The following is a 132,254-nucleotide window of genomic DNA, read 5'->3' as shown; positions in this document are numbered from 1 at the left end:
GATCCCCGCGCCCACGGTGCCCGATTCCCCCTGATCCCATAGTGCCTGACTCCCCCTCTGCCCACAGTCCCTGATTCCCCCTGCGCCCACGGTGCCCGATTCCCCTGCGCCCACGGTGCCCGATTCCACCTGCGCCCACTGTGCCCGATTCCACCTGCGCCCACGGGGCCCGATTCCCCTGATCCCATAGTGCCTGACTCCCCTCTGCCCACAGTCCCTGATTCCCCCTGCGCCCACGGTGCCCGATTCCCCTGCGCCCACAGTGCCCGATTCCCCTGTGTCCACTGTGCCCAATTCCCCCTGCGCCCACGGTGCCCGATTCCCCCTGATCCCATGGTGCCTGACTCCTCTCTGCCCACAGTCCCCGATTCCCCCTGTGCCCACGGTGCCCAATTCCCCTGCGTCCACGGTGCCCGATTCCCCTGTGTCCACTGTGCCCAATTCCCCCTGCGCCCACGGTGCCCGATTCCCCCTGATCCCATGGTGCCTGACTCCTCTCTGCCCACAGTCCCCGATTCCCCCTGTGCCCACGGTGCCCAATTCCCCTGCGTCCACGGTGCCCAATTCCCCTGCGTCCACGGTGCCCGATTCCCCTTGCTCCCACAGTGCCCGATTCCCTTGTGCCCACAGTGCTCGATTCCCCTCTGTCCAAAGTGCCAAATTCCCCCTGCTCTCACGGTGCCCAACTGCCCCTGCTCCCATGGTGCCCGATTCCCCTCTGCTCACAGTGCCTGATTCCCCCTGCTCCCACGGTGCCCGAATCCGCTGCATCCACAAAGCCCGAATCCCCCCTTCATCCCTGGTGCTGAAGCCGGGACCGCAGGACCGCTGCAGTCATGCAGCCCGAGTCCCTGGCATTGCAGCCCTCTGCCTGCCCCCCTGCTCCCGCTGCACCAGTGGTGCCCAACCCCTGGCATCCTACCCCCCTCTCCCTGAAGAGCCACCCCACCCCACCATGTCAGACTCACCCCCTAATGTCCAGAGTGCTGGGCTGCTGCCCAAGGTCCCTTCCCCCCCCATCCTCGCCATGCCAGCTCCCTGCCTGGGCACACAGCTCTGCCCGAAGGGGCTGATGGACAGAGGGAAGGTGTGTGCCGGGGGGAGGAGGAGGGATGGAGGGATGGATTCAGGGCTGGATGGAGGGAAGGATAGAGGGATGGATACAGGGCTGGGTGGAGGGAAGGATTCAGGGCTGGATGGAGGGAAGGATAGAGGGATGGATACAGGGCTGGATGGAGGGATAGATACAGGGCTGGTCGGAGGGAGGGATGGAGGGATGGATACAGGGCTGGATGGAGGGATGGATACAGGGATGGAGGGAGGAATGGATGGAGGGATGGATACAAGGCTGGTTGGATGGAGGGATGGATACAGGGCTGGACAGAGGGAGGCATGAATTCAGGGCTGGATGGAGGGAGAGATGGAGGGATGGATACAGGGCTGGACGGAGGGAGGGAGGGATGGAGGGATGGATACAGGGCTGGATGGAGGGATGGATACAGGGCTGGATGGAGGGATGGATGGATACAGGGCTGGATGGAGGGAGGCATGGATTCAGGGCTGGATGGAGGGAGGGATGGAGGAATGGATTCAGGGATGGAGGGAGGAATGGATGGAGAGATGGATACAAGGCTGTCTGGATGGAGGGATGGATTCAGGGCTGGACGGATGGAGAGATGGATTCAGGGAGGAATGGATGGAGGGATGGATACAAGGCTGGCTGGATGGAGGGATGGATTCAGGGCTGGACGGATGGAGGGATGGATTTAGGGAGGAATGGATGGAGGGATGGATACAAGGCTGGCTGGATGGAGGGATGGATTCAGGGCTGGACGGATGGAGGGATGGATTTAGGGATGGAGGGAGGAATGGAGGGAGGGATGGATACAAGGCTGGATAGAGGAATGGATACAGGGCTGAACGGATGGAGGGATGGATTCAGGGATGGAGGGAGGAATGGATGGAGGGATGGATTCAGGGCTGGATGGAGGGAGGGTTACAGGGCTGGACGGATGGAGGGATGGATTCAGGGATGGAGGGAGGAATGGATGGAGGGATGGATTCAGGGCTGGATGGAGGGAGGGTTACAGGGCTGGACGGAGGGAGGGAGGGATGGAGGGATGGATACAAGGCTGGCTGGAGGGATGGATGGAGGGATGGATTCAGGGCTGGACGGAGGGATGGAGGGATGGATTCAGGGCTGGATGGAGGGATGGATTCAGGGCTGGCTGGAGGGATGGATGGAGGGAGGGATGGATACAGGGCTGGATGGAGGGAGGGTTACAGGGCTGGACGGAGGGAGGGAGGGATGGAGGGATGGATACAAGGCTGGCTGGAGGGATGGATACAGGCTGGATGGAAGGAGGGATGGATTCAGGGCTGGCTGGAGGGCTGGATGGAGGGATGGATTCAGGGCTGGATGGAGGGAGGGATGGAGGGATGGATTCAGGGCTGGATGGAGGGATGGATTCAGGGCTGGCTGGAGGGATGGATGGAGGGAGGGATGGATACAGGGCTGGACGGAGGGATGGAGGGATGGATTCAGGGCTGGATGGAGGGAGGGATGGAGGGATGGATTCAGGGCTGGCTGGAGGGATGGATGGAGGGAGGGATGGATACAGGGCTGGACGGAGGGATGGAGGGATGGATTCAGGGCTGGATGGAGGGAGGGATGGAGGGATGGATTCAGGGCTGGATGGAGGGATGGATTCAGGGCTGGCTGGAGGGATGGATGGAGGGAGGGATGGATACAGGGCTGGACGGAGGGAGGGATTCAGGGCTGGCTGGAGGGAGGGATGGAGGGAGGGATGGAGGGATGGATAGAGGGCTGGACGGAGGGATGGAGGGATGGATTCAGGGCTGACTGGCTCCGGGACGCTCACAGCTCCAGACATAGCTGGGAAGCAGCTGCCACACGCAGGAAGTGAGAGGGTTCACAGATCAGCTTCGGGGAGGCAGCGGCAGGGGGGTGGTGTCTGGGGGGAGCAGGGAGCTATGGGGAGGGGGGAGTCAGGGGGGCCTGCGGGAGCAGGGAGCTGTGGGGTAGGAGGGGTCGGAGGGGTCTGGGGGAGCAGGAAGCTGTGGGGCCGGGGGATTGGGGCGGGATCTGGGGAAGCAGGGAGCTGTGGGGCTATGACTCCCGGCTCCCCCTTTGCCAGAGGCTGCGAGAGTGACCGGGACAGGAACTGGGAGCCCTCCTGCAGTGTGTGTGTCTGGTACAGTGTGTGTGTGTGTGTGTCCCATGTGTATGCAGTGCAGTGTGTTTTGAGGCATAAGGTGTATGCTGTGTTAGTGTATGTGGTGCGAATGTGTGTGAGGCTAAGTGTGTGTGTGTGTCGTGTCAGTGTATATGGTGTAAGGTTGTGTAGGGAAGTGCACTCTGTCTGTCCCTTTCCCCTGCAGTCCCCATGGAGTTACTGCAGATAGGGTGGGCTGTGTGTGTGAGTGCAGGGTGTGTGTGTGTGTGTGCGTGCGCGCGCACGTGCATGTTCAGGGTGTAACTGAGTGTGGGGTGGGTTCCCATCATACAGCACATTACTCTCACTGCAGCCTTACTCAGGCTGCAATGGGGTGTGATTGTCGGGCTGTTAAAGAATCTCTCGCTACCCCATGTCCTTCAGCAGGGTGTGGGTGTGGGACTGTGTGTGCATGCGTGTGCATGCACACACTGTGGGATGTTTGTGTGGCTCGGTGTCAGGTTGCGAGGGCCTGACAATTTGTATGTGTGTGTGAATTTTTGCAAGGGCATGGCAGTGTGTATGCTGGGTCACAATGAGTGTGGCCAAGTGAAGTTGTGATTGTGTGTATGTTTGGAGTGCATTGGGTTGTGAGGGGGTGACAGTGTAAGTGCTACAGTGTGTGTGTGTGAGGCTGCCTAGGGGCAGCAGTATGCCTGACTCCAAGGGACTGGCTTTTGGGAGTTGTCTGGTGGTACAGTGTGCCTGTCCACTCCCCGGCCCCTCTGCAGGTGTTGGGGTTGTGTGTGTGTTGTTCTGTTGGGCCTCTGTGTGTTTGTGTGCGTGCAGTGGGGTGTTGTGCAAGGGGGGTACGCATGCTGAAGAGGTTTTGTGGGCTGTGTAGCATGGGGTGTTGTGCAGTGCACTGTGTGGTGTGTGTGTGTGCACTGTGGTGTGTAGCCACTCTCCCCTGTGGGTGTGGGATCGAGGGCTTCCCCCGGGGGAGGGAGTGAATGGAGGGCAGTGGGGTGTGTACTGCAAGTGTGCACTGGGTGTCTGTGGGGGCAGCGGGAGCCTACGGGGTTTGTGTGTCTCGGGGCCGGGCTCTGGCGTGGTGAGCTCGTGCTGGCTGGGCTGTGGCTCTGCGGCTGGCTGCACTGCCAAGAATCTCCCCCCACGCCCCCCCAGTCAGGACAGAGATTCGGGAACTGTCTGCGTCCAGCTCTGTGCAGTGTGTGTGTGTGTGTGTCTTAGGGATGTAAATAGCGTTTAAAAAGTGAACCATTTAAATGAGTAAAATGATTATTTAAAAGGTTAACTGATTAAAAGGAGAGGGGCTGGGGTCAGGTTCAGCCAGCCGGTGCGGCTGGGGCTGGGGGCAGCTGGCTAGCTGGTGTGGGGCTGCTGGGGTCAGTGGGCCAGTTGGCCGGTGTGGGGCTGCTGGAGTTGGTGGGCGGGTCAGTCGCTTTGGGCTGCTGGGGTCGGAGGGCCGGTTGGCCAGCGTGGGGCTGCGGGGGTCGGCGGGCCGGTTGGCCGGCGTGGGGCTGCGGGGGTCGGCGGGCCGGTTGGTTGGCGTGGGGCTGTGGGGGTCGGCGAGCCGGTTGTTTGGCGTGGGGCTGCTGGGGTCGGCGGGCCGGTTGGTTGGCCAGCCCAGGGGTTTATGACGGTTAAGGCGGGTTAACCTGTTAACATTTTACACCCCTAGTGTGTGTGTCCACTCTATGCAGTGTGTTTGTGTGCTCCACTCTGTGCAGTGTGTATGTCTGTGTGATCTGTGCGGTGTGTTCTCTGTGCAGGGTGTGTGTGTGTGTGTGTGCGCTGTGTTCTGTGCCGTGTGTGTTATGCCCAGCGTAGCCATGCTCTGTGAGCTCTGTGTGCTTTGAATCTGGTGGACAATTCAAATTAACAGTGCAGCTCTATTGCAGCTATAGTGTTGATTACACACACACACATTCAGACTGCCCCACAACAGCATCAACCCTGCAGTCACACACTGCACACCCTCACCGTGACCCCAGCAGCCTCTCCAGCCTCTCACACTCACCCCCTCCAGTTGTGCACTGATAAGCCAGCGCAGCACTCTGAGTGTTGTGTGTGTGCCTGTGCAAGCTGTGTGTGTAGCAGCTGAGCAGCACAGGGCTCTGTGGGCATCTACACTGTTGTCACTAGGCTTCAGGATTAACACCCTCTTGAGATGAACAGAAGAGTCCATCCCTCTCCCAGCAATGGGTGTAGGCTCTCGGCAGACTCAGGCAGCGTTGCTGGGTCAGCCGTACTGGGGGCAGCTCCCCCGTCTCCCAGCGACGGGCGAGAGCTCTGGGCTGAGGGAGCTCGCCTGGCGGGTGACCTTCCACTGGGCGAGAGCGTGGCTGGTTTGCTTGCAGAGCCCCCCAGCTGCTGCGCCTGCTGCCTAAACTGGGGCAGCAGTTAGACGGGAGCGAACAGGAAATCCCACTGAGTCACAATGCGGGGACAGGGAATTACCCCTGGCAGTCAGTGGTGACCCCAATGGCCCAGCGCGGTGCTAGGGAGCACCGTGCGGGGGGTGGGGGGATCAGCAGGGGGCACCGTGCTGTGGGGGTAGGGAGTCAGCAAGGGGCGCTGTGATGCCGGGAGCAGGGGGCTCAGCAGGGGGCGCCGTGAGGGCGGGAGCAGGGGGCTCAGCAGGGGGCGCTGTGAGGGCGGGAGCAGGGGGCTCAGCAGGGGGCGCGGTGATGGCGGGAGCAGGGGGCTCAGCAGGGGGCGCCGTGAGGGCGGGAGCAGGGGGCTCAGCAGGGGGCGCGGTGATGGCGGGAGCAGGGGGCTCAGCAGGGGGCGCGGTGATGGCGGGAGCAGGGGGCTCAGCAGGGGGCGCGGTGATGGTGGGAGCAGGGGGCTCAGCAGGGGGCGCTGTGAGGGCGGGAGCAGGGGGCTCAGCAGGGGGCGCTGTGAGGGCGGGAGCAGGGGGCTCAGCAGGGGGCACGGTGATGGCGGGAGCAGGGGGCTCAGCGGGGGGCGCGGTGATGGCGGGAGCAGGGGGCTCAGCGGGGGGCGCCGTGATGGCGGGAGCAGGGGGCTCAGCAGGGGGCGTTGTGAGGGCGGGGGCAGGGGGCTCAGCAGGGGGCGCCGTGAGGGCGGGGGCAGGGGGCTCAGCAGGGGGCGCCGTGATGGCGGGGGCAGGGGGCTCAGCAGGGGGCGCCGTGAGGGCGGGAGCAGGGGGCTCAGCAGGGGGCGCGGTGATGGCGGGAGCAGGGGGCTCAGCAGGGGGCGCCGTGAGGGCGGGAGCAGGGGGCTCAGCAGGGGGCGCGGTGATGGCGGGAGCAGGGGGCTCAGCAGGGGGCGCGGTGATGGCGGGAGCAGGGGGCTCAGCAGGGGGCGCGGTGATGGTGGGAGCAGGGGGCTCAGCGGGGGGCGCTGTGAGGGCGGGAGCAGGGGGCTCAGCAGGGGGCGCGGTGAGGGCGGGAGCAGGGGGCTCAGCAGGGGGCGCGGTGATGGCGGGGGCAGGGGGCTCAGCGGGGGGCGCCGTGAGGGCGGGAGCAGGGGGCTCAGCGGGGGGCGCCGTGAGGGCGGGGGCAGGGGGCTCAGCGGGGGGCGCCGTGAGGGCGGGAGCAGGGGGCTCAGCGGGGGGCGCCGTGAGGGCGGGAGCAGGGGGCTCAGCGGGGGGCGCCGTGATGGCGGGGGCAGGGGGCTCAGCGGGGGCGCCGTGAGGGCGGGGGCAGGGGGCTCAGCGGGGGGCGCCGTGATGGCGGGGGCAGGGGGCTCAGCAGGGGGCGCCGTGAGGACGGGGGCAGGGGGCTCAGCTGGGGGCGCGGTGATGGCGGGGGCAGGGGGCTCAGCAGGGGGCGCCGTGAGGACGGGGCAGGGGGCTCAGCTGGGGGCGCCGTGAGGGCGGGAGCAGGGGGCTCAGCAGGGGGCACGGTGATGGCGGGAGCAGGGGGCTCAGCGGGGGGCGCCGTGAGGGCGGGGGCAGGGGGCTCAGCAGGGGGCGCCGTGAGGACGGGGGCAGGGGGCTCAGCTGGGGGCGCGGTGATGGCGGGGGCAGGGGGCTCAGCAGGGGGCGCGGTGATGGCGGGAGCAGGGGGCTCAGCGGGGGGCGCCGTGATGGCGGGAGCAGGGGGCTCAGCAGGGGGCGCGGTGAGGGCGGGAGCAGGGGGCTCAGCGGGGGGCGCCGTGAGGGCGGGAGCAGGGGGCTCAGCGGGGGGCGCGGTGAGGGCGGGAGCAGGGGGCTCAGCGGGGGGCGCCGTGAGGGCGGGAGCAGGGGGCTCAGCGGGGGGTGCCGTGAGGGCGGGAGCAGGGGGCTCAGCAGGGGGCGCTGTGAGGGCGGGAGCAGGGGGCTCAGCGGGGGGCGCCGTGAGGGCGGGAGCAGGGGGCTCAGCGGGGGGCGCCGTGAGGGCGGGGGCAGGGGGCTCAGCAGGGGGCGCCGTGATGGCAGGGGCAGGGGGCTCAGCAGGGGGCGCGGTGAGGGCGGGAGCAGGGGGCTCAGCAGGGGGCGCCGTGAGGGCGGGAGCAGGGGGCTCAGCGGGGGGCGCCGTGAGGGCGGGAGCAGGGGGCTCAGCGGGGGGCGCCGTGAGGGCGGGAGCAGGGGGCTCAGCGGGGGGCGCGGTGAGGGCGGGAGCAGGGGGCTCAGCGGGGGGCGCGGTGATGGCGGGGGCAGGGGGCTCAGCGGGGGGCGCCGTGAGGGCGGGAGCAGGGGGCTCAGCGGGGGGCGCGGTGATGGCGGGAGCAGGGGGTTCAGCGGGGGGCGCTGTGATGGCGGGAGCAGGGGGCTCAGCAGGGGGCGCGGTGAGGGCGGGAGCAGGGGGCTCAGCAGGGGGCGCCGTGATGGCGGGGGCAGGGGGCTCAGCAGGGGGCGCCGTGAGGACGGGAGCAGGGGGCTCAGCAGGGGGCGCCGTGAGGGCGGGGGCAGGGGGCTCAGCGGGGGGCGCGGTGATGGCGGGGGCAGGGGGCTCAGCGGGGGGCGCGGTGATGGCGGGGGCAGGGGGCTCAGCGGGGGGCGCCGTGTGGGCGGGAGCAGGGGGCTCAGCGGGGGGCGCCGTGAGGGCGGGAGCAGGGGGCTCAGCGGGGGGCGCCGTGAGGGCGGGGGCAGGGGGCTCAGCGGGGGGCGCCGTGAGGGCGGGAGCAGGGGGCTCAGCGGGGGGCGCCGTGATGGCGGGGGCAGGGGGCTCAGCGGGGGGCGCCGTGAGGGCGGGGGCAGGGGGCTCAGCAGGGGGCGCCGTGATGGCGGGGGGCAGGGGGCTCAGCAGGGGGCGCCGTGAGGGCGGGAGCAGGGGGCTCAGCGGGGGGCGCCGTGAGGGCGGGGGCAGGGGGCTCAGCGGGGGGCGCGGTGATGGCGGGAGCAGGGGGCTCAGCGGGGGGCGCGGTGAGGGCGGGAGCAGGGGGCTCAGCGGGGGGCGCCGTGAGGGCGGGAGCAGGGGGCTCAGCAGGGGGCGCGGTGAGGGCGGGAGCAGGGGGCTCAGCAGGGGGCGCCGTGAGGGCGGGGGCAGGGGGCTCAGCAGGGGGCGCCGTGAGGGCGGGAGCAGGGGGCTCAGCAGGGGGCGCGGTGAGGGCGGGAGCAGGGGGCTCAGCAGGGGGCGCGGTGATGGCGGGGGCAGGGGGCTCAGCGGGGGGCGCGGTGATGGCGGGAGCAGGGGGCTCAGCGGGGGGCGCCGTGAGGGCGGGGGCAGGGGGCTCAGCAGGGGGCGCCGTGAGGGCGGGAGCAGGGGGCTCAGCAGGGGGCGCGGTGAGGGCGGGAGCAGGGGGCTCAGCAGGGGGCGCCGTGATGGCGGGAGCAGGGGGCTCAGCAGGGGGCGCGGTGATGGCGGGGGCAGGGGGCTCAGCAGGGGGCGCCGTGATGGCGGGGGCAGGGGGCTCAGCAGGGGGCGCCGTGAGGACGGGAGCAGGGGGCTCAGCAGGGGGCGCCGTGATGGCGGGGGCAGGGGGCTCAGCAGGGGGCGCCGTGAGGGCGGGAGCAGGGGGCTCAGCGGGGGGCGCCGTGAGGGCGGGGGCAGGGGGCTCAGCGGGGGGCGCGGTGATGGCGGGAGCAGGGGGCTCAGCAGGGGGCGCCGTGAGGGCGGGGGCAGGGGGGCTCAGCAGGGGGCGCCGTGAGGGCGGGAGCAGGGGGCTCAGCAGGGGGCGCGGTGAGGGCGGGAGCAGGGGGCTCAGCAGGGGGCGCCGTGATGGCGGGGGCAGGGGGCTCAGCAGGGGGCGCGGTGATGGCGGGGGCAGGGGGCTCAGCAGGGGGCACCGTGATGGCGGGGGCAGGGGGCTCAGCAGGGGGCGCCGTGAGGACGGGAGCAGGGGGCTGAGCAGGGGGCGCCGTGAGGGCGGGAGCAGGGGGCTCAGCGGGGGGCGCGGTGATGGCGGGAGCAGGGGGCTCAGCGGGGGGCGCCGTGAGGGCGGGAGCAGGGGGCTCAGCAGGGGGCGCCGTGAGGGCGGGAGCAGGGGGCTCAGCAGGGGGCGCGGTGAGGGCGGGAGCAGGGGGCTCAGCAGGGGGCGCCGTGAGGGCGGGAGCAGGGGGCTCAGCAGGGGGCGCGGTGATGGCGGGGGCAGGGGGCTCAGCAGGGGGCGCCGTGAGGGCGGGGGCAGGGGGCTCAGCAGGGGGCGCTGTGAGGGCGGGAGCAGGGGGCTCAGCAGGGGGCGCGGTGAGGGCGGGGGCAGGGGGCTCAGCAGGGGGCGCGGTGATGGCGGGGGCAGGGGGCTCAGCAGGGGGCGCGTGAGGGCGGGGGCAGGGGCTCAGCAGGGGCCGGTGAGGGCGGGGGCAGGGGGCTCAGCGGGGGGCGCGTGAGGGCGGGGCAGGGGGCTCAGCAGGGGGCGGTGATGGCGGGAGCAGGGGGCTCAGCAGGGGGCGCGGTGATGGCGGGGCAGGGGGCTCAGCAGGGGGCGCGTGATGGCGGGGGCAGGGGGCTCAGCAGGGGGCTCCGTGAGGGCGGGAGCAGGGGGCTCAGCAGGGGGCCGGTGAGGGCGGGAGCAGGGGGCTCAGCAGGGGGCGCGGTGAGGGCGGGAGCAGGGGGCTCAGCAGGGGGCGCGGTGCGGGGGGGAGCAGGGGGCTCAGCAGGGGGCGCGGTGATGGCGGGAGCAGGGGGCTCAGCAGGGGCGCGGTGATGGCGGGGGCAGGGGCTCAGCAGGGGGCGCGTGATGGCGGGAGCAGGGGGCTCAGCAGGGGGCGCCGTGAGGGCGGGGAGCAGGGGCTCAGCAGGGGGCGCGGTGATGGCGGGAGCAGGGGCTCAGCAGGGGGCCGGTGATGGGGGAGCAGGGGCTCAGCAGGGGGCGCTGTGAGGCGGGAGCAGGGGCTCAGCAGGGGCGCGGTGATGGCGGGGGCAGGGGGCTCAGCAGGGGGCGCGGTGATGGCGGGGGCAGGGGGCTCAGCAGGGGGCGCGGTGATGGCGGGGGCAGGGGGCTCAGCAGGGGGCGCGGTGAGGGCGGGAGCAGGGGGCTCAGCAGGGGGCGCGGTGATGGCGGGGGCAGGGGGCTCAGCAGCGGGCGCCGTGAGGGCGGGAGCAGGGGGCTCAGCAGGGGGCGCGGTGATGGCGGGGGCAGGGGGCTCAGCAGGGGGCGCCGTGAGGGCGGGAGCAGGGGGCTCAGCAGGGGGCGCGGTGAGGGCGGGAGCAGGGGGCTCAGCAGGGGGCGCGGTGATGGCGGGGGCAGGGGGCTCAGCGGGGGGCGCCGTGAGGGCGGGAGCAGGGGGCTCAGCAGGGGGCGCGGTGATGGCGGGGGCAGGGGGCTCAGCAGGGGGCGCGGTGATGGCGGGAGCAGGGGGCTCAGCAGGGGGCGCGGTGAGGGCGGGAGCAGGGGGCTCAGCAGGGGGCGCCGTGAGGGCGGGGGCAGGGGGCTCAGCAGGGGGCGCGGTGATGGCGGGAGCAGGGGGCTCAGCAGGGGGCGCGGTGAGGCGGAGCAGGGGGCTCAGCAGGGGCGCGGTGATGGCGGGAGCAGGGGGCTCAGCAGGGGGCGCGGTGATGGCGGGGGCAGGGGGCTCAGCAGGGGCGCCGTGAGGGCGGGAGCAGGGGGCTCAGCAGGGGGCGCGGTGATGGCGGGAGCAGGGGGCTCAGCAGGGGGCGCGTGAGGGCGGGAGCAGGGGGCTCAGCAGGGGGCGCGGTGAGGGGGGGACAGGGGGCTCAGCAGGGGGCGCGGTGATGGCGGGAGCAGGGGGCTCAGCAGGGGGCGCGGTGATGGCGGGGTAGGGGCTCAGCGGGGGCGCGTGAGGGGGGGGCAGGGGGCTCAGCAGGGGGCGCGGTGATGGCGGGAGCAGGGGGCTCAGCAGGGGGCGCCGTGAGGGCGGGGGCAGGGGGCTCAGCAGGGGGCGTGGTGATGGCGGGAGCAGGGGGCTCAGCAGGGGGCGCGGTGATGGCGGGAGCAGGGGGCTCAGCAGGGGGCGCGGTGATGGCGGGAGCAGGGGGCTCAGCAGGGGGCGGTGGTGATGGCGGGGCAGGGGGCTCAGCAGGGGGCGCGGTGATGGCGGGGCAGGGGGCTCAGCAGGGGGCGCGTGAGGGGGCGCAGGGGGCTCAGCAGGGGGCGCGGTGATGGGGGGCAGGGGGCTCAGCAGGGGGCGCCGTGAGGCGGGGGGGGGGGCTCAGCAGGGGGCGCGGTGATGGCGGGAGCAGGGGGCTCAGCAGGGGGTGCCGTGAGGGCGGGAGCAGGGGGCTCAGCAGGGGGCGCGGTGATGGCGGGAGCAGGGGGCTCAGCAGGGGGCGCCGTGATGGCGGGAGCAGGGGGCTCAGCAGGGGGCGCGGTGATGGCGGGGGCAGGGGCTCAGCAGGGGGCGCCGTGAGGCGGGCAGGGGGCTCAGCAGGGGCGCGGTGATGGCGGGGCAGGGGGCTCAGCGGGGGCGCCGTGATGGCGGGAGCAGGGGGCTCAGCGGGGGCGCGGTGATGGCGGGAGCAGGGGGCTCAGCAGGGGGCGCGGTGATGGCGGGGCAGGGGGCTCAGCAGGGGGCGCGGTGATGGCGGGGCAGGGGGCTCAGCAGGGGGGCGGTGAGGGCGGGGCAGGGGGCTCAGCAGGGGGCGCGCGTGAGGGCGGAGCAGGGGGCTCAGCAGGGGGCGCGGTGATGGCGGGAGCAGGGGGCTCAGCAGGGGGCGCCGTGAGGGCGGGGGCAGGGGGCTCAGCAGGGGGCGCGGTGATGGCGGGAGCAGGGGGCTCAGCAGGGGGCGCGGTGATGGCGGGGGCAGGGGGCTCAGCAGGGGGCGCGGTGATGGCGGGGGCAGGGGGCTCAGCAGGGGGCGCCGTGAGGGCGGGAGCAGGGGTCTCAGCAGGGGGCGCGGTGATGGCGGGGGCAGGGGGCTCAGCAGGGGGCGCCGTGAGGGCGGGAGCAGGGGGCTCAGCAGGGGGCGCGGTGATGGCGGGAGCAGGGGGCTCAGCAGGGGGCGCCGTGAGGGCGGGAGCAGGGGGCTCAGCAGGGGGCGCGGTGAGGGCGGGGACAGGGGGCTCAGCAGGGGGCGCGGTGATGGCGGGAGCAGGGGGCTCAGCAGGGGGCGCGGTGATGGCGGGAGCAGGGGGCTCAGCGGGGGGCGCCGTGAGGGCGGGAGCAGGGGGCTCAGCAGGGGGCGCGGTGATGGCGGGAGCAGGGGGCTCAGCAGGGGGCGCCGTGAGGGCGGGAGCAGGGGGCTCAGCAGGGGGCGCCGTGATGGCGGGAGCAGGGGGCTCAGCAGGGGGCGCGGTGATGGCGGGGGCAGGGGGCTCAGCAGGGGGCGCGGTGATGGCGGGAGCAGGGGGCTCAGCAGGGGGCGCGGTGATGCGGGGATGCTCCCTCCACACAGTCAGTGTTGACCTCATGGATCTAGGGTTGAGGTGGACATGGGGAGAATCAAGCCATGGCTAGAAGATGGGGGTGGGGAAAGAGACCAGACGTGGGGTGGGGAGTGGGGGACAGCAGGGGCGACCCAGGGTTGGGGGGCAGGGCTCAGACCCTTCCAGGGGTGGGTAGAGTCATGGCCTGTCTCTATCTTACCCCCATCCTGAGGTTGAGCCCTAATATTGGGGGGGTGGACATGCTCTCTGCCCCCCATCCCGGTTGCTAGGACACAGCCCATGCAGGGTGGGGGCAGAGTGGGTGTGGGGGGGCACTGGCTGCCTGTCTCTGTCCGTCTCCGATTCCCTGGCCAGGTGCCAGAGCCGGGAATCGCCCCAGGTACCCCCATGTGGATCCCTCTGCCGGGGTCCCCGGGGCTGGGAGAGCAGGGGGCTGCCGGTCTCCGGCAGAGCCGCGCCAGGGCTGGATTCCGCATGTGGTGGCTGGGTGCCAGGTCCCCGATTCCCGCCCTGCTGCCCCCCCCCCCCCCGCCCTGGCAGCCAGCTGAGGATGCAGACTCCTGATGTGCTTGTTTCCATGGCAACCCCCCATGGCCTGCATCGGGGTTTCCATTATTCATCCCTGCAGGGCCACCCCAACAGACAGCGCCGCAGGGACCAGGGCGGGGGCTCAGTGGGGGGCGCTGTGCTGTGGGGAGCAGGGCAGGGTGGGCGCTGGGCTGCAGGGAGTGGGGCGGGGGATCATTGGCGGGCGCTGTGCTGTGTGGAGCAGGGCAATGGGGGCACTGGGCTGAAGGGAGCAGGGTGGGGGATCAGTAGGGGGCGCTGTGCTGTGGGGAGCAGGGCAGGGGAGTGTTGGGGGCGCTGAGCTGCAGGGAGTGGGGTGCGGGCTCAGTGGGGTGCGCTGTGCTAAGAGGAGCATGGCAGGGGGGTCGCTGGGATGCAGGGAGAGTGGCAGACGCTCAGTGGGGGGCTCTGTGCTGTGGGGAGCAGGGCAGGGGTCTCGCTGGGGGCGTTGGGATGTGAGGAGCAGGGCAGGGTGGGTGCTGGGGGCGCTGTGCTGCAGGGAGTGGGGTGGGGGCTCAGTGGGGGGCGCTGTTCTGTGTGGAGCAGGGCAGGGGGGGCGCTGGGCTGCAGGGAGTGGAGCTTGGGCTCATTGGGGCTGCTGTGCAGCAGGGTGGAGGGCTGGGGGCGCTGGGCTGCAGGGAGTTGGGCGGGGACTCAGTGGGGGGCACTATGCCGTGGGGAGCAGGGCAGGGGGGGCGCTGGGCAGCAGGGAGTGGGGCGGGGGCTCGTTGGGGGGCGCTGTTCTGTGTGGAGGAGGGCAATGGCGCTGGGCTGCAGGGAGTGGGGCAGGGGCTTAGTGGGGGTTACTGTGCTGTGGGGAGCAGGGCAGGTGGCTCGCTGGGGGAGCTATGCTGTGGGGAGCAGGGAAGGGGGGTGCTGGGGGCGCTGGGCTGCAGGGAGTGGGGTGGGGGCTCAATGGGGGGTGCTATGCTGTGGGGAGCTAGGCAGGGAGGGCACTGTGCTGTGGGGAGCAGGACAGGGAGAGCGCTGGGCTGCAGGGAGTGGGGCCTGGGCTCAGTGGGGTGGCTGTGCAGTGGGGTGGAGGGTTGGGGGTGCTGGGCTGCAGAAAGTGGGGTGGGGGTTCAGTGGGGGGCACTATGCTGTGGGGAGCAGGGCGGGGGGGTGCTGGGCTGCAGGGAGTGGGGTGGGGGCTCAATGGGGGGCGCTATGCTGTGGGGAGCAGGGCAGGGGGGGCACTGGGCTGCAGGGAGTGGGGTGGGGGCTCAGTGTGGGGCGCTATGCTGTGGGGAGCAGGGCACGGGTGGCGCTAGGCTGCAGGGAGTAGAGCGTGGGCTCATTGTGGCGGCTGTGCTTTGGGGAGGATGGCTGGGGGTGCTGGGCTGCAGGGAGTGGGGTGGGGGCTCAGTGGGGGGTGCTGTGCTGTGGGGAGCAGGGCAGGGGGGGCGCTGGGCTGCAGGGAGTGGGGCGGGGGCTCAGTGGGGGGCGCTGTGCTGTGGGGAGCAGGACAGGGCGGGCACTGGTCTGCAGGGAGTGGGGCGGGGGCTCAGTGGGGGGCGCTGTGCTGTGGGGAGCAGGGCAGGGGGGGCGCTGGGCTGCAGGGAGTGGGGTGCGGGCTCAGTTGGGGGTGCTGTGCTGTGGGGAGCAGTACAGGGCGGGCGCTGGGCTGCAGGGAGTGGGGCGGGGGCGCAGTGGGGGGCGCTGTGCTGTGGGGAGCAGGGCAGTGTGGGCGCTGGGCTGCAGGGAGTGGGGTGGGGTCTCGTTGGGGGGCGCTGTTCTGTGTGGAGGAGGGCAGTGGGGGCGCTGGGCAGCAGGGAGTGGGGTGGGGACTCAGTGAGGGGTGCAGTGCTTTGGGGAGCAGGGCAGGGGGCTCGCTGGGGGCTCTGTGCTGCAGGGAGTGGGGCGGGGGCTTGTTGGGGGGCGCTGTTCTGTGTGGAGCAGGGCAGGGGGGGCGCTGGGCTGCAGGGAGTGGGGCGAGGGCTCGTTGGGGGACGCTGTTCTGTGTGGAGCAGGGCAGGGGGGGCGCTGGGCTGCAGGGAGTGGGGCGGGGGCTCAGTTGGGGGCGCTGTGCTGTGGGGAGCAGGGCAGGGGGCTCGCTGGAGGCGCTGGGCTATGAGGAGTAGGGCAGGGTGGGTGCTGGGGGCGCTCGGCTGCAGAGAGTGGGGTGGGGGCTCAGTGGGGGGCGCTATGCTGTGGGCAGCAGGAAAGGGGGGGCGCTGGGCTGCAGGGAGTGGGGTGGAGGCTCAGTTGGGGGCGCTGTGCTGTGGGGAGCAGGACAGGGCGGGCGCTGGGCTGCAGGGAGTGGGGCGGGGGCTCAGTGGGGGACGCTGTGCTGTGGGGAGCAGGGCAGTGCGGGTGCTGGACTGCAGGGAGTGGGGCAGGGGCTCAGTGGGGGACGCTGTGCTGTGGGGAGCAGGGCAGGGGGGGCGCTGGGGGGCTGGGCTGCAGGGAGTGGGGCGGGGGCTCGTTGGGGGGCACTGTGCTGTGTGGAGCAGGGCAGTGGAGGCGCTGGGCTGCAGGGAGTGGGGCGGGGGCTCAGTGGGGGGCGCTGTGCTGTGGGGAGTAGGGCGGGGGCTCGCTGGGGGCGGGTTATTGGCTTCACCAGGGGTTTCCTGTGCCTTGCCGCAGTGATCGGGCTGCTGCGAATGACACGGGCGTCTCGGCCCCTCCCTGTCTCAGGCTCCTGTGCTGTGTTATGTGCCGCTGTTCCCCGGCTGCCCCACCCCAGAGGTGGCTGCATCTCAGGGCCGGGTGAGCCCTCTCCGGGGCTGGGGTAGCTCAGGGGTTCGTCTCTCTCTCTTCTCTCTCCAGATGGCCGCGGACACGGGGATCCCTTCTCTTATGGTGAGTGGGGCCACCCGTGTGGCTGCCCCATGGGCTGATGTTTCTGCGCTGCTGGGAGGGGGCCGGAGTTGTCCCCGTTTGCGGCTCCACGGTCGGGCACCCTCCGTGGTGCCCCCTGGCCCAGCTCCCATCTGGGGTGTCTGCTGGACCATGAGCCCTCACTAGAGCTGGTGGGAGCTGCGGGGGCAGGGGGTAGCGGGCTGGGGCGGGAGGGCTGTGGGGCTATGGGGTCGGGGCGAGCAGCTGGGGGGTTGTCTGTCTCTGACCCCCCTCTCCTCCCAGACTACGACACCCTGCGTGTGGTCGGCCTTGTCCTGGCCATTGTCATGTTCGTGGTGGGCATCTTGACAGCGCTGAGTGAGTGATCCTCCGTCTGGCCCCTCAACCCCCCCAAACTCCCCTGGATGGCCCCGTAACACCCCTAAACCCCTCAGCAGGCCCTAGAACCCTTCTGTACCCCCAGCTGGCCCCTCAACCCCCTCAGCAGGGTCCCCAACCTCACAACCCCCCCATAACCCCCCAACCACCCAGCAGGCCCCCCAAGCCCCCCAACCCCCCAGCAGAGTCTTCAGTCCCCCCCAAACTCCCCTGGCCAGCCCCATAATGTCCCTAACCCCCCTCCCAGCCGGCCCCATAACCCCTCCAACCACCCAACAGGCCCCCCAAACTCCCCCGGCTGGCCCCTGAACCCCCCAGAAGCTCCCCCACCCCCCAAACAGGCCAGCAGGCCCCAGAACCCACCTGAACCCCCCAGCAGGCCCCCCAACCCCGAAAACTCCCCCAGCCGGCTTCATATCCCCCCAAACTCCCCTGGCTGGCCCCTGAACCACCCCAAACCTCCCACAAGACCCCCAACACCCAAGTCCCCTGGCTGGCCACTAAACTCCAGCCAGCCACCATCCCCGAATCTTGCTGGCCAGCCCTGCAAACCCCTGAACCCCAACCCTGCAACTGGCCCCACAACCCCCCTGAATTTCCTCAGCTGACCCCCTTCCTCCTGGCCAGCCTCCAACCTCGAACCCCCTCCCCCAGCTGGACTCCCAAGTCCCCAAACTCCCCCGGCCAGGCCCCCAACCCTCCCAAGCACCCTGGCTTGCCCCTAAAACCCTCAGCCAAATCCAAATCCCACACCGCACCAGGCGGCCGGCCGGCCCCCAGCCAGCCCTCTGCCCCCAAACTCTTCCGGCTGGACCCCTAGCTCCTCTAACCTCTGGCCTCCCCCTCAAACCGTCCCTGAACACCAAACCCCCCCAGCCAGCCCCTTGAACTTCCCTGAACACTGAAACCCCCCAGCTGGCCACTCGAACCCCCAAAACATGGACCCCCACCCCGACCTGCCTGCCAACCCTGCCCCTGAGCTTCCCAGCCAGCCTCTAAACCCCGCAGCCAGCCCTCCACCCCGAATCCCAGTGTCGCTCCACAGCCCCCGTGACTCTTGAACCCCCCCAGCCAGCCCCCCAACCCCCTGGCCAGTTTCCCACCTCCAAACTCCCCTGGCTGGTCCCCCAAACCTCCCAAACCCCTGGCCAGCCCCTAACCCACCCCCAAACTTCACTGGCTGCCCCCTGAACCCTCCTGAACCCCCTCAGCCAGCGCCCCAATCCCCCTTGAACCCTGAACCCCCTCAGCTGGCCCTAAACCCCCTGGCCAGTTCCCCACCCTCTGAACCCCTCTGATTGGCCTCCCAAACCTCCCAGAACCCACCCACCCCAAGCTGGGCCTTTGTACCCCAAACTCCCTGGCTAGCTCCCCAAACTCCCAAAGTTGGCCCCTCGGCCAGCCACCTGTACCCCAAACCCTGGTCAGGCCCTCTGTGCCCCAGAGCCACCCCCCAGCCAGCCCCTTACCTGCCCCCCTGAACTTCACCCTTCCCACACAACTGCTCCCTCCACCCCTTCCCCTTTGGTCTCCTGCCCCATCATCTGCCCCCAAATCCCTCCTGCCCCCAGCTGCCCCATCTCATTCTCTCTCTCTCTTCCCTGCAGGTAAGAAATTCAAATGTAAAAAGTCCGACTCCAGGTAGGTGCTGCACCCCCCCCGCTATAACTACCCCCCTTGCTCCCCGGCCCCCTTGGCAGGCTCCCCACTGCCTCCTTCTCTAACTACTCCCAGGGGCAGCTCCCCCCATTGTAACTGCCCCCCTTTGACCCACGGAGCAGCTCCCCACATTGTAATTGCCCCTGGCCCCCTGGAGAAGACCCCCACTGTCCCCCAGGGGCAGGTCCCCCACTCTAACAGCCTCCCAACCCCCTGGTGCAGACCCCCACTTCCCCCCACTCTAGCTGCCCCCCACAGTCCCACCAGCCCTCCTTGACCTCCTCCCCACAATTTACCTGTCTCCCCTTTTGTGTCCCTCCTCAGCCTATCGGAGGCCAGGCAACCAGGAAAGACCCCAAGTAAGTGAAGGTCGGGGGGCTGTATGAGGGAGGGGGGTATCCCTGCTGCCCCCCCCCCGGCTGGCATCAGACTGTCCTATAGAGGGAGGGGTTGTCCCTCTGTTGGGGGAGGCTGGGGGGGGGATCAGGTGAGGCTCCCCCATCCAGCTGCTGCTTTGTCTCCACTGAAGAAGGATGTTGCCAGGGATGTGAGGGCACCATGGTAACGCCATGGCAACGCCCTCCTGCAGTTGCTGAAGCATCTTCCCAGCTGGGGCTGGAGGGGGGGGAGGAAACTCCTGGACACTGGGGGTCCCCTCAGGCCCTGATCTCCCCTGTCCCTCTCTCACTCCTCCCCCTCCCCCCGTTTCTCTTGCAGCTCCAGCAGGCAGCGTGTAGGCCTGGTGCCTGGAAAGTAGCGCCCCCCTCTGGCTGGGGGGTGCAGACCCTGCTGCCCCCCCCCGCCCAGGACAGCTCCAAGACCTCGGCTCCAGAGCCCGGCGACATCCGTGGGGGCAGGAAAGGGGGAAGCCTGTTATCTGAGCCTCCATCTTTTAGAACCTCTGCCTCCAATTGGTTGGCGAGCCCATTGCATGCTGGGAGCAGGCACCATATGCAGGGAGGGGGGGTCTCTTAGCCTCACTTGCCCCCCCATCTTGACCCATTGGGTCCCCTTCACTTCCTGTCCCCCCCAGCGCATGTGACTCCCATGCCATTACTGCTTTGCTTACGGCACCCCCCTCCCCGCTGCATCGGGCGGGTGCTCCATGTGGGGGGATGGCCACACACCACCAGAACACCCCACCAGGCCCAGACACAGGCCTCACCTGGGCCCGGGGCCCTGGGCCCTAGGCCAGCAGCTGGATGCTGACAGGGTGCTGCTTTCATGATGTGTTTTCAGCTGCCCCCAGGGGGCGCCACCCTGTGGTTGCCCCCCACATCCCCAAGCACGGGGCAGAGCAGACCCAGCGCTCAATAAACATGGGATTGTTTCTTACTTTGTTTTTCTGACTTTGTTACTTTGTTATTCCGACTTTGTTATTCACCCCAATCGCCAATGCCCCTCATGCCCAACTTGCAGCCCCTGCTAGCCCAGCCCTGGGCTCTCCCACACCCAGGTCTGCTGGTGCCCCTCACTCATGACCCACACCCATTGTAGTACTACAGGCCCAGTGCTGAGGTGAGGGGGAATCTCCAGCAGCCATCAGCGGTACAGGGTTTATGACACACAGAGCAGTACTGATCCCCTCCAGCAAAGGGCAGCAGGGAAACACACACACACAAGATGGTGCAATTCTCTTTCTCATCTTTTCCACTGTGTGGGGTGCTCTTATCCTGGGGCAGCCTGTCTTCCACATGATGCCCACTCCCTGCGCTAGGTGCTGTATTTTCATCCTCCACATCTTGGTTCCATGTGTTCAGGACCATGCAAAGAAAGAACTGAGAAAGAACAGTGCAGCCACCTCTAGGGTGGGGCAGACTGGGAACACGTAACATTGCACGGGGATGGCTTGCCTGGTGCTGAAGTGCAGCCACCCATGGGCGGCAGGTGAATCCTCCATCGGGGAGGCTAGCCCCCTGCCCCTTCCAGCCCCCCTCAACCACCAGAGCCAGAGGAACCCCAAGCCCCCCACCGCAGCACGAGGAGCCCCATTCTGCCCCTGCCAGCTTCGGTGGAGAGGTGGAGTGAGGGCAGGAAGAGGAGCAGCATGGGCAGGGTGGGATGTGGGACGGGATGTGGGAGTGGGGCTTCGGGCCAAGTGTGGGCTGGGCCACGGCCTGGGTGCCCTTTCGCGGCAGCGCTCCAAACGTAGCAGGCTGGCGGCATGCCTCCAGAGGGAGGTGCGCCGCATCCTGCTGGGGGAGGTTTAGCCTCCCTGGCCTATTATACCCACCACCCATGCAGCCACCTCTGGGGTGGGGCAGCAGAGGAACAGCCGCACATAACGCCGCATGGGGACGGCTCACCCGGAGCACACTGTGGAGAACAGTGGCATTGTTCTCCAAGGCCATTCTTCAGGAGCTGAGCCCTTAGGTCCCAAGAGGGATCCACGGCTACACGCAGGTTTCTGGGATGTGTTTGTGTGTGTGTGTGTGGGGGGGGCAGCTGGAGTCCCCAGCACTGACCGGGACTGTAAGGGGCGAATGTTATGGGGGACCAAGCTGAGGACCTGCCCAGGAATAATGGAGAGGAATCTGGGACACGGCCCTACCCAGGGCAGGGCGAGGGGGAATGGGGTACAGGGCCTTTCCCCTCTGGGATCACCCGCTTCCCCCTGGCCCCATGTCTCTTGGCCACTTAGTGCCCTGGGGACAGGGCGGGTTTGGGCCCCAGAGGCCACTCAACTGGCCCCTCCCACCTGAGAGGGGGAGGAAAATCCAAACCTGGGGGCAGAGCTCTGAAAAAGGAAGACAGAGGCCCTATCCCAGCATGCCCCAGCCTTCCCAGCATGCCCCATGATGAGAAGATCTCCCAGCATGCATCACGGCAGAGTGGGACTCCCAAAATCCACCGGGCCTGAAGCAGGACTCCCAGCATGCACCACAAGCAGAGCAGAGCAGAGCTCCCAGCATGCACCAGGCCTGGAGTGGGACTCCCAGCATGCACCATGATCAGAGCAGAGCTCCCAGCATGCACTGGTCCTGGAGTGGTATTCCCAACATGCACTGGGGCTCACCACCAGCCTTGCCCTACCTCCTGTCCTGCTCCTGTTCCTGAATCTCTCCCGCCTACCCAGGGCACATCCCAGTGGGTAGGCTCCTGCTGGGCAGCCCTCAGCTGTGTGGGGCTGGGTAGAGTCCGGATCCCCACCTGCCCAGCTCCCTGGGGATAAGGAAATGACAGGGGGGCAGGAGGGGGGAATTGAGCACACTGAGATGCAGCCATCTCTGGGGCGAGGCAGCTGGGGAACATCTGCACATTACGCTGTATGGGGAAGGCTCGCCTCGTGCTGAGATGCAGCCACCTCTGGGGCAGGGCAGTTCTCTTCCTCTTCGTTTCCACTTCTCAGGGTTCCCTTCCATTTTGCAGCCACACCACTTGCAGACAAACAGTCCTCTGAGTGCATGCATGCACACACACACACACACACACACACACACACATGGTCTCTCTCACACACGCGCCTTGCAGGAAGTACAGGCGGGAGGAAATGACTTGTGAGGCCTCGTTCTGCCGCCCGACAGCTTCCCTCCCACTCCTGCTCACACACCGTCCCAGCGCCTGCTGCCATGAGGGTGAGTCCCCACCCCCCATTCCGGACGCCTGGGTTCCCCGGCCAGCTGTGCCCCCAATCCAGCACCACGACCCCGACTTCCTGCCACGTGTGACCCCGGCTGCAGGAGGTGGGGTGTTGAGTGGGGAGGGGCATGGGGAGCCAGGCAGGCTGGTGATGGGAACCAGGTGTCCTGGCCGCGGGGGGGCGGAGGAGGGGGAGAGGGGCCGGCAAGGGGCAGGGGAGAGGGGGGGCCCCTGGGAGGGAACCAGGCCACCAGGTTGATGTGCATATGGGGCTGCAGCTAACAGTTGTAGACCTACATCCCCCGACATGGCATCTGGTCCCTATCTCTCTGTCTGTCTCTGTGCACCCTCCACCCCAGCTGAATCATCTGCCCTGTGAGCCAGCCGTGTCCAGTCCCCAGGTGATGTCCAGTCACCAGGCCCCTGGGAGCCAGCGTGAGTTCCAGGGCATTCACCTGCCCCGAGATCAGAGCAGCCCCCGCAGCCTGGCCTGACCCCCCTGGCCTCCTGGGCTGTTCACCATGCAGGGTGGGGGGTTCTCCTCTGTACCCTGGGATTGCATCAGAGTTCGATTTGTGTGTGTGTGTGTGGGGGGGGAGGGACAGCATTCTAGCTCGCAGGTTTGGGGATCAAACATGAGTCAGCTGGGAGCCTGAGCCCGCCGCTGGGAGAGGAGAGATCTGCCCAGAGTGTGGCCGGTGTGGTGATGCTGCCTGAGTCTGCTGCGAGCCTGAGCCCGTCGCTGGGGACAGCGGCTCCCCCAGTAGCTCATAAATCAAGAAGGCAAATCCCCCCCATCCCCACCCCAGCATGGCTGGGTCTCTCCTCCCAGGCATCTCAGGCTCTGAAAACGTTTCACGCACGTCGGTCACCTTAGTAGCCCCTCGTGGCTAGTCTGATTCAGAATATAAATATATATAGTGGTGCAGCTCAGCCCAGGGCAGGGCTAGCAGGTGCTTCAGGACAGGAGTGAGGGGCACCGGCAGAGCTGGAGGCGGGCTCAGGCCTAGGCTGGCAGGGGGCTGCGGGTGGGAGTGAGGGACACCGGCAGAGCCCAGGACAATTGAATCACTCTGGTTTTGCTGCAGGTCCAGATCTCCATATTGTTCTTGTTCCTGGGCCTGGTCCCGGGCCTGGTTCTGGCTCAGCAAGGTAAGTGTCACCTGCCTCTCCCGAGGGCACCACATGCTGGGTAGCACCAGCACCCACAGCCCTGGGGCACCAGACCCCTTGACTGACCAGGAAATCCAGTCTTGGGAAACATCTGTAGGAGGGACCAGTGGGGCTGGGAACCAGGAGTACTGGGTTCTATCCCAGCTCTGGGAGGGGATGGGGTCTAGTGGTTAGATCAGGGGGGCTGGGCGCCTGTTCTGCCCCCCTCTGTTTCTGTCCTTTTGCGTAACCTTGGGCATGTGTTTTTGCTTCTTTGTGTCTCGGGTTCCTTCTCTTGTAACCTTGATGACCTTGTAAACTGGAGTAATAGTATTAGGATGAAATTTAATAGTGAGAAGTGTAAGGTTATGCATTTAGGGATTAATAACAAGAATTTTAGTTATAAGTTGGGGACGCATCAATTAGAAGTAACGGAAGAGGAGAAGGACCTTGGAGTATTGGTTGATCATAGGATGACTATGAGATGCCAATTTTATATGGCTGTGAAAAAAGCTAATGCGGTTTTGAGATGCATCAGGAGAGGCATTTCCAGTAGGGATAAGGAGGTTTTAGTACCGTTATACAAGGCACTGGTGAGACCTCACCTAGAATACTGTGTGCAGTTCTGGTCTCCCATGTTTAAAAAGGATGAATTCAAACTGGAGCAGGTACAGAGAAGGGCTACTAGGATGATCCGAGGAATGGAAAACTTGTCTTATGAAAGGAGACTTAAGGAGCTTGGCTTGTTTAGCCTAACTAAAAGAAGGTTGAGGGGAGATATGATTGCTCTCTATAAATATATCAGAGGGATAAATATAGGAGAGGGAGAGGAATTATTTCAGCTCAGCACCTATGTGGACACAAGAACAAATGGGTATAAACTGGCCACCAGGAAGTTTAGACTTGAAATCAGACGAAGGTTTTTAACCATCAGAGGAGTGAAGTTTTGGAATAACCTTCCAAGGGAAGCAGTGGGGGCAAAAGTTCTATCTGGTTTTAAGATTCTACTCGATAAGTTTATGGAGGAGATGGTATGATGGGATAATGGGATTTTGGTAAGTAATTGATCTTTAAATATTCAGGGTAAATAGGCCAAATCCCCTGAGATGGGATATTAGATGGATGGGATCTGAGTTACTATAGAAAATTCTTTCCTGGGTATCTGGCTGGTGAATCTTGCCCATATGCTCAGGGTTTAGCTGATTGCCATATTTGGGGTCGGGAAGGAATTTTCCTCCAGGGCAGATTGGAGAGGCCCTGGAGGTTTTTCGCCTTCCTCTGTAGCATGGGGCATGGTTGACTTGAGGGAGGCTTCTCTGCTCCTTGAGGTCTTTAAACCATGATTTAAGGACTTCAATAGCTCAGACATGGGTGAGGTTTTTCATAGGAGTGGGTGGGTGAGATTCTGTGGCCTGAGCTGTGCAGGAGGTCGGACTAGATGATCAGAATGGTCCCTTCTGACCTTAGTATCTATGAATCTATGAATCTTTAGGGGTAGAAAGGGGAATCCCCCTCACTCAGGAGCTGTACAGGGAATATGATGTTTAGCAGAGTAGGTCTGTTTCCGGGCAGCGTGCACTGCTCGCACGCGTGCATATACACACACACGGAGCAGGGCTTGTCCTCTCCAGCAGGGGGCAGCAGGGACACACACACTCTTACCCAATGGAAGCTGGGTGGCTGAGGACAAGCTGAGGGTTGGGATCCCCCCACCCAGCCCCCAAAATATCCCTCCCAGCCCTTTGCTCCAACATATAACTCCATGAAGGATGTCGTAGCGATGACTTTGCTGGCTGAGACAACCCTTGCAGGTGAGCAGGAGGGTAAGTGCCAGCCCGGAGTCCAAGGCATGGACAGGCGTGCTGTGGGGAACAGGGCAGGGAGTGAGTAGGGGGCTGTGCAGCTGAGAGCAGAGTGGGGGGTCAGCAGGGGGCACCGGGTTGCAGGGAGCGGGCAGTCAGCAGAGGGCTCTGTGCTGCAGGGAGTGGGCTGGGACCCAGAAGGGGCGCTCTGTATGTGTGGGATCAGCCTGGTGCTGAGGGGTGTGCGTGTGTGTGTGTGTGTGTGTGTGTGTGTGAGATACAGACTAGCTGCTACACACACACATGGAGGCTTTTATTCTTCATCAGCAATCGTCACCCCGAGGCCCAAACTGGGGCAGGACTATGGCGTCATGACCCCGTCTGACCCCAACTTGGATTTGAGAGGTGAGTATCAGTGCCTGGCAGCCATCCCTGTGTGGCGTTATGTTCAGCTGTTCCCCAGCTGCTCCGCCCCAGAAGTGGCTGATCTGTTGTTTCTAATCTCAGTTCCTTCTTTGCATGACACGGCCAGAAGGAGACCAAGATGCAGAGGGGGAAAATACATCTAGCGCAGGGAGTGGACATCATGTGGAAGACGGTGACCAACTGTGGGAGCACTCCACTCCAGGCCAAGCCAGATCCCCTCCACGTAGCCCCAGTCATAGAATCATAGAATTATAGAAGATTAGGGTTGGAAGAGACCTCAAGGTCATCTAGTCCAATCCCCTGCTCAAAGCAGGATCAACCTCAACTAAATCATCCCAGCCAGGGCTTTCTCCATCCCCCCAATCATACAGCACATAACTGCTCTGCCCCAAAATGTGCCCCCCAGTTCCCCTAGCGGCAACACCCCAGTTAGGTGTGACTTGGCTGGGAAAAGCTCCCCACATAAGAGCTCAGCCTGTAAAGAGTGATAGGGACGTTAAAAATGGAAGAAGGACCAGCTGGGAGAGGAGGGGGTTGTGGGTCAGGAATGAGGGGCACTGGCCAAGCTGTTGAGGGGAACCCCAGGGCTGGGACAGCCAGGACTATGGGTTGGGAGTGAGGGGCACCGGCAGAGCTGGGGGTGGGGTGGGCAGAAGAGTCCAAGATCTGAGTCCCACCCTCCTTTCTTCTCCCCGCAGCCACCACAGGGTCTGGAGGCTCCAGTTCCAGCAGCATGAGCACAACCACTTCAGGTAGGAGAAATAACCAGCCCCCCACACATCCCACCCCAGAGGTGGCCGCAACTCGTGGCCAGGCAAGGGCTCCCTGGATGACCAGCCCCCCACGTCCCACCCCTGTTACCAGATTTGCCCGTTACTTTGGGGTACACTCATTTATTAGGGTTACTCTTTGGGGGGGTGTCTGTAATTCTATCCATGTATTGCTTGTGTCACTTGTGTTCTCACATGGAGCGCTATTTCTCCCTGCTGCAAGTCCCCTCCCAATGGAGCTATCCTGCAGGACCTTGGTTCCCCATGGCTGGGTTCCTCCGGCCCCAGAATCAGATGAACGCGCACCCACACCCACACCCACACGTTAGCAGAGCACATCTGAGCATACCGGGTCAATCAGGACTCCCAAACTGACCCCTTATATGTCCCCGAGCAGCACCTCCAAGCTGTCAACCTCATATGCCATGGGCACCGCACTGGAACAGAGCACCCCTGAGCTGGCTGGGTCGAGCAGCACCTCCAAGCTGTCACCCTCCTATGCCCCAGGTTCAGCACATCTCTATCCTCACTTCCACGTTACAGTGGTTCTGGTTGTAACCCACTTGATGAGCAAACCCCACAGGATTTTTGGGTGCTGCAGGGGTCTTTAGCTTAGGTAAGAGGAGCGTTGCTGCAGAGTGAATGGGGAAGCCAAAAACAAGAGAGAGAGAGAGAGAGAGAGAGAGGGAGGGAAGAAACCAGCTTAACCTTAAAAGTTATTTATTGCCTGGTAATAACCATACAAGGGGAGCCAAACAAACAAAAGAGTTACATTATTGCATCTAGAAAAGGAATACTTGTGGCACCTTAGAGACTAACAAATTTATTAGAGCATAAGCTTTCGTGAGCTACAGCTCACTTCATCGGATGCATTTGGTGGAAAAAAATGCATCCGATGAAGTGAGCTGTAGCTCACGAAAGCTTATGCTCTAATAAATTTGTTAGTCTCTAAGGTGCCACAAGTACTCCTTTTCTTTTTGCGAATACAGACTAACACGGCTGCTACTATGAAACCTATTATTGCATCTAGCTTCAATTTGATTACAAAAGTCAGGTTTAAAAAACTAACTGATCACACAAGTCAGGGTCAGAAGGCTGTACCTAGAGAGAGTGAGAGCTGGGTTCTTGCCACTCCGTGACGCTTGAACTGGTCAGGGTTCCCAGGTGGTGGGGGTAGTTGGGGGTCCGGAGTGCTGGAGCCAGGCAGAGCCCCCAGCATGATCAGTCAGGAGAGGATGAAATCCCAATGGAACTGATGCAGATGTTGGATCCAGGCATCAGAGCACTTTCTTGAGCATGGGTTGGGGTTTTTGTAGGGAAAGAACAATGGTTCAAGGGAGAACACTAGATTTGTTTATGGGTAAACTGGTGGCTCAAGGGAGGATACCAAAATTGTTTTGTTCAGGCTAGACAATAGGAACTGCTCATTCCTGACTATGGGCGGTGTTCCTTCAAGGGAGTTCACAATGCAATTAGGCAGGTTCAGTATTGCAGATCCCAATCAAGGATTTATTCCTAGAATTGGTCTGATAACGGCTGAGCTGAGTGCATGCAGGTGTGGGTTCATTAACATCTGGAGCAGGGATCCCCCATCATGCAGTTCGTCCCTGCTTTTCTGGTTGCCTTGGAATCTCTGTTCTCCATTCTGTATGCTAATGGTGATGCCTCCCTGTCCCATCTTCCATGCAAACGAGGCTAGGGGAGTCACCCTTGTCCGCAGGGCTGTAGGTGTGTCGCCCATGGCCTTTTCATTGCTTTTTGTAAGTCTTTCTTCTGATCAGCTTTGGTTCAAGTGGAGGCTGGAGGTCGGGGGGTCCTTCGTGAATCAGACAGGTTGGATACTGTACCCTGGTTCCCCAAGAATATAGAGCTGACAGGTAACACCCCAGAGGCGGCCGCAACTCAGGGCCGGGCGAGGGTTCCCTGGATAACCATGTCCCGCCCCAGAAGCAGCCACATCTTGGGGCTGAGCGAGGGGGTCTCTGGATAATCAGCCCCCTTATGTCTCATCCTAGCGGTGACCGCATCTCGGCGCTGGGTGAGGGCTCCCTGAATGACCAGCCCCCCTGTGCCCCATCCCAGAGGTAGCTGGTGGGGAGGGCAGGTCTCAGCTGGGATCTCTGAATCCTTTTCACTCCAGAGCTTGTTCTTTCCAGGCCCCAAGAGGCCTAAGACCCAGGTGATGAGCCGCAGAGAGCATGGGAGCTCGGCCAGATCAGGTTAGTGCCCCGGGGCTGGATTGGAGCCGGAGCCCTGCAGAGGGGAAAGGTCCCTGTCCCATTTCCTCCCCTCCCCTGAGCCAGGCATTTTGGGTAATTCTCTCTCTGCCCCCGCAGGAGCCGGCCAGAGCCAAGAGGAAATCTTCTCTTACGGTGGGTAGCAGCTGTCCCTGCCCCGAGCAGCAGGGGGTGCTGCTCTTCACCTCACTCCACTCACAGTCACCCCCTTCCCCCCTCCCTTCCAGATTACCACTCCCTGCGCAAGTGGGGCCTGATAGCTGCTGCCATCCTCTTCGTCCTGGGCATCCTCATCCTCACCTGTGAGTGGGGGCTGGGAGCCAGGACGCCTGCGTTCTCTCCCCAGCTCTGGGAGGGGAGTGGGGTCTGGTGGGTAGAGTGGGGCTGGGGGCTGGGAGCCAGGACGCCTGGGTTCTCTCCCCAGCTCTGGGAGGGGAGCGGGGTCTGGCGGGTAGAGCAGGGCTGGGGGCTGGGAGCCAGGACGCCTGGGTTCTCTCCCCAGCTCTGGGAGGGGAGTGGGGTCTGGCGGGTAGAGCGGGGCTGGGGGCTGGGAGCCAGGATGCCTGGGTTCACACTCATTCTCTCTCCATTCCCAGGTGGTAAATACGGGAAGTTCCCCGGATGTGGGGGCCGGAAGCGGAGGAGCTGAGAGCCGCCCCTGTCCTCTCTTGGGCTCTGCAGGGTCCCCCCAGCCCTCCTAAGCCCCTCTTCCTTTTCCTTGCAGCACCTACAATATCTCACGGCTCTGAGGCACCCCCTGCTGGGGGATCCCTGTGGGGCCAGACACTGCTTGGAGGGGCTGGCTCGGAGCCCCACAGCGATGCTGCATGCCTGAGGGGGCTGGGGCAGAACCAGCAGCATAGAACAGGGATCTGCTTAGTGCCCCCGGCTCCCTCCTCTGTGATTTGCCTATCAGACCCCTGACTCAGATCACCCCCGCCCATCCCCTCTAGACCCCAGCCAACTCCCCAGCCTGGATCCTCCATCCCTCTCTTTTCCCCCTCCCAGCCTTGTCCCCCGATCCCTGTCCCCTCCCTCTCCCAGCCTTGTTCCCCCATCTCTGTCCCCTCCCCCTTCCTGGCCTGGATTCTCATTCTTGTCCCCCCTTCAGGCCTTATCCCCCCCAGTCTGAGTCTCCAGCCTGCACCTGGCCTGTCCCCCGCATCCCTGTTCCCCCAACCTGTCTCTGAGCGCCGGTCGCCCTGTGTTGTATTTTGATGACATTAAATGACTCCCTCTGGGGAAGCAAAGTGTCTGTGAGCCTCTCATGCAGCAGGGCACGGGGGCGGGAGTCAGGACTCCTGGGTTCTATCCCCAGCTCCTGGAGGGGAATGGGGTCTAGTGGGTGAGAGCAGGGGCTGGGAGCCAGGATTCCTGGGTTCCATCTGTGGCTGTGGGAGGGGAGCACTGGTAGCTCTTGCCCCTTCTGGTGGCAGCAGGGCTCCATTAGCACTTTGCTGAGCTCAGGCCGGTTCAAGGGGCTCAGAGAGTTGGCTGCCATGGGCTTTAGTGAATGAAAACAACCAAGGGCAGGAATTTCCCCCTGGGTGGGGCCAGCTCTGTGCTGGTTGCTCAGGTCCTGAACTGTGCTCAGATAATGAGCTACAGGTGGCTGCATCTCAGCACTGGGTGAGCTGTCCCCTTGTGGTGTTATGTGTGGCTGTTCCCCAGCTGCTCCACTCCAGAGGTAGGGGCTGTTGTTCAGGGTCAGGGACTGGAAAGTAGAGGGTTAATATCATAGGGCTTTCACTCACACCATCACTCCTGCAACGGAAATGGACTCCTCTGCACAAATCATCTCAGACCCATATCCCTGGGATTGTGTATGCAGAGCACTGAGATGCAGTCACATCTGGGGTAGGGCAGATGGGGAACAGCCGCATGAGGACAGCTTTCCCAGCGCTGGGATGCAGCCGCCTCGGGGCGGGACAGCCGGGGAACAGCTGCACATAACGGCACACGAGGACGGCTCACCTGGCACCGGGATGCAGCTCCCTCGGGGGCGTGGTCCCACAAACGCAACTGTTGTTTGTCAGCACCCGGAAGACACTTAGCGGCTGCCGAAAGAACAGCCGGGACACTCCGAACAGGTTATCCAGGGAACCGTGTCGCTGGAGGGTTTTAAAACCGGGCTGGACACACCCTGTCAGGGCCGCTCGGGGGTCCCTCGGCTCTGACTTGGCCCTGGGCGCTGGCCCTGAGGCCCTCTTGAGGTCCCCTCCAGCCCCGCATGTCTGGGAAACCTCCGCACCTGACGTGGCCCAAAGGGCAGAGCCGCACCGGGAGCTCGGTGGCCTGGCCCCCCAAGCCCGGCCCCTTTCGGCTGATCCCCGAGTCATGACCTGCCGTCAAACCACCTGGCTGCAGGCTTGAGGCAGCGTCCAGACAGTTCCTCTCGGTCGCTCACCCGTGGCACCAGCTTGTGCCCAGCCTGCTGCTGGGCTGGGTGTTTCTGCCAGGCTGGTCTGGAGGTACCAGGGCCAAATCCGCCCCTGCCCCATCCTAGTGCCAGAGGCCACTGGCTCCCCCCCCCCCCGCCCATGGGTCTCTCCCGCTTCCTCTCCCTCCCTGGCTGGGCGCCAGGCCCAGCCACTTCCTGCCCAGGAAGACAGCCCGAGCTGTGGGGGCCCGCAGGAGCGGCCGGGGGTGCTAGGAGCCCAGGGCAAGTATAGCCGAGTACAGCAGGGGCGCTGGGCAGCGGGGGGCGCTCTCTGGGGTGCATCAGCCACAGAGCAGCTGGGGGGCTGCGAGCCTTGGGGCTGGGGCAGATGGAGGCTGGGAGGGGCACCATGTCTGATGTCCTCCCACCACAGGCCTGGGAGAGATCCGCTAGCAAGCGGGGAGGCAGAGATGGGAGGGGAAAGGTTTCCTGTGAAAAACTGGCTCTGTGCAAACCCCACCCCTAGACCCTACTCCTCTCCCAGAGCCATAGAGAGAACCCAGGAGTCCTGGCTTCCAACCCTCCCTTCTCTAATCACTAGCCCCCACTCCCCTCCCAGAGCCATAGGGAGAACCCAGGAGTCCTGGCTCCCAACCCTCCCTTTTCTAATCACTAGACCCTACTCCCCTGCCAGAGTCATAGAGAGAACCCAGGAGTCCTGGCTTTCAACCCTCCCTTCTCTATCCACTAGCCCCAACTCCCCGCCCAGAGCCATAGAGAGAACCCAGGAGTCCTGGCTCCCAACCCTCCTTTCTCTAACCACTAGACTCCCCTCCCCTCCCAGAGCCAGGGAGAAAACCCAGGAATCCTGAATCCCAGTTGTTCTCATCCTAAATGTGAGACTCTTCGTTCTTTTCCCCTCCTTCTCTCTCTTTTCCTCTCCCTCTTTTAGTTGCTGTGACAGCTCCTGTCAGCACTGCACAGACCGGGAATAGGCACCTGCTGCCCTCATGGAGGAAGGGCCCTCCGGAGTCGTCCTGCTGACGCAGATCATACCCCAGCCCCACTTGTCAGCCTCCTCTGCCCCACCACGGCCCCTGCGGAAGTTCTACCAGGGGGAGCCACTGGCTCTGGGCGTGAGTCCAGCATAGCTGGAGACTGGCCTGCGAAGGGGACCCAGGGGGACACAATGAGCCTTTCCCACTCCTTCTGCTGACTGGGCCATTAACAGGAGGCGGCTGCTGCCCTTGCTGGGTGTAGTTGCCTGATTAGCTTGGACAGAAGACACTCAGGCTTTTAGGTGCAGGGGGTCCTATCCTTGACCACAGGCTGTCATGTGTGGCCTTGGTATAGTGCTGTGGCACTGAGGATCCCAAAGTGCCTTAGAAATGTGGTTGGGGATGATTATCTCTGTAATACAGAGAGGGAAACTGAGGCACAGAGCTAGATGGGTGCCTGACTGGAGACTTACAGCGAGTCAGGGTCAGGATGCGCAAGACCTGACCCTCTGAGCACCCTCCTTCCCTACGAGAGCTGGAAATAGAAGCCAGGAGTCCTAATTCCCAGCTGTTTTTATTAGGAATGTTCCACTTGGGAGCATGATGCAATTACATTATTTTAATCCATTACTTCCAAACTAAGGTGATGGGAAATATAGACGAAAACAAAAGTAGATACATATCTAAGTTGATTAGATAGGTAGAGAGGCGCAAGTGGGACTTACCAAGACTTACATAGGCTAGGTGCCTGCAGCTCATGGAAAGTCAATGGGAGTTAACTTCCTAGCTCTGGCACTTTTGTCAAGCCTAAGAGACACCCACCTGCATTCAGGTGCCTAAATACCTTTGGAAATCTTGGCCTAAGTAGATGTAAGAACTAAGTAGCCATATAATTATCATCCCTAGCTCTTAGCAGCCCTTGTCACCAGTTGATCTCAAAGTACTTTACAAATGAGGTATCATGCGGAAACTGAGCCACAGGGAGGGTAAGGCCAGTGGCAGAGTTGGGAATAGAACACAAGTCTCCTGAGGATCCGTCTAGAGGCTTTATCCTCTCATGAATGACTAACCAAAATACAGAGACTCTGTGTAATAGAGACTGTGTCACTGTGTGATAGGGATGGAGTAACCATGTAGTAGGGACTGAGTAACCATGTAGTAAGTTCCCCAGAATGCAGCTCCTGGCCAGTAACATGTTATGCCCCATGGTGTCTCTGCAGATCACACAGATACTCACGGGCATTGTGCAGGTCGCTTTTGGCATCATCCTGACCCTGGCGAATGACCACCACCTAGTGATGATAATGGTGGGGACCCCCTTTTGGACTGGGATCCTGGTAAGTCCTAATGGTGGGGGCTTCGGGGTGTGTGTGTGCAAACAAGGAGGACGTTGTCTCGGAATCCTCACCACAGGGCGGTTTAGCCAGCCAGCGCTGTGCCCTGAACCCGGCTTCCAGGAGCATGGCCAATGGTCTTTGGAAGCCCAGCTGGTACTGCCAGGGGTGGCAGAGTGGCGACTGGGGCACTGGCCATGGGGCTAGAAGAGTTGGGGGTTGCCCCCTGATCTGCCGCTGGCCTGCTGGGCGGGTTCGCATGTCCCCTCTGTGAGTCCTTGGGGTGGCCACTGGCTATGTGTCTGTGCAGAGCCCCAGCCTATCACAGGCGCTTCTTTGGCCCCAATCCCCGCAGCACCTGGACCCCTCCCACATCTTCAACTGAGTCTCTGTAGGGCATACAGAGCCTCTGGCATGGGGGAAAAGGGAAGAATGGGGGGATCCAGAACCCCCTGGCATGGAAGGGAGGGGAAGTGGGGGACACATAAGGCCCTTGGCATGGTGGGGAGGGAGCCTCTGAGATATGTAATGAGCTTGAGAAATGTGCGACTCCCCACCTCCCCCGGTGTATTGATCCTCACCCTGCCTGTGAGGGAGGGAATGCCAATATACCTAATGCATGGAGGGGAAACTGAGGCATCAAGCGAGTGGGGGGCACTGGGATGATCTCACCTGTTGGGTGAAGAATGGGCAGCAGCTTTCACCCATCTCTGCTTTCCCTCCAGTACATCCTTTCGGGGTTCATTTGTGTGGAGGCTGCCAAGAACCCCAAGATCTCACTGGTAAGAAACAAGGTTTCTGTCCCCTGTTTTTTGAGCCAGTTGGAATATATTGGGGTCCCTCCCGGGAAAGTTAAATGAAACATGAAAAATTGGGGGGGGGGGAATTCACCAAAAATTCCAGTGGAAACTTTTGACTTTTTTCCCAACACTGAAAATTCCCATCCCCAAACTACCCAAATGGCTAAGAATTGAAACATTTTACCCCAAAACAGTCATGAAAGGAAGAATTTCCAGGGGGAAATTGCCCAAAATTGAAAAATCTCAGCCTAAAACAGCCACCAAAAAATCCCCCCATTATTTTCAGACGAAAACGGCAGACCACCCCAAACAGCTGAAAATGGACAATTGGCTGCCACAAGTTGCCCCCAAAAGAGCAAATTTGTAGCTGGAAGCTGCTAAAAAGTGCAGGGAAAATGAAAAATGTCTACTCCAAATTGCCCCAAAGCCCAAAACGTTGCCACTGAAAACTACCATGAATGGCTGAAAGCCGCCTGTTTCGGGCTGAAGATTTTAACAAGGATCAGAAGAAGAGCTCTGGAGAGCAGGCTGGCTTGGTTATGAGGAGAGGCTGAGGGAACTGGGCTTGTTTAGTCTGCAGAAGAGAAGAGTGAGGGGGGATTTGATAGCAGCCTTCAGCTACCGGAAGGGGGTTCCACAGAGGATGGATTCTATTCTATTCGGCTATTCTCACTGGTACCAGATGACAGAACAAGCAGTAATGGTCTCAAGTTGCAGTGGGAGAGGTTTAGGTTGGATATTAGGAAACACTATTTCACTAGGACGGTGGTGAAACACTGGAATGGGTTCGCTAGGCAGGTGGTGGAATCTCCTTCCTTAGAGGTTTTTAAGGTCAGGCTTGACAAAGCCCTGGCTGGGATGATTTAGTTGGGGATTGGTCCTGCTTTGAGCAGGGGGTTGGACTAGATACCTCCTGAGGTCCCTCCAACCCTGAGATTCTCTGATTTCCCCAGCAGAAGCTGGGACCCCACCAGCCTTGTCTCGCTAGACATTAAAATCTCCACCGACATGCTGTACCGTGGAGGTTGGGCACAGGCTGAGGGCGTCTGGAGGGTGCAGGAGGATTCAAGGGCAGGAAGGTGGCTGGGGAGAGGCAGGGATGGGAGGTGTGGGGTGTGTGGACAACATAGTTGGGCCTCCTAGCCCCACGTCTCTGACGCCTCCTCCCCAGGTGAAGGGCATGCTGGCTATGAACACCCTCAGCGCCACAGTGGCCGGAGTGGGGATCATCATCTGTTCCTTCTCGTTTATCTTCTACTACCCGGGAGTAACCTGCTACAGGATCGAGGAGTCCAAGTCCTGCGCGCCGACCTCCCAAGTGCCCACGGTGAGTCCGGATGCCCCCTGGGCCTGCCCAGCTCTGCCCCCACGAAGCTAGGGGCACTGGTGCTATCTGTGACCCGGGAGGCTCAGCAGGGGGCGCTGTGGTTCGAGGAGAGGGAGGCTCAGCAGGGGGCGCCGTGGTGCGGGGAGCGGGGTCTCAGCAGGGGGCGCCGTGGTGCGGGGAGCGGGGGCTCAGCAGGGGGCGCCATGGTGCGGGGAGCGGGGGGCTCAGCAGGGGGCGCCGTGGTGCGGGGAGCGGGGTCTCAGCAGGGGGTGCCGAGGTGCGGGGTCTCAGCAGGGGGCGCCCTGGTGCGGGGAGCGGGAGGCTCAGCAGGGGGCGCCGTGGTGCGGGGTCTCAGCAGGGGGCGCCGAGGTGCGGGGAGCGGGAGGCTCAGCAGGGGGCGCCGTGGTGCGGGGAGCGGGGGGCTCAGCAGGGGGCGCCGTGGTGCGGGGTCTCAGCAGGGGGCGCCGAGGTGCGGGGAGCGGGAGGCTCAGCAGGGGGCGCCGTGGTGCGGGGAGCGGGGTCTCAGCAGGGGGCGCCGTGGTGCGGGGTCTCAGCAGGGGGCGCCGAGGTGCGGGGAGCGGGAGGCTCAGCAGGGGGCGCCGTGGTGCGGGGAGCGGGGGCTCAGCAGGGGGCGCTGTGGTTCGAGGAGCGGGAGGCTCAGCAGGGGGCGCCCTGGTGCGGGGAGCGGGGGGCTCAGCAGGGGGCGCTGTGGTTCGAGGAGCGGGAGGCTCAGCAGGGGGCGCCGTGGTGCGGGGAGCGGGGTCTCAGCAGGGGGTGCCGAGGTGCGGGGTCTCAGCAGGGGGCGCCCTGGTGCGGGGAGCGGGAGGCTCAGCAGGGGGCGCCGTGGTGCGGGGTCTCAGCAGGGGGCGCCGAGGTGCGGGGAGCGGGAGGCTCAGCAGGGGGCGCCGTGGTGCGGGGAGCGGGGGGCTCAGCAGGGGGCGCCGTGGTGCGGGGAGCGGGGGCTCAGCAGGGGGCGCCATGGTGCGGGGTCTCAGCAGGGGGCGCCGTGGTGCGGGGAGCGGGGTCTCAGCAGGGGGCGCCGTGGTGCGGGGAGCGGGGGCTCAGCAGGGGGCGCTGTGTGTATTCTCAGTCAGTCCCTCGTGGATCTCCCCTGGCCAGGATACCATATTCGGGGTGATCATAATTCTCCTGGTCTTCACCAGCCTGGAGTTCTGTGTCTCCATCTCCAGTGCCGCCTTCGGGTGCAAAACACTCTGCCGGGACAGCTACAGCGATACGGTGACAGCCGTTGTGCGAGGGGACCGGGGTCTAGGGTTAGAGCTGGGGGCGGGGGGTGGGAGGCAGGACGCCTGGGTTCTATCCCAAGCTCAGAGAAGGGAGTGGAGTCTAGAGGTTAAAGCCATGGGTGAGGACTCCTGGGTTCTAGCCCTGGGTGTGTGAAACATTTGTCCAACCCATCTTCTGTTTAAGTCAGTTGACAGTTGTAGGAACCTCCCCCCCGCCCAGCCCCCGTACTTCCCTAGGGGAGTTATTCCATGAACAGTTTGTGTCTGTGCACTGCCCGATAGGGCTGCATGGGAATGTGGGGGGCAGGAAGGAGGAGTAGGGAGTATAGGGGAATGTGGGGGGCAGGGGAGTGGCTGGCGCTGGGCTGCCCCTCATGCTTTCCTCCTGTCTCTCTCTCCAGTCTGTGGTGATTTATCAGAACATGGGGCCTCCAGCTGCCCCCACCAGTGACCCCCCCAAAGTCCCGCCGCCTTACCAGGACACCCAGACCCCTTGAGCCGTGCCCCACGCCACCTGCTGACCGACCCCAACCACTCCGAGCTGCTGCCGGCCCTGCAATGGCCCCCAGGGGGCAGCGCAGTATCTGGGCCAGCATTGTGGATGGTGACAACTGGGACTCACTCCTGATGGTGCCATCTACACTAATGGTGTGACAGCTTCCTGCTGCGGGATTTAAAGGGACGGTGCGAGGCTACAGCGTGGCAAATTACAGTTTCTTTCTTTCTTTCTTTCTTTCTTTCTTCTCCCCTGCCGAAAGGATCTAATTCCTCTCTGCTGCGCATTCACCCCGATCTTCCCACACCCAATAAATGTGTTTCATACGAACGACCAGCCCCAGTTTCTGCCTCTCTTATTCATCAGGATCCCCTGACTTGGCGAAGGCATGGCCCTGGTATTGTAGGCGTTGCCAAAATGCTGGACCTGGGGTGGGCACCTGAGAACAGGTGAACTCGCTGAGATAAAGGCAACAAGCTGAGAACAGGTGAACTCAGTGCATGGCACAGACCCTCAGCGCTAAGATAAAGGCAGCGTGCAGCGTGCATGTGGGAACTTGGATTGCCTTGAGAGCTGGTGTTCCTCTTGGGGCTACAGGGTAGGTTTAGAGCTCTAAATCGGGGGCAATTTGAGCGAGGAGTTCCCACGATGCACCCCTCCCCCAAGAAAACAGTTTTTCTTAAGGTTAACAGATTCTCTGCATTCTCTTTGCACACAGACAGGGGTCAAGCCAGGGGTCAGCTCCTGCCCCGAGTGGGCTCAGTCGCTCACCATTTACCCCAGCTAGCACATGGCACCAACTTGCCCCTCGAGGGAGTAACGCTGAGCATGGGGTTCACCTGAGAGCATGGCGCTGGGGATGGGGGCATGGCTACCGGGCACGTGCCAAAGGAATGATGTGGAGCCGGCGGAGCCAGCGCGACCAGGCGGGCAGCCAGCCGGGCTGAGCTCCCCAGTGTGGTGGAAGTTAAAGGAGCATGTTATTGACAAATTGGGAAGGGCTCAAAGGCTGGTGGAGAAGGGAGTGAACATTAGGGGGTGGAAGGGTGAGGAGGCAGCGGAGATTTGAGTGGAGGTGGTTATGGGGAGGGGGCTGGGTGGTAGGGGACAGGAGTTAGAGGGATCAGAGGACGGGGTGGGGATTATGGTGACACTCTTCTGCAAAAGGGGGGGGGCGGGTCTAGTGGTTAGAGCAAGGGAGCTAGGACTCCTGGGTTCTCTTCCAGCTCCAGGAGTGGAGTGAGGCGGAATGGTTAGAGCAGGAGGCAAGGAGCTAGAAGTTAATTGCAGGGAAAATCTTCCCCTCCCCCCAAATCCGGCTGCCCCTGGAGGTGACTGTTCAGAACAAGCTGTTCTCTTCCTGGGGCAGGAAGTGTCTGGGACTGGAGCCCGGCCCGGGGAGGAAGAGGAACTAACGAGAGTGGGGAATGGGGGGAGCCAAGGAACTAGCCCTGGGGTGGGGCAGGCCCTGAAGGGTTAATATTGAGCAATGATTTAGCAATGACTCCCTCTGCCAGTAACTGTGACCCTGGAGCCGTGCTGAGCCCCCCGCAGCACCCCACTCCCTGCAGCACGGTGTCCCCTGCTGAGCCCCCTGCCCCACTCCCTGCAGCATGGTGCCCCTCCTCCATCATCAGAGTAACTGGCAGAGGGAGTCATTGCTAAATCATTGCTCAATATTAACTCTTCAGGGGCCAGATCCTTGTCTGTCTCCACACCCTACGACCAGTTCCTTGGTTTTCCACATCCCCCACCCTTTTTAGTTCCTCTTCCTCCCCTGGCCAGGCTGCAGGCCCAGATGCTTCCTGCCGCAGGCTGAGAACAGCTTGTGCTGTGCAGGCCCCTCCAGAGCAGTGGGGGAGCCGGGCATTGGGCGACGCAGCCTCATTCACCTCTGAGGACAGGATAAGACACAATGGGCTTAAATTGCAGCAAGGGCAGTTTAGGTTGGGCATCAGGAAAAACGTCCTAACTGTCCGGGTGGTTAAGCCCTGGAACAAATTGCCTAGGGAGGCTGTGGAATCATTGGAGGTTTTAAAGAGCAAATTAGACAAACACCCGTCAGGCCTAGTCTGGCTGTTACAGTCCTGCCTTGAGTGCAGGGGACTGGACCAGAGGGCGCATGGAGGTCCCTTCCAGTCCTACACTTTTATGATCACTGAACAAATCAACAACCCTCAAGAGAGTCTAATCAGCTCCTCCCTCAACCAGTGCAGAGAGAGTGGATCAGATAGTATCTGAGAGCTGGGCTACATGACAGAGTTAGGTCGACGTACGGCAGCTTACGTCACCCTAACTCCATTCATGTCTACACTGCAACAGGGCTTCCGCTGATGTGAAGTTGCCTGTTGCACCGACCCAATAATGCCACCTCTGCGAGAGGTGTAGCGCTTAGGTGGGTGTAGTTAGGGTGATGCAGTGGCTATGTAGACACTATTACTTACATTGCCTGTTGGCTGTCAGCCCTGCATGGGGCTCACAGACGGAGCCCTGCCACCGGGACTGACAGCTGGAGCCTGGTCAGGCTGAGAGCTGGAGCCTCGCTGCTGGGCTGACAGCCGGGACCCCTGTTGCTGCCCCCAGTGAGGGATAGGGTCTAGGAGAGCTGGGGGTTGCCCCCAGACCTGCCTCTGGCCTCTGTGAGTCCTGGGGTGGCCACTGGCTGTGTGTCTGTGCAGGACCCCAACCTAACACAGGGGCTTCTCTGGCCCCCATCCCCACAGCACCTGGGTCCCTTCCCATCGTCAGTAGGCCTGGTGAAGTGAGGCCCGACACGCCGCTCAGTGGTATGTCTTGTCCGTCTGTGTGGGTGTTACAGGATAGTGTTTGAATGCTGCATCTGATCAGTGCCAAACTGTCAGGGAAGGGACCAGGCACTGATGGACAAAATACTGTTGATTTAGGGGGCACTAGAAAAATAGAAGGGAAAAATGGTGAGGGACTGTCACAGAGTCCCTGGGCAATGCTCTCGAACTGCTCCCCACGAAGCCAGTCAGGACTTTGGGGAAGTCTCCTTTCTGGGAGCAGACTGTCTCCAGGACACACAGCTTCCACCTTCCTGGGTCTGACCTCGGAGCATTCAGCATCTTCTGCCCCTCCGTGCGCTTCCCACAGCGAGTCCGCCCAGGCGGGGTCCTGGGGAAGCCAGAGGGTCCTGAACCCCAATTCTGCAGTCAGACGTGACTGTCAGCCAGCCAGTAAAACAGAGGTTTATTAGCTGACAGGAACATGGTCTAAAACAGAGCTTGTAGGTGCAGAGAACAGGACCCCTCAGCTGAGTCCATTCTGGGGGGCAGTGAGCCAGACAACCACGTGTGCACTTCACTCCATGTCCCCAGCCAGCCCCAAAGTAAAACTCTCTCCAGCCCTTTAGCTCTCACCTTGCAGGGGGGAAGGGCCCAGGCCATCAGGTGCCTGGAAACAGGGTGTTGGCCATGCTCTGTGTCCAGAGCCCTTACACCCACCTGCCCTCTAGGGCTCTGCAACGATCATACACCCTTATCCCACCCCCTAGATACTTAAGAACTGCAGAGGGGAAACTGAGCACACCCACAATATTCAGAGGAAACACTAAGAACAGTCCTGCTTCGTCACAGGGACATATAGAGCCATTGGCATGGGGAAAAAATGAGGGGATCTGGTACATGGGGGAGGGGCACACAGAGGCCCTGCCATGGGGCAGATTCCCTTGCTAACCTGTTCCAGTACTCAGCTCCCCTTAGAGTTAGCAAGTTGGTCCTAATATCCACCCTCAGTCTCACCTGCTGTGGATTAACCACGGCTTCTCGTCCTATCTTCGCTGGGCAAAGAGAACAGCTGACCCCCGGCCGTGTTAGAACAGTCCTGGGCCTATTTAAGGACTGTCATCTGGGCCCTGCTTTGTCACCTTTTTGCTTTGCAGCCGGCGCGTTCCCACGGGAAGTTTGGGGGCTGAGAAATCTGCATTTTCCAACAGCAAAACATCCCTCTGGAAAACCACCCGTCAGCTCTGTCTAGAAGCGCAACCGTAGCTTGGTGCCTCCAGCCCTCCGCTGCTTATCCTTACTTTGGGCAGGGGGAAGAAATGGTTAGTCTCCAGAGGTCCTGCTGGTAAGCAGCGTATTGCCTGCTGACAGGAGCCATTTGTGCACCAGGCAAAGGGGCGCAGGGGAACTGGGACACTGTCCAGCCCCAGGCTTGCCTTACATGTACTTTGGTGCCAATCAGGGCGGCGATTGGTTCTGGAGCGTCCCAAAAAGGGCCCCTTGTTTACAGCATGGGGTCCAAGCTCAGCTCTTTCCTGCCAGAGTAAGAGCCAGCTGCAGAGCCAGATGGAGGGTGAGCCGGAGGCAGGGTGGGGATTGGGGAAGGGGATTTGCCCTGGCTGGGTCTCTCCAGGGGGCGTGGCGGGTTGCTGGGGTGGGGGCTGTTGGTTAGTGGCAGGGTCAGATGGAGCTGAGAGTTCAGGGGCAGGAGGGACACAGCACACACACGGATACACATACACACATGCACGCAAATATCCCATAAACAGACACAGACGTTGCCCCTTCTGACCTCAGTGGCTAGTCAAAGTAGGGGGCTCGGGGGATGTCTGAGCTGGAGGCAGAAATCGGGGCTAGCCAGGGATCGGCTTTGACGCAGTTTTGTTTATTAGCAAGCAGAGTACAAAGCCCCGTGTCTCTGCACCCAAATCACCCCAGTGTGGATGCGGCCAGGCCCATGTTAGGATTTTCCTGTCGACCCAGCTACCACATTTTACAGAGATGGATTCAGTACAGTGCTGGAAACCCCCACCACCGACAAGGGTCTGCACGAGAGTGCTGTAGCTTAGACACAATGCTTGTGTGTGAGCTCAGTGTCTCGGTGTTCTCACACACAGCCCTGCCCAAAACAATACCCAGCCCCAAAACTCTGTGTGTGTGTGTCACACACACCTTTTGTCTTTATTGGGGATTATGTTTACAGCTATGTTAATGGGAGGGTGAGTTCACACCTGTCAACCTGACTAAGGTTTTAATCCAAATTATAGAGAGGTTTCACCCAGCTCATAACACACACATACACACACACTCAGAGACTCACAACAACAATGGTCACAAACACACAGTCACATTCCCACCACACTCAATATACACACGTTCACACACACACACACACACATACTCAGAGACAGACACACACAACAGAAACACACAATCTCTCTCACACCCACCCACTGAAGCACACTTACAGACGCATCAAGCTGGCAACCATAGAGATGCAACATGGACACATGGACAGTCCCACACAGTAAGACGCACAGAGGGTCACATGCACACACAGACAAACTGACAGTCCCATGCACACACAGTCAGACACACAGAGTCACATGCACACAAGGACAGTCCCATCAGACAGTCAGACACATAGAGAGTTACGTGCACATACAAACAGTCACACTCACACATACACACACATATCTTAGTCCATTGTGGAAGCTCAATGGCTCAGAATCTGGGCTCCTTACTGGGGCTGGGGCTCTGGGTATAACCACAGTGTTTTGGGGGATACCCCCCCACATCCTGTATCAGCCCTAGTCTGTGCATCTCTCCTGACTCCCAGGTCCTCTCCCCTTTCTAGACCAGCTCCCCTTCCTGTCATAGCCATCTCCACTGGGGCCCCCTACTGAGCCTCCTGCAGCACAGCCTACTGGGGGGGGGGGCTAATTCCTGCCCACTCCAGCTCCAGGTGAGGCTGCTAGTCATGGCATCTCTCTGGCTCTGTTTTAGCTCATCTTCGCTCAGTTCATGGGATCCCTCAGCCGGGGCTCTGCTCTTTACCAGGCGAGAAAAATGGCACAAAACTCCATGCCCAGCCAGAATCAACCTCAGCCCTGCCTCTTACACCCTCTCTATATCCAGGCCCGCGGGTTCTTCACTACCATGGAGGTTTCCAGTGGAACCCAACCTGGGCCACGGGGGAAGTTGGGAGACATCCCCGAGTCCACAGCATCCCCTGCTGCTCACTGAAGCGATGCCGATGTGGAGGGGTAGAGCTAGGGTGATGATAACATGACCTGGGCGGAGGTGGAGTGTTATAAATGGATCATCACCCCATTCCCTCACAAAAAGAAGACCTTGAATTTTTCCCACACTTTGATTAGATTGAGACTCTTCCCAGACTGTGCCTCACTGAATTTTTGTTCACTGAGAAGCTGGTTTGTACAGCTCGGAAAGTCTGCTGTGATGCTGGTGTGAGTGGTGGGAAACTGGTGTGAACCGTGGGATACTGGTAATCAAGGTGAGATATTGGTGTGAGAGGTGGGAAAGTGGTGTGAGTGATGGGAAACTGGCGTCAGGCATGGGATATTGGTATTAGCGGTGGGATATTGGTATTCGATGTGAGATACTGCTGTGAGAGGTAGGAAATTATTGTGAAAGATGGCATACTGGGGTCTGTCATCAGATATTGGTGTTAGTTGTGGGATACTGGGGTTAGCTGTGGGATACTGGTGTGAGAGCTGTGAAACAGATCTGACATGTGGGACACTGGCGTCAGTGGTGTGAAAGGTGGGATACTGGTGTTAATACAGGTTTCAGAGTAGCAGCCGTGTTAGTCTGTATTCACAAAAAGAAAAAGAGTACTTGTGGCACGTTAGAGACTAACAAATTTATCTGAGCTACAGCTCACTTCATTGGATGCTATAGCTCACGAAAGCTTATGCTCAAATAAATTTGTTAGTCTCTAAGGTGCCACAAGTACTCCTTTTCTTTTTGGTGTTAATACAGGTGTCAGTGGGATACTGGTGTTAATACTGGTGTCAGTGGTGGGATACTGGTATGAATGGTGAGAAACTGGTGTTAGCGGTGGGATCTTGTTGTCAGTAGTAGGATACTGGGTGAGAGGTGGGAAATTGGTTTTAGAAATGGAATATCGGTGTCAGCCAAAGGAACAACTATCCCATCGTTCCACTGCCACATGGAGGGAAGGGCCAGGTTCCAGGGGCACAGACTGTGGGAGCCACATTTGGTTCAGTAGCGCTCCCTGCTGTGGGTGAAAGTGATGGCGATATTAAAGGGGTGAATGAGGGTGATATTAACATGGGGGTGATTGGGCATCACAAGGAAAACCCTGATCTGTATCTCCCCCAGATAGGGCAAGGGGTGACCCAGATGAGCTGGGTGCGGAGGTTGTTTGTTATCCTGGGAGGGGGGTGTCTTTTACCTCCCCAATGTCCTGCCAGCACAAAGAAAGACTAGCTGTTATCTCAGCAGGGTTCTGTTATGGCCACCACCATGACAGCTAGCTCAGCCAGCCCCATCACCATCATCAACAGCTTCATCACCCAGCCCCACACGGCCAGCGCTGCCATCTCAGCCAAACCGCAGCCCCTTGAGAAGTTCTACAAGGGGGAGCTGCTGGCCCTGGGGGTGAGTATCCTGTGGACTAAAAAAGGTTAACTGCATTGGGGTGGCTTCCCCACCCACCTGGGACAATCAGCCAATGAGAGCTTGTTCTGATGATGTCGTGGTTTGAAGGTGGTGTCCCATTGGCCAAAGGATGCCAGGGGATGGAATTCCAGAAGACGATTCCCTCCAGCTCTTAGGGTAAACTGGGTGGGTGTTTACGTGACCCAGGCCTGTCCTCTTGCTGCCCCCATGTTTGCCCGGACGTGGGCGTCGTGCCAGGGAGGAGCCTGACCTGGTTACCCCAGACATGCAGCATCGTTCTTGCAGAGAATGCAGCCAGCTAGGGCTAGCATAATCCCCTGACAGTGGGCACCTATTCCTCCTGTACCTGCCAGACCATGGGGAGCTGGGACAGCAGGCAGTGCTGGTGTGTCCCCCTGACCATTGCTTTCCAAGCCCAGAACCCCCCAGGCCAACCTGCATCGAGCCTTTCTGTATTTCAGCATGTCTGACTTCCCTGGTGGGAGCCATGGGATGGTTCACAGGGACTGTGGCTTCTACTGGGATTATAATTCCCAAATTTTTGTGGTGATAAACCATAGAAACATTAGATTTGCCTCCCTGATGGCCTGGATCAGACCCTTGCGACCATCTAGCCTGGTAACCTGTCCCCTCCCTGATGACCCAGATCAGACCCATGGGCCCTTAGGCCTGTATCACATCGCCTCCCTGCCACCCTGGATCAGACCCATGGCCCCAGCCAGCCCAGTACCCTTCCCAACTCTCCCTCCTGTGTCAGATCAGATCAATGGGCCTACTTACTCCTTCCCTACCAGAAACTCCTAGTGTTCCCCTTGGGCAACTCCCTTAATCTTCCTATGTGCCTCAGTTGCTCTACCTGTACAATAGGGATAACAGCACATTTGTGCCTCTCAGGGTGTGGGGGAGGGGAGGATCTGTGCATTAGACTAAGACTATCAGAAGCTATGGTGATGGCAGGGCCGTCCCTAGAGGGGTGTGGGCCTGGGCTATATGTGCCAAGTTTCTTATCTGACTGCACCCCAACTCCACCCCTTCCTCTAAGGCCTCACCCCGCCTCTGCTCCTACCCTGCCCAGTTCCGCCCCTCCCACGAGCATGCTGTGCTCTCACTCCTCTCCCTTCCCTCCCAGCGCCTCCTGATGCTGCAAAAAACATCTGATCCATGGCAGGCAGTAGGCACTGATTGGCAGGGCCCACTGGCGGGCAGGAGATGGTAGGGGAAGGGAGAGGTTCTGGTGTGGGGGCCGGAGCAGTGGCCCTGATTCGCCATACCCAAGGGATGGCTCTGGATGATGGGCACCAGATAAATACCCAAGAGAGAGGGACCTGTTAGGAACACCAAGGGGAAAGCAACTCATAGTGAGCTCAGAGTGCAGTGATGAAATTCTTGGCTTCACTTCCTGGTAAATCACCCAGATCCTAGTTGGAGCTGTGCAGGTTGCTGTCGGGATGGTGATGGTTATGGTCAACTCCTATTTGTGAATATTGGCATGGAGTGTGCACGTCCCGCTATGGAGCGGGTTGCTGGTAAGTCTCCACCCCACCCCACCCTCTGCCATCGGGGTCACACGTAGGAGCAGGGAAGGATTGGAGCATGCTCAGTGCAGACAGATCCTTTGGAGAATCTAGCTGCCACATTCTAACACATCTCTACGAAGCATGTGCAAACAGAAATTTTTCAAATGCTTATAATTTGGCCAAATTTGAATGGACTTTTTATGGAACAGCAAAAGGCACATCCCCGTCCCCAGGGTGACCTCCTCCCCCGCCACATTTCCAGGCCCTCCTCCAAAGCAAGCAGGCCCTACAGCTTCTCAATGAAACGGTTGCAAGAATTATTCTTACCATGGGCAAAACAACATACTTTCCCCAGCATCATCCTCAGCAATGGCTGAACGATTTGGACTGAAATTTATCCCCAAAATCGAGCCTGCAGCAGACTGTGAATGGGAAATTTCAGCCCTAATAGTTAATGCTTGGCAAAGTTATCACCACCTGAAAGGAGGGTCTTATAAGGATGTCGGGCAACATTACCTCTAGGTGGCACTAGCAGCAGACCCTACAATAGGATACATGGGGCTCTAATCCCACCAGGCAGCTCGCCAGGGCTCAGGAGAGAAATATACAGACGTGCAGGGTCAGGCTGTGAGTGGATCAGCACAGACATTGGCTTGCCTGTGACCACCAGTCTTCATCCTGACTCCTGCTGGACTACCTCTCCCAAACACACCCTAGTCTAGAATTTCCCAGCATCCACAGCACCTATCCACCCCTGCTGTGCTCCGTTAACCCTAGACACAGGCACAGGCCTCCTTCTAACCCTTTCTCTCTCCCCCACACAGTACATCATCTCGGGGTCCCTCTCAGTGGCGGCTGCAAAGAATCTCAAGATACCACTGGTACGAATTGATGCCTCAGTTTCCTATCTATCTATCTATCTGTCTCCACATACCCCCTTCTATCTATCTACCTACCTATCTACCTATCTATTTATCTATCTATCTATCGTGACAAAGTTCCTCCTCTGCCTTGGTGGGTTCTGCGCTTTCTGGCAGGTTTGCTCACCTCAGGGGTTCACGGCTATCCTCACTTGGGCTCCTTTTGTTAGTGGCACAAACCTGTCATTCACTCAGCTAACCTCATCACTGGCCAGCATGGGTAAAAGGAGGAGACCCATCCCCGCTGTCTCTGCTGGCCCACCTAATGGGTCGGGGGATATGCCAGAGACCTTCCCCTCTGGTGGGACCCACAGTCCAGATCAACTCCTCTTATATCAAATAGGGAATTGGGGGGGATGGGAGGAACCTGGGCCCGCCCTCTACTCCAGGTTCCAGACCAGAGCCCTGTGGATTTCAGCGATCTATAGTGTCTCCTGTAACAGCTGCATGACAGCTACAACTCCCTGGGCTACTTCCCCATGGCCTCCTCCCAACACCTTCTTTGTCCACATCACAGGACCTTCCTCCTGATGTCTGATAACACTTGTACTCCTCAGTCCTCCAGCAGTATGCCATCTCACTCTCAGCTTTTTGCACGCCTCTTGCTCCCAGCTCCTTGCACACACGCCACAAACTGAAGTGAGTTCCTTTTTAAAACCAGGTGTCCTAATTAGCCTGCCTTAATTGGTTCCAGCAACTTCCTGATTGTTCTGGAACAGCCCATTTACTCAGGGAAAAAGGGATCTGCTTAATCCGGGGCTAATTATATCCACCTTCTATCACTCTCCTGTAGCCAAATGGCCTGACCCTGTCACACTATCTATCTACAAGAGCAGAAGCTTGAAGGGACTAAATCAGACAGATTAAGGAACAAAATGAGTTACACCTGGCAAGGAACATAAAAGGCAACAAGAAGAGGTTCTATAAATACATTAAGAGCAAGAGAAAGATGGCAGCAAGTGTAGGTCCACTACTTAGCAGGGAAGGAGAGCTAATAACTCATGACATCAAGAAAGCTGAGGTGTTTAATATAGGGCTGTCCATTGCAGTTAATGCATGCAATTAATGCAAAACAAATAAACATGATGAAAAAATAGTTGCAATTAATTACAGTTTCAATAGCACTGTTAAACAATAATAGAATATCAATTTAAATTTATTATAAATATTTGTGGATGTTTTTCTACATCTTCAAATATATTGATTTCAATTACAACACAGAATACAAAGTGTACAGTGCTCACCTTATGTTCTTATTTTTGATTACAGATCTTGCACTGTAAAAAAAGATAAACAAAAGAAAAAGTATTTTTCAATTCACCTACTACAAATACTGTACTGCAATCTCTTTATTGTGAAAGTGCAACTTACAAATGTTGAATTTTTTTTTTTACATAACTGCACTCCAAAACAAAACAGTGTAAAACTTTAGAGCCTATAAATCCACTCAGTCCTTCTTCTTGTTCAGCCAATCGCTCAGACAAACAAATTTGTTTACATTTATGGGAGATAATGCTGCCCACTTCTTATTTACAATGTCACCTGAAAGTGAGAACAGGCATTCGCATGGCACTGTTGTAGGCGGCGTTGCAAGGTATTTATGTGCCAGATGCGCTAAACATTCGTATGCCCCTTCATGTGTCGACTTTTAGGCTCTAAAGTTTTACATTGTTTTGGTTCTGAGTGCAGTTATGTAAAAGAAAAAATAATAATTCTACAATTGTAAATTGCACTTTCACAATAAAAAGAGTGCACAACAGTACTTGTAGGAGGTGAATTGAAAAATACCATTTTTATTTTTTTTTACAGTGCAATATCTGTAATCAAAAATAAGAATATAAAGTAAGCACTGTACACTTTGTATTCTGTGTTGTAATTGAAATCAATATATTTGAAGATGTAGAAAAAATCCCAAAATGTTTATAATACATTTAAATCAATATTCTATTATTGTTTAACAGTGCGATTAAAACTGCGATTAATCACGACTATTATTTTAATCTCGCAATTATTTTTGTAAATCGTTTGGCATTCCTAGTTTAATATCTACTTTTCTTCAATTTTCCCTAAAAAAGGTTAATGGTGACCAGATGCTCAACACAATTAATATTGACAACCAGGGAGAAGGAACACAAGCCAAAATAGGGAAAGAACAGGTTAAAAAATATTCAGATAAATTGGATGTATTCAAGTCATTAGAACCTGATTATATTCATCCCAGGATACTTAAGGAACCAGCTGAATCAATCTTGCAACTGTTAGGAATTATCTTGGAGGACGGGTCAGGTCTCAGAGGATTAGAAAAGGGCAAACAGAGCACCCATCTTTAACAAGGGGGGGGGGGACAAGGAGGACCTGGGGAAGTATAGACCAGTCAGCCTGACTTCAATACCTGGAAAGATACTGGAACAAATTAAATAATCAGTTTGTGAGCACCTGGAGGATAATAGGGTTACAAGGAACAGCCAGCATAGATTTATCAAAAACTAATCATGCCAAACCAACCTAATTTCTTTCTTGGACAGGGTTACTCGCCTAGTGGATGGGGGGGAAGCAGTAGATGTGATATTACTAAGGCTTTTGACACAGTCCGTCAGGACAAGCTCATGAGCAAATGAGGGAAATTAAGTTTTGATGAAATTTCTATAAGGTGGATGCACAGCTGGTCGAAAGAGTAGTTACAAATGGTTTGCTGGGAAGCTGGGAGAGTGTATCAAGTCGGATCCCACAGTTGTTCTTCCTGGGGCCAGTACTATTCAATATGTTCTTTAATGACGTGGACGATGGAGTGGAAAGTACACTTATGAAACATGCAGATGACACCAACCTGGGAGGGGTTGCAAGCTTTTGGGGTGACAGGATTAGAATTCAAAAAGGCCTTGACAAACTGGAGAATTGGTCTGAATTCAAAAAGTGCAAAGTACTTTTGCTTAGGAAGGAAAAATCAAATGCACAGCTACAAAACGGGGAATAACTGGCTAGGGGGTTGTACTGCTGAAAAAAAGCTGGGGTTATAGTGGATCATAAACTGAATATGCATCAAGGGTGTGATGCAGGTGAGAAAAAGGCTAATATCATCATGGGGTATTAACAGGATGGTTGTATGTAAGGGATGGGAGGTAACTGTCCATGCTACTTGGCACTGGGGAGGCCTCAGCTGGCATATTTTGTCCAATTCTGGGCACCACACTTTAGGAAAGATGTGGACAAATTGGAGAGAGGCCGGAGGAAAGCAACAAAAATGACAAAAGGTTTAGAAAATCCAACGTCTGAGGAAAGGTGAAAAAAGTGGGCATGTGTAGTGGTGAAAGGAAGTTGGAGGAGGGGCCTGATAACAGCAAAGAGGAGGTCAGGTCTGGAACAGGCTTCTCAGGGAGGTTGTGAAATCACCGTCATTGGAGGTGCTCAAGAACAGGGTGGACAAGCATTTGTTGTCAGGGATGATCTAGGGTTATTTGGTCCTGCCTGAGTGTAGAGAGCTGGACTTGATGACCTCTTGAGGTGCCTCCCACATCTAATCTCTGTCTCTCTCTCCCTACACCCCCTCTATCTCTCTCTCTCTTATACCCACAATCACTCATTCTTTCCACAGTGGTTGGAATTATTTGAACCGTACCTCAACCCAATGTTGCGATTTAGCCCCTAAATATTCCTGCTACAGCAGTGGGAGTGAACATTATGATCACAAGAATGGGATGCCATCATGTGGGCTCTCCCCGCAGCCAGGGTGTGGGGGGGGGCCTTCCGCGAGAGGGGCTTGGCTTTGTGCCCTGTTGTCCGTGTGTGTCCCCCTGGGCTCTCAGTGCACCCCTCTCCCCACCCCCATCTCCCGGCCAGGGGAAAGGCAGCCTGGGAACGAACATCGTCAGCTCGGTGCTGGCTGGATGTGCCATGACCCTGCAGCTGCTCAGCCTGACGGAATCCAGGCATCCGTCCAGGTGTGACTGGTACCCAGAGAATTGCATCCCTTACGTGAGTACTTGGGATTACCACACGAGGGGCAGGGCTGTCAGTGCATCCATCCCCCTGCTCCCACGGGGACCAACCTGCCTCCCATGGCCAACCCTAGGGACTGCCTTAACCAGCTGGCAGGGAATGGGGCACAGGGCCTTTCCCCTCCAAGCGGTGCTGGCTCTGATCCAGCCCAGGGTGGGGACTGGCTGGCATGGGGAGGGGGATGGGGCACGGGGCCTTTCCCCTCCAAGGGCGCTGGCTCTGATCCAGCCCAGGGCGGGGACTGGCTGGCTTGCGGGGTGAGGTTGAGGGAATGGGACATGGGGCCTTTGTCCTGTAGGGAATTCAACAGTTTCCCGTTGGCATAAAGTAACCAGGGCCTGCATCATGGTTCTGTTCCTGTTCACCTTCCTGGAATTGTGTGTCTCCATCTCCACTGCGGCCTTTGGGTGCAAAACCGTCTGCCGGAACAGCTACAGCGAAGTGGTAATGATGCGTCACCACGGGGCCTGTATTAATGACAGGGACGGTGGAGGGAAGGGGGGTCTAGTGGGTTAAAGTGTGGGGGGGGAGGGGAGACCTGGGACTCCAGGGTTCTATACTGGGAGCACATCACTGGGGTGTTGCTGGGCTGAGAGGTGCGCTTGAGTTTTGTCCTGATAGGTTGTTCTTACCTTTTCCTCCAGTCTGTGGTCATTTACCAGAACATGGTGCCTCCAGGTGATCCAACTACTGCCACCAACACCCACACTGATGCTGTTCCCTGCACTCCTCTCCCTTACAAGGACCTCGCCACCCCATGAGCTGTTAACTAGGGCAGCCACTGCCTGGATCACCAGCTCCCTACATACTGTGCCTACCTGTGCCTTGCTGGAGACCAAAGCAGCAGAGTGGGAACCAGTCATAGCGCCTCGCTCCTGACACTGAGCCTGCTGACCCGCATGCACTGATCACGCTGACCATGGAGAGAGACATGTCCCTACAGCATCACACAGTCGATCTGCCGGTCTCAATGCCCTTTCCATCCTACCCCTGTGCATGGGATCTCAGCCCCAGGTCCCACCACTCTATAACATGTCCAGGCTGCCTGCAATAAAACCTTTTTCTCTAATCATCCAGCCCTCATTTCCTTTGCTCCTATGTTCAGTGGGATCCCCTGATCCTAAGCCCCCGCCCCAGGTTGTTGGGGGGTTTAATCTGGACTGTCCCTGCTGCCCCCCACTAACAGGGATAGTGTGTGCTGGGGCCCAGGATGAGGTGCCTGGAGCCTGAGGAGGTGGGGACAGGGAGGATGGCAGGAGTGACTGTGAAAGCAGCTTTGGTGGGGGTCTGTCGGAGAGAGACAGAACATGCAACAGAAAGAGAGAGAAATTACCATAGCTGGCATAGAACCCTGGCTCCCAGTCCCTGCTGCTCTAACCTACCAGACCCCACTCCCCTCCGAGAGCTGGGATAAAATCCAGGAGTCCTGACTCCTAGCTTCCCACACTGAGCACTAGATCCCACTCCCCTCCCAGAGCTTAGGGTAGAATCAAGGAGTCCTGGTTCCCAGCCCTCCTGCTCTAATCCACTATGATTCTTCCCCACTCCCCTCCCAGATCCCCACACCCTTCAGTGTAGGCCCTGAATTGGTGTGCCAATTTTCAAGCCAATCTGCAGCTGCATGTGGATTTTAGAACAGCTTGGAAATTCCTATCTGCAAAATAGCATGATCAGAAGAGACCTGAAACTTTAAAAATGGGTCATTTTGGGGAGCCCTATCTCAGGAACCCCTTTATCAAACAATACTGAATTTACACCACAAACTGCCTCCCCAGGCCCTGAATTGGTGTGCCAATTTTCTAGGTCCTTGGACCATGCATGTGGATTTTAGAACAGTTTGGATGTCCCCATCCCTACTAAAATGCCTCAGAAAGTTGAAATAAAAAAAAGGGTCCTTTTGAGGGGCTGCATCCTGAGCACCCCTTTATCAGAGGACCCCCAGTTTGCTCCACAGACTGTGCCCCAGGCCCTTGAGCATGACCCCAGGCCCCTTCCTGCCCCTGCCCCTTGAGCATGGCCCTATCTGATTTTCCCGAGCAGTGCCGAAGCGGGCAGGGGCTCCTGCTGGACAGGGCCCCCACTGACTCCAGCCCCCGAGCGTGGCCTTTCCGCTTTCCCCACGCAGGCGCTGACTGGCAGGGCCAGTGGATGGGGCCGTGTGCCCTGGGGCTGCACTGAAGGGCCGGGGCGGGAGGGGAAGGAGAGATGCCCCCGTGAGTACTGGCCCCTGCTGTTGAAATATGGGATAAAAGGCAATTTTCTAGTTAAATAAGGGACGTCCCTTGTAATACGGGACTGTTGGCAGCCCTAGTTTGTCTGAATTGTGCCTGTGTTTATAGGGATTTTGTGTTTATACGAACTGTGTGCAAGTGTGACCTGTGTGTGTGTTAATATGAACCCTGTGTGGGAACTGTGTGTGTGTTATGTGACTTGTGTGTGTGTTAATATGAACCCTGTGTGGGAACTGTGTGTGTGTTCTGTGACTTGTGTTTGTTAATATGAACCCTGTGTGGGAACTGTGCATTTGTATGAATTGTGTGTGTTTATATGAATTGTGTATGTGAATTGTGAGTGTGTTTATGTTAACCCTGTGTGTGGATTTTATATATTTACAAGAACTCTGTGTCTGTCCCCTATGCGTGTGTTTATGTGAACGATGTGTATGTATAAGAACTGTGTGTGTGTGTGCTTATCTGAATTGTGTTTATATGAACTGTGTCTGTTTCTGCGTGTACTTGTGTGTTGGTGTGAACAGTGTGTTTGAGTATCAAGGTCCGGGTGTCTTTCCGGATGGAAATTCACTTTCATTCTATTTTCTATTTTCTTCTTCTCTTCCTTGTTTTCCTGAAATTCTGTCTTTCTTGCACAGTGTTAGGAATCAGGGTGTGGGTTGTGTGTGGGGGGAGGAGATGGTGCATCTTTCTTCCCCTTTCCTGCAGACCCACTGCGGAGTGTGCTGACAAATCCCAGTGCAAAGTGCGTGTGTGCGGGGGGTGGGGGGAAGAGGGGGGTGGTGGTGGATAGAATCCAGGCATCCCAGCATCCCTGTGCTAACCCACCAGACCCCACTCCACTCCCAGAGCAGGGGAGAGAACCCAAGAGTCCTGACTCCCAGCTCCCCCGGCCTGCTCTCACATTTGAGCCAGAGCCAAGTGGCTGAGGGGCACCCTTTAAATGCTGCAGTCCTGAAGCAGCTCTGGATCAGGAGGTTCCCTGGACCCAAATCTGGTGAGTCAGTCCCTCCCCCCTTCCCTTCTCCCACCAAGCACCGTGTGGAAGGGGGCAGGCCCATTAGCTATCGGGCCAGAGGAACAGTAAGTCCATGGGCTCCAGGAGCCTCCATTGCCCTGTAGGCTCCCATCCACCTCCATAACCTGCTCTCCTCTCATTTTCTCTTCTTCCTCCTATCCTGTGGTTCAGGGCCATTCCCTGTCCCCATGGACAGCCCCCGCCACCATCCCTCTTCCCAGCCACCCTGCAGGAGTATTACAGATGGGAGCAACTGGCCTTCGGGGTGAATATCCTGTGACAGAGATAGGGATAGAACCCAGGAGTCCTGGCTCCCAGCCCCCCGACCTAAGTACTAGACCCCCCTCTCCCTGAATCAGGGACAGAACCCAGAAGTCCTAGCTTCCAGTGCCCCCTGCTCTGACCCACTAGACCCCACTCCCCTCTTAGAGCCAGAGATAGAACCCAGGAGTCCTGGCTCTGTTTCTGAGCCCAGATATGTTTAACAGCTGATCATCTCTAAGGAAGGCAACTCAGCGCCCCATTGTGCCATGGCAGGTCGCCCAGATTGCGATAGGGATGGTGCAGACAGGTTTCTGAGAAGTGCTGGTGCCTTTCCTGACCTACTGGAGTCTGAATTTTGAGATTTCTCTGCAGTGGATCGGTATGCGGGTATGTGCCATGGGCAACCTCTGAGGTCTCTGGCACCCCTAGAGGGGAAAAGGTCCCGTGCCCCATTCCCCACCCCTCTGAGTCAGTGAGTCCTGGACCTGGGGCTGGATCAGAGCTGGCACCCCCTAGTGGGTGTAATCTGTCTCTTGTTCCTTACAGTACATTGCTTCTGGATCCCTCTCCATGGTGACTGTCAGGACCCCCGCCTATCGCTGGTGAGGCAGGCTGGAGTTTGTGGGGGCTGGTGTGGGGCCGCTGGCCAGCCGGGGAGGGAGCTGGGCAGTGTACAAGAGGAGCTGTGGCTGAGTTTTGCACAGCTGCCTGCGGATGTTTTTCTGCAAATTGATTTATGGTTGTTTGCACCTAACCATAAACTTTATCTTAAACAAATAGTTGCCTGGCTTCCATGCTGATGAAAGTCCTGGCAGGTGTGAAGGTGGCTGTAAGTGTTGGCAGGTGTAGGTGCTATAAGTACTCCCTTCCTTTTGGCAGATACAGACTAACACAGCTGCTACTCTAAAACTTTTATTTCTTATATAGGTACCTGGCTCTAACTACCAGCCCCCACTTCCTTCCCAGATCTGGAGCTAGAACCAGGTGTTCTGACTCCCAGCCCTCTTTCACTAACCCACTAGACCCCACTCCCCTCCCAGAGCCTCTGCTCAGCTTAGAAAAGAGACAACGAAGTGGGCATCTGATGGAGGTCTATACACTCATGTATGGTGTGGAGAAAGTGGAATAAGGAAGTGTTATTTATCCATTAATGTAAAACAAGAACTAGGGGTCACCCAATGACATTAATAGGCAGCAGATTTAAAGCAAACAAAAGGAAGTATTTCTTCACACAATGCGCATGTAACAGTGCAGGACTCACCCCTGCAGCGCCTCCTGCTGGTCTCTCAGGGAATTAGCTCTTCCAGCCTCCAGAGCGCCCTCCGCAGGCCAGTGTCCCTTGCCACTGGCCCCTGTATCCCTCCCAGACCCCGGGGTCCCTTTTACCCAGGGTGCTGCCCCTGGCAGTACCCCCACAGTCTCTGGGTCTCCCCTCCCCAGGAAACCCCCACCCACTATCCCCACCTTGCCTCAGTCTTTGGCTACTGCCTGACACCATCAAGCCCCCGCACACTGGGGCGGACTGCAGTGTATAAGCCAATCATCACAGGCAAGGGGGGTTTGGACCTGCTGCCTCTGTCTACCTGTGGGCTGCCCCCTGCAACCCCAGTACCTATCTTAGGCCTCCCAGCTCCTCTGGCCTTCCCCAACCCTGCTTCACCTCAGGTACACTCCCCAGCAGCCAGGCCCTTCTCCCTCTAAAGGCAGAGAAAGACTTTCTCTGCTCCTGGCCCACTGCCCTCTTGTAAGGGCCAGCTGAGCCCTGATTGTGGCGTGGCCACAGCTGAGCCTGCTTCCCCCAACTAGCCCGGGAACTGCTTGCTCCTAGCCAAATAGCTCCTGGGCTATTTTAGGCCCTTCAAGGCCAGAGTGGGTGATCCCCTCACTACAGCGCAGTCAACCTGTAGAACTCACTGTCAGGGGATGTTGTGAAGATCAAGTGTAACTGGATTAAAAAAAAGAGCTAGATAAGTTCATACAGGATTGGTCCATCAGTGCCTATTAGCCAAGAGGGCAGTGATGCAGCCCCATGCTCTGGGTGTCCCTAAGCCTCTGACTGCCAGGAGCTAGGACTGGGCAACAGGGGATGGATCACTCGGTAATTGCCCTGGTCTGTTCATTCCCTCTGAAGCATCTAGCACCGGTCACTGTCAGAGATGGGAACTGGGCTAGATGGACTATTGGTCTGACCCTGTGGCCATTCTTATGTTCTCCTGGCTCTGGGAGCAGAGTATAGGCTAATGCTTAGAGCAGTGGGTAGAGACAGCTTAGCCAAGATCTGGCACATTCACTGGAAAGGTTATGGGTCTGGGGTGGTTCTGTCATATTAGAGAGTGGGGCAGTGCTGGGCATAGGAGAAAGAGAGAGCCTGAAGCATGGGCCTGGTGCAAGGCCAGAGTCCTGAACGAAAGTCAGCAGAAGTTATGCTACGAGCAAGAGTCAGACCCTGTCAAAAGCAGACGCTCGCCTGCAAATCAGTGTCCGGTTCACGCACTCGGCACCAGTACCGTGAGCATTGCTAAACCACACTGAACATGTGAACACATTCCAGCAGGCCCGCACAAGAACACAAGCACACTATAAATGGCTTGACAAAAGTGGTGAATAGTGATATCTTGTCTGAAACCTCAGGAGTAAAGTACAAAGACAGGTGGTGAGTAGGGATGTTTTGTCTGAAACACCAGGAAAAGGTACAAGGGAAGGGAAGAAACATGGCATGAAACACCTAAGGTGGTAAGTAAGTTGTTTGTCCCAGATTGTTTCTCTTGGTCTATAAATGTTGGGCTACCTTGCTTTAACCCTTTGTCTGGCCTAGGCAGCAGTGGAAAGTCCCGCTACTGAATGAGCTGGTCCATTGTGTCATGGGCAATGTTCCCTCTAATTTTTGACCGGCCGTGTGCACAAAAAATTTCTTCTGTGCAAATTTTTGTGCGTGCGGTGTTTTGCCATGTACGCAGGTTTTAGGATCTGTGTGCGTGCGCACACACGCACAGCTTAGAGGGAACAGTGGTCATGGGCATACCCGTGCTAGTGTAATGCATCCGATGAAGTGAGCTGTAGCTCACGAAAGCTTATGCTCTAATAAATTTGTTAGTCTCTAAGGTGCCACAAGTACTCCTTTTCTTTTAGTGTAATTGTAGACATCAAGCCGGGGAGCTAGGACCCTGCTTTGTCGATGTGATGGAGTGAGCCGACTCCGCACTGGATAGGGAAGGGTTATGCTCGAGGTGTAGCACCAGCCTAAGAGGGAGCAGCCCCGCTCTGTCTGGACTGACCACCAGAGAGGAAGGACGCTCCTTGCCGGCTCCCTCGCGGGAGCAGCTGGAGCCCCCGACTGCAGAAGCCAGAGCTGTCGAGAGCCAAGCAGACACCCAGCTACCTGTGGATGCACCAGGGAGGTCTGAGCTACAGGGAGCTGCACTGGATGAGGAACCCGGAGACCCTGAAGATGCACCGACCGCCACCATGAGTAGCACAAAAGGAAGTTGCCATTGTCCCGATGATAATCGGCATGTTGCAGACGGATCCCTGCTGACTTAGTGGCAGACACACTTGCCACTGACAGGGCCTTGGGCTGGGAACTGGTGCAGGGAGGGCCCAGGTCTCCCTTCCCAGGCTGCCACCCACCCCCTGGATGGCAGCCTACACACCCCAACTGGCCAGTAGGCCAGACAGCCCCACCCTGGAGGGCAACTGTAACCGTTCTGCCAGGTGGAGCTGGCAGCAACCAGGGCCGGGTTCAATATCGCGGGGTTCTTTTTCAACAATACAACACAGAACCGGCTCGAGCCCCCACCCTGTAACCTGGGGAAAATTAGACACCATTCCTGGGCGCCTTTGAGAGGTAATACTTCCCCACTCGCAAGCACAGAGTCTGAGTGTAGAAAAGAACCTTTTAATGAAAGGAGGGAAGTCACCTGAGATTAATTAGGGAGAATGCCACAAGCGGGATTCATAACCATAAAACTGTGAGCTGGACACCCACCCCAGAGTGCGTGGGACAGACCCTTCTGCCTCATGTTGTTGAGTTCTACAACCAAAAGTTCCTTTAGTGTGCCCCCCTCTGCTCCCTCACCACACCCCACTCACAGTGGTTGTCCTTGGTCGGTGAGGACCCAGGGTTCAGAGGTCCACTTGTGTGAATTCACTTCCCAGCTGGGGAAAAAGGCACCTTGCTTTCTCTGCCATCTGAGTACTTGCTCTAGCTGGCCGCCCCCCAGCTGTGGTTTCTCTCCGCTGGCGGCCCCACCAGCTCACTTCTGCTACCACCTGCCTCGCTGCTGTGACCGCTGCAGGTCAGTCTCTTAGGGCTTGTCTACACTGACATTTTATAGTGCTCTAACTGGCTCAGGGGCATGAAAAATCACCCCCCAGAGCGCACCAAGTTTGAGTACTTTAAAGTGCTAGTGTAGACAGGCTCCAAGCACTGGGCCCCTCATGGAGGTGGATTACCAGGAGCGCTGGGAGAGCTCCTGCCCAGCGCTCGCACGTGACTACTTCAAAGCGCTGCGATGGGAGGGTTCCCATAACAGCGCTTTGAAGTTTCCAGTATAGCCATGCCCTTTGCGATTTTCAGCTTGTAGCAAGCTGGACAAAAATGCTGTCCCACCACACGTGATTTCAGCTCTAAATCTCTAATTTAACGAGAAGTACTTGTGGCACCTTAGAGACGAACAAATTTGAGTAATAAATTTGTTCGTCTCTAAGGTGCCACTTCTCGTTCTTTTTTTCTAATACGGACTAACAGGGCTACCACTCTGAAACAGCTCTAATTTAAGCACTTAAAATAATTTTTGAACAGCTGGGAGGAGGAAGCTAAACCAGACTGAGGACCCTCAGGCAGAGTCTGCACCTCCTGGCTGGGACAGGACAGGACAGGACAGGACACAACACCTTCCCTGTCCCAACTACAACTTTCACAGGGCTCTGGCATTCGAGCTCCTTGCATAGGGAGTTTCTTTCAGCTGAGGGTGACCCCCTCATTTGGGACAGTTCTGCTCTCCTTTATTCATACAATAAAGACAACAACATTGATAACAGCATTTCACTACCCCTGCATTCAGTTGGATTTGTAACCCAACACCAGCCAAAGTTGATCACTTTGAGCAAGGCTGCTCTGTCTGCTGGATACCTACGCAGAGTAGGTGTGTTCATTTAAATACAGTTTGCTCCTGAAGTCTTTCCCCCTCCCAGCTAGCTGTCAGGGGAGAGCTCATTCAGACCCTTCTTACATAAGTCTATGGACTCTGGCCGCTAGGCCATACAGCCCCGCCCCACAGGGAAACTCTATGGACTCTGGTGACTCAACTTCATACTCTGTGAAGTCAGGATAACTCTATGGACTCTGGCCACTAGGCTTCACTGCCCTGAGAGCCTGGAGTATTTCTATTGACTGAGGGTACTAGGCCACATTGCCCTGTGAACTAGGGTAACTCTATGGACTCTGGCCGCTAGGTCTCACTGCCTAGCGAGCCCAGAGTAACTCCATTGACATTGGCCACTAGGCCTCGCTGCCCTAGGGTAATTCTATGGATTCTGGATGTTAGGTCTTGCTGCCCTGTGGAGAAGGCCTACTCCACTGACTTGGGCCACGAGGCCCTATGGACAGGGTTGCCAGGTGTCCAGTTTTTGACCGGAACGCCCAGTGAAAAAGGACCCTGATGGCTTCAGTCAGCACCACTGACTGGGCCGTTAAAAGTCTGGTCGGCAGGCAGGAAACCTGCCTTAGCCCTGCTGCGCCACCAACGGGGAGTCGCCTGAGGTAAGCGCCACCTGGCTGGAGCCTGCCCCCGAGCCCCCTCCTGTACCCCAACCCTCTGCCCCAGGTCTGCACCCCCTCCTGCACTCCAACTCCTTCCCAGACACTGCTCCCCCACCTGCACCCCTACCCCAGCCCTGAGCCCCCTTCTGCACCCAAACTCCCTCTTGGAGCCTGCACCCCAAACCCTGAGCCCTCCCCTGCACTCCACACCCATGGCCTCAGCCCAGAGCACCCTCCTGCGCCCCAAACCCCTCATTCCTGGCCCCACCCTAGAGCCCACATCCCCAGCTGGAGCACTCACCCCCTCTTGCCCCCAACCTCCTGCCCCAGCCCAGAGCCCTTTCCTGTACCCTGAAACCCTCATTTCTGGCCCCACTCTGCAGCCCGCAACCCTATCCAGAGCCCTCACCCCCCCACACCCCAACCCCCTGCTCCAGCCCAGTGAAAGTGAGCGAGGTTGGGGGAGAGCGAGCAACTGAAGGAGTGGGACTGGAGTGAGTGGGGGTGGAGGCTAGAGAAGGGGCAGGGCAGGGACCGGACTTTGGGGAAGGGGCAGGGCAGGGGGCAGAGCAAGGGTGTTCAGTTTTGTGCAATTAGAAAGTTGGCAACCCTACATTGATTTAGTTCTTAGGTCTCACTGCCTAGAGACAGAGGGCAGCTCGAAGGACAAGGTGAACTCACGCCGCACTGGATGGGGTCCCCCCACCCTGTCACAGTTGGCAATAAACCTGACCAAGTACCTTCGCTACTAAACGGTTCTGTGGTCATTGAGCAGTTCAATCGAGGTCTGCTGTGTCTGCTATCTGCACAGAACTGGGACAGCACACATCGGGAACACACACATGACAACACTGGACTAGAGCATCCATCTCTAAAATGACAGATACACACTCCAGCCAATCAGCCAGATGTGCATATGCTCTCTGTAACCACTGCTCTTAGCCTCTTGTTTGTAAGCTGTTGGGGATGACAGTTGCCTCGATGACTGGGGAGATGTATTTGGGGTCTGTAATAAGACTTGTGAATGGAACTGTGTGAAATTTTTCAGCTAGAACCTTTTTTGGGTGAGAAATGCAGGTTTAGTGACACCCAAACCAATTCACGTCAGTTTTGCTAAATGGTTCATCTCGGGAAAGAAAAAAAAAATCTAAAAAAGTCAAAGTGTTTCATTTTGTCATTTTTTTCAACAAAGCCTTTGGATTTTTCAGTTGGAAAATGCCTTTCCTTTTAAAATTTCCTGTAATTTTATTATTTTTTATTTAAAAAACATTAAAAAACAGTCAACATTGGAATGTTTCATTTAGTCATTTCTCGAAACAAAACCTCTTTGGCTTTTCTTTCAGTTGGAAACGTTTCGTTTGAAAATTTCTGTTATTTTTTTTCCTCAGAAACATGAAACAATGGTCAAAATTGGAATGTTTTGTTTCCAACCAAAAAAAAAAAAAAAAAAGGTTTTATTACAGAAATGACTTTTCCTTTCAAAAATCCCTTTAATTTTATTTAAAAAAATATTCAAGAATGTTAACATGGTCAAAATCAGAAAGTTTCATTTTGACATTTTCAGAATGAAATGTTTGGATTTTTTGATTGGAACCAACTTTCCATTTCAGACTCTCTTTAATTTTATTTAAAAAAGAACAATTCCAAAGCATTAAGAAATAATCAAACTAAGGACTTTTAATTTGGATTTCATCAAAACGAAATGTTTCATTTGACCCAAACCAAAACTTTTTCTTGCTTTGTTTCACCAAAAATGATTGGTTTTGAGCCGACCTGAAATGAATATTATTGTCGTCTTTTGGAAATTGCAAGTGAACAAGAAACATCCATTATTTGCCCAGCTCTTGTTTTGAGCTGCACGGAAATGTTTTCCACATTAGTAGATCCCCTGGTTCCCACCCTAGTGCATCTTCCCCTAGGTCAGGGAAGGGAAAAAGGTAGACGGGGTTGACGGTCCCTTCCACATGCTTTCCTGTCTCTGCTCCTGTCCTTTTCCCATACAAAGCGTGTTGCAATGGCTTCCTAGCTGCTCATACCCCCACTACCCTCTCCATGCCCTTCCAGGGTGGCATGAGGGGTGAAGCCCAAACTCTCTGATTGCCCCCATGCAGTGCCCTGAGCATGCTAGCAACTGGAGTGAGCATTTTCCTCTACATCATGTTGCTGAGCGAGGTAAGTATTGAATATTGTGGGATCTTGGTGGGCAGAGATTCATCTGCTGCATCCTCCATGGAGAACACTCTGCCCCAAGCAATACAGCACCCCTTACCAAGCCCCCCCCCCCTCCTAGATTCATAGATACTAAGGTCAGAAGGGACCATTCCGATCTAGTCCGACCTCCTGCACAGCGCAGGCCACAGAATCTCACCCACCTACTCCTACAAAAAACCTCACCTATGTCTGAGCTATTGAAGTCCTTAAATCATGGTTTAAAGACCTCAAGGAGCAGAGAAGCCTCCCTCAAGTCAACCATGCCCCATGCTACAGAGAAAGGCGAAAAACCTCCAGGGCCTCTCCAATCTGCCCTGGTTGAAAATTCCTTCCTGACCCCAGATATGGCAATGAGCTAAACCCTGAGCATATGGGCAAGATTCACCAGCCAGATACTACAGAAAATTCTTTCCTGGGTAACTCAGATCCCATCCATTTAATATCCCATCTCAGGGGATTAGGCCTATTTACCCTGAATATTTAAAGATCAATTACTTACCAAAATCCCATTATACCAATTCCTCCATAAACTTATTGAGTAGAATCTTAAAGCCAGATAGATTTTTTGCCCCCACTGCTTCCCTTGGAAGGCTATTCCAAAACTTCACTCCTCTGATGATTAGAAACCTTCGTCTGATTTCAAGTAAAAACTTCCTGGTGGCCAATTTATACCCATTTGTTCTTGTGTCCACATTGGTGCTGAGCTGAAATAATTCCTCTCCCTCTCCTGTATTTATCCCTCTGATATATTTAGAGAGCAATCATATCTCCCCTCAACCTTCTTTTAGTTAGGCTAAACAAACCAAGCTCCTTAAGTCTCCTTTCATAAGACAAGTTTTCCATTCCTCGGATCATCCTAGTAGCCCTTCTCTGTACCTGCTCCAGTTTGAATTCATCCTTTTTAAACATGGGAGACCAGAACTGCACACAGTATTCCAGGTGAGGTCTCACCAGTGCCTTGTATAACGGTACTAAAACCTCCTTATCCCTACTGGAAATGCCTCTCCTGATGCATCCCAAAACCGCATTAGCTTTTTTCACAGCCATATCAACAATGGCAGCTCATAGTCATCCTATGATCAACCAATACTCCAAGGTCCTTCTCCTCTTCCGTTACTTCAAATTGATGCGTCCCCAACTTATAACTAAAATTCTTGTTATTAATCCCTAAATGCATGACCTTACACTTCTCACTATTAAATTTCATCCTATTACTATTACTCCAGTTTACAAGGTCATCCCGATCCTTCTCTGAATTGGCAATACCTCCCAGCTTTGTATCATCTGCAAACCTTATTAGCAAACTCCCACTTTTTGTGCCTAGGTCAGTAATAAAAAGATTAAATAAGATTGGTCCCAAAACCGATCTCTGAGGAATTCCACTGGTAACCTCCCTCCAACCTGACAGTTCGCCTTTCAGTGGGACCCATTGCAGTCTCCCCTTTAACCAATTCCTTATCCATCTTTTGATGTTCATATTGATCCCCATCTTCTCCAATTTGACTAATAATTTCCCATGTGGCACGGTATCAAATGCCTTACTGAAATCTAGGTAAATTAGATCCACTGCATTTCCTTTCTCTAAAAAATCTGTTACTTTTTCAAAAAAGGAGATTAGGTTGGTTTGGCACGATCTACCTTTTGTAAAACCATGTTGTATTTTGTCCCATTTACATTGACTTCAATGTCCTTAACTAATTTCTCCTTCAAAATTTTTTCCAGGACCTTGCATACTACAGTTGTCAAACTAACTGGCCTGTAGTTACCCGGATCACTTTTTTTCCCTTTCTTAAAAATAGGAACTATATTAGCAATTCTCCAATCATTCGGTACTACTCCTGAGTTTACAGATTCATTAAAAATTCTTGCTAAGGGGCTTGCAATTTCAGGTGCCAGTTCCTTTAATATTCTTGGATGAAGATTATCTGGGCCCCCCGATTTAGTCCCATTAAGCTGTTTGAGTTTCGCTTCTACCTCAGATATGGTAATATCTACCTCCATATCCTCATTCCCATTTGTCATGCTACCATTATCCCTAAGATCCTCTTTAGCCTTATTAAAGACTGAGGCAAAGTATTTATTTAGATATTGGGCCATGCCTAGATTATCCTTAACCTCACTCCATCCTCAGTGTTTAGCGGCCCCACTTCTTCTTTCTTAGTTTTCTTCTTATTTATATGGCTATAGAACCTTTTACTATTGGTTTTAATTCCCTATGCAAGGTCCAACTCTACTCGACTTTTAGCCTGTCTCACTTTATCCCTACATGTTCTGACCTCAATTAGGTAGCTTTCCTTGCTGATTCCTCCCATCTTCCACTCCCTGTATGCTTTCTGCTTCTTCTTAATCACCTCTCTAAGAGGCTTGCTCATCCAGCTTGGTCTACAACTCCTTCCTATGAATTTTTTCCCCTTTCTTGGGATACAGGCTTCCGATAGCTTCTGCAGCTTTGATTTAAAGCTCATAATCCATAAATTCTTCAGTCCAATCCACTTCCCTAACTAATTTCCTTAATTTTTGAAAGTCAGCACTTTTGAAATCAAAAACTCTAGTTGCAGATTTATTTTTGTTAATCCTTCCATTTAGTTTGAACTGAATTAGCTCATGATCACTTGAGCCAAGATTGTCCCCTACAACCATTTCTTCTATGAGGTCCTCGCTACTCACCAAAATTAAATCCAAAATGGCATCCCCTCTAGTCGGTTCAGCAACTACTTGATGAAGGAATCCATCAGCTATCGCATCTAGGAAAATCTGAGCCCTATTATTATTACTAGCACTGGTCCTCCAGTCTATATCTGGGAAGTTAAAGTCTCCCATGATCACGCAGTTTCCATTAAAAAAGGGCTCTATCCATATCCAAATTAGATCCCGGAGGTCTATAGCACACCCCAAGCACTATCGTAGGAGAGGCTTTACTAGTTTTCTTCCCCAATGTAATTTTTGCCCAGACGGACTCTGTCTTATCCATTGCATCGCTTCTCATTTCTTTACATTCTACCTCATCATTGATATACAATGCTACTCCACCACCTTTACCTTTATTTCTGTCTTTCCTAAACAGCACATACCCTTCAATACCTGTAGTCCAGTCATGACTACTATTCCACCTTGTTTCTGTTATCCCTATAATATCTGGTTTCACTTCCTGCACCAGTAGCTCTAGTTCCTCCATTTTGTTACCTAGGCTCCTCGCATTGGTATACAAACATCTTAATTTTTGCTGTTTGGCCTCGCTCACATTTTGTACCCTATTAGGCACAGTCATTCTACAGCCAGTATAACCTATTAGACTAGTATCCACACTGCCCTTCCTCCTTATATACATTCTCCTACCCACGGCTGTATCCTTTCTTACTTCGTCTTCTTCCCTCTCAATGCTAAAAACTGGCGTGGAGATTACCTGGACATCTCCCAACCATCTCCCGCAAATTCCTAGTTTAAAGCTCTCTTTATCAGTTGTGCCAGCCTCCATCCTAGAAGTCTATTTCCTTCCCTACTCAGATGAAGTCCATCCTGAGAGAACTGTCCTCTGTCTGTGAATGCCTCCCAGTGGCCATACATCCCAAAGCCCTCCTTATAGCACCACTGCCTAAGCCATCTGTTGACAGTCATAATCTTGTCACACCTTTGTTGCCCTTTTCTAGGAACAGGCAGGATTCCACTAAAGATCACCTGAGCCTCGATTTCCTTAAGCGTCTTCCCCACCCTAGCATAGTCTCCCTTAATACTTTCCAGCAAGAATCTAGCCGTATCATTTGTTCCCACATGAAGGATAATTAGGGGATTCTTTCCCGCTCCCTTTAGGATCCTTTTCAACCTCAGGTTTACATCCTGTATCTTAGCACCCGGAAGACAGCATAACCTTCTATTCTCTGAATCAGCTCTAGTTACAGGCTTGTCTATTCTTCTCAATATAGAGTCCCCGATCACATAGAACTGCCTTTTGCTGGTGACGGTGCTATTCTCCAGTCTCTTCCCTGTTCCCTCTGGCTGCAAGTTCTTTCCATTCCTATTTTCCCTTATAATGCTCTTCAACCCAGCCTGTATCCTCCTGGGGCTCATATTTGGTGTAGTCTCCATTGACTCTTCCCCTTTTCCTATAGGACTAGCCGCTCTTCTCTTCTTCCTTGCCCTTCCACCTTCAGCGACTACCTGCTGAGCCCCTTCTTCATTTTCCAACTCTGCAAACGTGTTCCTAAGCTCTATTTCTCCTTCACTAGCCCGTCTTTTCCTCTGCCTGGTCCTTTTAGTCACATGCTTCCACTGACCACTTTCCTCACCCAGTCTCCCCTCAAAATTCCCCAGCCCTGCTTCCATCTGTGAGTCTCAGCTTTTCCCTTCAGATACCTCATGTCTTTGCTCCATCATCTGCTCAAACCCCTTCCTAAACTCAACCAGACTTTCCACCTGCATCTCCAAACCTCGGATCTTTTCCTCCATCAGCTCTATCAGACGGTATTTCATGCAGAAAAATCTCTTACCGGGTCCCCCCTCCAGGATCATGTACATACCACAGCTTCCACATCCAGTCATTATCATTGTGTCTTCCACTACAGGAGTCACTCCCACTGCTGCCTCCGTATCTGTCACAACCTTCCCACCTAAATCCTGTTAATCTGGGAAACACAAACCACACCAAAACACCACCCCCCACAGCAAAAGCAAACCCCAAACAAGCACCATAATCCAAACTCCCCTTGCAAACTCCCACTCAAACTCCCCTGTTTACAGCTCTGTTTGCTAGCGCCTGTGCCACTGCCTGAATGGCTGGCTGGCTATGCTTATAGGACCTCTAGTTAGAAGCCCCACCCCCTAATCAGGGCTCAGCTTCTCTCCTGCAGCACGGCGCCCCGTACCCAGCCTCCATCCTGCTCCCTGCAGCCCAGCTGCCACTAGCCCCATGCTGGGTTTTTGGGGGACAGTATTAAATGTGAGGGAAGAGCACCCCCTACTGAGTCCCACCCTGGTCCCTGCAGCAAGGCCTCCCTAGCAAAACATAGGGGCAAGCACTCAGTACAAGGGGTGAGTGCCCCCTCCTGGGCCCCCCACATTGCTCCATAGGCGTATAGGGTTATATGTTCCTCAGCTACAAGAGAGTCTTTTTTAAACAGACTCTTTGCTTTCTGGTCCTGTGTGGTCAGAAAAATCACAGGCCTTTATGTCAGTTAAATCAGGTTGCAGCTTCCACCTCCCCCAGTACAGGAATCCCGCCCGTGATAAACATCTGGCCAGAGTTTCCCCTTTCGCTTGCCACTGAAAGCTGGTGGGTGCTTTGAAGAGTTTAAGCAAGTGCTGAGCAGGTGTTGCTGACAGTAAGGGCGCGAGAAGGCGCAGCCCGGCAGCTCCCTGCCATGCACTGGGGGTGGGGGCAGCTCCCAGGGATCAGAAGAACTCAGGAGATCTGTCGTCCAGCCCCAGCAGTGTTTTAACCTCCCTCTAGGAGCTGAACCAAGCTGCACTACAGGCTGTTATAGCCAGAGGGGAAATGATTTAGTGGTTAGAGCGGGGCGGGAGCTGGGAGTCAGGAGTCCTGGGTTCTCTTCCCAGCTCTGGGAGGGGAGTGTGGTTTATAGTGGGTTAGAGCAGGGGGCTTGGAGCCAGGGCTCCTGGGTTCTGTCCCCTGCTCCGGGAGGGGAGTAGGGTCTAGCAGTCAGAGCACGAGGAGGGTAGGACTGGGCGTCAGAACTGCTGGGTACCATGACCATTTAGGGCAGAGACTGAATAGGGGCCCTGGGACTCACGACTTCTGGGTTCTGTTCCTTGCTGTGTCACTAACTGGGTGTATGACTGAGCACCTGCAGAACAGCACGCCCTAGTGCCGCACTGGGCCAGACCTGACTTCGAGGGGAGAGCTCCCCCTCCTAAACCCCCTGGCTCCCTCTCAGTTGTCTTTCAGTGCAGTACACTCTCCCCGCACAGTGTGATCAGATACATGGAAGCTCAGGGATTATAGCATGACTCAGCGATTGGTTAGCCAGCCGTCTACCGAGTGTGACTCTGCCCCCCACATCTGATCCCCTTGCAAATGCCTCTGGCCTCACGACTCCCCCTGTGAGTCAGGGCAGTGCTTTTATCCTCACTGTTCAGAAGGGAAACTGAGGCACAGAGGGACTAAGTGGCCCGCTAAGGGGAGTCTGGAGCAGAGCAGGGGCTGGAATGCTGCTCTCCCAAGAGTGAGCCTAGTGCTCTAACTACTGACCCTGCCTGCCTCTCTGCCGCACCTGGCTGAGCTGTGCTGTTGCCAGCACAGCCGTCAACTTTCCTTTTTCAGAAGTATGGCTCCTGGGTTGGCACCAGGGCGTTTGCCGGGTTACCGAGAGCGGATGGGTGGGCCCCTGTTCACCTCATCATGGCGTCTGTTTGCTACATGCCAGCAATGATGCAGCTTCGCTGCGTAGCCAGCCGGCCAGTGAAATCAAACAGTGCCCAGGAACAGGCCGGCTCCGGGTTCGCATAGTACCACGTAGCCTCAGTGAGTGAGTCAGAGGTGTCAAGGAGACACTTAGGCATGAAAAGCCACTGTCAGTGCTCAAAGACACTCGTCTGTCTGTCCCTGCAGACACCTCTCTAGCCATCTGTCCCCCCCACCTCTCTGTCCCCATATACATCTCTCTATGTGTCTATCTGCCCCTGTACACACCCCTCTGTCTATCTATCCCCATACACCCCCCATCTAATTTATCTATCTATCTATATATCTAATATCTTGCTTTCACATTTAGACATCTGGACACTGTGCAGGTTTAATTCTTTCCACTAGGAGGCAGTGCATGCGCGCGCACACACACACTCTCTCTCTCTCCCCCTTCCCCAGGCGTCCCCCATCCCGCAGGTGACAGACATCCCAAGCCACAGTTCATAGATGATGCTTTATTGTTACAATACACTCAGGGCTGGCTGCAGGGGGCGCCCTGCCAGTCGGGGCAGCATCCTGGATCCTACCAGCAGCTGGGACAAGTCGGCCAGCGTCCAGCAGGGCCCCTCTGAGCCAGGCCTGGATTCATCTGGAGAAAGGACACAAGGTTGACGTGAGCAGGGAGACTGGCTGCAGTGCCCCAGCAGGGATGTGCCTGGAAAGGGAGCTCAGGCAGGGCTGGGGGCAGAGATCTGAGGTTTGCAAACTGGGCGTGTGACTCTAGAGCTGGTGCCACTTACAGCGAACAGTCGCTGCTCTCGGTGGGGACCCCCGTCACCTTGAAATCATCCACCTGGAAGACCCAGCGGCCCTGAACCCCAACGTTGCTCGTCTGTCCAATGTGGAGGATGGCGGCGGTGCGGGAGCCTGGGATGTTGTAGAAGTTTTTGTCATCGCCGCTGTTGAAGCCAGCCTGAGACATGGGGAGCAAATGTTAATGCAATAGCCCGTCGCAGCACCCCCGACTGCCATGCTGGGGTATAGGGACAGCACTGACAATGAGGAGAGTGAGCCCCCTACTAAGCCGCCGCCCCCGTTCCCTGCAGCACCGTGCCCCCTACTGAGCCCCCCGCCCCTGTTTCCTGCAGCCCAGTGCCTGCTACTGAGCCCCCCGCCCCCACCCTGCAGCACAGCGCCCCCTACTGAGCCCCCCGCACCCATTCCCCGCAGCACAGCGCTCCCTACTGAGCCCCCCGCACCCATTCCCCGCAGCACAGCGCTCCCTACTGAGCCTCCTGCCCCGTTCCCCGCAGCACAGCCCCCCCACTGAGCCCCCTGCCCTGCTCCCTGCAGCACAGCGCCCCCTACTGAGCCCCTGTCCTGGCTCATGCCACCACCTCGTGCCATATTCCTGTGTGTGCTATATAAGGGGACTTACCTGGGCGGGAGTGCCCCCTAGGCCGGTGTTGGCATCTCCGCCACTCGCTGTGCCCGTGGTCCACTGGATTGTGCCATAGTTCAGCATGATGAAAGTGACTTTGCCATTGTTTGCCATTGTTTGCCAGCATTGTTTGCCATGGAATGTGTTCACCTGCAGCAGAGCGGGAAGGGAGCTGGGTGAATCAGTCTGGGAGGTGGAAGGGGAAGCCTGCGCGGGGGGACTGTGGGAGGACAAAGCCAGGTGCCTGGGGGAGGCTGGCCCTTGCCTGCCCATGGGGTGCTCCACCTCTGCTGTGCTACGTGTAGGCGCCAATGAAACCCACTGGTCAGCAGGCGGAGGATTCTCTGCTCCTTGAAGTCTTTAAACCACGATTTAGGTGAGAGGTTTTTCCTAGGAGCGGGTGGGTGAGATTCTGTGCCCTGCGCTGTGCAGGGGGTCGGACTGGACGATCAGAATGGTCCCTTCTGACCTTAGTATCTGTGAATCTATGGGGAGACCCCTAGTGGTGACCACAGGAGTTAAACAGCTGCGGGAACCACGGGTCCAGCAACGCTGCTCGCCAGCCCCCCGGAGAGCCCCCTAGTGGCGAACATGGGCAGTGCCGCATGGGAGCTTCACAGCAGCAGGAACCACAGGGTCCTGTCTGGCTCCAGCAGCCCGGCTAGCCAGTCTCCCTCCCTGTCTCTCCCCTTCCCCTAGGGGCTTGGCGGGGGCCTTGGGGAGTGAGGCGCCACCTACCTTCTGGGAGGTGGAGCCGTAGTAGGCCACACGGTCCCAGGTGGCCACGAAGGCCCACGTGGCAGTGAAGGGGATTGCTGGGAAGTACTGGTTGATGTCTCTGGTGAGGCGGTGCAGCAGCTCGGGGTCCTGGGTCTCCCGGTACTAGATGTCCCCATGCAGGTTGTTGTTCACATCACCCCAGTAGGGGGCCACAAAGGGGCGGCCATCAGCCAAGGGGAAGGGGTCGGGGGTGTACAGGGAGACGGCTGTGCCGAAGGACACCACGCCATTGTTGTTCACCTGTGGGGGTGGGGAGCAGAGTGGTGGATGTAGGAACACCGCAGAGCATGGCTAACACCCTCCTTGCAGCACAGCACCCCCCACTGAGCCTCCACCCCATCCGTGCAGCACAGTGCCCCCCACTGAGTCCCCGCCCCCGTTCCCCGCAGCACAGTGCCCTCTACTGAGCCCCCACCCCGTCCATGCAGCACAGTGCCCCCCACTGAGCCCCCTGTCCTGCTCTCTGCAGTATGGTGCCCCCGATGAGCCCCCTGTTCCATTCCCCACAACATGGTGCCCCCTGCTGAGGCTTGTCCACACCCCCAATACCCAGTGGGATGCGAGGCACCTCAGCTGGTGATGGGGACACAGACACAGAGATCCACTGAGTCTAAGGCCAGGTGGGTCCATTCTGCCCACCTGCTCTGCCCTGCTGCCTAACCTCAGTCTCAGAACCTCCCCTGGGGATCCCAGCCTCCAGCCCAGATCTGTGGTTGAGCTAGAGCACAGCTTTCAGATGCCCCATCTCCATGGAAAGACTCTGAAAGGAGGAGACCCCGCCCTGCCCCTGGGGCAGTCATTCCAAGGATTGGCTGCCCTCCCTCCCTAGGGCAAAGTCACCCCTCGTTTCCAGCCTGGATTTGTCCAGCTTCATCTCCCAGCCGTCGGCTCTCACTGTGCCCGGGTCTGCTGGGTTCAGGAGCTCTCTGCACTGAGCAATCTCCTCCCCAGGGAGGCGCTGATAGACCAGGATCAAATCCCCTCTTGGACTTCTCTGGAGAAACTGGGCAGAGCAAGGTACTTATGGCTGTCTGTCTAGATACTGTTGGTACAATAGATAAATAGAAAAGGAGGACTTGTGGCACCTTAGAGACTAACAAATTTATTTGAGCATAAGCTTTCGGATGCATCCAATGAAGTGAGCTGTAGCTCACGAAAGCTTATGCTCAAATAAATTTGTTAGTCTCTAAGGTGCCACAAGTCCTCCTTTTCTTTTTGCGAATACAGACTAACACGGCTGCTACTCTGAAACCTGTCTAGATAAATAGACAGACCTTGTCTATGGGGATAGATAGATAGATAGATAGATAGATAGATAGATAGATAGATAGATAGGGCAGAAAATTATGCCCTGAGCTCTAGGAATTGGTTACTGGTGGGTACTTACATTGACAGGGTTACGGCTGAGCCCTAGGAACAGGGTAAGAGTGGGTGCCCAAGAGTGTGCACGTGACAGAGAATTTTGTGTGGGTAACAGCATGGATAGATGGGTAGCTCTCTGTGGCACTCTACTGCTGGCTGCCTGTGAGCCATGTGCCTTGGGGTTGGCGGTGGGATTGGCCCTGCTGTACGTACATAGAGGGAACGGCTCCTTGCCATAGAAGGTGAAGGTCATGGAGATGGGGATCTCCAGTGATGACCCATCGTCAGCTTTGGGGTTCTGCTGGTCGCCCTGGGCTGGTCCATAGGGATACAGCAGGGAGTCTGGGGCAGGGAGAACGTGCCTTGTGAGAGCCTGGAGTACCTCCTCCCCTGTCGGGTCCCATTGGCCCCCGGAGAGCCACCTCCCACCTCATCCCCAGCCTGTTGCCCTTTGAGATCAGCAGTGCCCCCGCATGGTGTCAGGAGCTGCTCTGGGAGGGCTCCCCATTGGCCTTTGTATTCCAGAGCCATGCTGAAACAAACCAAATCCCCCCAATCCTCACCCTGACCCTCCCCACCCCTAACACAGCCCTCCACCCCAATTCTCCACCCACCTCTAATACGGGCCCCTACCCTGATCCTCCCACCTCTCCTCACCCCTAACATAGCACCACCCCAATTCTCCACCTACCCCTAATACAGGCCTCTACTCTCATGCCCAGACCTAACACAGCCCCCGATCTTGATTCTCCACCCACCCCTAATACAGGTCCCTACCCTGATCTTCCCCCCTCACTCCATCCCTAACATAGCCCCTGACCTGATCGCCACCCCGATTCTCCAACCACCCCTAATACAGGTCCCTACCCTGATCTTCCCCCCTCACTCCATCCCTAACATAGCCCCTGACCTGATCGCCACCCTGATTCTCCACCCACCCCTTATACAGGCCCCGACCCAAATCCCTGGTTCTAACACAGCCCTCCATCCGGATTCTCCACCCCAACCCTAATACAGGCCTCTACCCCAATCCCCACCCCAACACAACCCCCACTCTGATTCTCCACCCCCACCTCTAATACAGGCCCCTACCCTGATCCCCTCTCCACCCTGATTTCCCACCCCTAACATATCCCGATTCTCCACCCCACCCCAATACAGCCCCCTACCTTGATTCTCACCTAGGGTTGCCAACTTTCTAATTGCCCAAAATCCAACACTCTTGCCCCACCCCCCCCACCCTGCCCCTTCTCTGAGGCCCCACTCCCACTCACTCTGTCCCCGCTCCCTCCGTCACTTGTTCTCCCCCATCCTCATTCATTTTCACCGGACTTGGGCAGGGGGTTGTGGTGCAGGATCCAGCCAGGTAATGCTTACCTCAGGTGGCTCCCGGTTGGTAGCACAGTGGGGTGAGAGGGGTGAGGGCTCCAGCTGGGGATGCAGGCTCCACGCTGGGGCCAGAAATGAGGGGTTCAGGGTGGGGCTCTGGGCTGGGGCAGAGGGTTGGGGTGTGGGAGGAGGTGAGGGCTCTGGGGTCAGGATGGTTATGAAGGGTTTGGAGTGCAGGAAGGGGCTCTGGGCTTGAGTAGGAGGCTCAGGTGTGGGTGGGGGTGTAGGTGCAGCTCTGGAAGGGCGTTTGGATGCGGGAGGGGGCTCCGACCTGGGGCAGGGGTTTGGGATGCAAGAGGTGGTTTGGGGTGCGGGCTCCGGTCAGGCGGCTCCTGGTCAGTGATGCGGCGGGGCTAAGGCAGGCTCCCTGCCTGCCATGGCTCCGAGCTGCTCCCAGAAGCAGAGAGCATGTCCGGCTCCTAGGCGTAGGCGTGGCTAGGCGGCTCTGTGCGGTGTGCACTGCCTGTGCCCGCAGACATCGCCCCCACAGCTCCCATTGGCCACAGTTCACAGCCAATGGGAGCTGCAGAGCCAGACCTGGGGGCAGCATGTGGAACTTTCCTGATCGCCTCTGCACCTAGGGGCCGGACATGCCGGCTGCTTCCGGGGAGCTGTGAAGAGCCAGAGCAGGCAGGGAACCTGCCTTAGCCCCACTGCGCTGCCGACTGGACTTTTAATGGCCTGGTTAGCGGTGCTGACTGGAGCCGCCAGCGTCCCTTTTTGACTGGTTGTTCTGGTCAAAAACCGGACACCTGGCAGCCCTCCCCCCAACCCTAACATGACCCCCGACTTGAACCCCACCCTGCTTCTCCACCCTTTCCTAATACAGACCCCTATCCCTATCCTCACCCTGATCCTTCCCATTCCTAACATACCCCCTACTTGATTCTCCCCCCAATTCTCCCCCCATCTCTAATACAGGCCCCTACCCTAATCCCTACCCCTAACACAGACCCCCACCCTGATTCTACCACCCCTCAATACCAGCCCCTACCCCAATCCCCCCACCCTGATTCTCCACCCCCACCCCTCATACAGGTTCCTACCCTGATCCACACCCTCCCTCCCCATCCCTAACATAGCCCCACCCCGATTCTCCACCCCACGCTAATATAGGCCCATACCCCAATTCCCACCCCTAACACAGGCCCCCACTCTGATGCTCCACCCCAATCCTAATACAGGCCCCTACCTCTTTCCTCACCTCAATCCCCATCCCTAACATAGCCCCCATCCAATCCCCACCCTGATTCTCCACTCCACCCCTAATACAGGCCCCCCCAGATTCTCCACCCCCACCCCTAATACAGGCCGCTATCCTGATCCTCACCCCTCTCTCCCCATCCCTAACATAGCCCCCAACCCGATTCCTACCCTGATTCTCCACTCACACCTCTAATACAGGCCCCTACCCCGATCCCCATGTCACCCGTAATACAGCCCCCCACCCTGATTTCCTACCACTAACACACCCTCTACCCCAATTCTCCACCCCCATTCCTAATACAGACTCCACCTCCCACCCTGGTCCCAACCTCACCCCTAATATGGGTCCCCCCCATTCCGAGCTGTTCTTACCTTCTGCCATCACCACAGGGGCAGGCTGCACCAACCCTAGAGGGGGGAGGGAACAGACTGTCAGCCCCAGGGCAGGACACATTGACACCAGCCCCCCATGCCTGATGGGCTCCATACCCAGCGGTGGGCCTGGGCTCCACTCACCCAGCAGCAGCAGCAGCAGGAAAGCGAGGGGGGTTTTCATCTTGGCCGGTCCCTTCGACTGGGAGCTGCTGGGGTCAGGATGGGCAAGTGTAACAGCAGCCAGACTGCGGGGCCAGGAGAGGGAGTTAGGGTTAGGGAAGTTAGGGTAGTTAGCCAGTGTATCAACATGATCTAGTGACCTCTCCCCCCATACACACCCCACTGTCTATGTCTGTAAAACGTCTATCTAATCTCTCTATCTCTCTATCTATCCCTATACACAGCCATCTCTCTCTCTCTCCCATCTGTCACCTGTCCAGAAGTTCCCAGGATAGTCCTTTTTTGCTGTGGCTGTCCCGGGAAGTTTATAAGGATGATCAGCAGACACTGCAACATGGCCAGCTTTCCGGGCTCAGGACTGTCCCGGATTTTGTCCCATTTTTCCCTACCTACACGATGGTAACCTTATCCCCCACAACACCCATCCATCTATCAATCATCCCACCCCATCCATATGGCATATAAGCCACCTTCTGTAAATATTAGTCACTTCATTTCCCACCATGGCTGGTTGGCAGTGTCCACAGCACAGCACAAAGATAGGCAGGTTACACAGGTGCATAAGAAAATAACACCTCTGAATCTCAACCTCCCTGCTCCAGTCCACTAGGTCCCATTCCTGTCCAAGACCTAGGGAGAGAATCCAAGAGTCCTGACCCCAGCCCCTCCTGCTCTAAATCACTAGACCCCACTTCCCTCCTAGAGTTGGGGATTGAACCCAGGAGTCCTGACTCCCAGCTCCCTTTGCTTTAATCGTTGCAAGCCTCTTTCTATGGAAATGCTCATAAATAATATCATTTACGAAGTGAAAAGAAAAGGAGTACTTGTGGCACCTTAGAGACTAACAAGTGCCACACGTACTCCTTTTCTTTTTGCAAATACAGACTAACACGGTTGCCACTCTGAAACTTGTCATTTATGAAGTGGGTGCACAGAAACCCAGGTGGGCGAGTGTTTGTGGGTGAGCGCACATGTGGCTGCTCCTCATTTGTATCTCTCAAACCTCGCAAGCCTCATGGTCAAGGCACTTAATTTGGACTCTGGAGAGTTGTGTTCTAATCCCAGTGGTCCCACCAACTTCCTGTGTGACCGTGCCCATGTCACTTAGCCTCTTGTGCCTCAGTTTCCCCATATGACAAGTAATAGTCTTTCCTGTGTAGATTAGAAGCTTTTCAGGATAATGACTGTCTCTTACTTCATGTCTGTGCAGCGCCTGGCACAAGGGGGAACCTGATTATGGTCGGGGTCTGTGCAGCACCTGGCACAACAGGGGCCCTGATTATGGTCGGGGTCTGTGCAGCTCCTGACACAACAGGGGCCCTGTTCTCAGCCAGGATCTGTGCAGCGCCTGGCACAAGGGGGGCCCTGATCTCGTTCGGGGTCTGTGCAATGCCTGGCACAACAGGGGCCCTGATCTCAGCCAGGGTCTGTGCAGCGCCTGGCACAAGGGGCGCCCTGATCTTGTTCGGGGTCTGTGCGGCGCCTGGCACAAGGGGAGCCCTGATCTCGTTCAGGGTCTGTGCGGCGCCTGGCACAAGGGGAGCCCTGATCTCGGTCGTGGTCTGTGCACGCCTGGCACAAGGGGGGCCCTGGTCTCGGTCGGGGTCTGTGCACACCTGGCACAAGGGGGGCCCTGATCTTGTTCGGGGTCTGTGCGGCGCCTGGCACAAGGGGAGCCCTGATCTCGTTCAGGGTCTGTGCGGTGCCTGGCACAAGGGGAGCCCTGATCTCGGTCGCGGTCTGTGCAAGCCTGGCACAAGGCGGGCCCTGATCTCGGTCGGGGTCTGTGCACACCTGGCACAAGGGGGGCCCTGATCTCGGTCGGGGTCTGTGCAGTGCTTGGCACAAGGGGGGACCTGATCTCAGTCAGGGTCTGGGTAGTAGAGGGCACAATGGGGGCCCTGATCTTGGTTGGGGTCTGGGCAATGGCCAGCACAATTTTGCCCTGATCTCTCACAGATGCTACTGAAATACAATGCACTCACCAGCTGGGTCCGATCGGTTCAGCGTCTCTGACTTGCCCTGAATGAAACTCTCCAGCCACCTGTGTCTCTTTATTTCACCTGGGACAGGGCTGGGAGACAGGAGCGCCCTCCTCCTCCCATGTGTTCCTCCCACCCTGTGTGATCCTGGCCAGCGGCCCAGATATTCCTGCTGTGTTTGTATGTGTGTGTGGCCTAATGAGAGATTCCAGGGGAGGAGCAGGGAAGCTCAGTGGTACTGTGAGGGTGCAACTGAATCAGAGCTAAGGATAAACCTGCAGCCATGAGGCCAGGGAGATGGACCCCTGGGGAGACTCCCCTGCCACCCGCCTCTTCTGGCCAAGGCCCTGCCCCTGCTCACTGCTCTCAGGCTACCTGCGGTCCCAGTCAGAGTGAGGAGGCAGGGCCAGATTTCCAATTAAGTCCTGGGTGTGACGTTGCAGTCTAAGCCATAGTTCTGCAGAAAAGGACCTGGGGATTACAGTGGATGGGAAGTTGGATGTGAGTCAGCAGTGTGCCCTCATTGCCAAGAAGGCTAACGACATATTGGGCTGTATTAGTAGGAGCATTGCCAGCAGATCGAGGGAAGTGATTATTCCCCTCTATTTGGCACTGGTGAGGCCACACCTGGAGGATTGCATCCAGTTTTAATCCCCCCACTACAGAAGGGATGTGGACAAACTGAAGAGTCCAGCAGAGGACAATGAAAATGATTAGGGGGCTGGGGCACATGACTTACGAGGAGAGGGTGAGGGAACTGGGGTTATTTAGTTTGCAGAAGAGAAGAATGAGGGGGGATTTGATAGCAGCCTTCAACTACCTGAAGGGGGGTTCCAAAGAGGATGGAGCTCGGCTGTTTTCAATGGTGGCAGATGACAGAACAAGGAGCAATGGTCTCAAGTTGCAGTGGGGGAGGTTTAGGTTGGATATTAGGAAACACTATTTCACTAGGAGGGTGATGAAGCACTGGAATGGGTTACCTAGGGAGGTGGTGGAATCTCCATCCTTAGCGGTTTTTAAGGCCTGGCTTGACAAAGCCCTGACTGGGATGATTTAGTTGGGGTTGGTCCTGCTTTGAGCAGGGGGTTGGACTTCCTGAGGTCTCTTCCAATCCTAATATTCTATGATATGTTTATGGAAATATGTTTTTGAGTGTAAATATGACATAACTGAAATATACTTTGTGCTAGATATGCCATGTAACATATCTTTGGAAAGGTTATGATCTACTAAATATATTAATCCTATTTGTATGCATGTATGATTTTTATATCTAAAGTTATGAGCATTAGCTCTGTGCTTGTATTTGAAGTGTTTGCGGTAGGAAACACATAGGGGAAGTTTGGCCAACATAACGTGAAGGGACGATTCAAGTATTGGGAATACTTAACTAACAATAGATTTTGGGAGATACCAAGCCACATCTGAACTTTCCTAGGAACCTTCAAACTAACATGTAAACAATGGCGTCAGCCTGCAAAAAGCTGAATCATTCATGGACATGCGACTTTGCCCAGGTGGCTACAAACTCCATCTTGTTGCTGTGATTTTGCACAGAAGATCAAGGGGGTTTCCGCCCACAAGAAAGAGAGAATATAAAAGGCCCTGGAAGCCTCTCCATTTTGTCTTCAGTTGGCTCAAAAGATAGCCTCTCCTCCCCAAAGAGATGCCTGAAAGAAACTGGAACAAAGGATTATAACTACGGGGTATGAGTGATTGCTGGACCCAGGCCATAAACTACAATGTTGGTCTGAAAAGGATTGTTCCTGAGATAGCATCTAGGGTGAGAAGTTAGTATTTGTAACTCGATCCTTAGTGTATTAAGTTAGCCTTGTGTGTTTTATTTTATTTTGCTTGGGAACTTACTTTGTTCTGACTATTATTACTTGAACCCACTTAAATCCTACTTTTTATACTTAATAAAATCACTTTTGCTTATTAATTAATCCAGAGTAAGTAATTAATACCTGGGGGAGCAAATAGCTGTGCATCTCTCTCTATTGGTGTTATAGAGGGCGGACAATTTATGACTTTACCCTGTATAAGCTTTATACAGAGTAAAATGGATTTATTCGGGGTTTAGGATCCCAGAAAGACGGAATACTGGGTGCTGGGAAAGTCCCTGTTAACTGAGAAGGCCCTGGGCTAAATTAATCTTATTTTTTGTGAACTGCAGGGCGGCATGGCCCAACCTCTTGGTCTGTGCTGGAGCCGACTGGTGTGTCTAGCTCAACAAGACGGGAGCGAAGGGAAGCCTTGTCTGGCAGGGGGGTTTGGTCTCAGTGGTATCCCAGCACATCTAGGGACAGTCTTGAGGGAGTTTCTCGGACCCACCTGTCACACTGGGTCCTGTCCCCTGCTCAGGAAGGGGAGTGGAATCTAATGGGTTAGAGCAGGGGGCTGGGAGTCAGGACTCCTGCTCTCAATCTCAGACTTTGCTTCTACATCACTATTCATCTGTGCACAAATCACATTAAACTCCCCTATAGGGGGTTTCTGAGGCTGGATGCCCTGCGATTGAGCTGCCCAGGTCAGACTCGGGTGAATCAGCTTCCTGTGCCTCAGGCTGTTCCAATGCAGCCCCCCCCTTATCCAGGTAGTCTTGTTCCTTTTCACGACAGAAAACAGACGTTGCTCCCAGCCTCCAGACCATCCCCACTGTCCTCTCTGATGTCCACCACCACCTTGAATGAGGAGAGGGAACTGTAGTCACAGAGCAAAGCCACCTCAAAGGCCCTGCTGCAGAGGGCTTCCCCAGAGGTGCTGTCAAAGGAGGTGACCCAGGCTCCTGGGGTCAGCATGCACTGGCCTTCCCACTTCATGCAGCCGCTCACCCTGTCTTGGAGCACACGGGCTCATCTGGAAGATCAGACGAGCCTGCCTGCAGCATGGCAGGTGCATTTCTTGGAGCAGTCACTGGAGATCACGCTTTCCCCAGCCTACAAGGAAATTCCCAGAGAACTCCATGAACACAATGAGAACAGTCACCTGATGGGATGGTGGAAGGGGACTCGGCTCTCTGCGGCGTGGTGGGGCACCACCCCATCTCGCTACCTCTCTCTGCTTGGTTGGGGAATACTCAGTCTATGGCCCAGACCTTCAGGAGGGTCCCGCAAGCAATACAATGTACAATCAGACAGCTGCAGTGGCACAGGAACTAGCAAACAGAGCTGTAAACAGGGGAGTTTGAGTGGGAGTTTGTAAGGGGCATTTGTATTGTGGTGCTTGTTTGGGGTTTGTTTTTGCTGTGGGGGGTGGGCTTTTTGTGTAGTTTGTGTTTCCCAGATTAACAGGATTTAGGTGGGAAGGTTGTGACAGATATGGAGACAGTTGTGGGAGTTACTCATGTAGGGGAAGACACATTGAGGATGACTGGATGTGGAAGCTGTGGTATGTACATGATCCTGAGGGGGGACCCGGTAAGAGATTTTTCTGCATGAAATACCGTCTGATAGAGCTGATGGAGGAAAAGATCCAAGGTTTGGAGATGCAGGTGGAAAGTCTGGTTGAGTTTAGGAAGGGGTTTGAGCAGATGATGGAGCAAAGACATGAGGTATCTGAAGGGAAAAGCTGAGACTCACAGATGGAAGCAGGGCTGGGGAATTTTGAGGGGAGACTGGGTGAGGAAAGTGGTCAGTGGAAGCATGTGACTAAAAGAACCAGGCAGAGGAAAAGACGGGCTAGTGAAGGAGAAATGAAGCTTAGGAACACGTTTGCAGAGTTGGAAAATGAAGAAGGGGCTCAGCAGGTAGTCGCTGAAGGTGGAAGGGCAAGGAAGAAAAGAAGAGTGGCTAGTCCTATAGGAAAAGGGGAAGAGTCAATGGAGACTAAACCAAATATGAGCCCCAGGAGGATACAGGATGGGTTGGAGCGTATTATAAAGGAGAATAGGAATGGAATGAACTTGCAGCCAGAGGGAACAGGGCAGAGACTGGAGAATAGCACCGTCACCAAGAAAAGGCAGGTCTATGTGATCAGGGACTCTTTATTGAGAAGAACAGACAGGCCTGTAACCAGAACTGATCTAGAGAATAGAAGGTTATGCTGTCTTCCGGGTGCTAAGATACGGGATGTATATCTGAGGTTGAAAAGGATCCTAAAGGGAGCGGGAAAGAATCCCCTAATTATCCTTCATGTGGGAACAAATGATACGGCTAGATTCTTGCTGGAAAGTATTAAGGGAGACTATGCTAGGGTGGGGAAGACGCTTAAGGAAATCGAGGCTCAGGTGATCTTTAGTGGAATCCTGCCTGTTCCTAGAGAAGGGCAACAAAGGTGTGACAAGATTATGACTATCAACAGATGGCTTAGGCAGTGGTGCTATAAGGAGGGCTTTGGGATGTATGGCCACTGGGAGGCATTCATGGACAGAGGACAGTTCTCTCGGGATGGACTTCATCTGAGTAGGGAAGAAAATAGACTTCTAGGATCGAGGCTGGCACAACTGATAAAGAGAGCTTTAAATTAGGAATTTGGGGGAGATGGTTGGGAGATGTCCAGGTAATCTCCACGCCAGATTTTAGCATTGAGAGGGAAGAAGATGAAGTAAGAAAGGATACAGCCGTGGGTAGGAGAATGTACATAAGGAGCGAGGGCAGTGTGGATACCAGTGTAATAGGTTATACTGGAGGTAGAATGACTGTGCCTAATAGGGTACAAAATGTGAGCGAGGCCAAACAGCAAAAATTAAGATGTTTGTACACCAGTGCGAGGAGTCTCAGTAACAAAATGGAGGAACTAGAGCTACAGGTGCAGGAATTGAAACCAGATATTATAGGGATAACAGAAACATGGTGGAATAGTAGTCATGACTGGACTATAGGTATTGAAGAGTATGTGCTGTTTAGGAAAGACAGAAATAAAGGTAAAGGTGGTGGAGTAGCATTGTATATCAATGATGAGGTAGAATGTAAAGAAATGAGAAGCGATGCAATGGATAAGACAGAGTCCGTCTGGGCAAAAATTACATTGGGGAAGAAAACTAGTAAAGCCTCTCCTACAATAATGCTTGGGGTGTGCTATAGACCTCCAGGATCTAATTTGGATATGGATAGAGCCCTTTTAAATGTTTTTAATAAAGTAAATACTAATGGAAACTGTGTGATCATGGGAGACTTTAACTTCCCAGATATAGACTGGAAGACCAGTGCTAGTAATAATAATAGGGCTCAGATTTTCCTAGATGCGATAGCTGATATATTCCTTCATCAAGTAGTTGCTGAACCGACTAGAGGGGATGCCATTTTAGATTTAATTTTGATGAGTAGCGAGGACCTCATAGAAGAAATGGCTGTAGGGGATAATCTTGGTTTAAGTGATCATGAGCTAATTCAGTTCAAACTGAACGGAAGGATTAACAAAAATAAATCTGCAACTAGAGTTTTTGATTTCAAAAGGGCTGACTTTCAAAAATTAAGGAAATTAGTTAGGGAAGTGGATTGGACTGAAGAATTTATGGATCTAAAGGTAGAGGAGGCCTGGGATTACTTTAAATCAAAGCTGCAGAAGCTATCGGAAGCCTGTATCCCAAGAAAGGGGAAAAAATTCATAGGCAGGAGTTGTAGACCAAGCTGGATGAGCAAGCATCTTAGAGAGGTGATTAAGAAGAAGCAGAAAGCATACAGGGAGTGGAAGATGGGAGGGATCAGCAAGGAAAGCTACCTAATTGAGGTCAGAACATGTAGGGATAAAGTGAGACAGGCTAAAAGTCGAGTAGAGTTGGACCTTGCAAAGGGAATTAAAACCAATAGTAAAAGGTTCTATAGCCATATAAATAAGAAGAAAACTAAGAAAGAAGAAGTGGGGCCGCTAAACACTGAGGATGGAGTGGAGGTTAAAGATAATCTAGGCATGGCCCAATATCTAAACAAATACTTTGCCTCAGGCTTTAATAAGGCTAAAGAGGATCTTAGGGATAATGGTAGCATGACAAATGGGAATGAGGATATAGAGGTAGATATTACCATATCAGAGGTAGAAGCGAAACTGAAACAGCTTAATGGGACAAAATCGGGGGGCCCAGATAATCTTCATCCAAGAATATTAAAGGAACTGGCACCTGAAATTGCAAGCCCATTAGCAAGAATTTTTAATGAATCTGTAAACTCAGGAGTAGTACTGAATGATTGGAGAATTGCTAATATAGTTCCTATTTTTAAGAAAGGAAAAAAAAGTGATCCGGGTAACTACAGGCCAGTTAGTTTGACATCTGTAGTATGCAAGGTCCTGGAAAAAATTTTGAAGGAGAAATTAGTTAAGGACATTGAAGTCAATGATAAATGGGACAAAATACAACATGGTTTTACAAAAGGTAGATCGTGCCAAACCAACCTAATCTCTTTTTTGAAAAGGTAACAGATTTTTTAGATAAAGGAAATGCAGTGGATCTAATTTACCTAGATTTCAGTAAGGCATTTGATACCGTGCCACATGGGGAATTATTAGTTAAATTGGAGAAGATGGGGATCAACATGAACATCAAAAGATGGATAAGGAATTGGTTAAAGGGGAGACTGCAACGGGTCCTACTGAAAGGAGAACTGTCAGGTTGGAAGGAGGTTACCAGTGGAGATCCTCAGGGATCGGTTTTGGGACCAATCTTATTTAATCTTTTTATTACTGACCTTGGCACAAAAAGTGGGAGTGTGCTAATAAAGTTTGCAGATGATACAAAGCTGGGAGGTATTGCCAATTCGGAGAAGGATCGGGATATTATACAGGAGGATCTGGATGACCTTGTAAACTGGAGTAATAGTAATAGGATGAAATTTAATAGTGAGAAGTGTAAGGTTATACATTTAGGGATTAATAACAAGAATTTTAGTTATAAGCTGGGGACGCATCAATTAGAAGTAACGGAAGAGGAGAAGGACCTTGGAGTATTGGTTGATCATAGGATGACTATGAGCTGCCAATGTGATATGGCTGTGAAAAAAGCTAATGCGGTTTTGGGATGCATCAGGAGAGGCATTTCCAGTAGGGATAAGGAGGTTTTAGTACCGTTATATAAGGCACTGGTGAGACCTCACCTGGAATACTGTGTGCAGTTCTGGTCTCCCATGTTTAAAAAGGATGAATTCAAGCTGGAGCAGGTACAGAGAAGGGCTACTAGGATGATCCGAGGAATGGAAAACTTGTCTTGTGAAAGGAGACTTAAGGAGCTTGGCTTGTTTAGCCTAACTAAAAGAAAGTTGAGGGGAGATATGATTGCTCTCTATAAATGTATCAGAGGGATAAATACAGGAGAGGGAGAGGAATTATTTCAGCTCAGCACCTATGTGGACACAAGAACAAATGGGTATAAACTGGCCACCAGGAAGTTTAGACTTGAAATCAGGCGAAGGTTTTTAACCATCAGAGGAGTGAAGTTTTGGAATAGCCTTCCAAGAGAAGCAGTGGGGGCAAAAGATCTATCTGGTTTTAAGATTCTACTTGATAAGTTTATGGAGGAGATGGTATGATGGGATAATGGGATTTTGGTAAGTAATTGATCTTTAAATATTCAGGGTAAATAGGCCAAATCCCCTGAGATGGGATATTAGATGGATGGGATCTGAGGTACCCAGGAAAGAATTTTCTGTAGTATCTGGCTGGTGAATCTTGCCCATATGCTCAGGGTTTAGCTGATCGCCATATTTGGGTTCGGGAAGGAATTTTCCTCCAGGGCAGATTGGAGAGGCCCTGGAGGTTTTTCACCTTCCTCTGTAGCATGGGGCATGGTTGACTTGAGGGAGGCTTCTCTGCTCCTTGAAGTCTTTAAACCATGATTTAAGGACTTCAATAGCTCAGACATGGATGAGGTTTTTCATAGGAGTGGGTGGGTGAGATTCTGTGGCCTGCGCTGTGCAGGAGGTCAGACTAGATGATCAGAATGGTCACTTCTGACCTTAGTATCTATGAATCTATGAATCATATATCACATTGGTAGATGAGCAGGTGAACAAGCCTCTGATAGTGTGGCTGATGTGATTAGGCTCTATAATGGTGTCCCCTGAATAGATATGTGGACAGAGTTGGCAACGGGCTTTGTTGCAAGGATAGGTTCCTGGGTTAGTGGTTCTGTTGTGTGGTGTGTGGTTGCTGGTGAGTATTTGCTTCAGGTTGGGGGGCTGTCTGTAAGCAAGTACTGGCCTGTCTCCCAAGATCTGTGAGAGTGATGGGTCGTCCTTCAGGATAGGTGGTAGATCCTTGATGATGCGTTGGAGAGGTTTTAGTTGGGGGCTGAAGTGATGGCTAGTGGCGTTCTGTTATTTTCTTTGTTGGGCCTGTCCTGTAGTAGGTGACTTCTGGGTACTATTCTGGCTCTGTCAATCTGTTGAGCTCTAGGTTTTATGTGTTGCCACCTTGCACACACATCTCCACAGTCACTCTCCAACTTCTGCTGGGAAACAGGAAGAGCACCACAGGTACAAGGGCCTCAGCAAAGACGGCCAGACTGATAACCCAGCACCCACATTGATACAGCACCTGTTGTGCATGCATCCGCAGGTAGCTGGGGACATGCAAGCCTCTCCATCAAACATGAATCCAATGTTGCACTGGCAGTCTTCCAAGCATTTCCTGGTGCATTGGGCAGGGGCAGACAAGCTGGCACAAGTGAAATTGCAGGATCTAGTGCACAGCTCAAAATGGCTGTTGACAGAGCAGGGAAGAGCTGGAGAGAGAGAGAGAGAGAGGAACTGGGGAGGAGGAAGCAGAAGAGATAGAGAAAGAGGAAGTCAGTAGTCAAGCTGGTTAAAATATATTTTATTTGCCATTCAATGTTTAAAGAACAACACATTTTCATTCCCCCCCACACACATTTTCATTCCCCCCCACATTTTTATTCCCCCCCACACACACATTTTCATTCCCCCCCCCACACACACACATTTTTTTCCATGGATGTTTTGATGGATTTGGCTTTGCCAAAATCCACATTTTTAAATGTATCAACAAAAAGGGAATTTTTTTGCAAAATTTCCCAATGAATGGAAAATCCATTTTGGATCTGATTGGCCCATTGATATAGTCATTTTTCTTAGTGGGGGATTGTCTACAGGAAGAAATTGACCAGGATAGCTATTGTCGAATAAGCTATTCTGCACTAGCTATTCAGGAACAGCTCCCATTATGGACATTCTATTCCAGAAGGAAGAGTAGCAGTGTTACTAGATTCTAGAATAATTAGCGCACCTCCAAAACAGAGTAATTATTCTGGAATAAAATCACTGCAGTTCTTCAAGTCTATTTCCTGATGTAGTTATAATTAGGCTTAGCAGAATTTTATTCTTGTTTTTAGTTGCAACAGATAATATCCATGTTTATTTTAAGCTTTTTTTTTTTAAAGATGATTATCCATTTAAATTTTCACAATTGTGGGAAAATGTGGGAGCTGGGTCAGAGAATAATTATTTAACACCAGCAGTACATTAAGGTGGGACTTCAATAAATTCTCAAGCAGACTTTTCTTACTTTGCCTAGCTATACATTTTGATGATCATTGATGGAATTGTGTTTGTTGAGTGCGTGCATGTGTTGAAATCAATGTTTACCAAAATTTACAGATTAAAAATCGAATCCTTCCAGACCTAATTATAACACTCTCTCCCATAGCATGGGTTTGGAGGATTAGGGGAAAGGTGCTAACGTTTGCCAGCAGAAGGCATCTTCGCTCCAAAGGCAATCAGAGCCTTGTTAAAGCCAGTGGTTCAGCAGAGCAACTTCCATCAGGCTCAACAAAAGGAGCAATCAAACTCCTTGGTGTAGCAAAAACAGCTGCAGAAAATGGTGCTAGTCAACAGATAATCCCTGTGGATTAATGGGGCGTCCCTGGTTGTAAATGTAAGGGCTAAGAAGATCAGTTGCAAACTGTGTGGGTTTGAGATAGAAAGCCTACAGAAGGAGTCTGAGCATGACTCTGAGAGGAAGCAGAGAGACAGGACTTCTTGGGCACAAAGCCTGCTGGAGATGCAGACATGGGGCTTGGTGAGCAAGGGAACTACATGCTGCTGTCCTTTGTTTCTTCAGTGTCCAGGGTATGCAATTTATTGTAAAGAAACAAGAACAAATCCAACTCTTATGAGCTATTTCTCATCCTAATGGAAACAACCCAGCTAGGCCCTAAATATTGGGAAACCACTTAGGCTGAAAGGGTCAACATGATCTTGTCTGGTAGGGGTCAATGCCAGCATCACAGTGCCCCCTAGTTCCCCACTGTGGCATTGGGATCAGCACTGACACCGACTCTGAGGGCAGACAGTGACGCAAAGTAATACATTGAAAATACCGAGCAGGCGGGAGATGGGTCTGTAAACTTATGGCCGAAGGAGGCTGTCCCCCAGGCTCCAATCTTGATTCCATCTGTCTGGCACGTGACCGCATAGGCCTGGAGGCTCTGGCAGAGGGTCTGTGCCACCCCGTTGTCAGCACATATGTCTTGGAGACCATGGCTGAAGTACCCAGTCAGGCAGATCCCTGACAATTTTTGAAAGGCCCCGAGGTGGTTGTGATCAGCCCACAGGAGCTCTTGGTCTTGTCCAGTGCCATCGAAGCTGTATCACAGATGAGGCACCTCTCGCTGCACCACACCAAGAGATGCTTTCCAGAAGGCCCTGAATTCATCTTCATTCTGGGAGCTCTTCCCATCAAGGAGCAGGAAGGCATCATTCTTTTCACCAGTGAAGTTACCACCCAGGTTGCATGCGTCCCTTTAAGGAGCTGGGGATGGAGATTAGGACAAAATAGGAGACATTGTAAAAGACTTTGTCCAGTCTGCCTTTGGCTTCAATGATGTTGTTCCCCTCTTGGTTGATTAAAAGTTTCCTGTCATCGGTAGCCAGTGGGAGAGTGTAGAGCATCCCATCCACCTGTGCCAATGAGAGAAATTCACCCGACACTGGTGGGGACTCAGCAACTGTGTCCTAGTTATACACACACAGAACACTGGTGTCACATGAGACTTTAATGAGACTAATCTTAAACTTACCACAACCTTGCTCTTCCTTAGTCTTTCCAAGGTGACCGTGTAACCATGGACAGAGACCACAACGGTCCTCATCAGAGCCATGTGGCCACCACCAGAGCTCCTGTTCTCCACCACCACAGAGAATTCCTCCAGCTGGGGTTTGCTGCTGCAGACCTTGACTAAGGTGTAAGTGCAGGAGCCCTGGAAGTCGAAGGGCCATCCATCCAAGGAGATGTAGTGAGGTCTACCAGATGCTAGGCACATTCCGTATTCCACACGGTGGCCACCCAGGATTCTGTTCTCCACCCTGCACTGCTGGTTGGCCCCACAGAAGGCCTCCCAGCTCTTAACGACCCCGTTATCTTTGCACCAGCACCGCTCCCAGCAGGAGTCACTGGGGCAGAACACCTCTCCCTTCCTATAGTACCAGCCCTGGTGAACAGAGCCGCACTGCGTGACGGGGATGCACCAATCTCCGCTCAGGAGGAACCCAGCGTTGCAGAAACACCCTTCGGGACAGGGAGTGTCACACTTGTCTGGCGCTGAGAGGCTGTGTCAGGTAGCCGGACAGCTGCTCTCACACAGCTTGTAGTGAGAGTTATGGGGGCAGGTGGGGCCTCATATGATCAGAGAGAGCAGGCAGATGTGTTTGAGGAAAAGCTTGTTAGAGTGAAAGAAAACAGAAATTAGGATTAGAGCTCAGGGGAGGGAGGGAAATGAGTCAGGATTCCTGGGTTCTGTCACCAGCTCTGGGAAGGGATTGGGGTCTGGTGGTTGGAATGGGGGAAGGGGACTCTGGGAGGGGATAAAGGTCTAATGATAAGAAAGTGAGGTGTATAGAGAGTCAGATTGGGAGTCAGGACTTCTAATTTACCTACCTCACTCTGGCAGAGAACTTTGTTTATTGGTTAGAGCTGAGGACCTGGGAGTCAGGACTCCTGTATTCTAGTCCTTGCTCCGATGCTAAGCATGAGCAAATCACTTCCTTTGTCTCTTTTGCAATTGTCCCATAACACAACTCACTACACAACCTGCTGTGGAGCCCAATTAGTGTCTACAAGCACTGAGAGGTACCCACAAGGAGACAGGATTATACCAGTGCAGAACTGAGTTAGAACAGATTCTAGTAGACGACACTTACTGCAGAATGAGGCCAACCTCCACTGTCCTGTCTGGATGCCCCTGGCCTGGCAGGCCATCACACAGGCGCTGATTGCACTGCACAGTGCATCTTGATGCCTCTTCTACTGAGAGGTGTCAAAGATGCAGTTGCCAAAGAAGGGAACTGGGTCAATGCAGGGCTGTCTCAAACCATTTTAGTGCCCTACACAGCACCTCCTGCAGGGGAGGGAGTGGCCCCAGGCCTCCGTGGGGGCACAGGAGCAGGCTTGAGGGGTTGGGGGTAAACTGCCCCCCAACACGATCTGGCAGAGCGGAGCGGGTTGGGGCCAGGTCGCTCCACTTCCTGCCGCCCAGTGAGTGCAGGGCAGGCCTGACAGTTGCGGCGGGAAATGGAGCGACCTGACCCCAGCCTGTTCTGCTCTGCTCCCCCGGCTCCCAGCCTCGGGACTTGGGGGGGCAAGAGGGCACCGTCCCCCAGCATTAACCAGCGGTGCGGCTGGGAGCTAGCGGCACGGATTGGGCTGGGGTCTGTTCGCTCCACTTTCTGCGCCCTGGTGAGTGCAGGGCGAGCCCGACTCCTGCTGCAGTCCTCAAGGATGGAGTGGGGGCGGGGCTGGGGTGGAGCGGGGCGGGAAGAGGCAGAGGTGGAGCAGGGGTGGGGGCCTTGAGGAAAAGGCGGAGCAGGGGTGGGGGCAGCTTTCCTGGGTGGCTCAGCCAGCCGGGAGATTGGGCTGGCCGCTGGAGCAGCATGCAGCTGCGTAGGGCACCAGGCAGTTTGGTGCCCCAAATTTCCTGGTGCCCTATGCGACTGCGTACTTTGCGTAATGGTAAGGACAGCCCTGGGTCAATGGCGCCATGGCACTCTCTGGCCACCCTTGTAGCCTTTTTTCTGAGCCTCACTGCAGAGTGAGCAGTCCCTGGTCCATCCAGCTAAACACGCTGGGACCTCCCCCACCTTCCAGCTGTCTGCGAAGTGAATCTCATCAGATATCCAGCTTTCATGCCTCATGCTCAATTGTCGCTGCGGTCCTGATGAGCATTGCCACAGAGCCTGCAGACAATGTTGGTGTACATATTGGGTATGATGACCCCGGTGTACTTGTACCAGCTGAAGCTCATCAACAGGTTGTGACGTTATTGACATAATCTGGGACCGTATAGATGATTGTTGCAACCCTGGTCCTGTAGTGGCACCAATCTTGTATAAAGGGGATGAAATAAAGTGTCTCAGACAAGGTTGTGGTTTGCTGGTTACGATTATGCTATCTATATGTGTGTATCATTTTTGTAGTTAAAGTTATGAATATTGGCTCTATACTCTCTGGTCACTCGATCACAGACCTAAGAGTGGCTATACTTCAACAAAAAAGCTTCAAAAACAGACTCCAACGAGAGACTGCTGAATTGGAATTAATTTGCAAACTGGATACAATTAACTTAGGCTTGAATAGAGACTGGGAATGGATGAGTCATTACACAAAGTAAAACTATTTCCCCCTGGTATTTCTCCCTCCCACCCCACCCCCCACTGTTCCTCTGATATTCTTGTTAACTGCTGGAATTAGCCTACCTGCTTGTCACCATGAAAGGTTTTCCTCCTTCCCCCCCCTGCTGCTGGTGATGGCTTATCTTAAGTGATCACTCTCCTTACAGTGTGTATGATAAACCCATTGTTTCATGTTCTCTGTGTGTGTGTATATAAATCTCTCCTCTGTTTTTTCCACCAAATGCATCCGATGAAGTGAGCTGTAGCTCACGAAAGCTTATGCTCTAATAAATTTGTTAGTCTCTAAGGTGCCACAAGTACTCCTTTTCTTTTTGCGAATACAGACTAACAGGGCTGCTACTCTGAAACCTGGCTCTATACTGTCTGTATTTCAAATTTATGCTATGCTTCTGGGTGACACCCAAGACAAGTTGGTGTCAGCTCTGCCTAGCTTGCTTGATGGCCCATTAAGGACCATCAGCTATACAATTGACCCATTGAGAGAAGGCAGATATGCCTTGTGACTCAGCAAAATATGCAGGTACTTGCCCATGTGACTCCAAACTCCATTTTGCTGTAATTTTCCACAGTAAGAACAAACAGGTGTTCTTACACCGGGAAAAGACTATAAAAGGCTGATGCCCCATCTCCCTCTTGTCTTCAATCCTGCTTCTGACCTCTGGAGGGACATTGCTACAAATGGAAGCTCTAAACAAAGGATTGATGACCCTTTCCAGCTGTGGATGTACTCCAGATACTTGATTTGAACCGGCAGTTTATTCCATCACTGCTACAAGCCTGAACCAAGAACTGTGCCATTACTGAATGTAATTGATTCCATTTAACCAACTCTTGCTCTCATCTATATCTTTTTCCTTTTATGAAAAAACCTTTAGATTTTAAATTCTAAAGGCTAGGCAACAACGTGATTTGTGGGTAAGATCTGATTTGTATATTGACCTGGGTCTGGGGCTTGGTCCTTTGGGATTGGAAGAACCTTTCTTCTTTTATTGGGGTATTGGTTTTCATAATCATTCATCCCCATAAGAAGAGGCTGCAGGTGGTGATACTGGGAAACTGGAGTGTCTAAGGGAATTGCTTGTGGGACTCGTGGTTAGCCAGTGGGGTGAGACCAAAGTCCTCTCTGTCTGGCTGGTTTGGTTTGCCTTAGTGGTGGAAAAACCCCAGCCTTGGGCTGTAACTGATCTGCTTGAAACAATTTGTCCTGAATTGGTGCCTCTCAGTTGGGTCCACCAGAACCAGCGTCATTACACACGTGAAAATCAGTCTTGATTAAATTATGGAAACCACCGAAGTAGACCTTGAACTTATCCTTGTGGTAGAAGGGCAGGTCCACAAAGATGCCTTTGACCCGGAGAAGACATGGTGGGGTGGTCAATGGCTTATTCCCCAGCGCAAACAGCTCACAGTAGTTTCACATCCCAGGAGCGGAAGTTCAGTAAATGGCCTAGCTCTAGAATTGAAAAGTCCATGGACTCTGGGGAAAGAGTTAGCCACGGGGGTGAAAAGAAGAGTGAAGGAAAGGATCCCATCTCTAAAGGGCATAGCGCTGGGGAATGGACTGTAGCAACCAGTCCTGCCCTGGGACCTGTGTGAGGATAGACAAGATGGCACCTCATAGGGTCTTTTTCCCCTGTACTGGGTAAACCCCTGGGAGATAGATTGTAGGGAACAATTCTACCCTGGTTTCCATGGAATGGACTAGATGGAACTTCATAATATTAGGATTCTATGAAAAGAAACCCTAGTTTTTTTCCAGCTCATTGGACCTTAAATGATTGCTGTGTCAAGGTATGGCAACTGAGTTTTTTCTGACAAATCAGACCACCCTGATGCTTAGATGCTTTGGACATAGAGACAAATTGCACAGGATATGGAAGGAATATCTCCCAACCTACAGGAAACTGAGAACCACTCGTTGCCTCCCCATGGCAGTGAAGGGCTATGGGAAATGTACAATGGATGGGGAAGGAGGGAAGGAGGGATTCTTACATCCTGCTCTGAGGGGATGCCTGGACTTTGTGCTGGGCAATGACCAAGGTGACTCCTGGCCACGTGAAATAGCACATGTAAGGGAGCTCCCAGGTGCGTAGGAGAGAAGGAGACTTGGTACCACAAGTCTTTGAAGGGGCACTGAGAGACACAGGATAGTAATCTCGGGGAAGCTAGCAGCACGCCTCACTGAGGGGTGTCCGGTTCCCTCAATTTTAATTTTGTTCATATATTTTGTTCTGACCAAGTTTTGAAATGTCAGAATTTCCCCTGGAATGAAAATTCTAAGTTTCAAGCAGCTCTAGTATTTACACCTCTGTTTTTCTGATTTATGTATTCAACTGTCCATCTAATCTAGCTCTCCATATCTCTATCCCACGTGTCTATGCATCCAAGTCTCTGGCCTATCTGTGCACCCATCCAACTAGGTCTAAACTATTCCATCTCCTCCATCCATCCATCCACCCATCCATCCATCTGTGTTTGTCTAGCCATCTACTCTACTAATCTATCCCTCTATTTAAATCTATCTAATACAGCTAGTCAAAAATTTATCAGAATACTTTTTCCTATGAAAAATGTCTTTTCAATTGAATTGAAAAGGAAATTGTTGACAAAACTTTTCAGTTTTTGACAACAAAAATTGAAAACCAAAAAATTGTTGGCAAGCTAAAGTTTTTTGTGTGGGATTTCCCCCCTCTTTTCCTCCTTGTATTTCTTCATCCTCCTCTTCCCTCTTTTCCATTTAGACAAAAGGAAAAAAGAGAGAGAAAAACTCTCAAATGCAACAACATTTATCAGGTCTCAAAAAGTGAATTTTTAAAAATTCATTTAGTCAAAAAATCTGAAAAATCTGAGAACATTTTTGAATTTTTAAAACTTTCAACAGAAAATATTTACCAATTTTTGACCATCTTTACCTCATTAATCTCTAATATCTCTGTCCATCTGTCTTCCAGAGGCACCAATCCGTAGGTGCTCTGGGGCTGGAGAACCCATGGGGAAAAAATTTTGGGTGCTGAGCACCCACCTGCAGCCCCCCCGAATCTTCACCTTCCCCCTCCCCACAGTGCCTCCTGCCAGCTGGCTTCCCTGCTGCTAAGTGCCTCCCACTCCCTCCCAGTGCCTCCCGCCTGCCACGGATCAGCTGTTCCACCGTGAGCAGGAGGTGCTGGGGGGAGAGGAGTGAGGGTGGGTCGCGCTCAGGGGAGGGGACAGAATGGGAGGGGAAGAGGTGGGGTGAGGACAGAGTGGGGGCAGGAAGGGGCTGAGTGGGGCCTGGGGGAAGGATAAATTGGGATGTGGGCAAATTGGAGAGTCCAGCAGCAGGCAACAGAAATGATTAGGGGGCTGGAGCACATGATTTACGAGGAGAGGGTGAGGGAACTGGGATTATTTAGTTTGCAGAAGAGAAGAGTGAGGGGGGATTTGATAGCAATCTTCAGCTGCCTGAAGGGGGGTTCCAAAGAGGATGGAGCTCGGCTGTTCTCAGTGGTGGCAGATGACAGAACAAGGAGCAATGGTCTCAAGTTGCTGTGGGGGTGGTCTAGGTTGGATATTAGGAAACACTATTTCACACGGAGGGTGGTGAAGCACTGGAAGCGTTACCTAGGGAGGTGGTGGAATCTCCATCCTTAGAGGTTTTTAAGGCCTGACTTGACAAAGCCCTGGCTGGGATGATTTAGTTGAGGTTGGTCCTGCTTTGAGCAGAGAATTGGACTAGATACCTCCTGAGGTCCCTTCCAACCCTAATGTTCTATGATTCTATAAGGGGTGGAGTGGGGGCAGGGCCTGGGGCAGAGCAGGGGGTTGAGCACCCTGGCACAGTCGGACCCTACCATCTTCAGCTATTCTATTGCACACATCCCTTGTGTCTGAGTTAATAACTCAAGATTGTCAAAATAACAGGCTCAATTGGAATGATTTAATTTAAGATTATCAATCAGAGATTAGTCCAGCACTACACAGAATACAGAGAAAAATAAGATACATTACCACCCTTTGTTGTCAGACTAAGAGCTGGATATGTCTAACATAGTGAATGCCAGTGAAAATGAGGTAGGATCAGAAGACTCTAAAATCGAGAAAGAACAAGTTAAAAATTACTTAGACAAATTAGATGTCTTCAAGTTACCAGAGCCTGATGAAATGCATCCTAGAATACTCAAGGAGCTGACTGAGGAGATATCTGATCCATTAGTGATTCTCTTTGAAAAATCAAAGAAGACGGGAGAGATTCCAGAAGACAGGAAAAGGGCAAATATAGTGCCAATCTATAAAAAGGGAAATAAGGATAACCCAGGGAATTACAGACCAATCAGCTTAACTTCTGTACCCGGAAAGATAATGGAGCAAATAATTAAGCAATCAATTTGCAAACATCTAGAAGATAATAAGGTGATAAGTTCTGGGTCCGGTTCTGTTCAATATCTTCATCAAGGATTTAGATAATGGCATACAGAGTACACTTATAAAGTTTGTGGAAAATATCAAGCTGGGAGGGGTTGCAAGTGCTTTGGAGGATAGGATTAAAATTCAAAATGATCTGGACAAACTGGAGAAATGGTCTGAAGTAAATAGGATGAAATTCAATAAGGACAAGTGCAAAGTACTTCACTTAGGAAGGAACAATCAGTTGCACACATACAAAATGGGAAATGACTGCCTCGGAAGGAGTACTGCAGAAAGGGATCTGGGGGTCATAGTGGACCACAAGCTAAATATGAGTCAACAGTGCAAGGCTGTTGTAAAAAAAGCGAACATTGTTCTGGGATGTAGTAACAGGAATGTTGTAAGCAAGACACAAGAAGTAATTCTTCTACTCTACTCTGCGCTGATTAGACCTTAACTGGAGTATTGTGCCCAGGTCTGGGCACCACATTTCAGGAAGGATGTGGACAAATTGGAGAGAGTCCAGAGAAGAGCCACAAAAATGATTAAACGTCTAGAAAACGTGACCTATGAGGGAAGATTGAAAAAATTGGGTTTGTTTAGTCTGGAAAAGAGAAGAGAGAGGGGACATAATAACAGTTTTCAAGTATGTAAAAGGTTGTTACAAGGAGGAGAAAGAAAAAATGTTTTTCTTAACCTCTGAGGATAGGACAAGAAGCAATGGGCTTAAATTGCAGCAAGGACGGTTTGGTTTGGACATTACGAAAAAGTTCCTAACTCTCAGGGTGGTTAGGCACTGGAATAAATTGCCTAGGGAGATTGTGGAATCTCCCTCATTGGAGATTTTTAAGAACAGATTAGACAAACACCTTTCAGGGATGGTCTAGATAATACTTAGTCCTGCCACGAGTGCCGGGGACTGGGCTAGATAACCTCTCGAGGTCCCTTCCAGTCCTATGATTCTATGTGTGTCTCCTGCATCTGGAAGGGACATGCAGTTTTCATTCCCCAACTAAATTTCCATAGCAGCAATGGTACTAATTTTCTGATTTCCCCTGGGGGTGCTTATCTCCGCTCCACCCCTTCCCCCAAGACTCCACCACCTGCACCACCTCTTCCTGCTGCCACTCCACTCCCTACCCAACCTCTTCCTGCCCCATTCTGCCCCCTCCCCAAAGCATGCCCTGCCCTTGCTCCCACCCCTCCCCCCCAAGCATCTCCTGTCTGCCACTGAACAGCTGATCATCAGTGGGTGGGAGGTGCCGTTGGGGGAGGGAGGAGCTGATCAGTGGGGTCCATCAGCAGACAGGAGGTGCCATGGGGGGAGGAAGGAGCTGATCAGTGGGGCCCATCAGCAGGCAGGAGGCGCTGGAGGGGCAGGAGAGGAGCTAATTGGCAGGGCCCGCCAGTGGGTGCTGAGCATTCACTATTTTTCCCATGGGTGTTCCAGCCCAAGAGCACCCACAGAGTCGGCACCATCCCTTTCACAAAGGAACCCTTTTGCCCAAAATATTCCTCCAGAGACATATTAGTTGTGATGTCATTTCTATACATTCTCAGTTTATCTGATTTGTGTGTGAAGGCGTGATTACTTACAGCTGAGAGTACTAACAGGTCTTCAGGATAATCTCTCTCGATGCATCCTTCTTACCGCACAGTCATTCTTCCTTGTTGGTTCCTCAACAGAAAACATCGGCTGTATCATCCCTTTAGTTTCCCAAGTCCATATACGCTGATGTCCTGTGATACAGGAGGGCCAGGGAGCCGCAGTGGAGTGGTCCTTTTGAGCGCAGGGACTGCTAAAAGGCCCTCTCCCAGCCTAGGGAGGGGCTACTAAACCCAGAACCCAACTGAATTCGGGGGACAACAAATGCAATAACGGGAACAGGCATGGGGGTCAAAGGGCCAAAACCAGGGAACCAGAAGGCGACACCGAGCAGAGAACACTGGACAGCACCCACTGCTCTTCAAAGGCATCAAGAGAGCTGGTGGACGCTGCCCGGAGGAACTCTGCCTGGATATGTGAATGGATAAGGGAACAAAAAACAGCCCCACAGTCGCAGGCCCCTCCTCGGCCAACGTCCTCTCCCTGGTGTTACGAATGGCTACCTTGGCCATGGCCAGGAGGAGGTTGACAAGGTGGTCCCGCGACTTAGTAGGGCCTCGAATCGGGTGTGCATAAACAAACAAGTGTGGGAAAAAGTGCAGCCAGAACCTCAATAAGAGCCAGAAGAGGGGCTGCAGCCTGGTGTACTGAAGACACGTGTGCACCAGGGTCTCCCTCATGCCACAAAAGGGACAGGCTTCAGGGACAGAGGCAAACAGCACCAAGTACATGCCTGTGCTCACGGCTCCATGGAAGAGCTGCCACCTGATATCCCCAGCACGCCGCGGGACTAAGATGGAATAGAAACGGGCCTACTGGGGTTCCCCCACCTCCACTGCTGGTAAAAGGTCCTGCCACTTAGTGTCAGGGTGGTACACGAGGGTGGGGTAATAGAGCGTGTGCAGCACGAGCGCGTATAGATGGTCCCTTGGCGCAGTGTGGAAATGAACCGGCTGCATAGCATGCAGCCAGCTTGAGGTATGAGGAAGAGGGGGCCGGGAAGGCTCATGGGGCAGGGGGCCAATGGAAAGATCTGGAGGGCCTGGAGTAAGGGGCGGGTGGGGCACACCCTCTCACAGGACTTGCTCGAGGTAAAACCGAGCAGTGGGAGGCAGGGTTGCCTTCACCTCCTGGAGTACACGCCGGGGGGGGGGGTCGTAAGGGTGGAGAGCCCCATACACCAACCGAGCGCCTAGGGATCCACCAAACCCTCCAGGTCGTAGTCCAGGAGGTCTCTGATCTTGGTGACTCCCACCAGGACCAACGTCTGGCACACCAAGGAGGACTCCGCCACCTGCACATGAAGATGGGGATTGTGTAGCAGGGGGTCTGTGAGGAGATCTACCCCCTCGTTGGCCACAAAGGACCTGGTTGCTGAAACCAGCCTCCAGGCACAGAGGAGGTCCTGGTAGAAGACTGGCAGCTCAGAGAGGTCTTGCGGAAGACCTCGCAGATGAAGAAAAAAGAGCTGCCAGTCATATCGGAGTCCGTGCAGGTGGCAGAGGAAGGCGTGCGCCAATATGCTTCACGCTGAGCCACCTGCACCATAAAGGAGTCTCTGCAGGGCCTGGAGGCGGAAGACATGGACCTGCATGCACATACACATCAGGCCCTGTTCTTCCTCTTCCAGCGGGAGATGAAGAACCCCTGTAGAGACTCAGTGCAGTCCCGGGCAAAAAAACTCCAGAACCAGCCTCTGGAGATTGGCCAGGAACACCAGGGTCGGGCACAGGGTGTTGAGTCAGTGCCAGAGCATGGACAGGACCAGTTGGTTAAGCACCAGCGCTCTCCCTCAGAGGGAGAGGTACCGGATCAGTCCCATCCAGCCCTGCAACCACCCAGTCACCCTGACCTCTAAACCGTGCCAGTTCTCCGGTGGAGACAGGTGCATGGCAGAAAGGTAAACACCGAGATAGAGCAGTGGACTCGCGCTCCACCGGATGGCCTGAAGCACACATGGGAGGGAGCTCGCCGGCCACCCGGCCCCAACCCCCAGGGGAGAGCTCTTGACCCAGTTGATCCGGGTGGAAGAGGCTGCTGAGTAAACAGCTTGACAAGCCTCCACCTGCACCAGGTCATCCGGGTCCTGGACCACAAGGAGCACGTCATCGGTGTATGCTGCCAGGACCAGCCGCACTTCCGGCTCACACAGCACCAACCCCGTCAACCTCTTGAGAAGGAGACGAAGGAAAGGCTCAATGGCCAGAGTGTAACAAGGTTTCTTCCACTCCCTTACTCCCTTACACAAATAGGTGTCACAAATAACAGAGATTTGTTATTATAGGGTTTCTCCCTCTCTCTCTCTGGTTGGCTAGGGTGAATTTATTCCTTCACACAGTGCTTTGTTATTGTTGGGTTGCTGACACGTGTGTTATTGTAGCATTGCTGGCAGACACAGATTTGTTAGTGTAGAGTTGCTAACAGCACCGGCGCCCACAAAAGTTGGTGCTCGTGGCTAACAGATAGATTTGTTATTACAGTGGTGCTGGGACACACACACATGTTATTGTAGGGTTGCTTGCCTGGACACTCACGGATACCTTATCCAGGAAAGCTGGTCTACCAGCATAAGTCTGGCCAAACTGGGTGAACCTTTTGGCCAAAACTCTTTTTCAGTGAAAAATTCAGATTTGAGACGACCAAAACATTTCACAGATTAGTATTGATTTCCACAAAGTGTTTTGGTTAAAAAAAAATCAGAAAAATTCCAAAGATTTCAACTTTTTGAGTTGATATGAGATTTTGTTATGAAATTTTCTTTCCTTTTGTGTTTTTAAACATATTTAAAAGTGCCTGAAATCAAAATGAAACATTTTCGCTTGTTGCAAAAGAAGTTTTTTAGCGACTTTTCAATGAGCCAAAAAAACCAAAAACTTTGTTTACAAGTCATCTGAAGTAAATTTGTTTTTCAGTCTTTCAGACTGACCAGCAAAGTGAAGAATCCATTATTGACACAACTTTTCCCTGATCCCTCTGGGACAAAGTCAGAATTTTCTGGAATGCTTTTATGATTCCTGTGTATGCCTCAGTTTCCCTTTGTACTTTGCACTTTGCATTGCTGCCCAGTGGGTGCAACAGGGTTAAAAAGCAGCTTAAAAACCTGCTGGAGTGGAATGAATGGGTTGTTTAAGGACCGGCTGAAACCAATGGCAGGCAGAGGATTTGAACTCAGCATAGATCAACAGGGAAGGATAAGGGTTGGGTGTTGGATGAGTTGCAGCAGCTCTCAGCTGGGAATAAGGACAAAGGGACAGAAACAGAGAGAAAGACATGATTTCTATGACCGCAGGGCGTTGGCCACGCCTCTGTTGTAACTTTGCCTCTCTGTGCTAACCCCAGGACTTTCAGATCCAGGAGGGCAGGTGACTAATAAATTGTTCCCTCATTTTGCAAAGATTACCTGGTGTCGCTGCATGTGCTTCCTGAGAACATGGCATCCTGAAGGGACCCAGTATAAGCCCCCTGCAGGAGTCTGGTGTGGCTGCAGGGAGCCACAGAGAGAGACAAGGTTAGCTGGTGCTGAAGGCCCAATTTCGGAGTTGTGGAGGCCACACTCCCAAGGGTTTGATTCCTGGCTGGGGCACAGACCAGCCCCTGTGGATCTGAGAGAGAAGATACCTACAAGAATGAGACCAGCAGCTGCCGACAACCCCCAGCCCCTTGCCCAGAGAACGGAGGTGAGGAATGTAGTCATGTTTTGATGATCCCTAGGTGCGCCTCCGTTTCTCTGTGTGCTTTGTGCTGCTAGACAGTGAGAACATGGCTACACTGTAAGCAAAGGTGTGGCTATCGCACAGGCGGGCACCCCAGCAGCTAGCTTCTGTCTAGCTAGCCTGGGTAACAATAGCAGTGCAGACATGGCGGCATGCACCAAGAGATGAAACTGAAACCCATGCTGCTACGTCTATACTGCTCTTGTGACTGAGTGAGTGACTGGGTGAGACAGCTATGACCTCAGCTGCCTCGGCTCGCTCATATCCTGGGACCAACTGGGCTAGAACACCACAGCAAACAATTGTTCCTGGACATCCGGGACAGTAGGCGATTTCCTCCAGGGAAGGAAAGACCAGAGCTGGAAACAAAAGGAGGACAGGTGTGAACCAACGGCTCTTCAGAGGACACCCAGAGACGGAGAGAGGTTTGGGTTCAGCAGAGCCTGGATCTTGAGCTATGTCTCCCACCAGCTTTAAGTATCCTTTTCCCAGGCTGATCTAAGGGTTCTCCGACACTGGATTCCAAGCGACTGAGTGTTGCTCCCTTGTTTTGACAAGGCTGTGCTGGATCACAGCTGATCCTTACCATCTGCATTGCTCTCTAAGAAGGAAAAGCCTCTCTTGGGCATCTGACCTTGGTTGGACTCAGTGACATTATATGATTTTAAATATGACCGTGTAGGTCATTGTTGCTACCACTGTTATATAATTGAAACAAATCTTGTACAAAGAATATCATATGAGGGGTCAATGGGAAAGTTATGGTTTGCTGAATATGATTATCCTTTGTATGCATGTGTGATTTTTGTATCTGAAGTTATGAATATTAATTACATACCTGTATTTCAAATGTGTTTGCTCCTGTGGTAACATCCACAAGGTACTTACACGTAACAAGCCAGCATATTGTGAATGGAGTGTTCAAGTTGATGGCTCATCAATGAACACAATGGACCATGGAAGAAGCCTATCCACACCTGATGGACTTTCATGTGAACGTTCTAACTAGAGTATGGGTAATGGCCTCTGCTATGACTCATCAAAACATGGAAAGGCATGTGACTTGCTCATGTGACTCCAAATGCCATCTTTTGCCTATAATTTTCCACAAACTGACTATAGAAGGCCCTGGAAACGTCTCCATTTTGCCTCTTATACTAATGGGAGCATTCATTCTAACCAAGGGACTGAGGACATTCCAATTATTTGGGAGCAACCAGAAACTTAACAAGTCAGCAGTTTATGCCATCACTGTTTCAAACCTGATCCAAGAACTTTGCAATTATTGTATGTATTTGATTCCTTTAACTAATTTTAACTCTCACCTATTTCTTTCTTTCTTTTCATAAATAAACCTTTAGATGTTAAAAGAAAAGGAGTACTTGTGGCACCTTAGAGACTAACAAATTTATTAGAGCATAAGCTTTCGTGAGCTACAGCTCACTTCATCGGATGCATTTGGATGAAGTGAGCTGTAGCTCACGAAAGCTTATGCTCTAATAAATTTGTTAGTCTCTAAGGTGCCACAAATACTCCTTTTCTTTTTGCGAATACAGACTAACACGGCTGCTACTCTGAAACCTTTAGATGTTAGACACTGAAGGACTGGCAACAGCGTGATTATTGGGTAAGATCTGAGTTATATATTGACCTGGGTATGTGGCTGATCCTTTGGGATCAGAAGAACCCTTTGTTTGATGATATTGGTTTTATATAACTACTCATCTTTAACTCTAGTGTCTGGGATCCAGGATTGGAATACCTAAGGAAGCTGCATTTCTGACTTCTTGTTAGCCAGTGTGGTGAGACAGAAGTTTACTTTTGTTGCTGGTTTGGTATATCTTATAAAGAATAACCACCACTTTTGGGGTGTGTCTTCCGTATTTCTCAACAGCTTGTCCTGAATGTTGTATTTTCAGTTGTGACCCACTGAAGCATGGCGACAGACTCGCCACAGAGAGCCACGGTGAGACACGGGTGCTTGAGCCCAAAGTCCTGGAAGCAGTGAGGCCACGTGGCCCAGCCTGGATGGATAACGCGGGCCATTGGGGGTCTGGTGCAATAAAGGGGTACTGTTTAAAGGTCAGGGTGTAGCACAGTCCCTATAAATCTGTGATGAGGCAAGGGGAATGATTCTACAATTCTTCCTATGGAGTCACCCACACGACTGCTGGAGCACAGGTTGCTGCTGCACAGCCAGGAAACATGAGAATGACTAAGGAACTGGAAAACATGCTTTATAGTGATAGACTCAAAGAGTTCCCTCTAGTTAGCTTAACAAAGAGGCAGCTCAGGGGTGACTTGATCACAGCCTCAAAACATCTACATGGGGAACAAATATCCAGACATGGGCTCTTCAATCTAGCAGACAAAAGTTGGAGCTGGAAGTTGGAGCTAGACAAATTCAGACTGTAAATAAGGTGTACATTTTTAATGGTGAGAGTAATTAGCCATTGGAACAATTTACCAAGGGTCTTGGTGGATTCTCCATCACTGACAATTTTAAAATCAAAATTGGATGTTTTGATAAAAGATCTGCTCTAGGAAATATTTTGGGGGCAGGTCTCTGGCCTGTGTTATGCAGGAGGTCAGACTAGATGATCACAATGGTCCCTTCTGGCCTTGGAATCAATGAATCCATGAAAACCTGGGCCTGGAGCAATAACTCTGCTATCTGCACCCTACCTCCTACGTTTGCCCAAGTAGAGCAAAACAGCTACCACAACGGGGAGGAGATGCTAGTCACACAGGAGGGCAATAATTAGTGTAATACTGCTCAGTTCATCGGTGATCCAGGCCACACACCAGATAGGCAGGCAACTGGCAACTATCAGGGTGTGAGAGTGACTCAATGAGCCATGGTTACATGGAGCCTGACTCAATGGAGGCAGACTGGGCTCGACTCTTGAGTATCAAATGTCACCCCCTACCCTTGAGCTATGGGAGCACTCCTCTAGTCAGAACTTGTTTGTTGGCAGTTACGCACACTGGGGTTGGCGGCTAGCCTGAAACACAACTGTACGTGCCTAAAAGGGCCCCTGTTTCCTGAATTGGAAGGAGATAAACATCTCTGTTTCAGGGAACAGACCCATCTCTAATTGCCTGGGGTCATGAAAAAACTATTCCTTTCTTGTCCACTAGGGGAATTACTTACACTTTCCTCTGAAGCTGCAGGTACAGGCCACAGTCAGAGATGGGATACTGGGGAAGAGGGACCAATGGATCTGATCCACTCCAGCAGCTGCTTTGCACTGTTATGCAAATGCAACATGCTCCATGCATGTGGATTAGGTAGGTTTGTCTGGTTGCTTTCTAAGTAACTTGATGGGAAATCTGCAAGATGTGGTGGGGAAAGCTGGTGGAAAACTAGAAATTCAGTCCCACAGGAAATTTGGATTCTCACAGTTCTGGGGTGAGGTCTACTCTGGACCCCTCCTTAACTCTTTCAGATAAAGCTGGGTGAATACTAAGTTTTTGGGTTTTTTTGCTTCACCAGCAGTTCTGAAAAATTAGGGGAAAAAATCTCAGTTCAGGTTGAACTGAAGCCTTTTTTCAATTTTTTTGTCAAATTGAAAAATAAATAATTTCAGGTCAAACAAAAGATTTTGTTTTGATAAAATTGAAATGTTTCATTTTGATTTTGACCATTTGTAACTATTTTTAATTTAATTACATTTTTTAAAAAGGGACATTTTCAAATGAAAGTTTGTTTCAAATTGAAAAAATCAAATTAGTGCATTTGAAAATGTCAAAACAAAATGTTTAGATTTTTTCAGAATTTGCTTTATTCTCAGCCAAAACAATTCAGCAAAACCAACATGAATTCGACATCAGTTTCCATGTCACTGAAACTGCACTTTTCATCAAAAAAAAAAATTTCAGTAAAAAAATGTCACCCAACTCTACTTTCAAGTGACAGGCCCACCACCTCACTTTTTTCAGAGTGGGGTCCTGCAGTTCAGCCCACTTTTAGATCACCATAGAATATTAGGGTTGGAAGAGAACTCAGGAGGTCATCTAGTCTAATCCTCTGCTCAAAGCAGAACCAACACCCACTAAATCATCCCAGCCAGGGCTTTGTCAAACTGGGCCTTAAAAATCTCTAAGGATGGAGATTCCACCACCTCCCTAGGAAACCCATTCCAGTGCTTCACCACCCTCCTGTTGAAATAGTGTTTCCTGATATCCACCCTAGACCTCCCCCACTGCAACTTGAGACCATTGCTTCTTGTTCTGCCATCTGCCACCACTGAGAACAGCCGAGCTCCATCCTCTTTGGAACCCCCCTTCAGGTAGTTGAAGGCTGCTATCAAATCTCCCCTCACTCTTCTCTTCTGTAGACTAAATAACCCCAGTTCCCTCAGCCTCTCCTCATAAGTAATGTGCCCCAACCCCCTAATCATTTTCGTTGCCCTCCGCTGGACTCTTTCTAATTTTTCCACATCCTTCTTGTAGTGTGGGGCCCAAAACTGGACACAGTACTCCAGATGAGGCCTTACCGGTGCCAAATAGAGGGGAATAATCACTTCCCTCGATCTGCTGGCAATGCTCCAACTAATGCAGCCCAATATGCCATTGGCCTTCTTGGCAACAAGGGCATACTGCTGACTCGTATCCAGCTTCGTTCATTGTAATCCCCAGGTCCTTTTCTGCAGAACTGCTGCTTAGCCAGTCGGTCCCCAGCCTGTAGCAGTGCATGGGATTCTTCCTTCCTAAGTGCAGGACTCTGCACTTGTCCTTGTTGAACCTCATCAGATTTTTGTTGGCCCAATCCTCCAATTTGTCTAGGTCACTCTGGACCCTATCCCTACCCTCCAGCATATCTACTTCTCCCCCCAGCTTAGTGTCATTCACAAACTTGCTGATGGTGCAATCTATCCCATCGTCCATATCATTAATAAAGATGTTGAACAAAGTCAGCTCCAGGACTGACACCTGGGGCACTCCGCTTGATACTTTCTTCCAACTAGACACGGAGCCATTGATCACTACGCATTGAGCCCGACAATCTAACCAACTTTCTATCCACCTTATAGTCCATTCATCCAATCCATACTTTTTTAACTTGCTGGCAAGAACACTGTGGGATACTGTATCAAAAACTTTGCTAAAGTCAAGATATATCACATCCACTGTTTTCCCCATATCCACGGTGCCAGTTATCTCATCATAGAAGGCATTCAGGTTGGTTAGGTATGACTTGCCCCTGGTGAATCCATGTTGACTGTTCCTGATCACCTTCCTTTCCTCCAAGTGCTTCAAAATGGATTCCTTGAAGACCTGCTCCATGATTTTGCCGGGGACTGAAGTGAGGCTGACGGGTCTGCAGTTCCCCAGGTTCTCTTTCTTCCCCTTTTAAAATGTGGGTACTATATTTGCCTTTTTCCAGTCATCTGGGACCTCCCCCAATCACCACAAATTTTCAAAGATAATGGCCAATGGCTCTGCAATCACATCAGCCAACTCCCTCAGCATCCTTGGCTGCATTAGATCTGGCCCCATGGACTTGTACACGTCCAGCTTTTCTAAATAGTCCTTAACCTGTTCTTTCACCACTGAGGGCTGCTCATCTTCTCCCCATACTGTGTTGCCCAGTGCAACAGTCTGGGAGCTGACCTTGTCTGTGAAGACCGAGGAAAAAAAGCATTGAGTACTTCAGCTTTTTCCATATCATCTGCCACTATGTTGTCTCCCCCATTCAGTAAGGGTCCCACACTTTCCCTGATCTTCTTCTTGTTGCTAGCATATGTGTAGAAACCCTTCTTGTTACCCTTCACATCCCTTGCTAGCTGCAACTCCAATTGTGCCTTGGCCTTCCTGATTACACCCCTGCATGCTTGAGCAATATTTTGATAATCCTACGTAGTCATCTGTCCAAATTTCCACTTCTTGTAAGCTTCCTTTTTGAGTTTAAGCTCACTGAAGATTTCACTGTTAAAATGGTCACCTGCCATATTTACTATTCTTTCTGCACATCAGGATGTTTTTTTCCTGCGCCCTCAATAAGGCTTCTTTAAAATACAGCCAACTCTCCTGGACTCCTTGCCCCCTCATATTAGCCTCCCAGGGGAGCCTGCCCATCAGTTCCCTAAGGGAATCTAAGTCTGCTTTTCTGAAGTCCACAGTCTGAATTTTGCTACTCTCCCTTCTTCCTTTTGTTTAGATCCTGAACTCGACCATCTCATGTCACTGCTGCCTAGGTTGCCACCCACTTCTACTTCCCCTACCAATTATTCCCTGTTTGTAAGCAGCAGGTCAAGAGAAGCATGGCCCCTAGTCGGTTCGTCCAGCACTTGTACCAGGAAGTTGTCCCCAACCCTCTCCAAAAGCTTTCTGAATTGTCTGTGCATTGCTGTATTGCTCTCCCAGCAGATGTCAGGGTGATTGAAGTCCCCCATTAGAACCAGGGCCTGTGATCTGGAAACTTCAGTTGTCCAAAGAAAGCCTCGTCTACCTCATCCTTCTGATCCGGTGGTCTATAGCACATGCCCACCACAACATCACCCTTGTTGCTCTCATCTCTAAACTTAACCCAAAGATTGTCAACAGGCTTTTTTCCAGTTTCAAACGGGAGCTCTGAGTAAACATACCTTGATCTTCAGGTCCAACTAGGTGTGTCCCTGCTGTAATCTTCCTTGCAGGTATCGTAATCAGTATGAAAATGTAGTGAGAGTGGACAGTTTTAAAAACAACAACAACAAAGCATTATTTATTTATACATAGGGATATCCGAGTTGGAAAGGAAAGGGTTAAAATAACCAGTGTCAGATTTCAGAAGGTATTTAGGCATCTAACTGAGTTATTCCTGATTCACGCCCTCCCACCCCGTCCCCCGACTGGCAATAGCTCAACTTTCCTGATCATTCTTGTTACAGACTGTATGGTAATACCCATGGTTTCATGTTCTCTGTATATATAAAATCTCCCCACTGTATTTCCACTGTATGCATCCAATGAAGTGAGCTGTAGCTCACGAAAGCTTATGCTCAAATAACTTTGTTAGTCTCTAAGGTGCCACAAGTACTCCTTTTCTTTTTACTTGCACAGATATTTGCATCTGATTGAGCTGGACTCAGAGTTCTTGGTCCTCCAGATACCAGATAGGACCAAGATGCTACTTAATAAATGAGGGACTTCTTGATAGGAGGGCATGCTCTAGTTCTCTGCAAAGGCCCACAGAGTCCGTAGACTCTCTGCTCACACAATGGTGGTGTTAGTTGCAGGACTGAGTTTAGCTGAAATGTGGCAGGTTGGACCAAGAGGTTTGACTCAAAAGTGAGAATTTTCCCTGATAACAAAGCTACGGCTATCAGACAGTTCATCCTACCCTAAACATGTCAGGAAAATGAAACCTGGATATGAATGGAAAGAAACCAGCAGTCCTGACTTCTCCCCCTCCCCTGCTCTAACCACTACACTCCCCAAACTGGGGATTAGAACCTGTGAGTCCAGTCTTCAAGACCCCCACTAGACCCCGCTCCTTCTTCAAACCTGGGTATCAAACCCAGAAGTCCAAACTCCAATCCCCCTCTGCACTAACCATTAGACCCCACTCCCCTCCTAGAATTGAGACTACAAGCCAGCAGCCCTCCCTCCAAGCCTCCTAGCCCTAACCCACTTGACCCCACTCCTGTCCCAAAGATGGGAATAGAACCCATGAGTCATGACTCCAAGTCTTCCCCTTGCTGTAATCACTACACCCCATTGCACTCCCCAAACTGGGGATAGAACCCAGGAGCCCTGACTCCCATAACTGTGCTGTTGCCATAGAACATTCAACCTCCACTTTGGAATAGAAAATGTCACTACTGATGTAAATTTGTGGGTGGTGAGTGCTGAAGCTGAACAGAAGAGAGTAGGGAAACTACCCCTGCTTTAAGAGTAAAAACTGACTCTCCGTTGGTCAGCTGCTTTGCTGAGGTAAATCTCCTGTGGGCATCCATGCTGTTATGTGGATTTACACAGCTAAGAATCTGGTCCTTTGCGTGGGATGGAACATCATAGATGAAACTCCTGTTTAGCTACCTCCTTCAGAGGGACAATGCAATGGCACAGAGCGAGGAAAGTGATATACCCAAAGTCACCCAGCAGTAGAGCCGAGAACAGAATGCAGGATTCCAGAGTCCTGGGCCAGTGCCTCTATTTGCATTATTTGCTCTAGCCACTGCCTCTATTTGCATTATTTTTACACCTGTGGTACTCTTTGCCACTGGGTATCACTGAGGCAAAGTGCTTGGCGGGTCTGGAAAAAAGGTTTATACACAGATTATCAGCCAAAGGTGCAGGGTGAGTAGGATGAGAATTTCTAAAGTATTTGAGCCTTCAGACTTCAAGATATAAACCAGCCACTGATTGCCTTGAGGTAGAAAATAACTGTATAGTGGCTTATTCAGAGGATTTATCGTTAGTATCATTATAGTGACTTGGCTAGGTGAACATGGATCCAATCTGCTATGGCAAATCCTATTTTCCTGTTACACAAACACAAGGTCCATTGGGTTGGAATAGACAGTGGTGGATAAAGCCTTTGTCCCCATGGACAAAGGGTTTATCTGGAAGTGAAGGCAGGCAGATTCTAGCTGTCAAGCTGTCTGCATTTTTTTCAGAGTAGCAGCCGTTTTAGTCTGTATCAGCAAAAAGAACTGGAGTACTTTTGGCACCTTAGAGACTAACAAATTTATTAAAGCAAAGGTTTTGTGACCTTTCATAAGCTGCCTGCAGTGGCCCAAGAGTGTAGGTCCCAACCTCAGGCCAGACTGTTAGGAAATGGGACACAACCCTCCCCAATTGGCTGTGAGTTTTATACTTAACCAATTATCAAGTGGAAACTCCTCGGGCACTACAGCAGCCTAACCATAATGTCACAGGCAGTCCTCTTGGTTATGCTGAATCTATTTTGCCACCCAGGTGAACCTGCCTTTGTGATAGATGGTTCCTTACACCACAAATCAGAGCAATATTCAGGTTACCCCCCATCCCAAAGGACCAGTCACTTGCTCCAGGTCAATTGCACTTTAGATCTCACACCAAAGACAACACTTATAGCCAATCCTATAATAAACTTGTGATAGGTTGGATCACAGAAACCCCTGGGAGCTGCCACCTGATGTGCCAAGAGTACTTCTGCCCCTGCTTTCCCTGCCAGCTTAGGACTCTAGTACCCTGTCTTGCTGAGCCAGACACACCAGTCTGCTCCAACACAAACCCAGGGTCTGAGCCACGTCCCACAAACTGCAAGCTTAACTGAGAGCAGCTTACAGAAGGGTGCCTGTCTTTAACACTCAGATGCCCAACTCCCAATGGGGTCCAAACCCCAAATAAATCCATTTTACTCATAAATTGTTTGCTCTCTGTAACACTGATAGAGAGATATGCACAGCTGTTTCCCCCCCCCCCCCAGGTATTAATATATACTCTGGATTAATTAATAAGTAAAAAGTGATTTTATTAAATGCAGAAAGTAGGATTTAAGTGGTTCCAAGTATTAACAGACAGAACAAAGTGAAATAAAGCAAAATAAAATAAAACACGCAAATTTAAGCCTAATACAGTAATAAAATTGAATACAGAGAAAATCTCACCCTGAGAGATGTCTCAATAAGTTTCTTTCACAGACTGGACACCTTCCTAGTCTGGGCAGAATCCTTTCCTCCGGTACAGCCCTTGCTCCAGCTCAGGTGGTAGCTAGGGGATTTCTCATGATGGCTGCCTCCTTGTTCTGTTCCACCCACTTATATATCTTTTGCATAAGGCAGGAATCCTTTATCCCTCTGGGCTCCAACCCCTCCATCTCAGTGGAAAAGCACCAGGTTAAAGATGGATTCCAGTTCAGGTGACATGATCACATTTCACTGTAAGACTTCATTACTCACTTGCCAGCACACAGGTATACAGGAAGACTTGCAAGTAAAACAGAGCCATCTACAGTCAATTGTCCTGGTTAATGGGAGCCATCAAGATTCCAAACCACCATTAATGGCCCACACTTTGCATAATTACAATCGACCCTCAGAGTTATATTTGATATGTCTAGTTTCAGATACAATGTGATACATTTATACAACTAGGATGACCACACTCAGTAGATTATAAGCTTTGTAATGATACCTTACAAGAGACCTTTTGCATGAAGCATATTCCAGTTACATTATAATCACACTCATTATCATATTTTTATAAACTCATATAGAGTGTGTCACAAAACTATCTACAGATATATTACCTAGGAAAACAGAAACAAGAGAGCGGCAAAGAGTCCTGTGATACCTTATAGACTAACAGACGTATTGGAGCATAAGCTTTCATGGGTGAATACATACTTCGTCAGATAAATGTCACGAGAGTTATTTACAAGGTTTAAGCAGGTGAACAGACATACATGCAAATGAGTTCCAATCTTAAGTTTCACACAGTAATAGAAGCTTCTACAAGTACAGGAAATTTGGCCAAAGCTAATACCATGATATCTGTCTTCCTCTCTTATGAAAATTTTCCTAAGTAAAGTGACTGATTGCCTTTTATGATGAGATAACTGGCTCTGTGGATATGGGGAAAGCAGTGGACGCGATGTACCTTGACTTTAGCAAAGCTTTTGATACGGTCTCCCACAATATTCTTGCCAGCAAGTTAAAGAAGTATGGATTGGATGAATGGACTATAAGGTGGATAGAAAGCTTGCTAGATTGTCGGGCTCAACAGGTAGTGATCAACGGCTCGATGTCTAGTTGGCAGCCAGTATTAAGCAGAGTGCCCCAGGGTCAGTCCTGGGGCTGGTTTTGTTCAACATAATGATATGGATGATGGGATAGATTGTACTCTCAGCAAGTTCGTGGATGACACTAAGCTGTGGGGAGATGTAGATAAGCTGGAGGGTAGGGATAGGGTCCAGAGTGATCTAGACAAATTGGAGGATTGGGCCAACAGAAATCTGATGAGGTTCAACAAGGACAAGTGCAGAGTCCTGCACTTAGGATGGAAGAATCCCATGCACCGCTACAGGCTGGGGACCTGCAGTTCTGCAGAAAAGGACCTGGGGATTACAGTGGATGAGAAGCTGGATATGAGTCAGCAGTGTGCCCTTGTTGCCAAGAAGGCCAATGGCATATTGGGCTGTATTAGTAGAAGCATTGCCAGCAGATCGAGAGAAGTGATTATTCCCCTCTATTTGGCCCTGGTGAGGCCACATCTGGAGTACTGCATCCAGTTTTGGGCCCCCCACTACAGAAAGGATGTGAACAAAATGGAGAGAGTGCAGCAGAGGGCAACAGAAATGATTAGCTGGGGCACATGATTTATGAGGAGAGGCTGAGGTAACGGGGCTTGTTTAGTCTGCAGAAGAGAAGAGTGAGGGGGGATTTGATAGCAGCCTTCAAATACCTGAAGGGGGTTTCAAAGAGGATGGAGCTAGGCTGTTCTCAGTGGTGGCAGATGACAGAACAAGGAGCAACAGTCTCAAGTTGCAGTGGGGGAGGTTTAGGTTGGATATTAGGAAAAGCTTTTTCACTAGGAGGATGGTAAAGCTCTGGAATGGGTTTCCTAGGCAGGTGGTGGAATCTCCATCCTTAGAGGTTTTTAAGACCCAGCTTTACAAAGTCCTGGCTGGGATGATTTAGTTGGGATTGGTCCTGTTTTGAGTAGGGGATTGTGCTAGATGATCTCCTGAGGTCTCTTCCAACCCTAATCTTCTATGATCTGGGACACTTACAATCTATACCATTTACCTTAGCATTCTTAATAAATACTTCTCTCCCCTCCCATGGCTTAGTTCTAATATAATTCACAATGATTTTCTCCTGTTCTACTGCTGCCTCTGGAGTGATGGTAGCGGCATTTGCTCTGGCTGGTGCAGATGTGGATAGCAAGGTTACCTTAAGTTTGGGACAATTTTTTTTTATATGGCTGGGAGCCCCCCCATGATGGCAAACTACCTGCCTTCCCTTTTGGTAGGCGGTTTTAAACCCTGTATTCCCTTGGTATTTTTTAAAATCAAAGTTGGGGTTAGGTTTATTTCTAATCCTCTCTTCCCTCAACCTGGGTGAAATGAGGATTTGTGCCCCCAATTTGGCCCTTGAGTCAACATATTCACCTACAGTTTCTGCAGCTCTAAAACTGTGGATATGTTTTGTTGCAGATGGCTGCCTTTACCTCATCAGTAATTGCCCATAACGATTTATCCTGGGCCATCAGATCAAACAGTTTTCTCCTAAAATTACACATTTTAGGCACATATTCAACATGAGTGACATTATCAAATATTCTGAGGTTTCTACACTTCCATTGATAGGTCTCGGGGTAATCTTAAAACTTTTCAGTACACCTTCTCTAAATTTCGTATACACCTCAGCATCACCCACCTCTATATCATTAAAAACTTGTCTGGCTTTTCCAGTTAATCTGGTTAAGAGGCCAGACATCAGTTTATCCACTAGGATAGTGTCCATTTTGCATACACTCTCAGAGGTAGACAGCAACTCCTCTAATTGGTCAGTCTCTTTATAAATTGGGCAGACTTTCTCCCACTTTCTTGGCTGGGGAAGCTCCATTTGCTGCTCCAGTATTCTGATCTGCAATGTTTCAGCTTCCATCTGCCTCCTTTGTTCCCTCCGCTCAGCTTTTTTGCTGGTCTTGACTGCAGACTGGGCTGCCTCAGTCTCTCTGATCCACAATTCAGCGATCAGTCTCCAGTGCTGGCGTTCTTCCGGGGCTCTCAGGTGCTGCAATTGGGCAGGTTCCACTCTGGTGTTCTCCTCTGCAGTGGCTAGGGCAACAGGTTCCTTGGGTGAACCTGCACAGAGCCCCTAGTGCCCCTCTCCCTGCACCGTGAGCTACCCCCTGCCTGCACACAGCCCCTAGTGCCCCCTCCCTGCACCCTGAGCTACCCCCTGCCTGCACACAGCCCCTAGTGCCCCCTCCCTGCACCCTGAGCTACCCCCTGCCTGCACACAGCCCCTAGTGCCCCCTCCCTGCACCCTGAGCTACCTCCTGCCTGCACACAGCCCCTAGTGCCCCCTCCCTGCACCCTGAGCTACCCCCTGCCTGCACACAGCCCCTAGTGCCCCCTCCCTGCACCCTGAGCTACCTCCTGTCTGCACACAGCCCCGAGTGCCCCTCTCCCTGCACCCTGAGCTACCTCCTGCCTGCACACAGCCCCTAGTGCCCCCTCCCTGCACCCTGAGCTACCCCCTGCCTGCACACAGCCCCTAGTGCCCCTCTCCCTGCACTCTGAGCTACCCCCTGCCTGCACACAGCCCCTAGTGCCCCTCTCCCTGCACTCTGAGCTACCTCCTGCCTGCACACAGCCCCTAACTACTCCTTTCCCTGTACCCTGAGCCACCCCCTGCCCACACACACAGCCCCTAACCACCCTCCTCCCTGCACTCAGCCACCCCGTATGCACAGAGCCCGAGCTACCCCCTCCCTGCAAGCTGAGCTACCCCTATCCGCACCACAGCCCCTATCAACCCCCTCCCTGCACCCTAAGCTGTTTTCAAACTTTTTGAGCTAAGCCTCCCACCTTTGAGTTATAATTTTTCGTTGCACGCTCCCTCCCCCGCCCCTACAACCCAGACAGGCTGGGTGGCCTGCTGAGGTGAGTTGGGGGTGGAGGTGGCGCTCCTTCCCTGGATCCTGCCATGCAGAGGTGGCTTGAGTCCCGCTGCCCCCCACAAATAGAAGTCAAACTACACCTATGCCCAAGACCCCTAACCTGAGCACCCCCGCCCCTCCCCCCCGTCTGGGCCCTGGTGTGTTTATAGCGTGTTGAGAGGGCCTCAGAGAGAAAAAGCTTGAGAACCCCTGCACTAGGCCACACTGCCTCCCAAAGAGAAGACCATTGCCCCCATTTTACAGATGGGGAAAATGAGGCACCGAGTGATTTATTCTGGGACAGAGCTGGGAATAGTTGTGTACCTGTCATGGACTCACAGATCATGCCCACTCTTGGCCCCGTGCGGTCCGTGGGGGGAACCCCCTTCAGTGCGACAGCCCTTCTCAGGGGTCCCCTCTCTCTCGGGGGTTAAGCCCCTCCGGCCCCTGGGACTGCATCTCTCTGAGCCTTAGCACGCCTGTCTCTCGCTGTGGGCCCCCTCAGGGAGTCCCCTCGCTCTGGACCCCCGGGGCCTCCATGCCCAGAGGGAATAATGCCCCCTGATCTCCAGACCGGAGCGACTCTCCGCCAGCGTAACACAGGAGGGTTTATTGAGCATCTGAACCCAGCAGAGGAAACTCTCTGGGCCTCAGGCCTGGCCTCCCCCAGCACAGCACATCTAGGTGTCTCCTGCATCTGGGGGGGCTCTGCCTGCTCCCTCTCCAGTCCCAAGCCCCCCTGCTTCCCCACTGGGCATCTGATATCACCGACCCCAAGCCCCACCTCTGTCCATTGTCTTCTAGCCAGGTAAACAGGGTCCCCTGGGCCTCCTCTCCTCTGATCCATCCTCTGGCCCCCTCTGGCTGGAACCAGCTGGTCAGGTCACCGGGGTCCTCTCTCTGCAGCCCATTGTCCTCCCGCTGGCCAGAGCCGGCTGTGACTCCCGAGCTGGGCCTCCCGGTCACCAGGTTACCAGTCGCTGGGGTCTCCATTCTCCAGGCCATTGGCTGGGGTCCCAAGTTCCATGGCTGGCTCTCTGGAACAACAACCTCCCTCTCCCATCACCTCGTTAAACCAGTAACACCCAGGGAAACTGAGTTCCACCCCCTCTGCATGCAAACCATTGGAAAAAACAAGAAAACCCCCCACTTCATCACAGTACCCATGATGCTTTATTGAGGCTCTTTCCTTTGATTAAAGATGGGTCTGCCCAAGCTATTTTCCTGCACCAGGTTTTATGGGTTGCCACCTTGCACTCGCATCTCCACAGTCACTCTCCAACTTCTGCTGGGAAACTGGAAGAGCCCCACAGCTACAAGGGCATCAGCGAAGACAGCCAGACTGATCATCCAGCACCCACATTGATATAGCACCTGTTGTGCATGCATCTGCAGCTAGCGGGGGACAAGCAAGCCTCTCCATCAAACACGAAGCCAATGTTTCACTGGCAGCCTTCAAAGCATTTCCTGGTGCATTGGGCAGGAGCAGACAAGCTGGCACAAGTGAAATTGCAGGATCTAATGCACAGCTCGTCATGGCTGTTGACAGGCAGTATAAATAAAGGAGTGTGAAGTGCAGGCTCCGGGAGGGAGTTTGCGTACAGGAGGGGTCTCAGGGCTGGGGCAGGGAGTTTGGGTGCGGGAGGGGACTGAGGACGGGAGCAGGTGGTTGTGTGGGAGGAGGTGGGAGGTGCAGGCGCCGGGAGGGAGTTTGGGTGGGAGAGGGGGTTCTGAGCTGAACAGGGGGTTGGGGTGCAGGAGGGGGTGCAGGCTCCAGGTGGCACTTACCTCAGGTGGATCCCGGGAAGCGCCTGGCATGTCCCTCCATGGGTCCGTGTGCTGTCCCCCCGCTGACAGGAGCTGCCCCCGCAGCTCCCATTGGCCATGGTTCCCCCTTATGGGGGCTGCAGAGCCAGTGCTTGGGGCCAGGGTAGCGCCCGGAGCCCCTGTGGCTGCCCCCGAGCTAGAGGGACATGCCGTTCACTTCCTGGGAGTTGCGCCGTGGACCTGGGCAGGGGGCCTGCCAGCCCCACTGCGCCACCAACTGGATTTTGAATGGCTCGCTCAGCGGTGCTGACCGGAGCCGCCAGGGTCCCTTTTCAACAGGGTATTGCAGTCGAACACTGGACACCTGGCAACCCTCCAGCTGTCATTCCTACCCCACCCCACCTGTTATTTTGTGCCCCAGTACCCTGATAATTTTTGTTGCCCTCTGCTGGACTGTCTCCAATTTATCCACATTCTTTCTGTAGTGGGGGGCCCAAAACTGAGGACCAGATCCTCAAGGAATACATTTTGAAGCACTTAGAGGAGAGGAAAGTGATCAGGAATAGTCAGCATGGATTCACCAAGGGCAAGCCATGCCTGACTAACCTAATTGCCTTCTCTGATGAGATAACTGGCTCTGTGGATGAGGGGAAAGCAGTGGACATGTTATTCCTTGACTTTAGCAGAGCTTTTGACACGGTCTCCCACAGTATTCTTGCCAGCAAGTTAAAGAAGTATGGGCTGGATGAATGGACTATAAGGTGGATAGAAAGCTGGCTAGATCATCGGGCTCAACGCGAAGTGATAAATGGCTCTATGTCTACTTGGCAGCTGGTATCAAGCAGAGTGCCCCAAGGGTCAATCCTGGGGCTGGTTTTGTTCAATATCTTCATTAATGATCTGGAAGATGACGTGGATTGCACCCTCAGCAAGTTTGCAGATGACACTAAACTGGGAGGTGTGATGAAGTGGGACTGTTCTTAATGTTTCCTCTGAATATTGTGGGGGTGCCTCAATTTCCCCTATGCAGTTCTTAAGTATCTAGGTTGTGGGATAAGGGTGTACGATCCTTGCAGAGCCCTAGAGGGCAGGTGTGTGCAGGGGTCTGGACACAGAGAATGCCTGTTTCCTGGCAACTGATGGCCTGGGCCCTTCCTCCCTGCCAGGTGAGAGCTGAAGGGTTGGAGAACAAAGGAATCAGGTGCCCTCCTGGGCCGGGAAAGGGACAAAGCCCAGTGGAGGAGGGGCTGGAGGGGGAGTCAGTTTGGGGCTGGCTGGGGACATGGAGTGAAGTGCAGACGTGGTTGTCTGGCTCACTGCCCCCCCCCACCCCCCAAAATGGACCCAGCTGAAGGGTCCTGTTCTCCGCACCTACAAGCTCTGTTTTAGACCATGTTCTTGTCGTCTAATAAACCTCTGTTTTACTGGCTGGCTGAGAGTCACGTCTGACTGTGGAGCTGGGGTACAGGACCCTCTGGCTTCCCCAGGACCCCGCCTGAGCGGACTCGCTGTGGGAAGTGCACGGAGGGGCAGAGGATGCTGAATGCTCCGAGGTCAGACCCAGGAAGGTGGAAGCTGTGTGGGGGCTGTGTGTCCTGGAGACAGTCTGCTCCCAGAGAGGAGACCTCACCAGAGTCCTTCCTGGCTTCATAGGGAACAGTTCCAGAGCATCGTGACAGGAGGAGTGGTAGATATGCAGGAGTGTATTCGGCATTGGGGAGGCCTCATCTGGAGTACTGTGTCCAGTTTTGGGCCCCATACTAAAAGAAGGGTGTGGAAAAATTGGAAAGAGTCCAGCAGAAGGCAACAAAAATGATTAAGGGACTGCAACACATGACTTATGAGGAGAGGCTGAGGGAACTGGGATTGTTTAGTCTGCGGAAGAGAAGAATGGGGAGGGGTTTGGCAGCTGCTTTCAACTACCTGAAAGGGGGCTCCAAAGAGGATGGATCTAGACTGTTCTCAGTGGTAGCAGATGACAGAACAAGGAGCAATGGTCTCAAGTTGCAGTGGGGGAGGTCTAGGTTGGATATTAGGAAAAGCTTTTTCACTAGAAGGGTGGTGAAGCACTGGAAGCGTTACCTAGGGAGGTGGTGGAATCTCCTTCCTTAGAGGTCAGGCTTGACAAAGCCCTGGCTGGGATGATTTAGTTGGGGTTGGTCCTGCTTTGTGCAGAGGGTTGGACTAGATACCTCCTGAGGTCCCTTCCAACCCTGAGATTCTATGAATATATGAAAACTGGACTCAGTACTCCAGAGGTGGCCTCACCAGTGCCAAATGGAGGGGAATAGTCACTTCCCTTCATCTGCTGGCAGCGCTCCTACTCATGCAGCTCAATATGCCATTGGCCTTCTTGGCAACAAGGGCACACTGCTGACTCGTATCCAGCTTCTCGTCCACTATAATCCCCAGGTCCTTTTCTGCAGAACTGCAGGTCCCCAGCCTGTAGCGGTGCATAGGATTCTTCCTTCCTAAGTGCAGGACTCTGCACTTGTCCTTGTTGAACCTCATCAGATTTCTGTTGGCCCAATCCTCCAATTTGTCTGGGTCACTCTGGACCCTATCCCTACTCTCCAGCGTATCTACCTCTCCCCCCAGCTTAGTGTCATTCACAAACTTGCTGATGGTGCAATCTATCCCATTATCCATATCATTAATAAAGATAAAGGAGTACTTGTGGCATCTTAGAGACTAACAAATTTATTTGAGCATAAGCTTTCGTGAGCTACAGCTCACTTCATCGGATGTATTCAGCTGTAGCTCACAAAACTTATGCTCAAATGAATTTGTTAGTCTCTAAGGTGCCACAAGTACTCCTTTTCTTTTTGCGAATACTGACTAACACGGCTGCTATTCTGAAACCAACCATTAATAAAGATGTTGAACAAAACCAGCCCCAGGACCGACCCCTGGGGCACTCTGCTTGATACCAGCTACCAACTAGACATCTAGCCATTGATCACTACCAGTAGAGCCCAACAACCTAGCTAGTTTTCTATCCACCTTATAGTCCATTCATCCAATCCATACTTCTTTAACTTGCTGGCAGCAATATTGTGGGAGAGCCAGTTATCTTATCATAGAAGGCAATCAGTCACTTTGCTTAGGGGAATTTTGGTAAGAGAGGAAGGCAGTCTTTGTAATATTAGCTTTGGCCAAATTCCCTGTAACTGTAGAAACTTCTATTACCTTGTGAAATTAAGATTGGGACTCATTTGCATGTATGTCTGTTTACCTGCTTTAACCTTGTAAATAATTGTCTTGTTTCCATTTTCCTAGGTAATATATCTGTAGATAGTTTATTATGGGATTGGCTACAAGCATTGTCTTTGGTGTGAGATCTAAAGTGCAATAGACCTGGAGCAAGTGACTGGACCTTTGCGATGGGGGGGTAACCTGAATATTGCTCTGATTTGTGGTGTAAGGAACCATCTATCACAAAGGCAGGTTCACCTGGGTGGCAAGATAGATTCAGCATAACCAAGAGGACTGCCTGTGACACCATGGTTAGGCTGCTGTAGTGCCCGAGGAGTTTCCACTTGATAATTGGTTAAGTATAAAACTCACAGCCAATTGGGGAGGATTGCCTGGTCAAAACGGATGAGCCGAGCTCTCAGCTTCTGATCTGGGGTTTCCCTTGTAAAGGATATTCCCCTCTCCAAACATAATTCTTCAAGATCTTTTCTCCCAAGATCATCATCTGACTGTGGTTCACTCATTGTGTCTATTCTTTCACCTCAATATCAAGTTTAACCTTTAACAGCCCTGGAGTTATGATCTATAAACTTCACAGAGGTGTGGTATGTGAATCCTATCAGCTGTGTCAGTGTCCAGCTGCCTACAAGTGACCCATGAGTTCCAACTTCAGGACAGACTGCAAACCCCAAATTGGCTGTGATTTCCATACTTAGATTTCACCAACCAATTATTGAGTGCCAACTCCTCAAACACTGTAACAGCCAAACCATGATGTCACAAGGAGTCCCTCTATTTCACCACCCTGATGAGCCTACCTTTGTGATAGATGGTCTCTCCCACCAAGAATCACAGCAATATTCAGGTTACTGCCACTCCCAAAGGACCAGTCATTTACCCCAGGTCAATTGCACCTCAGATTTCACACCAAGGACAACACTTGTAGATAGTCCTCGAATAAACTATCTATAGGTTTATTAAACAAGAAAAGGAAAGGAGAGAGTTATTTACAGAATTAAAGCAGGTAAACATACCTATGCAAATGAATATAACCCTTCTGCCCATCAGAGTTGGCAGCAACAAGGGCCGGGTTCAGTATCTAGGGGTTCCATTCCAATAACGCAATGCAAAACCAGCTCGAGCCCCCACCCAGTGACCTGGGACAAATATATATATATCACGCCCCCTGGGCACCTCTAAGAGGCAATATTTCCCCTCTCGCAAGCCCAGAGTCTGAGTGTAGCAAAAATCTTTTAATAACAGAAAGAAACAATATGGCATTATGTTGGGGAAACATCACGAACAGGGTTCATAACACAACCCATGAGCAAAAACCCACCCCAAGCAAATTGGGCCATATCCTTTCCCTTTGGTTCTTGAGTCCAGCAACCCAAAAGTCTCAGGCGCTGTCCTTTGTGAGTCCCCTGCCATGTACATTGGTCAAACTGGATAGTCTCTACGTAAAAGAATGAATGGACACAAATCAGACGACAAGAATTATAACATTCAAAAACCAGTTGGAGAACACTTCAGTCTCTCTGGTCACTCAATTACAGACCTAAGAGTGGCTATCCTTCAACAAAAAAGCTTCAAAAACAGACTCCAACGAGAGACTGCTGAATTGGAATTAATTTGCAAACTGGATACAATTAACTTAGGCTTGAATAGAGACTGGGAATGGATGAGTCATTACACAAAGTAAAACTATTTCCCCATGTTATTTCTCCCCCCACTACCCACTGTTCCTCAGATATTCTTGTTAACTGCTGGAAATAGCCTACCTTGCTTGTCACCATGAAAGGTTTTCCTCCTTTCCCCCCCCCTGCTGCTGGTGATGGCTTATCTTAAGTGATCACTCTCCTTACAGTGTGTATGATAAACCCATTGTTTCATGTTCTCTGTGTGTGTATATTAATCTCCCCTCTGTTTTTTCCACCAAATGCATCCGATGAAGTGAGCTGTAGCTCACGAAAACTTATGCTCTAATAAATTTGTTAGTCTCTAAGGTGCCATAAGTACTCCTTTTCTTTTTTCAGAGTTCAAACGTTAATCTGCAGAGTTTAACCCCCCCCCCCAGCCTGTGTGGAAATGGGGGTGGGAGGGGGGAAGAAAGTAAAGGGGCACCTTACATGTTCCGACCACCAACTGCCTTGCTTCTCCATGGGTTTCTGCTGCAGCCTTCACTGCCAGCTGCTCCTCTCCAGTAGCCACCCTGCAAGTTGCTCACCAATATATCTTGAGGCCCCCTACTACTTAACACAGTACTCAGTGATTTCAGCTCATAGTAGGGAAACCCCAGGACTAGTGTACCATAGTGAATTCAGCTCTACAAGCTGTAACTAGGCTACAATTAGAATCAAAACTAGCTCTGCTATTACACAGTGAAGAAAGAAAGAAATGAAATACCATAACCATCTCTCTAGTCACTGAGCGTTGGAACCCATGTCCTTTGCCTAGCGAGTGCTACTTAGTTGATGGCGAGTCCTTCCATCATAACAAAAAGCCAAGTATAGTTCCACTGACCTTGATTCGCATAATCAGGATAATAATACTTTATTCTTTCTGCCCCAATAACAGAGAAACTGGGGATCCCTCAGAAGCCAAAGTGACCATCTAGGCAGGGGTGGGCGTGCCTATGCAAATGAGATCAGCCCCTGAAGATCTTTTCCACAACCCGCCACAACTCACCACCAGATGTCAGGGTAGAGCTCATCCTGACTCTGCTTACATGAATGACAATCCTAAATTTCCAAAGGGAACAGAAGCTTCTATAATAAACAAGCTCTATACGTCCTTCAGGGCTATCCCAGGCTAAGCACTGGGGATCGCTTGCTTATACCTAGGAAACCTTGCTCTCCAGAATACAAGCATGCAGCAATTTACAAGCATTCAATAAAGTCTAAACATTAAGCACATTTTTAGAACTCCAATACCCCTTATAACAATACCCATACACACAGGTGAGCCAGACTGATACCAAACGTGTATTTGGCAGTATTCAAGTGAGGCATGGGGACCTTGGCATGAGTGGGTACCTGGTCTGCCAGCGCCACACTGGTTAATGGATGGATGATAAACCTCCAACAGCAATCAGCTGAGGTAAGACATTATGGAGCGGACACAAACTGTGATTATCTTCTATCTGACTGATCACAGAATGGCTTTAGGGTGCACTGAGCTATAGGGATCATGGGAGGGATGGTCTCCTGACAGAGTAGGTGCTGACCCCAATGCCGCAGCATGGCGCCAGGGGTGCTGCGCTGCAGGAATTAGGTTGGTGGCTTAGTAGGGGGTGCTGTCCTCTCATAATCTGTGCTGACTCTGTTTCCCCATTTTGGGATTAGGGGAAACTGTAGAGGGCATTCTCCCCATGCAGTCTGTGCTGGCTCCAATACCCCCGAGCGGTATCAGGGGTCACAGTGCTGAAGGAAGTGGGTTGGGGGATTAGTAGGGGGCACATTCCTTTCAAAATCGATGCTGACTTTAATGCCTCAGCTTGGGGCTAGGGCAGGGATTGGCAACCTTTGGCACGCTGCCTGCCAGGGAAAGCCGCTGGCGGGCCGGGACAGTTTGTTTACCTTCAGCGTCCGCAGGTTCAGCCGATCGCAGCTCCCACTGGCCGCGGTTCGCTGTCCCAGGCCAATGGGGGACTGCAGGAAGCGGTGCGGGAAGAGGGATGTGCTGGCTGCCCCTTCCCGCAGCCCCCATTGGCCTGGGATGGCAAACTGCGAGCGGACGAACCTGCGGACGCTGCGGGTAAACAAACCATCCCGGCCCACCAGCAGCTCTCCCCGGTGGGCAGCGTGCCAAAGGTTGCCGATCCTTGGGCCAGGGGGCACTGTGCTGCAGGAAGCAAGGTGGGGAGACTCAGCTGGGGGCATGTTCCCCGCACAGCCTATGCTGATGCTCATGCCCCAGCTGTGTGTGTGAGTCAGCACTAACACAAGCTGTCCGCTGACTCCTGCTTTCTGAGGAAACCACACATTCCTGTTATCTAGTAACCACAGCCCAGCTGACTGATTAATATTTCCCTCTTGTTTGCCCAGCTAGAAGGAAGTAAGCTACAGGAAGGGCATTCCAAGCAGAATGCTCCATCCCTCAGATCCTTTGCATGTGCTCAGTTGGCCCTAATTAGTTTATGGCCCCAATTCCCCAGCTAACAATTGCTTCAGATTGCTTGGCCTACCTGGGCTTTTATTGCCTTGGGGCTGGGCTGGCTCACAGTCTGTGTAGACACAGCATCAGTACACAGAGATACTTTTGTTCTTATCTGAAGAGAGATGCCATATAACCCTTATAAAAAGCAAAAAATTGGGCCAGGTTCTGATCAGGCCTAGGAGTACACCAGGAGTAACTTTGCCAGGGTCACTGGGGCCAATTCCCCCCTCGCTCACAATGGTGTAAATCAGGAGTAACTCCACTAATAGGAAAATTGAATACATTTGCAGAATAAACTCTTTGTCAGATCAGTACGGACATGGGCATGATAGATAGACAGATACAGATACATAGACTGATCGATCTAGTTCTCACTCAGTCCGCGTTTCCTTTGAGGAAAAGACCATATGGTTTAGGTCACAGGAAATAAGAATTATAAAATAAATCACTTATTGTGATCCTGGGATGCAGAAACAGGGCAATCTCGAATAGAAGAGAGAGGTTATTTTACCTCTGTATTTGGCACTGGTACAGCTGCTGTTGGGATACTGTGTACAGTTCTGGTGCCCTCAATTCCAGAAGGATGTTGATAAATTGGAGAGAGTTCTGAGAAGAGCCATGAGAATGACTGAAGGATTAGAAAACCTGCCTTCTAGTGATAGATACAAGGAGCTCAAGGGTATAGGGTCATTTGATTATAGTCTATAAGTACTACAAGGGGAAAATATTTAATAATGAGCTCTTTCATTTAGCAGAGAAAGGTCTAACATGATCCAATGGCTGGAAGTGGAAGCTCAACATCGCTGCATTCAAATGGGTTGAACAGCACATCCAAGGATACAGGTGCCTCCTAGAGGTCTTCGGAAGGCTGCATTGTTTACTTCTTGTGGTCAAGGTCCAGATACCTTAACTCATGCTGGAGGATCACTATTAGCTTTAGCAGTGTAGAGCTTGTGGCACACAGTGGGCAGCTGTGATTCTTTTCAGTACAGATAGATCGGTGTGTATTGGGATAGACAGGTAAATATAGATCAGCATTATAGGCTTGTATAATCATAGAAGTGTAAGACTGGAAGGGGACTCAATAGGTCATCTAGTCCAGTCCTCTGCACTCAAGGCAGGACTACGTAATAACTAGGCCATTCCTGAAAGATGTTTGTTTAACCTGCTCTTAAAAACCCACAATGATGGAGATTCCACAGCCTCTCTAGGCAATTTGTTCCAGTGCTTAATCACCCTGACAGTTAGGAAGCTTTTCCTAATGTCCAACCTAAACCACCCTTTCTGCAATTTAAGCCCATTGCTTCTTGTCCTGTCCTCAGTGGTTAAGGAGAAAAATTTTCTTCCCTCCTCCTTGTAACAACCTCTTATGTACTACATCATGTCCCCTCTCAGTATCCTCTTCTCCAGACTAAAGAAACCCAGTTTTTTCAATCTTTCCTCATAGGTCAAGTTTTCTAGAACTTTAAACATTTTTGTTGCTCTTCTCTGGACTTTCTCCAGTTGGTCCACATCTTTCCTGAAATGTGATACCCAGAACTAGACATAATACTCCAGCTGAGGCCTTATCAGTGCGGAGTAGAGTGCAATAATTACCTCTCATGTCTTGCTTACAATACTCCTGCTAATACATCCCCGAATGATGTTTGCTTTTTTTTTGCAATAGTGTTACACTATTGACTCATATTTAATATATAATTAAATTAAATTAAATAAGGAATATATAATCATATATAATGTGTGAACAAGTTTCTTTCATTCAGCAAGCTGTGATCTAATGTGGCACTTACTGCTTGCCCTCCCCCCACCCTCCACGGATGGGTGTCACCGTAGAAAACTGGCTGCTTCCCCAAGGTGTTCCCTGCTATATAATGCCTGTGTGTACAGGCAGTAGGTTAGCCAAGTGCATGGGGCAGGTGAGTACAATCTTCTCCTTTCCCTGTTGAGGCAAAGCTGCTTAGATCACAGAGTGATAGGAGCACTACAAATACCATAGTTAGATAGATCCGGTGGCGATGGATAGATAGGTAGGTAGGGGTGTGTGAATGGGGATGGATAGATAGTGTGTATGGGGATAGCTAGCTAGAGGGCTGTGAATAGGGATAGATAGATTAGATTAGATTAGATTAGATTAGACAGGGGTATGTATGTGTGTAGATAAATCTCTGCATTAAGCATCTTCACATAACTTTCATATGACTTTGTATTATGCCTCTTCATATAACCGTGTATTAAGCCTATCCACATATAACCTCTATTTTCATACAACTTTGTATCAAGTTCTTTGATATAGAACTTCGTTTCAGATCCTTATATAGAAACTTTGTATTGAGCCTTGGTATAATGTTATAGCCCCTAAGGATAGTATAGTTAAGGTAGAAGAAAAATGTCTTTTTGCTAGGAGCAGAATAAGATCTCCCCCCACTTTGTAATCAGTTTCCCTGTTGAACGAATGAGGTGGCATGAGTCAGGTGTGGAAGGCAAGCACCTCCAGACAGCTGCAACAGTTGGAGAGGGGATGGAAGCCAGACCCGAGCACAATAAAACTTGTCAAGTGGGCTCACTAAACAAGAGCAGACATATTGACGGCCTTGGGGGTTAGAAGCAAGCACCTTCTTTTGAAAACACCCTCTTTGAACAGCATTGGGACAATACCCAGAAGGAAGCAGCACAAAGGACCAACGAACACAGAGACGGATTTTGAATCTGGGATAGATTTGCATGAGAAGGAAGCTGCTATAAATGTGAGGTGTCTTGCAGAGGACCCTGGGTCTCATCTTGTCAACATCGGACAACAACGGAGCATCGATCCGGATCCACAGAAGCCCGGCTCCATCCCTCCCACATCTAACTTGCCTGGCCAGTGACGTTAAGGAGAGCAACTAGTTGGTAACAACAACAAGATGGAGTGTGCTTGTATGAGAGTGCATGAGTGTAATATAGATCATACGCATATGATACAGTGTTGATTGATGTATCAATCAACGCTGCATCATATGCGTATTACCAAAAAATGTGGCACTTTACTGTATTTCCCCTGAAAAGTTCCTGACACATTTCGCTTCCTTGTTTTCCAGCAATGGCAATGAAGGGGACGCTGCTGCTCTGGGCCTGGCTGGTGCTTCTGTGCGGTGAGTAAGGGTCAAAATACCAGGGCAAAGTTTTCAACCCTGGATGTCTGAAGTTAGGCACCTAGGGGTGGGATACTTAAGCTGGTTAAGCTGCAGGGACTGGTGCTCCTTACTCACTTAGACGCTGTTGAACATTCTGCCCTAAGTGCTGTGACAAAGCTCTGTCCTTGCCTCCGTGGGTCCTGCGTTTCCTGGCGGATTTCGCTAGCCTCAGAGGCTCACTGTGATCCTCCATGTAACCCTTCTCTCTCTAGAGACAAGGGTCACAGTCTACTGAGCCATTTTTATCATAAGCCAGTGAGGGAGGTGAGGAGAAGTTATCCTTCCTTGTACAGTCTCTGTTGTCTCCCAGTCTCAGTGATTAATTAGGGGGCAAAGGTGTGAGGGGGAGCCCAGGCCCACCCTCTACTCTGGGCTCCAGCCCAGGGACCCTAATAGTATCAGCTATGGTAGCTGACCTTTTAAAAACATAACATGTACAATTCCCTGGGCTACTTCCCACAGAGCAGCCCTCACTTTGTGTGTACTACTCAGTCTCTCCAACAGCACAACTTCCTCCCATAGCTCCTGACATGCACACCCACCTGACTAACTGGGAAGCATTTAACTAGTTTCAGCCAGCCCCTGATTGGTGTCCCAATCAACCTAGCGTTCTCCCTGCCTTCTGGAAAGTTCTTAATTGGCCCCAGGTGTCTTAATTGCCATTTCACTTATCCTGGTACCAGGGATTTGTTTAGCCTGGAGCTAATATATCTATCTCCCACTACTCTTCCATAGCCATCTGGCCTTGCCCCATTACATATCTCCCCCCCCCCCCCTCCCCGCTCAACACCATACAATGGGCAACTTGGGACGCCAGGCAGTATGCTCGTGACAGACCATCAGCATTGCCATGGTGGCATCCAGCCCTGTGCCGTATGCGGAACTGGAATGGTTGGAGGGATAAGAACCACCTGGTGACCCTTGCATTCTTTTCCTTATTCCGCTGCATCCACTGGAGGGGTGCATGGTCTGTCACAAGAGTAAATCTCTGGCCTAAGAGGTAGTAACGCAGTGTCTCCATAGCCCATTTGACAGCAAGGCATTCTCTCTCGACTACTGCATATTTCTGTTCTCTTGGGAGAAGCTTTCTGCTTAGGTAGAGGATCGGGTGTTCCTCTTCTCCCACCATTTGCAACAGAACTGCCCCCAACCCCACCTCGGAAGCGTCTGTTTGTAAAATAAATTCCCTGTTAAAGTCCGAGGCTATGAGTACGGGGTCATTACAGAGGGCCATCCGAAGGTTTGTAAATATCCTCTCTGCTGCGTCGGTCCACTTTACCATGTCTGGACCTCAGGCCTTCAGTAGGTCCATTAGGGGACTTGCCCTAGTGGCGAAGTGGGGAATAAACTGTTGGTAGTAACCTACCACGCCTAGGAATGCACGCACCTGCTTCTTTCGGGTCAGCCAGGGCCAGTTTTGAATTGCCTCTAGCTTATTCGTTTGGGGCTTCACTATGCCCTTCCCACAATATATCCCAGGTACCTAGCCTCTGCTAGCCCTATTGCGCATTTAGTGGGATTAGCAGTGAGGCCAGCCTGTCTTAAGGTGCGCAGTACTGCCTCAACTTTCTCCAAGTGGGTTCCCCAGTCTGGCGTATGGATGATGATATCATCTAGTTATGCAGCTGCATAACTAGTATGGGGGTGCAGCAGCTTATCTATGAGACGCTGGAATGCGGCTGGGGCCCCATTTAGCCCAAAAGGGAGGACGGTGTACTGGAATAGCCCATCCGGGGTGGAGAATGCTGTCTTTTCTTTAGCTTCTTTGGTCAGAGAATTCTTCCAGTACCCTTTTGTCAGATCCAGTGTAGTCAAGAATCGGGCACTACCCAGTCGGTCAACCAGTTCGTCGATGCATGGTATGGGGTATGCATCAAACTGGGATATTTCATTCAGTCAGCGAAAGTCATTATAGAATCTCATGGAACCGTCAGGTTTAGGCACTAGAACAATTGGATTGGACCACTGACTGTAAGATTCTTCAATAACCCCCTAATTCTAACATTTTCTTTACTTCGGCCTTGATTTCTTCTCTTTTGGCTGCGGGGATTCGGTAGGGTCTCAATGTTACCTTGGCTCCGGGGATCGTGCAGATATGGTGGTAGGTCTCAGTCTTCTGCCCTGGTTTTGTAGAGAACACATCTCGGTTGTGATTAATCCTGTCGGCTGCCTCGATCTTTTGGATCCGCGTTAAGTCGGATTATATCCTCATTTGCACGTGTAAATTATCCTCCTGGGGAAGGGTCTCCTGCATGACTAAGCATGTCTGTCGATCGTGCCAAGGTTTTAGAAGATTGATGTGGTAAATTTGCTCCGATTTCCAGCGGCCTGGCTGCTGCACCTTATAGTTCACCTCTCCCACAGCTTCGATTATTTTGTAGGGTCCCTGCCACTGGGCCAACAGTTTACTTTCTGCTGTAGGCACCAGTACCATCACCCGATCCCCTGATTGGAACTGTCGAAGCTTTGCTTGGTAGTTATAATGGGTTTGTTGGGTCTCCTGTGCTCTCTCCAAGTGTTCCCATACAATGGGCGTAACTCGGGCTATCCGATCTCTCATCTGCAGTACATGCTCAACTATGTTCCTTCCAGGATTTGGCTCCTCTTCCCAGGCTTCTCTGGCTATATCCAATATGCCTCAAGGGTGGTGCGAATGGAGAGAAACCCCGTGGAGTTCGAATGGAGAGAAACCCGTGGAGGCTTGCGAAGCCTCCCGGATGGCAAACATGAGGTAAGGCAATAGGGTATCCCAATCTTTCTCATCCCAGCTCACCACTTTCCTGATCATGGCCTTGAGGGTCCTATTGAACCTTTCCACAAGGCCATCTGTTTGTGGGTGGTATACAGAGATACATGGAGCAATGAAGAGAGATCTTTCATCAACTTGGACATGAAAGGTGTCCCTTGATCAGTCAATATCTCCTTGGGTAGCCCAACCTGGTCAAAGATCCTTTCTAGCTTCTTAGCTATTGTCTTGGAAGCTGTGTTGCGCAGGGGAACAGCTTCCGGGTACCGGGTTGCACAGTCCAGTACAACAAGCACATGTTGGTGGCCCCGAGCTGTTTTCTCTAGGGGCCCTACCAGATCCATGGCTATCCGTTCGAAAGGAACCTCTATTATTGGAAGAGGTATCAAAGGAGCCCACAAGCGCGGGCGAGGGCTATGTAACTGACACTCCGGACAAGAGGTGCAGTATCGCCGGACATCTTCATGTACTCCTGGCCAGAAGAACCTCCGCAGGATCCTTGCCTGGGTTTTCCCTACCCCTAGGTGTCCTCCAAACAGGTGACTGTGGGCAAGACTCAATATCGCTTTTTGATGTTTTCGTGGCACCAGAAGTTGTTGTATCTCTTGCTCCTGCATTTGCACCATGTGGTATAGAAGATCTTTCTTCACTTTAAAGTAAGGTCCGGGACCCCGGACCTTCCCATTCACGGATATTCCATCAATCTTGGCCACCTCTTTCCTGGCATTATCATATCTGGGGTACTCCGCCTGGTCCTGCCCAAGCTCCCAGGGGCCGGCTTCTGCTTCTTCCAACGGCTTGCCACCGTCATGGCTGGGGGCAGCTTCTGGCTCACCTTCTGTTTCTCTGTTGGCTGCTCGTGTCCATCTGCCTACTAGGGAGGTCTTCTGGCCCTGGGTCAGGATCCAGGTTCCCAAGGCCTTCGCGGCCTTCCTCTCTTTTTTTGTCTTCCTGGTCTTTTGGGGGGCTGAGAACACATCCTGAGAAATCTCAGCAAACATCGGGGGGTTGACATTCCCTCGGTGACGAGTTGCTGTCCTCAAGGTCCCCATCTCCCTCCAGCCTCTCCAGGGGGAGTAAATTATCAAACCCTGGATAGTCCCTCCCAATGACTACCGGATATGGGAGTTTAGAAACTACACCCATGGTCACCTCAGTGTGGTTTCCCTGAACCTCTGTCTCCACTGGGATGGTGGGGTAATGGCTCACGGCCCCATGCATGCAAGTCACTGCTACGTGTTTGGCTTGTAGCAGCTGACTGCTTTTTATCAGCTTACCTGATATGAGGGTGATAGCACTCCCAGAGTCCACAAGTGCTGCAGTCTCTGCTCCATTTATCCTCACTGGCCTGGTGTAATTATGCGGGGCTAATGCGACCCCCGCGAGGTGGATAAGGGAGCATGGGACCTCCCAATCCCCCAAGTTACATTGCATAGGGTCCTCGGTGCTGGGACACTGCGCTACTATGTGTCCCCACTCCCCACATGCATAACATCTATAATTGCTTTTAATCACTCCCCTATCCCGGGGGCTAGGGGGTTTAGTCCCAGGGTTCCCCCCATTCAGGTCAATCCCTTCCTTCTGGGGTCCCTGCTGGTTTTCGGCCCCCCCCTTCTTCCACCTAAGACTCCCCGGGGGTTTGGCTGCCCTACCTTCCAGGGTTGGGATCGGGTGCTTGCTTCGAAAGGGGCCTTCCTTGGGTAGTCGGGTCAGTTCCCTGGCTGTCATCCGTCTTTCTACCAGTGTGATCATCTCGTCGTACATGGATGGATTGTTCTGGCCTTCCCATTTGCGGAGATCTGGCGGCAGTCCCCGCATGTAATGGTCTATGACCAGGGTCTCCAAACTCTCCTCCGGCCTGCACACCTCGGGCTGTAACAACTTCCGCACGAGGTGTATGAGGTCAAATAGCTGGGACCTCGGGGGTTTGTTCTCTTGGTATTTCCACTCATGGAATCTCTGGGCTCTTACCGCTGCCGTTACCCCTGATTGTGCTAGGATCTCTGCCTTCAGACGGGTATAGTCAGTGGCATCCATGGCAGGCAAGTCAAAGTAGGCCTTCTGGGCCTCTCCACACAAAAAAGGGGCAAGGATGCTGGCCCACTGCTCCTGGGGCCATGCCTCACGCTGAGCAGTCCTTTCGAATGAGAGGAGATATGCCTCTATGTCATCTCCTGATGCCATCTTTGGCAGACAACCAGTGGCCCTCAGGGTTTGCGTCCTGTTGGACCCCCGGGCCTGGGTGGTGAGGATCTTAAGCTGGTCCACCACCTCTCTCAAGAGGGCACGATCTTGGGTCGCCTGACTCATCAATAATTGATTGGTTTCCTGCTGTAGCCGCATAGACTCCTGTTGTGCCATTGTCTGAAACCAGGTGGCCTCCTGCTGGGCTGCCGTGGCTGGTACCAGAGCTCTGACCACCTCCTCCATTGTGGTACAAAGCAAACAAACAAAAATCAAAACAAAAAAAAAATCCAAAACCCCAGTGCACTTTTTTTTTTAAAACCTCTTTCTTCCACCACCCTGTGAACGAAATCCCACTTTTGACACCAGTTGTGACAAAGCTGGTGCCACAGTGCCTAAATACGGATCTAAGAATAGAGCTACTCGGTAATTTACCCACAAAACGTTTTCTGTCAAAAATTGTGTCTTTGTGCAACTTTCTCCGTCAATTTCAATGTAATTGTTTCAGAAAAAAAATTTGAAGCAAAGCAGCGAGTTAATTAGTTTTCAGAGAGAGCAGGAGAAATTTGAGTGGGATTGTACGATGAGTTGTAGGGCCTAGCAGCCTGGGGCTAACTTCTGGTTTATGTCTTATATTCCTAAAGCTCATGTTCAGGGTTTCAGCTGGCCACCATCAGTGGTCAGGAAGGGAAATCCTTCCACACCCCCACCTCCTGCTCCTATGTATTCTGGGAGGGTTTTTTATTTTGTTCCTCTGAAGCATCCGGGATGGCCACAACTGGAGATGGGACATTGGCCAGGGTGAGCCAGGGCTCTGAGGTGGCACCGAGCATTCTCTCTCTCAGGTGGTTGCTGGCTGGTTCTTGCTCATATGGTTCAAGGTCTAACTGATCACCATAGATGGGGTAGGAAGGAATTTTCTCCCAGATCAGATTGGCT

The 132,254-nt window shown here is 53.6% G+C and overlaps 2 protein-coding genes, 1 long non-coding RNA gene and 2 pseudogenes across 7 annotated transcripts; 3 read left to right on the top strand and 2 right to left on the bottom strand.

Annotated features, from left to right (window-relative positions):
* Positions 1-21,701: 21,701 nt before the first annotated feature.
* Positions 21,702-29,492, top strand: LOC119847884 (FXYD domain-containing ion transport regulator 5-like). 5 transcript variants are annotated; one of them, XM_043502003.1, is made up of 10 exons: positions 21,702-21,856; positions 22,949-23,012; positions 25,142-25,219; positions 25,347-25,412; positions 25,939-25,992; positions 28,167-28,229; positions 28,347-28,382; positions 28,475-28,549; positions 28,844-28,890; positions 28,970-29,492. In XM_043502003.1, the coding sequence occupies exons 1-10, from the start codon at positions 21,851-21,853 to the stop codon at positions 28,994-28,996; spliced, it is 516 nt and encodes a 171-aa protein (XP_043357938.1). In that variant the 5' UTR covers positions 21,702-21,850; the 3' UTR covers positions 28,997-29,492. The 5 variants fall into 5 exon arrangements, with proteins under 5 accessions (XP_043357938.1, XP_043357936.1, XP_043357940.1 ...); XM_043502001.1 differs by lacking the exon at positions 28,970-29,492 and adding an exon at positions 24,767-24,835 and having other exon boundaries at positions 28,844-28,896; XM_043502004.1 differs by lacking the exon at positions 25,347-25,412 and adding an exon at positions 24,767-24,823 and having other exon boundaries at positions 21,703-21,856.
* A 1,271-nt stretch (positions 29,493-30,763) lies between these two features.
* LOC119847881 (membrane-spanning 4-domains subfamily A member 4A-like) lies at positions 30,764-37,165 on the top strand. The gene is made up of 7 exons (XM_038383071.2): positions 30,764-30,909; positions 31,580-31,763; positions 32,846-32,962; positions 33,685-33,741; positions 34,931-35,086; positions 36,206-36,325; positions 36,735-37,165. Exons 2-7 carry the CDS (start codon positions 31,638-31,640, stop codon positions 36,828-36,830), a joined length of 672 nt encoding a protein of 223 aa, XP_038238999.1. The 5' UTR covers positions 30,764-30,909; positions 31,580-31,637; the 3' UTR covers positions 36,831-37,165.
* A 2,862-nt stretch (positions 37,166-40,027) lies between these two features.
* Positions 40,028-51,743, top strand: LOC119847882 (annotated as a pseudogene).
* Positions 51,744-69,149: 17,406 nt separating this feature from the next.
* LOC122457436 lies at positions 69,150-76,450 on the bottom strand (annotated as a pseudogene).
* A 399-nt stretch (positions 76,451-76,849) lies between these two features.
* LOC122457376 lies at positions 76,850-77,131 on the bottom strand. Its single transcript, XR_006276883.1, has 2 exons — positions 77,043-77,131; positions 76,850-77,000 (listed from the first exon to the last, which is right to left on the bottom strand). It is a non-coding gene; the product is annotated as an uncharacterized LOC122457376 (long non-coding RNA).
* Positions 77,132-132,254: the final 55,123 nt, after the last annotated feature.

This window comes from Dermochelys coriacea, chromosome 24 (genome assembly GCF_009764565.3).
Source record: "Dermochelys coriacea isolate rDerCor1 chromosome 24, rDerCor1.pri.v4, whole genome shotgun sequence".
Lineage (NCBI taxonomy): Eukaryota > Metazoa > Chordata > Testudines > Dermochelyidae > Dermochelys > Dermochelys coriacea.
Note: the sequence above shows the minus strand (reverse complement) of the source record. Positions and strands in the feature narration are given on the sequence as shown.

Excerpts from the sequence above, each read along its gene's own strand:
- LOC119847881 (XM_038383071.2), top strand. The coding sequence starts at position 31,638 with ATGGAGGAAGGGCCCTCCGGAGTCGTCCTGCTGACGCAGATCATACCC. Across the intron at positions 31,764-32,845 it reads GGGAGCCACTGGCTCTGGGC|ATCACACAGATACTCACGGG; the intron begins GTGAGTCCAGCA and ends GTGTCTCTGCAG. Across the intron at positions 32,963-33,684 it reads CCTTTTGGACTGGGATCCTG|TACATCCTTTCGGGGTTCAT; the intron begins GTAAGTCCTAAT and ends CTTTCCCTCCAG.
- LOC119847884 (XM_043502001.1), top strand. Across the intron at positions 24,836-25,141 it reads CCTTGCAGGTGAGCAGGAGG|CAATCGTCACCCCGAGGCCC; the intron begins GTAAGTGCCAGC and ends ATTCTTCATCAG. Across the intron at positions 28,383-28,474 it reads AGAGGAAATCTTCTCTTACG|ATTACCACTCCCTGCGCAAG; the intron begins GTGGGTAGCAGC and ends CCTCCCTTCCAG.